This window comes from Molothrus aeneus, chromosome 2, assembly GCF_037042795.1.
Source record: "Molothrus aeneus isolate 106 chromosome 2, BPBGC_Maene_1.0, whole genome shotgun sequence".
NCBI classification, from domain to species: domain Eukaryota; kingdom Metazoa; phylum Chordata; class Aves; order Passeriformes; family Icteridae; genus Molothrus; species Molothrus aeneus.
Window position 1 is genome coordinate 91,762,915 of NC_089647.1, and position 144,179 is coordinate 91,907,093.

Sequence of the window (144,179 nt, forward strand, 5' to 3'; positions counted from 1 at the left end):
TGGTTTCTATGAAAATAGTACTTACAAACTATAGTATAGTAGTCTCTATATATTCATTCCCTCTCCCATCACTTAATTACATCACCCTTTAAGACAGACATATAATGTAATTAGAGATTTGAACAGTTCACAGCCAGATCACTTAAAGTAACATTGTTAATGGGCTTTAGAAGTTCTCCCTTTAATATTGCCAGTGTTATAACTTCTAATTACCTTAATAATTAGGGCTGTGTCATTCATGATTGAGGTAACAGTTGCTACCACTAATGGGTATTAGAGGTCTCTCAGAAAGCATGTTTTGATGTTCTCACTGAGTTGCTTAGGGCAGGCAAAAGCTATTTGTCCTTAGAAACCTAGTGGTTGCTATGTGGTGGCCTGGGCTGAGGCATCCTTACTATCCACTTTAATACTGCCACCACCACTGCTGTTTTCACTGAGGAGTGACTGTACTAAAGGCACTCACCACGCACTGCCCTTGAAGTGCAAATGTGGCACCTATGGATGAAATCTGTTGAACTGTATTTATTATTGCTACTACTGCTGCAAATAACATAAACTTGAGTGTCAAACCTGACTGATATTCAAAGAAATCCATAGGTAATTCTTCCCCATTCCCAAACCTACAAATTAGCAATGGTTATGATTTGCAAAGTTTAAGATGACACATTTTTTTTATTATGCATGAGTAATTCAGAAGAGTAACTACAGCGAGGTTAAAGTCTAAAGGAAAACAACTGGGATTTGCAGCTACTTTGCCAAGATATAAGGCTAGAATAATCTTTTCAAGTATGTTTTTTCTAAAGACTTCTGGTACAGATTGAAATCAAGTCTTCTATGAAGAATAAGAGTCAAAGGTTTTCTCCTTGTTTATCTGAAACTAATTCAGAGATAAAGGCCTGTTCTTTGGCCATGCTACACTTTGAGGCTTAAGAGTTCATTCACAGGAGAGCGGAGAACTCAGGATTTACTCTACTTCCATACCTCAAATCACCAAGATTTATGTAACTGGAGAACAAAAAAGGTTTGGAGAATTATTAAATACAGGTAGATAGGAAAAAAAAGTCAACTTCATTGGACAGACTTTCACCAAACTGGTTTTAATAATCAAGGTTGTCCCTGAGGACTGGGGACTGAATTACTTCTCTTATTTACTTTGATTCTCAGAGCTTCATTACACTGCATTATATGACTGTGATGGAAAATATTAAATCCTCAGGGATTGGAGAAGCATTTACTTCTTAGATTTGTTTGTTTTCCAGACACAGATTCAACTGATTTCCTGACTCAGGTTAAATTACACTGAACAGGTAAAAGGGCAACTCTGTGATGCAGAGAAGAATGCCCTGGGGATAAAAAAAAAAAAAGATTGATTTATCCCAGTCCCACTAAAAACACCCAGGAACTTAACATTTATTAGACTGGACATGAAGGACATACTCATATAGATAAGATACACATGGTAAATTAGCCCTTTAAGGTACAACATTGAAATCAATACACTACACAGACACCACAAAGACACTCTCATTCCTCTTCATCTAAATTAAAATCTAGGTAAAAAATAGAAAAAAAAAAAAAGAAAACAAATCCCAAACTCATGTATCTACTTGACCAACAGGTATGAACATTTCCCTCCCTCATCAGGTAAATATATAATGTGCTCATGGTTGAATCAGATTTAATTTCTGCAGACTTACGATATTAGTTTGGCAAGTATCTTTGCTTCTTTGTGTCCCTTTTCAGTGAAAACAAAGTAATTATAAGAGTACTACCTTTGTCTGCTTTGACCTGAAATAGTACTAGATACACTCCTTCAGATACAAATACAATCTCATCAAGGAAAGAATTCCAGTTAAGAGTGGTCATATTTCCTGTTGATTACAATACAGAATTCCAGGATTTAAAAAAATACCTATATTAAAGTAATCTTAAAGACTTTTAGATCAGCAAGATTTTTAGATCATACACATATCTATGTGTTCATACACATAGTGTATGTGCATATGTACTTATGTAGACACATACAACTCATACAAATTATAGTGACATGAGTGCTGAACATTTTGCTCACACATTCCTAAAAGTTTTCAGAAATCTTTACTAGCCATTTGGCTACAAATCTATTCCATTAAATTTCAGAGCAGTCATGACATAAATTCTACTGCTATATTCTTAAACTACAAGACAAAAGGTATTAGATCTTAGATCACATGAAACGATGCCAAGATCATTTCAGGAGCCTGAAGCTACTTGTAATGCAACACAAAAAACAAGTAATTCAAACTACTCTATGCAATATTTACAAATATGTCAATCTTAGATGAACAAGCTGAACAAAGCATACCTGTACACACACTGTCATAGAGGAACTGAAAAATGTCTCCCTCAAAAGGAATAGCAGTTCAGACTGATTTTCAACTTTAAAAAAAGTTATTTTGTATTTTGGGTAAAGGCTCATGGTTAATTCAATTTTTGATTTTGCATCATATGGATAGAAAATAATTGCAGTAATTGTATAATTAATATTACACACATTCTTAAAATTACCTCCAAATAAAGGACAAGTAAAGGCAAGGAAAAGGAATGTGATGAAAGAGAGCTAAATCTATGCCATCATTATGCTGCCTAAGTCTTCGTTTAAGTGATCATAGGGGCTAGCCTTATTACACCTCAATCAGATGCCTCCATCTGGATGATCTTTAGGTTTTCTTCATGTTCACTAGAGTGGAAGAGGTACTACAAAGGGCACAATTTAGCTCACCCTTGGTGGAGAGCCCAGAGAAGTTATGGAGCCTGTTACTTGCTTGGAGATACTCAAAACTTGACTGGATGTTTCAATCAGTTTGGATAGTTTGTGTGCTACAAGTGTGTCTATCCCTGTCCACTGGCAGTAGAAAAAATGAGATGATGAGGAGAGCTCACTGATGAGGAGAGCTCCTGATGCTGCCCCTCTGCCTGCCCTCAAACATCTCCTACTAGGTGACTCTGCAAAGTCAAGCACTGCCTGTGTTTCAGGACCACAAATTTCCCTAGACATACAGAGAAGTTTTCATGGTCTGGAAATGGTTCACATAGCTCTTAACTGTCTTTTTGAAGGACTTTGGAGCAGGAACAGATATGGCAAAAACCTGTGTAAGTCTCAAGTAGTAGACAATCCACTGCAGAACTGCCAAAGCCAGTGCAAAACACAAGAGTCTGGATCATTTTAATCACAAAAGGACAAGAATGGTGACTTTTTTTTCATGCTGCTTACTCTATGAAGGCCCTTACTTTATTTTGGCCTAGCTCATGTGCACCTCAGAAAGTGTTCTGGTAGTCTATATCCCAATTAGATGGCAGTAGATAATGAATGAAATGCTTTTGTCTAGGATATCCTAAAATGGCAGTGTTTCACCTGTGCATGCACATGCTTTGTCTAGCTGTTGGAATGTATGCTCACATTGTACCATACAGTTCTAGTGCCCTCAAATCATCCAAATGGAGGCCTGGCCAGATTATTCAGTGGTATACAGCCAGATGCATGCGCGTCCTTCCTTCCAGTGAAACCCAGAAAATGATGGAGAAGAGTTACTGGTATGGGTGAAGACAAATCTCTGTTAATACCAGTTTTAAAAAAAACCCCAAACCAACTGTAACATTAGTACCAATGTCACACTTTGCCCTCTGAGATCAAGAGGAGAATTTCATGTGACTTGACAAGAAATCTGGTACCTTCTCATCTACCCCTAGGAGAGAGATACAGCCAGAAGATGCATCCAGATGCAGAAACAGAGAAACACTTCCAGGTATCAAATACAGGCTGGGTGAAACTGCTTTTACCACCTATTCATCCCTCAATCAACAAGCTTCCTCTGCAGCTTATTCTTACTGCTGACATACTCATCTCCTGTGGCACCCCAGATAAGGAAATTAGGAAAACAAAGATAAGATAGTTTCCCCCATATTCCAAGAGGATATGAAGTTCATGTTTTCATCAGACCTAGTCAAAAGTTCACTAAATTGGAATATCTTTCGAGTACTAAAATGTCTTACATACATTACAAATGCAACCCATAACTGAAAACCTTTTACATACATGGAGGATAAACACTTAAAAAATTCCATCAGTGTTTTCTTGGAAGAAGCAGTAATGGTTAAGAACTTCCCACTAGGCAAAATGAGGATATCTCAAACTGCCAATTCTATTGATCTTAGTTGAGCTAAGAAAAGTTTATTCAAACATATCCTTCTAAAAAAGCCCAGCAACATGTCAATGCCACGCTCTGCCACTAGAGAGTAAAAGGAGGAAAAAGCAACCTCACTCCAAATTCTACTGTGATAGTTTTCCAACTTCCAAAAAGGCACAAGCAGTATTTCCTTCTGGTATTAATATATCCAGACTACCAGTTTTAATAGCGTTTAAGGTGAAACTACTTAATTCTATTGTCCTCATGCATCAAAAAGTCATCAATGGAGTTAATAGAAGGCTGAACATCTGCAAGTTTATGAAGAAAGGAGTGATGATTAAGATAAAACCATACCCTTACTGATCTCAGGCTGCTCTTTCAGATTAAAAGAGTAAAATTAAATAATATCATAACATGAAAGACGTCAGAGCTTTCTGAGAGTGAGCTCATGACAGGCACAAACACTAATAACTCCATCTATCCAACATTCTTCACTGACAAATCATTATACCAAAGGCACATGCCTGTGCACATGGATACACATAGATTAATTTAAGCATACTTCTTTTTGCTATAGGATTTCTACTTATTTTGTTCTTTTTGAATGTAAGTATATTACTCCATCAAAAAATTTCAACATCTTGAAAAATACTGGAGAAATGAATAATGTATGCACAGGCTTGTATGCTATGTGAGTGTTGTATGAGTCAACTGCAATTCCACAGGTCTGTTTCCTTGCACAGAGTTTCATGCTAAATAAAGCCCCATTTCTGCCCCTCTCTATCATATGATTTAGCAGGTGCACTTTTGAAAAAATGAGTAATTGCATTTAAGTCAACCTGCATGCACTGAAGTTAAGCACCACTGAAGTGTTTGCAGGATTAGGGTTTAAGCTTCCAATTATCCCCATTGCAGCTGTGTGACATATACCCCAATGAATGCATTTCTCATCAGTTTTAATTCACGTTTTCTCTTTCTGGGGACTGAAAATGGCAAACATAAGTAGAGTCTGAGTGGTGTTGTTTCTGTTAGGCCTACACACCTAATAAAACATAATATTTACTCTCATTATTATCATCAATAACTGAGTTAGAGATTCACTATATGACCCAGTGATCATGCTACACAGGCTACCTCACTTTAAGAAACAGCCTCAAGTTTTAAATTCAATATTGGGTAACTTCATAAAATATATATATATATATATATATGTGTGTGTGTGTGTGTGTGTATAGTGGATTCAGTATGTTACTAGAATGAAACCAGTGATTGCTAGAGAGGTTTTGTGGTTGGTGTCATTCAGAAGATCCCAGTACCCCAGTCCTACTGATACCTAAAAAAAAAGGCCAGACTACATTTGTTTACCACTAGACCCTGCTGTGGTCATATATTCATATGAAAAGCAGGGAAGAACAGCTATCATACTGTAATTTTTGTCATAAGGTACTCACATAAATTAATGAAATCAGGACCTTGTCCATATTAACTTGAAAAGTGCACGAACTATTGCTACTACATTACTAATTGAAATTTAGACATATGTAAGTAAGCTGAATTTATTGTCTGATGGCAGTGAAACCAGCAGAATGTCCAAAGAGACATCAGACAACTCTTAGAAATCACTAATACTCAGGATTCCTGCCAGAAAAAAACCAAACCAATGAACAAACAAACAAACAAAAAAACCCAAGCAACTCTTGAAGGTTGTAAAGATCTGACTTTTTTTCTTTGCTTAAGTCTGTATTTGATGGACTTATTGACATAAACCCTGGAATCACAGTGTTTTACCCATTAGAAAAGACTATGGTCTTCCATACATGAATGGACATCTGGATGCAGAGATGTAAAGGTTAAGTTTGGTGCATGTCTGGCTTTCCTCCAGATAGTCTAGACACAGCCAGCATGAAGATGAAATCCAATAACTTGAGAACACTTCAGAATCTGATAATGAAGACACGACTCAATTCACTGTCAGGTTTAATGGCCTTTCCTTGTTCTACCTTCCTCTTAGGAGGATTCAGGTTTGGTCTCAACAGGAAGTCACAGAAGAAGTCCTCAGACTTTTGGAGTTTCTTCTTCACAATGACCAAGGATAGCTACTGAGCAAATGTCAGTGAGAACTGTATTTTAGTTTCTTATGTTACATACTGTAGAACATCAAGTGGTTTGGATTGGAAGGGGCCTTAAAGACCATCTAGTTCCAACAAATCTGCCATGGGCAGGGACACCTTTCAGGTTCCTCAGTGCTCCATCCAGCCTGACCTTGAACACTTCCAGGGATGAGCATCAACAGCTTCTCTGGGCAACCTGTTCCATTGACTTACCACCCTCACAGTAAGGAATTATTTCCTAATATCTAATGTAAACCTGCTGTCTTTCAATTTTTACTTCATTCCCCCTTGTCCTGTCACTACATGCCCTGTAAAAATTTCCTCATCTTTCTTGTAGTCTCCGTTCAGATACTGAAGACTGCAATTAGGTCACTGCAAAGCCTTCTCTTTTCCAGGCTGAACAATCCTAATTCACTCAGACTTTCCTCTAGGAGAGTTGCTCCATCCCTCTAATTATCTTCATGGCCCTCCTCTGGACTTGCTCCAACATCTTTGGATGTGTCAAAAGACCCCAAAGAATGCCAAGTCCAATACTTTTCCTCCCTAGATGAGCAGCAGATGCTCCAATAATTAAGTTTCCTGATCTTATTGATTTACATGAAGATGGTTGAGTTATGGTGATACAACAGAATGCAACATGGTTGAGATTCAACCAATGAAATCCAGATTTCCATTTCTTTCCTCTTGCACAAGGCATAGTGTTTTCTGATCTTTATCTTTTTTCCATCTCATCTGCTCCCAGTCATACTATTTTCCATTGCCCAGCCATTTTCCAAAGCATCCTTTCTGTCCCTTTTTGCTTCCCCTGGGTCATTTTCTTCTTCTCAATGATTTTAGTCCAACCATGCTCTACATTTGTACTCTTTCTCTCCAATTCTTTTTGCCATATTTGTTCATTGGATCTGTTCCCTCTATACTGCCCTAGACAACTACATCTGTATATATCGTGTTGGTCACCATTCCAAACATTTGACTTCCCATAGCTTCTAATACTTCATCTGGAATCTGATTTTCATCAATCTAGTTTTATTTTAAAAAATGACCACAATATTATTTAACAACATGAGGTACCTGAAACAACAATTACTAAAATATGTTAAAAATATGCCACAGAAAATTTTCTATTACCTTGTTACTTTGAAAAATACCCATGTGTCCCATTTTTTCATTATGAAAATGTTCCAATCACCGGTGTGACAAAATTGTATTTGTCTTTGCAAATTTAAAAGGTTTGTAATAAAAATAGGGTTTTAATTGCAAACTTCTGAAAATTGTAAATTTGGGGAAATTTTGACCAATAGTTATACACAGACTCTTAAACACTTGCATGTTATGTTAAAAACAATTAATTTAATCTTAGAACAGGCTGATGAAACAAATAGTGTTTTAGTGGTAGACATTTGACACTTTCCAAAGTGAAACTCACAGGTCCCTACGTGCTTGCATTGGGTCATTGGACAAAGACTACCCAGAAGATGGATGCCACCAGACACTGTAGACACTAAATTTTGCTCTGGAATAGGATTTTGTTTCTATGCATATGCACATAATTACCAACAAACCCATCTTTAATAAAGTATATTTTGTTGGGGAATTGGTTTATGAACACTGGCTAACATAAGCAGCAGCTATACTCAGGTAGCTTTGCAACACAACACAGGACATCCATCCCAGAAGACCCATTCAAGTGTTGGTAAGATTTCTAAACAAACCAGCAGTCATATTTCAGAACTCCTGTCCAGGTTAAAGGGAAAATAAAAATCAGAGACTGGAATAAAATCTAAGTCTTCTGGCTTTTAGTGGCATTTCTTAATGAAGATGTAGTTACTGCAGCTCTGTGCTCGGAAATAAACTCACCATGCACCCTGTTATGTTCAGTCTCAGCAACAGAATCCAGGACTCAGTTACTGGAAGTTAGAAATACAGTCTTAACCCTCCTGTTTGTTTTCCATATAGCACACAGGAAAGCAGTGGGGAAGAGAAATATTCATTGCCAGCCTCCATCATATTCTGCAAGTATAAAAATTGTGGCAGACAACAGGGAAGAAATTAATATATTTAAATACTGAAGTGAGAGAAGGAGCAGAGAAAATGCATATAACACAACAGATGACCTCTATCAACATAGATTTTTAGGTTGCTGCTGCTGCATTGGGCAAGAAAAATGTCTATCAAATACACTAAACTGAAATACACTAAACTTTAACCTGCAGAGGGTTTGTAGGAATATTAATGGCATAGTCCATCCCAAGAAAACACTGCAGAGAAGCTAATAATTAGAAAAGGACTTTGAAAGAAAAAAAATCACAAAAAGAAGAGTTGTCATGCATTATTTCAGTCAGCTGGTACATAATAGAAACCAAAGGCAAGTAAGTGTTAACAGTAATTTTAGAGAATTTCATAATTTTTAACGCAAGTTTTCACATTTTCTTTGCCCACAAAAAAGTGCATGCATGTCAAAAATGACTGAAGGCAAAGCCATTTTATCTTATGGATCTGATCAAATAACTCCTTTACCCTTAGAAATGAACCTGATAACTCTGTAAGACCTCTGTGATATAGGATATCAATTCAGTGCCATGATGTGATAGAAGACCAAGTCTATTAAGAGGTGAGGCCTTTCTTCTGAAATCAGTTTCACATAAATTTGTAAAGTAATGGACTACCAGGTTAGGAAACACACATTCCCAAAGCTGAATGGGATCCTGACTGTATTGCAAGATGGTGAGGAGGGGATTAAATTCTGCTGCATTGCAACTTCTCACAGCACATCTTCATAAAGCCACTGGTAATTGTAAATGTGGAAAAGGTGCACCATTTTTGGAAGGCAGGGTGAGAGAAACAGGATCTAGATGGAAAATTTCTATCAACTGATATCAGCAGAGCTAGTCCCACCTGGCTAGGACATTGCTAGAAGCATGGAAGAGTACTACAGAAAGAGCAAGGCTTATCAAACTCAGTTGGAGAAGGGACAAAAAAGGAAGGTTTATCTTTTCTCTAATTAGTCTCTGGAATTGTGGACAAGTAACAAAATGATGAGTCCTAACACATGAGCACAGTACTTGTGCAGTCATTTGGCCAAAAGGCTTCATCAGAGTAACCCTTTGTTTTCTGTCTTCTAGCAGACAACTACATCATCTCAGTACTCCCAGTGGTTCAGCAATGAGCCTGCATAATTTCTCTTTTATCAATGTCCAAATAAGTGGACAAATAAGTGGACAATAAGTCACAAATAAGAAGGGCTATAACATTTTGTGGGGAAAAAAATTTATGTCCAAGGGGGTAAAATGTAAACTTCAACATATATGCAGATGCAATTTTAAAATGCAGAACTGTAATTATTCGAGTTGTGGTGATACCACGTATAACCCACGTTCACTCCATTTTTTATGAGTTATCAACTTTTTTTCTCTCTACTCAGTTGTTTGGCCAGCTCCATAGTGCACCAACGTTTTGCAACTTAGAAAGGCTGGCCATCATTAGATCATAACAGCTGGGTCCATACTAAGGCATTAGTACAAGTAAATTAAGTGAATTAGGTATTACTATCATCACTAGTGCAATTTTGCAGTAATAAAAAAGAGAATAAAAATGTTATAACTGCTATTTTAATTCTAGTGTGGAATGTATCTATTTAAAAAATGGCACCACCGATATTCCAGTTGATCATCATCAGCGTGGTAAGGGATCTGGATAAGAGAATTTTGTTCCTATTTGTGTTTGTTTCCATCAAATACACATACAGCGCATACTATTTGAGTGCTACAGCAGTATCAAAGTACAAGAAGGAAAATGGTACTTGCTAATTTAGCAAGCAACATTATTTTTTGTCCAAACAACACAATTTTGCATTTTAGGAATTCAAGAGAAACACCTGGCTTTACCAAGACAAGAATCTGGATTTAAATCCAAGCATTAAATCCATCCAGGAGGAGACCACACCAGTCCAACTGCCCTGTAAAGATGGTGTGTGTAATGTGCCAGCAACAAATATTGGAAGACATCCTGCCACTCTGTGTCCTGTGTGATTAGTAACATGTAAGAACTGGGTCCACGAAGCTGGTTTTTCTTTTTCCCTCAGAATTCTCTGATACAAATTCATCTTTCAGTTTACAGTGTTTGAGAACCTTTTCACAGTAAAGCTCACATTTTGTTTGCAGATTTTCATTGCATTTCATAAAGACTAGTCTTAAAAAGAAGAAAGTATGAAACAGAGCTGGTTTTTCTTCCTTGTCACTTAAAGGGTACAAGCACTGCCTCAATTTTTCAGTTACTCTATAAGTAATATCTCACTGCATTTTCTTTAGGAGTATATAAATATGCTTAGCTTTGGTTTCTTAATGTACACAGCTCATTCTGCTAAGAGATCAAGGCAAGTTCATGCCTCATCTTCAAACGCTCTAATGCGTTAGGAAAATGCTACAAACATTTGGGGGTTAGAAGTGCACACAGAAATTACCAGTAACATTTCCCCTTCGATTGCCATCATTGTGAACAAACACTGTCAAAGTAGAAAGAGAGCAAGATGACATAATACATTATGACACTACCAAAAACATACCTGTAAATGAAAGCTTTGAGAAAGTGCTATATTTTAAAATAGGAAATATAGATCACTTGAATGAATACACAATACTCTCTGAGGCTTTGAATTAAACAAAGACCTTAATAATTACCCTAATTATTTCTGTTGTGATTCTACCTTTGAGCCTATATGAAAAAAACATCTAACAATTAGTTACACTAATTTAATAATTTGGTTTTAAATAAATGGCTGTTAGTATTTCTTTTAACAAACTTGTTTTAGAAAGACCAAAGACAAAATTGGTTGTTTCGATTTAGCATCCAACATGTCATTCAGTTTGGTCTAACATATTTATTTGGGTTTTCTGCCCAGCAGCTGAAGTCCTCTATCTGGCGACAAAAGACACGCAACAAAAGCCACAGCAGAAGGTGGAACACATTATTTGGTAACATATCTCAAACACAGCCTGGACAAACCACCTCTGAGGGTAAAAATATACATCACATTTCAGCTTCCAAGCCCTATTTAGTCTTCAGTCTCTCAACTGAGCCTGTCAATTAGGGTGTCAATTAGGCCTTGATCCAGCAGAGCACCGAAGCATGTGTGTAATCTGAGCATGTGAATAACCTTGTTGCTCACTGCAAATCAGGATGATAGTGACGGGGGAGAAATGAACAGGACCACCAGTTCATTCTCACATGCAGCAATTATAACACATTTTAAAATATTTTCTTGAGGCAACATACTGGAAAATTGTGGCATTTGTCATCTCTGCTCCTTTCAGAGCCACTATAAACCAGGGCTGCCACTCTTTTTTTGTTTGTTTGTTTGGCAGAAAGAAATTAGATATTCAGTCCTCTAAAACTACATGAAATATCACCACTTTCCAAATTACACCTGATGTAAAGTGTCTCTCTTTATTGAGCTATATAATAATAAATATTTTTCTTATGTGTAGTGCAAATGCTAGATTTTCAGTATCTGACCTTTTAGTAGACTTGACACTAGCAAGGCTGCTGCTTCTAGATACGTAATTAGAAGTGATTCACTATTTTGTGCCTCAGCTTGCCTGTACCTAACATGAAGAGCATGATCCCTCTCTTTTTGCAAACCACTCAGGTCTCCCAGTTAAAGAAGAATTCCTCTGGAATAACTTTTTGCTGTTGTTGCTTAGGCATACATACTGTGGCTCCTGAGGCAAGTCAGTAGCCACTGCAAACTGATCCATATTCCTTCCCATGAAAGTTAAAAGTGTAGCTATGGCATGAGATTCTTCAGTTAGAGAATCACAAAGAACTGCACAAGGATGTGCCTGCAGAAGTGCTAGTGGAGGCAGGGCTGGGAACGTCACACTCAGGACTCCACTGGACTGTGGCCATAGTTCTACTCTCTGGATGCTCCCTTAGTAACTAGATGAGAAATACAGAAATGTCATCTTTAAGAATGTCATCTTTTCTCCTGGACTCTTTAAAGCTTATTCCCATGCCAGTTTAAAAATACCACAAATGTTTGGGGTAAACAATGCAACATGGAACTTGCTAATGACAGAAACAAGACAGCCTTTACTGGCTTTCAACACACTTTCAACACTAGGCGAATTCAAGTAAAAATACCATGACAGCACAAATCCACATTTTCCTCTCCAAGTCTGATCTTAGCCTGTGACACCATCAGCCTGACAAATTATTTTTTCTTAACTGCAGAGCAAGTGATGTACCAAGGAATACAAAACTAGTTTCGGGGTTTTGCGACACTCAAGTTACAAAATGATTCCATGCTGGGTAATTCCACTCAGAACGGAAAGGGATCCAGTAAGAGCCTAATCTTGCTCCCACTGGAGTTTGCAGCAAAACTTACGCAGAAAGAGAATGAAACCTAAATTTGACACCGATGTTAAAACTGATGGACTCCTTTCTATAACCTGTCAAGTCAGTGATAGGTTGTTTGTACCTTTGATTGTTACAGGGAAATTACCAGATCAGAATTCTGAATCCTTGTAATAAATGAACTTCTAAAAATGTAATACTTGCTTCTCAAACACTGTGTCATATGTTTTGTCAGGCTAGTGTAACACAAAAGGTTGTGATGTATACATTAAGATTTAAATGCACTCTCTGGAAGTGACATGAAATGTGCAGCCTTTCCATTGTTTTTACACAAGAAAATTAACTCATTATTTCTATCTCAAGATTCAACCTTCAAAGTATCTCAACAGCAATGTTTTTTACCTTCTGAAAACTGCTGCACATGAAATGTTTTTTTTTGCAGCTTTCTACTGAAGGAAGAGTTAAAAAAAAAAAAAAGACTGATATTGGCAAAAACTTTTCTCCCCAGTGCATTGGCATGTTTACTTAGCCACACATATTCAAAGCTCACCAAAACATCCTTCCTCTTTCGAGCAAAAACATCCTCCTGATTTTTTGGTTTAAGCAGAAGAAAACACATGGTGGAAGGTGCACACACTCTATGAAAGGAGAAAGCCACTGAGCCAGAAAACAATTCTAAAATGTGTACAGGGATACAACAGTTAAATCTCAAAGCTGCTGAGAAATTGCTTGGATGCTATGAGCAAAAAGTGTGGTTCCAGAGTATAATCCTAGTGATACACTATGTTCTTTGCAAAAGGTTGTGAGGCCTTGGCCTAATAAGCATAATCTCATTACACTGCAAATAAAAGTTTCCTATTTATCTCCAGATTTCAAATGAATCTAATAAGGCTTATGATACAGTCACCCAATACCCTAATCATATTTCTGCCTATCTAAAAGCAATCAGTAATTGTGTTATAGCAGAACGTGCTGACAATACCTCTGACACAGAAAGGAGAATGAGAGCCCAGCTGTACTAATTAAATTAAATGCTAGGCTGATGGAATACATTTGCTGAAGCTTGGAGAGTATGGGTGCAGAATTAATAAGCATTACAGCTTAGAGCAGGAGATGATATCATAATGGATGCAAGGTTTTGATGTGGAGAGCCTCATTCAGATTCAATGTACCATAATGTACGGATGTGACAGCTGCTTAGAGAGGTGCAGAACCTTGAACAAAGTGCACAGGAACTTTCTCTCCCCCCCCCTTCTTTTTTTCCCCTCCTCTTCCCCCTCCCCCCATCTTTTTTGTTACTTGCTTGAGAACTGTATTTTTATATTATCTGTGAGCTAAAAAAAATACTGTTGTGGCCCACAGTTTATTATTTATTGCAATCCTACTGGTTTGCACAGTGATTTATTTTCTTCCTATCTCCTCCTGTCTGCCGTTTTAAACTTACCATCCCTGCAAATGAGAGAAAAGCCCTTCGAAAAACATTTTATAACGCAGTATGTGTATGGTTAATCATAATTTCGCCTCTCTTCCCTTATTTTTAACGCCAGAAACCCCGAATGCGGGGGTTAATCCTGCGAGGGCAACGAAAATCCAAACCCAGACCACTCCTGCCACTGCGGCCAAGCTGCTGCAGGGAGGGCTTGGGAACGAGCAGGACCCCAGGGAGCGGAGCCAGAGCCGCCTCCCGGCCCCGAGCCGCGGGCCCGCCGCGCTCCCGCCCGGCCCGTGCCAGCGCAGCACAATCTCCCGCTCATAAATGGTGCCGGGAGCGCCGGGCCGGGCTGCTCCGCCAGCTCCGCCGGCCGGTGCTCATTACCATGAGAATTTTGACAGGATATTAGATTTACTAATCCTGAACTTTCCGGGCTGACCCCTTATTCGCGCGCAGACCATGCCGCTGTCTGCCGGCCAGGCCCCTCCGCCTGCCCTCAGCACGATTCACCCCCCGCCCCCGGCACACGCACAACCCACACACGGACACCCCCGGCCCGGGGCTCCTCTGGCCGCCACCGCCCCTTCCGCCCCGGCCCGCCCGGCTCTGCAGCCGCCTCCCGGCGCGCTCCGGGCCGTGTGTGCCCTCGGCCGGGCCGAGGCGCGGAGGTGCCGCTTCCCTCGGGAAGCCGAGCCCCGTACGGGACTGACCGCAGCCCGCTGGAGGGGCTGCCCGCGCCAGCTCTCCCCGCCGGCCTCCCTCCCCCCCAAAACCGGCCCCTCCTGAAAACACAGTGCCTATTAAGTTGCTGAAAACAGCAGATTTCCACTGATACTATACAGATAGAGCTGACCATTAAATCGCAATTTTACATCCCCAGGCAGCAGTGGCTGCTGACAACCTCTAAAGCTTGTAATCCCATTTAACCCCCTCCTGTCATGAGCAGGCCCACCCTTTTGGAATAATGCAGGCCAAATTAAACCTGACACGGCAACAAGAGAAATAAAACCCCCTTTAGCTTAAAAGTCATGCCACAGTGGGTAACCCTGACCTTCAGCTTTCCCGTTCCCTTCTCTAGGGAGCTCCCCCCCGCCGCTGGCGTTGACAGAGGCGGGAGTGGGGAATTACAAGGCGGCTGGATGGCCCTGGGGACAAATTAAAGGGAATTTTGCTAGACAATAGAAGGAAATTTCACCTGAGGGGTTTTCTTTCCTTCCCCCTTTTAAAAAAATCTTTCTATAGTAATAAAAAATAAGCCCTGATCACTCCTTGCCAAGTGCTCCCTGCCTGACCTGACCGCCAAAGGCCATCCCTGCTGGAGCGGTCCCAGCCTGTTTTGCAGCCTCCCTGCCACGGAAAGGAACCTCAGCTTTTCACAGCCCATGGCTGGCATTTAGTACCCATTTCAGAAGGAAGCTGACCACTTCTAAGGTCCTTTAAAACAACGTCGTCCCCCCCCCCCCCCCCCCCCGCCATCCCCCATAAAAAGAAAAAAAAAAGAGTTCCTTTCCTAGCTCAGACTCCTGCCTGTAAGTTGTCTGCTTTGTTAGAAGAGGAGGGAAAAGGCACTGGCAGAGTGAGACTCGTCCTGCATTATTCACACACAGCTCCAGTCCAGGAGTACAGGGAGAGCTTTCAGACCTAACCCAGGCAACACTGTATTCATTACTCTGATCTCATTTGGGAAAATAACACTGGTTTTTTGACAGTATTTTCAGGAATACTGAACTATACGAGCAAGCGTCTATAAACAGTGTACATCCCCACCACTGCACCAGGGCTTGCAAATGTGCAAGATGACCTTTCACGCTTAATCTACACACAAGCAGACCACAACAAGTTGCTCCCCAGTTCTCCTCTCTGTTTACTGCCTGCTGAAGAAAAGAGCCAAAAGTCAGAAAGCACCTTGAACAGGTAAAGGCCACATTGCCGCTCTATCTGCATTTTCTTATTTCTCTTTTTTACGAGAGGCACGGTGGGAATACAGTTCTATAGCCAAATTACAAACCAACACATTTTTCTACCTGTCCATCTGTCTGCAAGTACACGCCCGTAATCAGCACAACCTGCCCTTGCCATCCAACACACTTTTCTCAGCACTCCCCCACCTGCCCTTATTTCTGTATGCTGAAGAGCATGCGAACGAATGCCTTCCAAACCAGAGCTATGCCTGCAGCAGGAGAGGTAAATCCCCGGATTGAGTGGAAAGTTTGCTGCGGAAGTTTTCGAGCAGCATACAGCGAGACTCTGCAAAGGACCCTGTCTGTACCACACCACTTTGCCCACAACTCACCGAGTCACTCTCCCAGAGGCCCCACAGCAGGAATGAACTTGCAGCATTTCTAAACTGGAGCACTAAAAAAAATCAAGCTCATTACCTGGACACATGGCTTCTCATTACTTCATTGCTTCAGATGCCACATCCCTTGACGCTGCAGATCGGCTCAAAAATTTGAAATACTCCTTCCTTTTTCTTCCCCCTTTCCCTTTTTCTTTCTTTCGTTCATTCTTTTAAAAAAAGTAAAAACCAACAAAAAAAAAAGGATGCTTGACTAAAGTTAGCTTAAATTTGTTAAGAATAAAACTGGTATAAATGTTTATTTCGACTTCCTCGTGCAGCAGTGTACCGAAGCCCAGCCCGCCCAAGCCTCTTTAGCAATGGAGTGGTTTATTTAATTTGTCAGTATAATAGAAGCAGCTGAGTGAGAGACAGAGAATGCAGTGTGGTATAAAAGAAACAAAGGCTAAAAGTACCACTATTTTGATTCCCTTTTTAAAATTACTTCCAAAGTGTGGTATCTATTGTGAAGAATAATGCTGAACAAAGCACAGTGTCTTGGCAATATTCACAGAGCTCATTCACAGAGCCAGTTCTGTCTGTACATTCAGAGGTAGAATACACTTATAAATGATGCATTGGAAGGACTATAGTTCCTATTGTATTCCCAGTGTAAACAAAAAGACAGACAGAAGCTGAATGGCATATGGGCAGCAGGGCAACACTTTATTCAACCATTCCAGCACCATTGTGAAGGTAAAATGGGAGTTCTCTCTTCAAATCCAGTGAACACATTTTGGGTTAGGCTAACAATTTATATATATAAAACACAGATCTGGTTGTACTTTTGTATACTCCTGTGGAAAAGTGATCTTTAAAGCAATCTAAAACAGGGATTGCTGTCAAGTTTTGGAGGTCATTCCCAATAGGATTATGTAGCCTCTGGAGAAGACTGTCTGAAAGAGGGTCTGTGTGGTGGCTGTGGAGGTGGGGGCTTGATGCACAGAGCCAAAATGGCTTAAAACAGCAGGAGCAAAAGCTGACAAGGAGGCCGAGGTGCTCAGGATCTGACCTACCTGGAAAAAAGATAAGCTATTGGAAGGGGCATTCTTTGTATAGAAGGATAGACTGGAGTCTATCCTTCTTTTCCCACCATTGTGCCCTGTTTTCTAGGCAGCAAAGACTGTCTGATCCTGCAAAAGGAGATTGGAAATTGGAAACTTTGCCAGATGATCATAAATTGCCTTTACTAAGTCAGGCATTGTCCCTGTTGAACAGTTTATGGTCAGAGAAAGCCTCTTCACTTTGTCTGAGGGGAAGAAAAAAATCACTCCTGAGGAGGAAATATTAAAATTAGATGTGTCCTTTCTGCCCTTGCTGTGTCAGTTGATGCCAGGAAGTTTTATGATCACTAGCTCCTCTCCGTCCCTTTATATTTTCTGTTGTCACATAAAGGCTCACGTGCTGAAACTACTCACAGGATCCAGTCTTTCTGATTCATGCAGGCAATGCCTGTGTCTGTGTGATACAGCATATCTGCTGCACATCACACTCCTTGGTTGCATTTGGAGGGATTTGCTTGAGTAGGGCAAAGGGACCAGTCTGCCTTTTTTTTTTCTTTTTTTTTTTTTTTGTTTTGTTTTGTTTTGTTTTGTTTCGGTGGTGTTGCTTTTGCTCATTGCTCACCATGGGTGATCACTGACTGGTTCCAGCAACCAGATTAGGAATTGCATATTTGGTTCTGTCTGATGGCTTTTTTGCGCTCAGTACAACTGGGGCCAGGCAGGATTTCACACCTGTTTGAAGTCACTGGTATTCTCCAGTAGTGTCCTTTGGGAGCTAAGGGAGGGTTCCTGCTCATTTGGGAGCCATCTGGAGATGAGTCTGCCTGACCTGTTTTGGAATTAAAAACTCTGGCAGAATGTGCTTTCTGACGATGTGATGGAGATTTCGCGAGTTTCTGCCTTAGATAAGTCACTGTCTTATCAAGATCTAACACGATCATATAAGTACAAGAAGGCTTCCAATGAGGATTACTCAGCTTGATCCCTAAAGCTGAGTGCAAGCCTCTCTTTATGAGTATTTATAGTCTTTAATTAAAATAGAATCTGGAAAGTCTGTGTCCCTGAGCACTTTCTTAAATTCTTTGATTCTATTCACAAGAAAATAGTACTTGGATTAAAGGATGTTTGATGTTTCTAGGAAAGAATCCCAACAAATACTATGTTTTCACTGAGGGCTGCTGTCTGCCAGAACTGATGCCAAGAAACCCAAAATACTTTGGTGACTGTGCTTAGATGTCAGCCTTGATTACAGATGTTTGTGTCCTCCCACTAGGGTTTTCTCCATGAGGGTCAGGTTAGCAACAGTTGAAGCTGTTAGAAAGAGTTTGCAGCTGATGTAGTACCATGGTCAGAGCTTGAGCTTGAGTCTGTCAGTGCACTTCATGAACTCTCTTGCACAGCACCAGGTCCTAGGCAGAGCCCTAGGCAGAGTAGGTAGTGGCATTGCATATGGCTGGAGGAGTGGGAAAAAAAGGGTGTGCCAAAAAAACCCAAAAAGGGTGAGGGGTGAGTGATCAAAAGAAAAAGCTTGGAACTTGAAGAAGACCTGGACTGACTCACTACCATTCAGAAGGTATGTTCTCTTGTCAGCTGGATGGAAATTACATAGTTTTGTGCTGTAAATTAGAGATGCAGATGGACAAATTTAGTCTATTAGAAATTGACTTTAAGTGACTTTTAAAAACACAGAGCAATGACATATGTGTGGAGATTCACAATTTTTTGAGTGTTCTTTACTCAGTGCCTCAGGTAGGCAAACATATTTCCATTCCAGTGTTGTGGTTTAATACCAGTTGGCAGCTAAGCACTTTGCAGCCTCTTGTTTACTGCCCCCCCTGCATTGGGATGGGAAGGAGACAAGTGGAACAAACATAAAACTGATAGGTTGAGATAAGAACCGCTTAAAATTTGAAATGAAGTAAAATATGCTACTATTACTACTACTACTAATTGTAATGAAAAGCAAATAAAAAAGAGAGAGGAATAGAACTCAAGACAAACAAGTGATGCACAATACAATTGCTCACAACCCACTGACTGATGCCCAGCCTGTTTTCAACCAGTGATCAGTGGCTCCCAGCCAGTTAAGCCCAGTTTATGTACTGAACTTGGCATTCTGTGGTATGGAATATCCCTTTGGCCAGGTGAGGTCAGCTGTCCTGGCTATGCTCCCTCCTGGCTTCTTGTGCAGCTCCTCAGTGGCAGAGGGCAGGAAACTGAAAACTACTTAGCAACAGCCAAAACATCAGCATGTTATCAACATCATTCTTGTGCTAAATCCAAAACAAAGCACTGTAACAGATACTAGGAAGAACATTAACTCCATCCCAGTTGAAACTAGGACACTGGGAGATTATTAAAGATGAACAGTTGCCAACTGGACACCACAAAATGAGGGCCAAAAAGTTATTGCTGGAGACGTAGGTGTGTCTTAGAGGTCATAGAATTTGGACAGGTAACACAGACTTGTCAGACACTTATCAAAATCAGTGATGAAAAATTGAACTTCAAAATAAGACAGCCTTTGCTAATATTTTCCAAATCTGTCACCCCTAGATATTCAGAAAAGGCTGCTGAGTCTTCACATAGAAGGGACCTCTGCACATTCCTGCTCACTAGAAGGAATAAGTGTGAGCTAAGTATTTATACAAATATGTTCTTTTTATTTTGCATGTCAGTATATATTTTTTCTGTGGCTATGCTATGAAAATGAAAAATAATCTCTTTTTCAGTCACTTATATTATGACTGCAGGATTCCAATGCAGATATAGTCATCACTATTATAGGTTAAAGTATTAGAAGTAAAGATGAAACCAACTCACAATATCTAAAAATTGTCAGTGGAAATAGGTATTATTTGGTGTTCTGGAAAGAAGAATGAAAATTTGTGTTGTTTATTTTTGACCACCAAAGATTCATGTTAAGGTATAAGGAATTAACTATAACCTGGTACAGAGGAAAAAATGTCTAATCAGCTACTACATCACTACCACTCAATGTGTTCTGAAAGACAACATTCTTTCTAGGACTTTCTAGCACTTAAATTCTTCAAGACATAAGTGAAAACCCATAGCAGTTGTTCTTTTAGGAAGAAAAATTTGTGCTGTGAACAGGCAATAGATTTTAGATGCTGAATTTCAGTGACTGCCCTAGCAAACTGAACATCTTATTAGGGTACTGGTTGAAGTGTAATGTTTGGAGAAAATAATAGAGAAAGACATTTCATGGAGAAGATTTTAATGCCTTATAGGTAACCTGGTTCTTAGAAATGTGTTTGTCAGGGAACAGAAACAAAAACTCCTACTTTGTATGTCCTATTAAAACCAAAATAATTTAATTCAAATTTCAGCTACTTTCTATCTACAAAAAGACCAAGAAAAATTTAGAGAAATAATTTTTTGGAGAAATTGCATGGGGATTACTTTTGAATTACATATACATTCAAGAAAATTATAAGATGATTGAAAATAATTCATTAATAGATAAAGACTGAAATAATTTAATACATTATTCATGATATATTATTCTCTCAGTTCCCTTGTTGATGACCTTCTGGTTACGTATTTTTAACAGTGCTAGTGGAAGCTATTCTTTATAAATGAATATCCAGAATTCTTGACATAGCTGAAATAATAAAATGTGGACATAATTGTACAGAAAAACCATATTTTATCTTTTGCAAGTGATTATAAAACTTCTTGCATCATGTCAAAATGGTATTATTTCTGATTTATATCAGTGTAACTAAGCTTAGAAAAGTGTCTTTTCACCTCAGAGGCGATGCAGCTTCCACTTGTTTTCCTTTGTAAATTTGTCCTTCATGATCAATTTCCTCAAACACTGTTCTAGGTAAGCATTTAATGTTCTAATGGCATTTCATTCGGTATAGTTTTTATCAGCACACAGGTGAAGGCACTATGCACACTGAGGAAACAGGAAACGAGTAGTTTCAGGAGGAGTGGCTGGGTGAAAGCCTGGCTTCCCATGGATTCCTATCCTACATTCCTAGAGCACCATGCTGTAAGGAGTCTGCTTTTCCTTCCTGTGTCCTGTGACTTTCCCTCCCCTGTGGCCTTAGCCCCTCCCTAAGTCCTCAAGGAATCTCCTTCCTCTTGTTGGCATGTAGCTCTTCTCCACTAACTCACTTTTACTATATATTGACCTCCCTCCAGCATTTCTTAAAGTGCTAGACAATGTCCCAAATTTTTTAAGGTCCCTGATAAACCTTCTACAGATCACCAATTTCCTCAGTTCCCTCTTCTGTCTCCAACTACCAGCTGAACAAGAGGCAGCATGTTGTATGGGTGATTCTGTGCTGCATCTGTGCTTATTAACTTCACGATGTTTATTTACTGCTTTCTGAAGAGAGAACATCTGTGCATATGCTGCAATCTTCTGTCATTGGTGGGTAGGGATTGATTTGGATTTCTTGCCTCTTCATAGTGACTGCTTTCCTTGAAACAAGAAAAATTAGATATCTCCGAGACACTCTTGGTTAGACTTGGCAAAAGCTAGTAAGGATGAAAGGGAGATGGATATTTGAAGAGCAAAAATGCATAAGGCTACTCATTTTAGGAATCCAGGCTCAAATACACTTAATAGGTAGAGAGCATTTGAGGCTATTAAGTGCACCATCCATTTGTTTCTCACCTCATTTCAACTCTGTCTTTATCATTTTTTGACCTCCAGTAAAACAGAATAGATGGAGCAAACTTGTCCAGTCCTCCAACCTTCACTGAACTGCCTTGTAAATGGACATATGCCATTCAAGTTTTTTTGTTTTGTTTTGTTTTCATCTCTTCTGTGTCCCCTAATTTCCTTCTGTCTGACGCTGTTTCATAAAGTTTTTTATAGCGTTCTTTCCTTCCTTCCTAGCTACATTATGTTAAAGCATCTCTGTTCTATTCTAATCCTTTCTATTGCTGCCTCAAATCATCCTTTATTACAGAATGTGGATTCTTGTGCTTTTATTCAATAAGTAGCTGTTACCTTACTTTCATTTTATAACCTTGCAAAGCATTTTTCTGTTTTAGCTATCTGTTTTCTCCCCTGCTCCATTTTTTCTCCAATTTTTACTCCCTTTACTTATCCTTCAGTTGTCTGTATTCTTTCCTCATCATCCAAGCCCCATTTCCCGTAGTAAAAATATGACAAATTAGTAAATATTAATGCTACCTTGTATGCTCTATTTGATAGATTCTTGTTTGAAAGAATATTATGTTTGTTTACAAAATGTCTGAATGTTACTGGCTGCTGAACTAATGAGAGCAAGTTTTCAAAGTTCTCTCTTCCACAAGAAGATTGATTCCTTACTTCCTATAAGAAAAAAGTAAATTTAAACTCATAACTGTAAATTAAACTGAGGATTATAACATTTTTCACTTACAAGATACTTTTCTTCCAGATATTTTTATGTAGATGGGTAAAAGTAAGTGCAACAAGTATTACCTTTCTTGACATGAGAACTCAGATTGTATAAGAGCCTAGCAGGAGGGAATTTTCTGTCCTAAATTCCTATTCTAAATGTGTTTGACCACACACTGGTCAAAAAAAAAGCCAAATCTGACACAGGTAGCAGCTGCTTAGCCTGATGTACTTTGGAGTAATTTAACTGGTTTTACATGCAGTCACAGGTGAGTTAAAGATATGGACTTATGGGAGATGTCCCTAGACCTGATATTTGGAGTGGCAGTCATTTCTAGACAGATTGGACTTGTACAGATTGTCCTTCAGTGTCTGAGGGCAGAGGGTAGATGTTTGCATCTGTGTGTTTCACCATGCTGTTGCAGTTTTTTTCCATTGATTCCTTTGCTTTTTACGTTAGTTGTCTTTTCTAGAATAAGAATTTTCTCTCTTACACACTACCTGCTCTGGTGTTACAATCACAAAAAAATCAAAGGTAAAAACGCTAAAAGTTGTTTTCATGGGAAAACAGACCAATTGTATAATTCCCCATCTCCTCAAACTATATTTACTTTGGGAAAAATAACCACTTTGCATCCTTAGAAATATTAAATTATTAAATACAATCCCAAAGGAATTACTGGGGCAAAACCCATTAGTCTTGCACTGTGCAAATGTGATGGCAGGTTGCACTTCCCTGAGGCTGTAATAGATGGTAATAGTCAAAGAAAGGTAGGCAGCAGAGGAATTCTTCTTTGATACAGAAGCCAGCTTGATCCTAATGCATCTAAGGATTTGACTGCAATTAATCAGTGTATACACTGAAGCAGCAATGTGATGTTGATGGTTTTAGCAAGGCTACCACTCATTAGGCTGAGATAACTGTGCATACCGTTTAAGGTCTGCTGTGGTGCATTTAGAGTGGAGTCTTGCAGAGAAAACACAGTTTGGTTTCCACGGTCTGCCTTGTCTCATCTTTGCACAGAAAAGAAAGGAAGCAAGCAGCAAGCATCCCTTTCAAATCATGGGTATGTTTTCTGGACATACATTGGCTTTCCTCTTATTTGCATAGAAGAAACACATTTCTTCAAGTTGTGGGGCTTCAAACTCTGCTATGTATGCTACTTGGAATTCCCTCTGTAAGATTGTGCTGTGTGCTAGAGATGTACCTTCTTGCTTTAAAACTTTGCAGAGTTCCCTGAGTCATTATTGTCCTTTCTGGCACACACCATGGCACCTGTCTCTAGTGGCTATTTGTCAAGAATATTGAAAGCCAGGAGTTCCTGTAAAGGTGGGCTATGAAACAGTGGTTTTGCTGAGTAAGGACCAGTGGACCAATCATCCAGAACACTCTTTGTGCCACTAACGCACTGTGGACTTGCAGCAATTTTCTTCCTTTCTGCAGCCATCCTTCCTTTCTGCAGTGCCTGGAGATTGTTTAACACAGATTACCCGGGAGAGGCACAAGAACCATCATTTCTGTTGTTTTATCTTAAAGCTGGAGTTGGAAAAGAAAATGTCCTGTAATAGTGCCAATTACTAACCAACAGTGCTTCAATATACAAGTGGCTGTGGTTGGTGGAGAAGTGAATTTTAAAAATCAGGGGCAAGTGATGGCAATAAAAGAATTTTTGGAAAAATGGTTATATAATTGCTTTTTTCTTCTAGAAGGTGTTTTATTAAGTTTACCTTTGCTACAGTCATGGATTAGAAACATCATTCATTTTAAAACCAGAAAGAGCTATTGCAGTCAGGTGTTATGACAACTGGTGTAGCACAGGAGGTCAGCTTTGTGGAATAAAGTTTATTTGATGTGATAGATAATATTTCATAAAGTGTCAAGTCTTAAATAAAAATATCCAGCACCAGAGAATCAGGCATAGCTATAGATTGTTTGAGGCACTAGCTATGTTTACTGTTGAGGACAAACATTCTGTTCCTAAACTATTTGTCACCCTTTAACTTTGTACCCTGCTATTGTAGTTGGAAGAGTTCTCCACTAGCATATTTTATCTCCTCATGTTTATACTTTCAAACTGTTGTCAAGTCACTTCTTAACATCCTTTTTTCAGTTAAACTAGTTGAATTGCTCTTACTCTAAATGATGTTTCCAAGTTTTAAAACATTCCTGTAGTTCCTTAAATTCCTTCTAATTTGTTCTCCTTTATCTTGAACGAGGACATGACAACCAAGTAGAGGATATGAAAAGCAATCCAGCAGTCCTACTTTCTGCTTTAATTTCTTTATGAATTGAAGGTATGTACTAATAGTATGTACTAGTATGTAAAGTAGCATGTACTAATTTAGTAGTGGACTGAGAGTTTCTGTTCAATTTGCTACCCATCATGACCCTTAAGTCTTTTCCAAGATAGTTTTTCCAGGAATGGAGAATTCTAATCTTCAAATGATCTTCCAGCTCTATCTTATGGAAGAACTGTCATTTGCTACTAACCCATTTTCATCTTCAGGGCAGATATTTTAAAATTTTAAGACACCCATTAATTTTACCCTGCCATGAATTGTCCTGTCCAGACTATGTTGTAAAAGAATCCTGCTATTTGAAAGACTTCAAAAAATGTCATTCATGTTTGATGCACTGTCTTGAACTTTGAGAAAGGACCTGCACTCACTGTGAAACCTATTAAGAAAGCATTTGGCTGAGTGTTGAGTATCTTTAAGGAGGGATTGGCCAATAGTTTGTGACTTCTGCAATGTGTAGTCTATCCCTTTTCTGACAGTTTCTAGCCCTTCTGCCCATATGTAAAAGATCAAGACCTTCCAAAGGACATTTCCTCTCAGTTCTTCCAATAATTTTCCCAAACATCTATTTCATAACTATCCCCTTCTTCAGACATTGTTCTTGTTTTTATCTGTTCCCCATTCTTTTGCCTTCCATTCCAGTCCCCAAAAAAGCTTCCTCTCCTCACTTCCCTTCTTAGTCTATAGCATCATGTTCTGGAGGAAGACTGAGTTAGGAGAGGCTACATAGTCAAGGAATGGAAGAAGGAGAGCATGGAGAGATGCTCTTCTGGAGCCAGCTGAAGTAAGTGATCACAGCACTCTCAACTGCTGGTCTGCCAGCTGAGATGCAGCTCAGGAGAAGAGCTCAGTGGATGTCCCTGCCTCCAGCAGAGAGAATGAAGTTAGCTCAAGTCACAGCTAGCACTGACTAAAATAACCTGTCCCAGTTTGCGTGGGATTACTTGACTTCCCTATGTCATTACCTCACTAATACATTACTTGATTTCACTATGTCACCTGGTGCTGGTATGGAAACAAAACTTTGGGGATGGCAGTTTCTGAAACTGGTGCACCTGCTGGCAAAGTGCATCTGGATTAATTTGATCAATCTGAACTGGTTTACACACTCTACCTTTACAGTTCAGCCTGAATGTCTTTGTGTGCAAATGTTTTCTTACTGGCTTAAAAATATTTGTATTTTTGGTCTAGTTTGGAGTTAAGTATATATATTTAGCTAATGAAAATCAGGTTAAGTTCTAGTATATTCTCAAATTGAATTGTTGTATTTGATATAAACTCCTACAGCACTGTAAATAAAGGAAGAAAGAAAAAGTAACAGAGAATAAATGCATGAAAGTATGAATGAAGGAATGAAGTGAAGGCAACTTTTTTGATTTAACAAAGCAATTGATTTAAAATTCATGAGGGCAAATATGTGCCATTCTTGAAATTATAGATTATGTACCAATTTAATCAATGAGGTTGATCACAAATTCTCTTTGAAGGAAGGACTTAATACTGTGTGAATGAATGCTTACTTTCAAGCATACCAGCATTGTTGTTGCTTGAATGCTTACATTGGACATATTCTTATATGCTGGAACACAGCTGCAGCATGCAGCACTGAGTCTAGTTACAACCTGATGCTGCTATAACTTTATGTTGTCCTCATCTTAACACAATAAAATAGTAGAGAGTTATTAGTCTGAATAACATAGCCAAAACATTTTAATAAAATAAAATTTTTATGTCTTCAGACCAAATGAATTTAAATTGATTTTTTTAAAGAACATCTAATGGAATTCTTTTATTCCTTAAAAATAACTGATATTATAAAATATTTTACATTATTTATATATTTAAGGCAGGAAGGAATTCTTTCTCCATGGAAGAAGCAGCAAATGATTTAGCCAGAATGCAAACCAACCAAAATCACCACAGAGGACAGGAACCCAAATAATCAAATTGTCAAATAAACAAAAGTAAAGAGCTAAAAGCATGAGGTTACTATAAGCTATTTTCTATAATAACCCTCCCACTCCTTGAAAGAAGAGAGAAAAATCACTAGTCTCTTTATAGAGTACATCAAACCTCATTTTGTTCTAATGTGTTAAAGTGCACGCTGAAAAAGGCAGAGTTGACTCCTGGGGAAATAATGTTAAATCGGTTCAGAAAAACGAAGTTTGGAAAAAGACTTTCATTTTCCTTTTAGTATTGCAACAAATGTATTCATCTGCCTAGATAATCTGGCATTTTAAATAACTTCACTCCTAAGCTCTGTCAATTTGATCTCCCAAGGTTAATTGATTATTTCTACAACAGTCTTGCCAGAAAAGATCAGAGCTCTTACATCTTTCCATTAATCCTTGCTGTTCAGGGAGAGGGTGCAAAATGAGAGTACTACTGTTGGCTTAAATCTTTGCAGGTGTCTTATTTCCCCCCTCCCTAAAGTTTTATCATGTCTGATTAGTTTCACATCATGGCACTCCATTTCATTAGTTTCACTGACATGGCATTTCAAGTAGGGCTGTAATGATGGGAACAGCAAATCTACTGTCAAGCATCCATAGCTGGTCACAACCCAAGAGCCCTAACCCCCTATTAAAAAGGGTGCTTGAGTCGAGGGTAGGAAAGGAGCAGTGAAAAACTGAATTTACTGGGAGAAAAGGCAAAAAGTTTTGAAACATCGCTCTCCTAAAGCTGGCATTCAGCATTTTTCTGCGGTAAACAACCGTCAGCATGCGCCACAGCCTCTCCGGGCTGTTCGAGAAGAGACCAGCTTTATCAGCAATTGCCGTCGCAGTCCTTCTTTGCGGTGGCATCAGCAACACAATGGGGGATTAACCCTCACACGAGGCAGTGTGACAACTCATCAGTTGAAAAACAGAACCTGGTCAAACGACAGCTTTTAAATCAGCATTAAAACCGCTGGCATAGACAATCCCTTAAAAACAGCTAGACAAATGCCCTGCTGTGGTTTGTGGGGAGCCCTCATTTATTTGAAATGATGGCAAATTGTGTTTTCCTGTCTGGGAACAAAAATATTTCCAGCCCGTCAAAAGGCTGGAAATAATCAGAAGACAGAGATTAGTTTCTGTTATCAGCCCCTTCTGTTTTTCACCTCTCCTCTTCCCGTAAATTTGTCTGGCAGTTGCACCCATTAGCTGTTTCCCCTGCCTTTTGTTTTGAATGAAAATGAAGATCTGACTGCCTTAAAGAGATGTTGGTTAAAGACACGCTTATCAGTGGAGGTAAAAGTCTGTGTCAGTGGCACTCTTGTGAATGGAAATTGCAGCAGGTAAAATTGCCAGCCTGTAGGTGGTCGGAGTTTGGTGCTTCGAGAATGTGGGAAGGCTAGCAAGGTGTGCCGTGCTCTCTGCTTCCCTTCCTTTCCAGCTAAAATCGCTACTGTCTTAAAATCTGAAAAAGGGGCTACAGCTGTATTTAAGTAACCCTGGAGGTGTCACTATCAGCAGGATTCTATCAGGTGTATTAAGTTATGCAATGAAATACTAATGACCATCTCCCTTTGCAGAGGTTACACTTAGATCAGCAACCACAAAGTCATTTAAAAAGATCCAGGGCACCAAAATTAAAACATGTGTAAATTAAACACATGTGAAGTGCACAATATGTGGCAAATTAGTACAGAAAATACTGAGAAATGTGCATCTTCAGGGCTTGCCTGCACACCATGATGTGACAGGTATTATTGCCCTTTGTACAATTATTTAAACCCTGTAGGAATTCCCAGTGTCAGAGTATGTCAGCATACTGTTATTAGACAAGTTTAATTAGGATCTACCCTGCTGCTCCTAACAAGTATTTAATTAACTTCTAGGCAGGGTAATTAGCTTTAGATTGTGGCTGATTTTCTGCCTCACCTTCTGTTGACACTTGGCCTACTGTAAGGCAGCTTGCTTTCCTGACAGTGTAATGGATAGTAGCTTTGGGAAGACTAATATCAAGGCTGACTAGTCTAATAATAAAAAAAAAAAAAGATGAAAAGACAAAATAATGACTATCAGGTCAGGGTCCAGAGGGATAAAAACAAAAAGCCACTCACCACACAAGTAGACAGAAGAGCTTGGTAATGGGAAAGAAGCAATCTGATTTTAAGCATTGCAGAATAGAGAAGAAAGCATGATATTGATAAACCAAGCAAAGCAAAAGGACTTGAAAAATATTTATTTCATGTATTTCTTTAAACTGGATAAAAGATGCAGCTTAATTCCTATTTACATAGCACTACTGAGGTGTGCCTGTACCTTTCTGAAAAAGTCTCTCCAATATAAATGAATACTTGAATCTCTGCTCTAAAGAAATATGCCTCACTTCCCATCAGCACAGTAAAGAATATGCCACAAAGTGAGCATTTAAAACAATTAGCATAGACCAAATGAACCATAGCAAATTGGTCAGGTCACCATTTAACCCGTTGGTGGCTTCTTGAAGAGCTCTGTGATTTCCAAGGGTGTAGCTTTTGATATATGGTATGCTATTCTTCTACCCAGTCCTGATATATCATTAAAAATAATGGGACTGCATTCAGTGCCACAGCTACAAAAATTTTGGGGCTAGAGGGAGGGAGCACTCAGGAATTTAAAACCCTTTCCCTATCATTAGGACAAAAGGGTTATAATTCTCTTGCATTTTGAAAGAAGAATAATTTTTTAAAAAGTCTTTTAATTTTTTGCTGAGTGCCCCAGGTATCAAAGTGTTGGTTCTTCCAAACCTGCCTTCAATAGAAATATGCCAGCATTGCTCCAAAGCATTCCCTCTTGCAGAAATACTGCTGCTGGGGTTTCCATCATTGTTAGAGTAAGAGAATTTTCTTCCAGTCAGACTCAGCCTGACTATTAAGATTAGCCCAGAAGTATCCAAATAATCACCAGAATATTATTTGAAGGAGGACACACGTGTTTCACATACATTTTCAATATAGCACTCCAGGTGACTTACACAGACTCTCGTTTGTTTCACATTTCTGCAGCGGCTCTGTTCTGTGAAGAGGTGACAGCACTGTTGAGCTGAGGGAGGGGAAAACCAGAGTTAGGGCTGCAGTGCTGCTTCACAGGTGTCCACTGCAGATCCAGTGAGGGTGGCATGCTTGGTATTTCTCACTGAGGTTTAAGAAATTTCATACTGTTAGCTGACCATCTCCTTTATAAGGCCAAGGACTGGACTGCAGTTATAATGAGATGGTAAGAATTTTATGCCTGTATCCCATTTGTTCACAGCCATGAAAAGCTGACTCCAAGACCATTGAAAGCAGTGACTGAGGGCTTTTAGCAGTCACTTACACTAACAACCATAATTTTGGATAATTTTAACAATAGCTAACTTCCTGCTTGGTGAATAATGACATTAAAATAAATTCTGAAATAGATATTTTGGTTGTGGGGTATTTTTTGTTGTCGTTTTTTGTTGTGTTATTTTTGTTTTCAAGATTGCTAAGTTTGTACTTCTGTCATCAGTAGAGAAAACAGACCTCTTGCATCTAAAATAGGGTTAACAAGGAAATGCCCCAGCTGACTGTAGCCTTCTTTTGATGTAGAAGTCTGATTTTATGCTGTTCTGTAAAACAAGCATGTAGCTGGAGTTAGGTTCAGGACCCTGGGAGAAACCTATGTGGCACTTTGTACGTATTAAAGAAAACTCTGTGGAGTAAGTCATTATTCATTCTTCTCTCTTATGCAAGTAGGTCTATTAAGAAAAATAAGAAGAACGGGAAAAACTAGTCAAAATGTTCAAGGATTACTAGGGGTACACAGATCACACTTCCCCTTTCCTGGGCTATTCAAGTGCACTTGCTAAAAACATTTTAAGGGTGTTATATCAGACTTTGACAACTGAAATTGCTGAAGGAATTTTAATATCTTGTGGTGGGTTGACCCTGGCTGGATGCCAGGTACCACCCTAGCCTCTCTGTCACTCCCCTCCTAAGCAGGATAGGGAAAGAAAATAAAACAAAAGGCTCATGGATTGAGAGGGAGAGTCACTCACCAGTTACTGTCATTGGCAAAACAGACTTGACTTGGGGAAGTTAATTGAATTTATTACAAATCAAATCAGAGTAGGATAATGAGAAATAATAAAAAAAATCTTAAAAATACTTTCCTCCCACCTCTGCCTTTTTCCTGGCCTTAACTTTGCTCACAATTCTCTCTCTTCTACCTCCAGCAGTGCAGGAGGATGGTGAATGGGAGCTGTGGTTAGTTCATCACACCTTGTCTGCGCTACTCCTTCCTCCTCATCTTTCCCCTGTTCCATTGTGGGGTCCCTCCACAAACTTGTCCAATGGGAGTCCTTCCCATAGACTGTAGTTCTTGGCAAATTGTTCCAGTGTGGGTCCTTCCCATGGGGCACAGTCCTTAGGAACAGACTGTTCCAGCGTAAGTCTTCCATGGGGTCATAGGTCCTGCCATCAAACCTGCCCAGCATGGGCTTTTCTCTCCATGACTCCACATGTCCTGCCAGGAGCCTGCTCCAGCAGGAGCTTCCCATGGGATTACAGCCTTCTTTGTGCGTCCACCTGCTCTGGGTGGGTCCTTCACAGACTGCAGGTGGATCTCTGCTCCAATATGAACCTCTGTGAGCTTGCAGGCACACAACCTGCCTCACCATGGTCTTCATCACAGACTGAAGGGGAATCTCTGCTCCAGTGCCTGGAACATCCCCTTCCCCTTCTTCTCCCCTGACCTTGTTGTGTACAGAATTGTTGGTCTCACATATCTTTGCTTCTCTCTCCAGTTCCAGCCGCACAACAACTTTTTGTCTTAAATTTGTTAATTCAGACATGCCTCCACTGTTGCTGATGGGCTTGGCCTTATCCAGTGCCAGGCCTGACTTGGAGATGGCTGAAATTGGCTCCTTTGGACATGAGAAAGGTTCAACCAGCTTCTTACAGAAGCCACCCCTGTAGCCCACCCACTCCTGAAACCTTGCTATGCAAACCCAATACCTATCTATTTCCCTATCATTAGGATGCCTGCAGCACTACAGCCTGAGTCAGAAATGCACGCTGTCTGCGTGGAAGCACCTATGTCACTGCACAGACATAGCAAACCTTGAAGATACTCAAAGTTTTGCAGGATCTGCACTTTGATAGAGCTGCCCATTGGATGTTGCCACACCCTAGTTGCCCAGGAAGGCGAGTTGGGCTATTTGACTGTCAGCTCTAGCATGGGCTGGTACCAGGCACCTGTACCATGGCTGATACTAGTTCTGGAGTGTTTATTAGACTCTTTATTAGGTTTATGTAGCAAAGTTTCTGTGTTGGAGTGGGGGGGCACAGGGATGACTGACTACTGTGGGAAGACACCAGGAACTGTTCCGATGTCAGAGACAGACCAGTCACCTCCAAAATGTCTTTTGTTTTTAAATTGCCCTTATCTCAACCTGCATGTTTGCATTTTTGTTTGGTTTTGGTTTTTGGTTTGGTTTGTTTGGGATTTTTTTTTTTGTTGGTGCGTGTTTGATTTCCCCTCTATTTTATTTTCTCCTCTGTCCTGCTGATTAAGGGGAGTAATGTAGCAGTTTGCTGCAATACATTGCTGGGAACCTGGCTTCTAGCCAAGGTAAACCCCCAACAACTCCCCAGGGCAATGACCACTCTTGGAGAAGTGGAAGAGGATGTCGAGTGTGCACCATAATTTCTTCAGTCTAGATTTCAGGAGGAAGAGAAAGAAGCAGCAAGAGGAACCAGTCATACATTGACACACTCTTTCATATGTCAGTGCCAACAATAAAGGAATTCAGTCTTCAGAACAATCATAAAAAGTGTTCTTTAAAAATACTTCACTTTAAAATAGATTGATGTGCTTCAGTGAACATTTTTGAATGCAGACCACAACACTGAAGAATGTAAATGAGCAATATGACCTAATAGATGAGATTATTAATTCTGTAATTTCTGTCACAGAATCACAGAATATGCTTAGCTGGAAAGAACCCAAAAGGATCATTAAGTCCAGCTTCTGGCCCTGCACAGGGCCATCCCCAAGAATCACACCCTGTGCCTGAGAGCATTGGCCGAACACTTGAACTCTCTCAGGCTTAGTGTTGTGATCACTTCCCTGGGGAGCCTGTTCCAGGGCCCAGTCACCCTCTGGGTGAAGAACTTTTTTCTAATATCCAACCTAAACCTCCCCTGACACAATTTCAGACCACTGGTCACCACAGAGAAGAGATTAATGTCTGCCTCTTCACTTCATGAGGAATCTGTAACTGCAATGAGGTCTCCCCTCAGTCTCCTCTTCTCCAGGCTGAACAGACCAAATGCCCTCAGCCTATACAGCTTCCCCTCAAGGCCCTTCACCATCTTTGTGGCCTCCTTTGGACACTCTCCAATAGTTCAATATCTTTTTCATATTGTAGCACCCAAAACTGCCCCCAGCACTTGAAGTGAGGCCACCCCAGCTCAGAGCAGAGCAGGACAATCCCCTCCCTTGCCCAGCTGGCCATGCTGTGCCTGATGCCCCCCAGGACAGGGTTGGCCCTCCTGGCTGCCAGGGCACTGCTGGCTCACGTTCAGCTTGCCATGGACCAGGACCCCCAGGTCTCTCCATGGCACTGCTCTGCAGCCTCTCATTCCCCAGTCTCCATGATGTCATTTTCTGTCTGCCAAATACCCATTGTATGTTTTCTAGTGGAACCATCATAAGTAAGAGATGAATGGACCTTCCATAGCAGACAGATATAATACCGGCTAATTGAATGAAATTAAATACCGATTAGCAGGGCTATCAATAATGACTAGGAAAAAGGCAGTTTCTTTGCAAGTGAGTTCCTTTTATTTTTTATAGTTCTGCAGGTAGGGATTGCATACCCAGAGGAGCTTTTGGATAGCATGATGATGGATCCCTGCCTATAGGGCTTGTAGACAAGACAGGCAGCTAATATGCTACAGCTTCTATGTGTAGTATAGTTCTCAAACCAAGTGGCTACTCCTGTTGTCTGTCAAACATTTCAAAGTAGACAAATGTATGTAGGTCAGTGTTCATGAACATACATATCTATAATCAAGATGAATTGCAGAACTTGAATGAGGCTGGTTAAACATTTAATTTAATTATTTTCCGAGAACATGAAATGCTCAATTTATCTCATAACGTCCTTGGCTGTAGCTATCAGGAGCACTAATCACACCACTGTGGGATTAGAGGGAATTGGCTGTTTCTCCCTGCCTCATAAGACCTCAGAGGTGTGATTATCTCATGGTTACCACACCCCTGTTGTGTCTCACTACTTCAGTGAAATAAATGAACTGTTAAATTGACAGTTATAAATGAAGTTCCTGCTGACCAGCTGACTTTGTGGCTTTTTATAAAAAAAAAAAGGAAAAAAAAAAGAGAGATATTAGAAAATAGTAATTTTTTAAAAATTGTTTTCTAATTATTTTGTAGCTTGTTTCCTCTTGAACTTGTAGTATGAAACTAGCATGACAGAAAATTGTCCTCCTGCTCTGTGTTCCTTGCCATGAAATCTGATATATAGGAACTCAGAAAGCTCAGCATGAACAAGCAGAAAAACTAAGAAAAAAAATATGACTGCTAGCTGTCAGAAAAAAGTCATTATATAGAGTGTATTAGTAGTTCAAATGCATCAGTCACAGGAGACTGTTTGTCAGGTTACATCTCACCCAGAGCAATGTATTTGGCTTTTATCCTTGTGACAAATGATTTCTCAACTTCTGTACTGCTGGCAACCAGCCAAGAGACTAAAGTGACTGTAATATGCCCCCCCTCCCACTGCTGTCTCACCCAGCAGTGTCTTCAGCTAGAAGCTCACTCTCTCCTCCCATGTGCACGTGTACATGGCCTGGCCACAGAAATCCCATGGGCCAGCTCAGGGGACAGCAGCAGCTCCCACAGGAACCATCCAATTGTGCTGTTAATTAGAAAAAGGTACATAGGGAGGATAAGAACAAATGTGTTTTCCTTTTCTCTCTCATTAACCTCTTCTGGTATTCATCAGTTTTGTACTTTTTTCCCCTAAATACTGCAGATAACTGAAGGATAATTTGCCAGAGGAAACTTTTTCTCTCTTGATTTTCACACACAAAACCTGTGCCTGCAGCTTGGTCACTGCTGCTATTGAAGCCCATAGGAGTTGCACCTTGTTCAGGAAGGCAAATTAAAGACCCCTTTAGATGGAGATTCTCACTCTTAGGATGTGTTTTACACCTTTTAAGTGGTTCTTGTCCTTTTTCTGGGAATCACTCCTTGAATCATGTTTACAAATTGGGCCATTCCAGCAGAGGCAAACTAATGCCAGCTTCAGTAATACGCTGTTCTATGCACTCCTACCCAGTTTTCCAAAGATGGCACTGGGTAGTTTTGGTGATCTACTGGAAGCACATTTTGCTTTTATTATCCACCCTACCCTACAGCTATTTTCCACTTCTTTTCCCCGCAGTTTTTTCTTTTCCTTGTTGACTCATACCTCGGTGTCATCTACAACACCATCTGCAGTATGACCTTGTAAATATTGTTTAGGCAGCAGACTGGTTTCTGTCCAAGAAGAGTCACTGAAGTGTCACCTGGTAGAGTTTGGTCAACTCCCCACCTTTAATTCAGACCAGAATGGCCTTATTTTATGGATAAATCCAGATCCTTTCATCTTTTAATATACAAATGCTCATTTACTTATGGCATTTGCCTGCCACTTGCAGAGTAATGCAATCATCAAATGAGAGGAAATGATATCCATTTCATGAGTATGTTATGCTGACAAAGCAATGTAAAAAGGTTTTATAAAAAGGTGGAGTTGTGTCTCCTCTATAATCAGTTATATAGGCACCTTTCAGCAGAGCTGAGAATCTGGTGTAGTGGGCAAAAAAGGCCTGTGGAGCTGTGGTTCTCTACAAAGTGTCTACCAGCACGGTATCTCTGCACTCCCGGGGATTTACTGTGGAAAACAGACCCCAAGAGATCCAGTTAAGGGAAATGGGCATTGCATAAAAACTTGCAGATCTGAATTTCCACTTGAAGGTTATGTCCCACTGTTAATCTTCCCTTTTCTCCTGCAAAGCTTGTTGCTTTTGCTTGGGTTCTCATTTTTACTATGTCCTCAGTTAAAACATAAAATTTAAATAATTTTCCCTAGGTCTGGCTTTTCTTACCCTTTCTGTAGCAAAAACTATTATGTGTCTTTTAGGTAGCACACAGCAAGTACTGCCATATATATTTATGAACTCTCTATACACATGCATTTTTCTGAAGCAGTGACAAATGTATCTAGCACCAGTTATGGCATTGAGCTGAAATATTTAAGTGCAGCTTTTGCTTGTTGACATGTCTCTGAAACACTAAAAATATTGTACTGTAGTAGCAGAAAATACCATTATTATTTAAAGAGAAAAATATGTCTGCAAGAATTACAGTTTGCTACTATCATGAGTTTTAAAATAAGATACTAATTTTAAATAATTGATGATTGACATCTGATTGAAATGCTGTAGAAATAAATAACACTTCATTGTTTATTGTGGGAGATAATTGTATAGAAAGCATTTTTTATTTTCTTTCCTTTACTCCCATTTTGCCTGTTCTGTACATCAGACATATGAAAAAAACCCCAAACCTCGGGGAAATGATAAAGTTTTCCTATGTCAAACAGAACAGCTGTTTCCCATATCTGCACATCTTTATCCCATCCCAGTAAGGCAAAGTCTGGCATATTCCTCCTGGCAGTGCCAAACTTATGGCAATATCTTGCTGACAGTTTCCAAAATGTGCTGCTGATCCAAATTTATTGCAGCTAAAATTAGTCTTTTATCTCTGGAAGTCTCTAAAGCAACCTTAAGGAGAGTGGCTTTACCAAGCTAAAATAGTCCTTAGAATGTTGTTTTTTCTCTTACATTTCTACTTGTAAGGCTAGAATTCAAGGAGACTCCTCAGCATTGGAAGGCATGGGATACCACTGTAAAAGCTCTTGGTGCTGAGTCATTTTAAAAACTGCAATGGGAATAGAAATGGGTTGGCAGAAGAAAACCCCACTAAATAGTTTCTTCTCTTTCTTGTCCAGATTTTGATTAACCCTTAACAACCAGGATGTCTTTATTTCTGCATGAGAGAACATCCTTGGACTTAGGGAACACTGAATTAATATTGTTTTGATGACATGACTCTTCTCTGGTAACATTTAATTTCTGCTTCTGAAATGATACACAGTCAAAAGGGTTTGATACCTGATCTGGTCTATTAAAAAAAACCAAACAAAATGAAATGAAAAGCAACATTTTTGTGTGGAAGTGTTCTCATGTCTCTGTGTGAAGACATGTGTGAGTGTGTATGTGAATGCACACACTATGCTTCACGTATTTAAGCTTGCCAGTATTCAAATCTTCAATGAGACATTGGGACAGTTTACTGAAGTAGAAGTCTATCTGGCAGCTTTTTTTTTTTTGGAAGCTAAGAAAGTGAATTTTCTGCTACATGCTTGCTTTTGTAGGTTTTACCTGTGAATGCAGTAATCTCAGATTTTGCCAGACATTATGGCTGCCAAACAGCTCATGAGACTGATGGAACCTGCCTAAATCCCATGTTGTTCATCTTTGAAGAGCTCATCCTCAGACTGCAGCTGGGAACTTTACAGGAGGCCTTGCAGAGGTACAGAAGAAAAGTGGCAGTAAAATCACTGTGTGCCTGTGCTTGGGGCTTACCAAATGGTGAAGAGAACCAACTCACAGACAGTGAAAATTAAAAAGGAGCTATCCTCAGCTTACCAAAAGGAAAAGGAAAAGAAAAAGGAATATGAAAATAATTTCTTTCAGTGTATGTGGCACCCACTGAATGAGAAGAAAAATAGATTTGGATTGGTGGTATATTTTGGTAACTTTTTGTCATCAAGGTCTTGTTATAAGATTGCCTTTTAAAAATGTGTGTGTCATATGTGGCCTGCTGAACAGTGAAATGCAACTGCAACAGTTTTCCCCCTCTGCTCCTCAGACTTCCCTGACATTATCTTAGGGATAGCACTTTTCATCTGCTCTGCACAGGACTGCAATGTTGAGTACAAATTGGAAAATAAATGTGTGGATAAAATCTGCAGATACGTGTGGCAGAGGGTTCACAATAATTCCATTGGTAACAGTCCCTCACCTTATCTCCTGACCCTGAGAGGGTCAGGCACAACCTCCCATGGTGTCACACTGAAAAAATGCCACTGTCCTGGGCATTTCTTTCAGAGGTAACACATGGATGAAATATCCACCAGTCAGGGGAGCTGCTGGAGATGGGAACAGTGGAGCAACTGTTTGAGAAGGCCCCTCTGGCAGCTGATGAAAGTTCTGCCCTTCAGGAGCTGCCCGAGGGATGTGGGAGGCTGGGATGATTGCATTGCTCCAGTGCATGCTGTGACAAATAGTTCCAGAGAAAGGTTTTGATGTGAAGGGGCCTGACTTATGCTGCTTACACCTCTGTTAAACACCACAGCTCTGTTTTAACCACAGGAATTAGTAGCAGAAACCACATACGGTCTTGGAGCATGATTATCTTAATATTTCAAATTAGCACCATGAGGGAAAGACTGAAATGTTTTGCAATTACCTTCTGTTTTTCTTTGCTTTAAAAAAAAATCATAAATAATTAGAAAGAGTGAGTTATTAAATCCTGTGTGAGGCCCTGACTCCATGGAAGATGGCAGTAGCTTTGCCACTGACATCACTGAGATAGGATCTCCTCACAAATATCTGGTCATTATTTTATAGTTCTACTTCGATATAACTTGTAGAAGCGATTCTTATGGTTATTAGGTTAAATTTACAACTTTTTCAATTGCAGAAGTGTTTTAGGACATGTGGCTATCATGGTTTGCTTATCACTATATTTTATGAGAGTAATTATGCCTTGAAGAGTTAATTAGAAGTTTATCCCCATATATTCACACACACACACATAGAAGCAGCTAAGCTGGTTTTCCATACAACCATAGCATTTTTGAGCAGTGAAGAATTAAAAAGGCATTTGTTTAAATAGCAGGTAATTTTATAAATAAAAACTTCAAATTTTTAATTGTTATTTAATTGGTGTTGTCTGATTAGTACTGAAGAGTAAAGGATTGTGTGAATATTTGGAGCCATTTTGGATCTTTGTGTGATCTCACTGATCTCACAGCAATTAAAACATGAGATTTCTGTGAAACCACTCTATAAGGTCTTGAAGAAGTTAGAAGCTTTATGTTTTACTGTTACTGATATTTTAAATTTAGTAAGCCTTCTTGTCTTTTAGGACAGATACTACAAAAGAAGCATGAAGACCTGAGTATCTCGTTTCTGTGTAATTTGCTAAATTTACAGGGAGACAGAAAACTCAACTCAGGGCAAAATATGTAAAAATCCTTATGATAAAATTACTTGTATCCCTCCCCTCCCCCTGCCCCCAACCTCTCCTAGCTAGAGACAATGCTAAGAATAAATTTCATTATAAGATTTCTTGCTGGATAATATGAATCACATATGCCATATATCTCATGTAAGAAACTCCAGGTGACTCTACTGAAATGAATCAACCTGTATGCCATGTTCACAGCTCTCCTGATTTAGGTATTGCAGTCCATGAAGGATTAAACTATGATCAAATGTATACATTTCTGTAACCAGCCATTTCAAATTCCCTGAATTGGTGCATTCTACATAAATAAAAGGACCTGATTTTGTGCTTTGAAATCAGTCCTTTGCCTTCTGTTTGCTGCACAATGCCATCTGACTTCTTAAAAATTGACTGATCCTTTTTTTTCATCTGCACCTGCTTTGCTTCAGAAATATCACTTAGGGAAATCTTGGGCTAGTTCTGTCTGCTATGACGTTAGCTTTGTCTTCAAGAGCAAGGAAGATGTGAGGTGAAAAAAAAAAAAGAATGTGTAATCTAAAACAAGGAGAGGGAAGTGATTCATTTGAACAATCAGCGCATTTCAATTTCATTTGACAAAAGAATGAAAAGGCTCCTAGACCAGTGTGTTGGCAAATTTCTTGCAAATAGACACATCAGCTGCTATCATCAGCCTACATAGGCTGTATGCTTGCACTACCAAGCCACTTAAGTAGGTGCTTTACTGTATGTTTTTTATTGTTTTACCTACTTTGTCAAGACAATTCAGATGTATACATTTAATTGCTTTGGACTAGAACTCTATAAAGTGAATTTATTTTTGTGATATAAGAAGATTCAGCCTGCATCATCCCCAGCATTCTTTAGCTGGAGTGAGATTTGAAAACTGCTGTACCAAGGAAGTGCTACTGGCTACAAATTCATGAGAATAATGGACAGAGAGGCACCTGTAGAGTAGAGGGAAAGGCACCATTAGGTGACAATTAAGATCTGACGATGTCAGGCTTTCTCCAGGTCTCCATCAAGACTGCCTGAATCACCTCCCCTTCTGACTTGAAAGATGGGTAACACATGTCAAATTCCCAGGTGTGTCACTAGTGTGAAGAAATTTCTTTAACTGAAGGGAATTTATTATTTGAAGTTTAAAATAAATTTGCCACTTACTTTTCCGCTGTTTAATATTGTTGCAAGGTGCTAGCTTCAAAGGTAAACCTTTTTGCCAGGATTTTTCCTACAACTTTTTCTAGAAATCATCTCATTGTTATGAAGGGTTTGGTCTGTGTCTCTGTTTAATATCTGTTTTCTTGAATTGCTCAGGTAAAGGGGGAAAGTGGTGTGTGCAGAGGTGAGACACATCTGGGATGCCTCAGACTCTTGCTGTTTCACCTGGGAGGGAGAAAGAGACTGGATTTTCACTGAAACTGATATTTCCAAAGTGTTTACACTTGGCCAGCCATGCTTATCATGGCCAAGACTGAACTGTATAACTTTCTCCTAGGAGATTTCAGCACTAAGGACTTCACACTCCAGACCTTTCCTTGACAGGCAGATCTCAGGAGGTCAGACAAGTGAGCAGGGAAGCCAAATCAAGAGGCAGAACCGCCTTGGTGCAATGTACGAGTAGTGAAGAACTGCTTTCCCAAAGGATCTTGTAGGAATAGGAGAGAGAGAGAAGGTGGACAAGGATGATAGGAACATGGCTTTGTAGAAGGAGAGGTTAAATAGACTAGAGCCCTTTTGCTTGAGAAAAAAATGATTCAAGAGGTTTATGGATATCGAGTGAAATAAGGAAGGTAAATGGAAAATAACTGTTCTCTATTTCTTTTTATACACAAGCTAGGAGGAAACAAATAGAAGGTCTGGAAATTAGTTCAAAGTAAGCAAGGAAGAAATTCATTGTAGAATTAACTAGTAGAGCAAAAGTAGAGTGCACAGAAAATATAGTTATGCAAAAGGTCCTTGGCTTCAAGGATTAGATAAGATCACTAAAGGATAATTTGTCCCGTGGAATTACATTTGAGAATACCTCCTCTGCCTTTGGCTATCTCTGAGCCTGTGATTTCTGAGAGCTATGAGGATGTGAACTCTGTGTGAGTTCCCCTGGCCTTAGAAAGAAAGGGCTGCCGGAAAAGGAAAACAAGGAGAAAACAGTGGGATTGAGAGATGAGAAAATTCAAGGTGCAGCTCACAGGCTCAAAAGTGTGCAACTGGGAAACTAGAAGGAGGCTTGACAGTTCCCACTGCTCCCTGAGCCTGTCTGAGGTAGAAATGGAGTTATCCTTTCTGCAGGCCCAGTAAGAAAAGGGAACAGAAACTGATCCTTCCCAAACTTCCTTCTGCTGATGGAGTGAAATACCAGCTTGGCTGAGGCCAGGAGGAAGTGATGGGATGGTCCTGGGGACTTGTTGGGTCTCTGAGAGGAAGAAGGGTAGGAGCTTTGGGACGACAGTCACTGTTGGAAGCAGGGTCCTGCTCCTGAGCCCCTCAGGCTGATCCAGTACAGCTATTTTCAATCTCTGCACCTGCAGTGGCACTGCTCTAGCTGTGATGCTTTTGATATGGTAATGAGGTACCTTTGGGTAAGTAGAAAAGCAGTCATGAAAGTTTGTCAGAAAAGACAAAGAATCAAGAGAATTTAGGAGTATAGCTGATATAGTCTGTATAGCTTTATACAGACTTCTACATTCTCTAAATAATACGTTTTCATAAATAAAATCTGTCATTTCACTAGGTGATGTAATGTAGGGTTAGCCTTGTGTTAAAATGACATATTTGCTCTACTGTCATTTACAGGTTTTTGCTCATTTCACAGGATCATTTACCTCTCCTTTCTCGAGATCATTATCCTTCTGGTAAAAAAAGATCTTTTTTGTTTTTTCCTCACATGTGGTAGTGTGTTCCTGTTGCAATCCTGAGGAAGGACCATTCACTCAGAACTTTTCCATCCTCCTATCTTCAGGGATCAGGCCAGAGAGACACAGAAAGATGGAGCTGTACTACCGTGCATGTTAAAAATGATTTTACTTGATAAGTGTGAAATTACATCTAATTACAAAGTTAATGTAAGTGAATGTAATCAGATACTTACAATGGGTAATGACATGATATTTACAACTTATAATGATCTTGTTATTATACTGTATATAATGATATTATCAAAATTTCTTCTGAAGTTTTCTCCTTTTTAATTGGCCTTTTCATATAAAAGAAATTATTTTAAATGCTTTATAATATTCTGTGTAAATCCTTTAAAGTCAAACATATAGGTTTAAAGCTTTATTAAAGCCTTGGTAATATCATGGCTATTTACTCTTTCAGGTTTTTTTAATGAAAATAGAAAAATGCAACAGCTCTTTTTAAGGTGGGGTGCAAAAAAGCCTTTGAAAAATTCTGATTTCCATTCTTTTTATTGTATACCACTTGAGGAAGTGAGCAGAATTGTTAATAGGAGGCAGCATGTGGGCAAAACCTTACCTTAGGTAGCAAATGACCTTGGAGCTATTCTCTTGGGTAAGTAATTTTACTTTTTTATGCCTTGGTTTCCCTATCTGTAAATGGGCTATGATATTTCATTTCATCTTTAAAGTATGTCATAATATACAAATGAAAACTGACAAATATCACATGGAAAGGAAATTAAGAATTCACAGAAGGAATGGAGACAGATTTTAATTGGAATGAAGGCGCTCCACTTTAGTAAACACCAGCCTTGCCTAATTTATGAATATTGGTGCATGTCCCCTACCCCCTTCACACAAAGCTCAGATAATTGGTCTTTGTTCAGCGAACTGCCTATGGGTTGGAATAACAGCAGGAGCTCCCTTTGTGAGTGCTTTGGGCCCAGCTCCAAAGGTCCTCTCAATACTGGTGTATTCAAGGCTGCTGCAAACACGAGGCCTGATTCATGTCACCCACGTTACACCACTTCTATGCCAGCATAATTCCATTTAAAGTGATGGACTTGCTCATGCAGCATAATACTGAAGTAATTCACCTGATTTTAGTGAAATTACTCTGGCATAGAACTAGAGTCAAACAAGGACTGATTGGGGACTGTAGGGCTTGAATTTTAATTGTTTTCTGAAGTCTCCCGGGTATAAAATGCTGTATTTTGACCTGTGAGCATTTGACACCTTCTCTGCGTGGAAGCAAATGACCCCAGTGAGAAGGCCAGTGCTTTAATCCTTCTTACCACTGCCTCATGGTCCCTTTTTTAAAGTAAGGATCAAAAGGGCCAAAAAGTGGTTGCTAAGCTTGCTTGACAGCACAAGAGAGCCGTCCAACAGGCCAATTCTCCTTTTTCTTTACTCTGGACTCACTTACTCAGTAAGCCTGGGGCAGTTAGAATATAGTTGAGGCTCCACCAGAAGGGCTCTATCCAAGTCAAAGACCACACTGCAGCTCCAGAAAAGGCAGCATCAGTAAACAGCTGTCCTTTGAATTCAGAAGTGGAGTTCTAAGTCTGTGGGAAGCATGGCTGTCCTACAGTGCCTTTACATTGATAATGACACAAAGAAGCAGAAGCTCTGGCTTTTCATCATTTTACATCTTTACTGTAGTGTAATAATGAAGCCTGCCATGTAACATAGCCTGAAGTGGCTCAGGTAGTTAAAAAGGGAGCAAGATAGAGGCTAGAGAAAGCAGAGTTGCTTAACTTAACCAGTGCTGGATGTCCAAAGCAGAGGTGGTTACCCACAAACACATGAAGAGACACCTCTACTAGGTATGGCTGACTAACAATAACTTGCATAGAGCTGAAATTGCCATGCAAAGCATGATTGGCTGCAGCATTAAAAGTAAGGAGAAGAAGGAGGTCTAGGTATGGCCATCACCATTCTGGGTTGTGGTCTGAGTGATGATTAGGTTGCCTCATCCATTAGACCTTTTTCAGCAAAGGAGAAAGGATGCTTGTGAGAATGGAAGGACCTAAACCACTGGAAAGTACAGACTTAAATCCTTGTAGAAGGTAAATATCAGGGATCATTCCTGCATGCAGAAGTGGATATGAAAGATGAAACAGAAAAATAATTAATAGATGTTTTATCATCACAAGAGAACAGAAGGTAAAAGGTAAGACAGACATACTCAGGAGGAATAGTGTTTGAAACACTAGGTCTGCTTGTTTGCTTGCTTTTGGGTTTTTTTAACAATAAATTGACAACAGTAGTGTAAGAAGATGATGTTAAATTAGATTCTGAGGACAGACCACTGCAAGAAGGCTGGTAATTTTCAGATAGTCTCTTTTGTCAAACACCAGTTTGAATCCAGGTAATTTGTGGAGTCAAATTACCTGGATTCAAACTGGTGTTTGACACAAGCTGAAATACACTCCCAGAAATACTGCACCAGAAAAATGTTCTCATGATCTCAGATTTTATGTTGCTGATGTACAAGGAAACATATTAATTCTAATGAACAACAGAAGAATGCTTGTATGCAACCCAGGGAACACAAGATCTCCTGTAATTCATAATTTCCCAACCAGTTATAAACTGTAATTTCTATAGTTTGGCACTCACAGCAGGATATTAAAGCAGCAGGCTCCATCAAATTGATGGTACATTTGATCACAAAGTACCTTCTTCTAAGGAAGGCAGGAGAGCTGGAAATGCTGTCCTTGTTCAGCAGCCCAAGATAAGAAATATCTGAATAAAGAATATGCCAAGAAGACAACATGTTTGATATAGACTCTCCATGTGTATCCTCTGAGACTACTGACGTGCAGATGTAGTCACTGAAAATAAGACAGTGCCTTCTTTGATGATTGAGGCTATTATTACATGGTTTATCCATTGTGCAAGGATCCACTGCTATGATGTTCAAAATTACTTCCAAAACAGGAGGCTATACTATCTTCACATCTTAGAGTGGACACAGAGGGTTTCCATTTGTGCAATGAGAGGAGGTCATTAAGAAACATGCAAAAGAAAAGATGAAAAAGAATAAAGTAATGCACAGGAATGATAGTTCCATATTTTCTGCACATCTGTGGAAGCCTGAGCATCTTTGAAGCATGTAAGACACCAAGATGCAGTCTGCCCAGTTGGACCAGAAAAGAAAAAAAAAAAAAAAAGAAAAAAAAGAAAAATAAAAACAAACCTGAAGTAATGTCCTACATTTCCTAAAGGTCTATTATCCTGGATTATGAATCATATTAGAAAGGAGCTAAAGTCAGCATCATTTCAAAATCAGAAGTTCACAACACTGGTAAGAATCTGAGAGGTCTGCAAAGGGATACAAATGGAATACTTTCAGCTGGATAGCCAGTTCAGTCCAGGAACTCAGAGTCCCACTGATTCATTTGTGAACACAAGATGAGCATCCAGTTTGACCAGGAGGAAAGTCAAATGACTGGAGGTGTGAACTGCTACCAGCAGATTAGCCCCAGTGCTTCTCTATGCATTTATCAGCTGCTTTGGTAGGGTTCTGAACATCAAAAATATTGATTCAAGCAGTTAGAAAACTAAACACTGGCACTGGCATGAAATCAAGGAGTAATGAGAACTGAGGGGATGTTGTCCTAAGGCAGTTACAGAAGTAAGAGCAATGGACATGGTAAAGACTGCTTGAGGGATGGATACTCTGAAGAATATCTTCAGTTGTCATTACAGCTTTTGGGAATGTCTTTCAAGAAAGACTTGTAAATAATGGAAAAGGAGACAATATTCAGAAGGAGACAGTGCCTAGCATAATAGATTTTCTGGCCAATAGAATGTGTTGGCCCTCACCCACTCAGGAGTATGAGGCTGAAGAGAAATTATGAGCAGAATTCTTCAGGACGGGGCTAACAATAACGTGTTCAGTATTTTCTTTGATGGACACTCACAAGAAGTGGGAGCAAGTTGCCATATTTGTTGACAGAAAAACAGTGTCAGGGAGAAAGCTTACTTAGTAGGTTACAGCATAAATCAGATTAATTCCTAGGGACAGGATAAAGTCTAACTGGAACACTGCAAGACCACGTGCCCAATGCATACAAATAACCAGATTTTCTTAGCTATACAGCAAGGAGCCAGACCTGTTAGAAGCAGAGATGATGTCTATTAAGGTACAAGGAAGCCTTGTATAGAAGGAAGGGTATATGGAAAGCCTTTAAGTCACCTTTATGATGCAACCAAGAAAAAAAGAAAGACAAATATTACTCTACCTGTAAGGTTATAGGTTTCAAGTAGAGATGGAAATGATGAATGTAATTGAGCTTCTATGATAAAGAACCTATGTTAAATGAACTGAGATCAAGTCTTAGCAGATACAGAGGTTTTCTTCAGTAATCAGGAAAGGACAGCCTACTTTGCAAGAGGAAAAAAAGAGCTTTGTTTGTTTAGCCGAAGAAAACAAAGGTTGAGAGAGGGAATTTATTGTGCTCTACAGATATGTCAAGTGAATAAACATCAGAGAAGAGGGAAAGTATTTAACTGGAGAGCAATATTGACATAAGAATAAAAGGCAGTAAACTAGCTCGGAATACACTTAGGCTAGAAATTAGAAAACTGTTGGAAACATCAGACCTGTAGGACTTGAAAACAATCTTCCAAAAGGCTGTCTGGGCGAAAATTCCCAGCCACTTTGCAGATAGAGACAGTGGTCTGTTCATGCAATAACATCTGCAATGCAATCAGCTGTGAGAAGAGGGAATTTCATTTGATGGTTCTGAAGGCATCTTTGAATCCAGTGCTAGAACATAGATACCCTATGTTAATATCTAATTCTATGCCTCATCTTTAAAATTTGATAATACACAATATTTTAATTCTATTTATAGAAAGAATACATAAGATTTTGCACATATACTCTAGTAGTTATGATATAAACTTGCTTATAATAGTTTTTCTTAAAACTAGTTATTGTGCATGACAAATACTGACTACAGTTTCCAGAATCCCCGAAAATCTAATATAATGGTTTGTTCACACCTACAGTACTGTCTTTAAAACAATGGGTTTTGAACTAAAAATCACTACAAGGAGAATAAAGATTGACAGGGTGATGTCACTCAGCATTTGATGTCTTCAGTATCATATTGTTCAGGGCAAAAAGCTTGCAGGTAGATACAAAAAAACCAAATCCAAACTAAAGGGAGCCACCTTTACATTCAATTTGAGTTTATTCTCAGCAAATAAAGCTTGATTCTAACCCTTCATAACAGTCATGTGTAAGTCAAGACTACTTGATACTAGCTAGAAAAGACAGACTTGGCCATTTACTGCAAATCTATGTTTTCTAACTGCATTATTTATGAAAATATTAATTATAAATGAGAAGCCTGCCGAGTATGGACAGCAAGCAGTGAGAAATGGAGAGAGGTCCAAAGGAGGAATGTGATCAGTTTGAGAGCACTCCTTGCTGCAAAGCTTGGCTTGACTGAAATGTGAATCCCAGCGATTTCTCTCGGTTCAGACCTGCAAGCTTTGCTCTGTCATGGAAGAGAAAGAAGCTTATCACTTTCCTGTTGCTCCCAGGTAGGTTTCCTCCTGGCAGGGGAGTTTTGCATCAAGCCTTCTCTACATTTTCCTCTGACAACTCACCATTTTGTTTCCGACATCTCTATTAGCAGCAAGATTTTTCCCCTCCACAGTTTCAGTTTCAACAGGTGCCAGGACTCGAACTGGTCAAAGTACAAAGATGTATTCTTTCCTAAATTGTTGCTATCACAGCCATGACTGTCAAAGTGTTGCCATTCCACTTCCTAGGTCAATTCATGGCATGAATACCCTGTCAAAGGCACAATGATTTATTCATTCCCCTCAAAGGTAAGTATCATATGGTGGGGCTCATTATATGATTGATTTCAGCTTATTTGAATGATTGCATTGCTGATGGTGGACGCAAAGGGAGGCAGCAGAGTTCTGGGAACTAGACACATAACACCAGTGTGTTTTTCATGGGAGCACTTACACTCTAAATCTCAGGCTTCAGCTGGGTGATTCATGTCAGTTCTAGTAAGATTGCCAGAGCCCCTTAAAAAAAAGCAAAAAAATTTCTAAGCCAGTTTTGCTTAAATGCGATATGAGATTTTTAGGGATCCTTGGAAATTTGTGCCTGTCACTCCTGATCTCTCTGATGGCAGTTTCACTAAGTGCCTGCCTCAGTAAGATAGCAAACTCCAGGGAACAGAGCAGCCTGGGAGGAACAGAACTTGTGTGGTTTCTCTGGCTGCTTTCAGATCCAGGTCTTTGCTGGTGGGAGATGGGAAAAGAAGTGGATAACTTTGGCTCTGCTGATCAGGCATGGTGCCCTTCTGTGGTTCCACACACCAGCAGCTGTTTCAGTGCAGGTAGAGCCTTGTAAAGATATAAGTGGAATTAAACTTTTGAAATGGTATTGAAATGGGAAGATTAGTGGTTTGGAGACAAGTGGAAACTTTGTCATATAAAATAGTGTCTTGAAAGGTACCTATATGACACATGCAGCTTTAGTGCATAAATGTCAGGATTTGGTCCACACTGTAAAACACACTTGCTGTTTTGAAGAATACATTTTAATGAGTTGTTCTACAGTGGAAAGCTAAGAACAGATATATTTTAATGAACCTATAAACTGGATATTTAAATGAAGCCCAGTCCTGCATATCACTTCAGCACTTCACAACATTGAGACATTCAGACAGTAAATTCTTCTTGGGTGTTAAGGGTGCACTACATTCCCCCTTGAATTCAGAGCAGTAGTGTGTTACTGAAGTAAATCTCCCAGTTGCCTCCGCTTCCACTTTGTTTTGCATTATGAAGCAGTCTCAGAGTAAATGAACTGGTTTTCTTTCAAATGAAACTAAAGGGAAAGATCTGCTCCAGATGTGCACCTAGAGGAGTCTAATCACAAATAGGCAGAGGACAGATAGCCTGAAGTGACCTCCCCCAAAAATCCCACTCTGAAATGTGCACCTAGAGAATGTCAGGTCCTCAGGACTAATTACTCCACAGAGGCCCACTCCTGCTCAGCCACACTGCTTGCTGAAAGGGCACACTCCGTATCAGTCTGGTCCTGTGGACAGCATGGTCCAAAAGACTGGTGTGACAAACAGGGCCCACAGTTCAACCCTTCGTGAACACTGAAAGCAGCATTTTCTTAGCTTTTCACACAAACACCACTACAGCCTGTCTAAACTAATTGAGTTTTTAGGTAAGTGTATTTGCTGTAAGTGTATTTGCTGGGTAAGTGTATTGCTGCTGGAGCAAAGTTTGAATACAATTATTGATAACAGATCTGCCCCCATCCTTTCTCCCTTCATGTCAAATCCTTGAGAAATTTAGTGGTTTTTTTAAAGCTGCTTCCCAATTTTGAGAATCAGTGAAATGCAGCAGAACTGAATTTCTGTTAAAAAATTTGGTTTTAAATCTTTACCTTGCACAGAAAAAATTCAAAATGCAAAATCTAAAGAACCAATAGTGAATGAGGTCTCCCTTTTTATTTTCTTTTCTATTTTGGGTTCTGGACCTGCTTCCTATCTTTCCAGGAACACAAAACTGGATAATAAATTTTTATAGTTTAAAAATGCACAAACAGTTCTGTTTCATACCCAGCCTCTTCCCAGGTGTCCTCCCACCTTTGAAAGCATCATTCTGTTTGTACTTACAGCAAATTTTAGTAGATTCCCTGGAAATAACTGAGTTCAGTGATAGTGAAATATTTTGCAGAAACATATTTTCTCAAGTTTAATGGGATACTTGCATAAGAATGGTGACTTGCAAAGTGATCTGCTGGGTCTGACACGAAGAGACTATGCTGCTGATGCATGCAGCAGGTGACAGGATGCTGTTTACATGCTGTTCTCTGGATCTTCTGATGACATTGGTTTATTTTCACCTCTCTTCCCCCAGAGTGATGGTGAAATACAGCTTTAACTCATGGATAGACATATGCAGGCTTGTTGTGTTTTACGTCACGGACCATACAGAAATATTGATGTGGTTTTATCTGTTCAATTTTGAACCAGTTATTATAGCTCCAGAGAACCCTGATATTAAGCTCCTCTTTGAGTTTTATCCAGGCATAATGTGCTTTCAATTGAAAGGCTGGCACTGTGAAGAAGATGCAGAGGGTGTAATCACAGCCATTACAGAGAGCCATCAGTGGAGCCAAACCTACACTTTCCACAGTCAGCCGTAGGCAGCTAGATGAAAAGGAACTATTAGAAACCAAACCCATTGCCCGATGTGTAATAAACGGCCACAAGAAAGCCTATTAAAGAACTGTTTCCACAAAAGGCAAAATGCTGTTATACAGAAAAAGAAAAGATTTGGGGCTGGTTTAAAAAGGTTAACTTTTCAGGATAAACTGACAACATTGATATTGGAAAGCTGCCACCTTTACCATCACTGCTTGTATCTTCAAATTCTGCCCTCCAGCCTTTGTAGAGGGGCAGAGTTTATCAAAGGGATGTCTTAATAATTTTCCTTTCTCCCTGCTTGCCTCATTTTTTATTTTCTTTTTATTTTGGAGGTGGATTACCCTTAGGGTCATTTTTAGGTCATTTGTATTCAATGATTAAAGGAAGTCAGAGCACTCTAGGTCTTTCTCTGTCCTCCCTGCCAACAGTGCTTTGGGAAAGTGCAGCTCCTCCCACCTTCTCAGCATGGGGAAACATCAGTGACTTCCTGAACTGAGTCTCCACAGGGAGGAGAGGAGGTCAAGAGCAGTGTTAATAATCACCTGTCAAAAGAGGAGCAATAGCCAGTGGGGCTAAGAATCGTTTAAAGGCAGTGTTTCTGAGAAGTTTGTGTTCATTCACATCCTCTACATGAGAACCAGTCTTTCCCAAGAAATTGTGGAATCGCAGGGCTGGGAAACATCTTGCCAGGTATTTAGCCCAAGATCTGTGTCAGGTGCACTTTTTTGCTTAACATGCTATTTAATGTGTTTTCTGAGTCTGGCTTCTTTGATGCTGAGGTTTCTGCAAGCTCTGTAGGGGACAGAAATTATTATAGACCTCCATATAAAGAGGTTTCTGCCAGTTTTAAACAGTTAGTGGATGCAAACAAAATATATTCATAGTTGAGAAATCCTTGGAGAGGTGAACTTTCCCACTGACTGAATCCTAAGGATCTGGTTCAGTGTGAAGGTTTAGAGTGGAATAAAGAGAAGAAAAGGGATGAGATCAAAGGTGAAAAACTCTGCTTTTGAGTTCTTAGAGCAGTGCTAACAAGGCAGGTACTGCCCTGCTCAAATCCCTTTTTGCTAACATAACATGTCACCCTCAGCCCATACGTGACACCATATGAGGCTTGACATTTTTTCCCTTTTTTAATCAGTGGCATGCCTCTTTTTAATTTTTAATTATTTTTTTGGTAGTATGACCCAGCACCAAGTGAGCATGCAGATGTGCAAAATGTATTTCAGGAGCTTACCTGAGTAATGCAATATGATTAAAGCTAGGATTCTTCAGTGGCCTCTGCAATGTAACCTGTTCTCATGGAAATTCACTGGTATTTGGATGACCACCTCCCTTAGGCTTTTTAAAAAATCCCAGCAGAACTACAACTGAACACCAGAAAAGAGCACTCTTTGAATGCTAATGAAATTAATCTAATCTTCATTAAACAATTGAAAAAAAAAAAAAAGTGGCTTAGGGTTGATATTGCCCAAAGTATTGTAAACAGAACACATAGTAAGAGGATTATGGTAAGCTCTTGTGAGAGGAGCAAAAGCAGGAGTAGAAACTGGAGTCCTGGGCTGAAATAATGGCTGACTTGTTTCTAGAGATTTATGCACAGTGAAATAATAAATTTTACAAATAACACACCAGATATCCAAAGGAGTTCACCCCAAAGGAGTTTAACTCAATTTTTGCAATGAGTTCACTTTAAGAAGCTGAAGAACCCTTGAAATTCTTCAAAATATTCCATAATGCAACTCGGGTAAGTGATTTTTATGTACAGTGGTGCTCCCAGTATAAGCAGAAACATTACTTGACAGTGCTGTAGCATTTACTATAAAATTAAATGAAATTGTTGCCAATTCAGCTCCTTAAAAATGGAGCTGCACTTGCTTTTTCAGGCTAAGAATTTCAGAGAATTTTCATGTTCAGAAGTTTCAGTTTAATTATGCATTTTCTAAAGTAGTTTATCACCTCCCATGCATAAGCCCTACTAGCTCCTTAAATATGTGCATTTTCTCTCATCTGCAGCAGATGTTTTGGTTTGGCAGGCAATCTCAGGGTTGATGTTGGCCCCCAAAACCTTACAATCCCTAAAGAAGGATGTGGTGCTTCTCAGTTCTTGTACAACAATTGGGTGGCTTGAAGGTTGACCTATGATGTGGGAAACAAGCCAATTCCCTTTTCTACCCAAATCCATTTTACCTTGGTGAGGTATGGCTGCTCTGCTTCCCTGCCTCTCCCCTCCAGTTTGCTGAGGGTGCTCTTCTGTGTGGAATGCCTTCTTGGCAGAACATAAGGAATGAGACTGAGCATGGCCTTCTGAGCCCATGGGTGCAGCTTACTCTTGAACAGACTAAATCACAAGGTCTCAAGGTTTGCTTGTGCCTCTTATCCAGTGCTGGGTGTAGGTAAAATATAAGACTGTGTAAGAACATGCAAGATCAGGGACTGGCAATCACGTTTTCTGTCTCCTGTAATATCCCTTGTTCACTCCTACATGCCTTCTCACTTAATCTTTTAATATTACTTGTACAAAGGAACTGCTTCAACTGGCAAACTAGAGAGAATTCCTCCCACTTCCTACATTCACTCCAGAGATACTTGTATTCCCATGGTATGTCCTTTTTCTGGATTGGCTTTTGCCACATTTTGAAGTGCTTTCTCTAACCACCACTGTTTTTCACCTTGTAATGGCAATGAAAGCATCTTTTGGCTCCACATTTTAAAGAATGAGAATGATTATTCTTCCTCTGTTTTTCAGGCCTATTTTCGAGGGGAAAATAGGACAAGCACTGAGTGAGCTGGTAAAGGCAGCAGTTCCTCATCATGGCGCCCTGAAACTTGTACCTGCTTTGGTCTTACAGTGGGGGTGAAGAACATGGGAATAGAGCAGAAGCTCTCTAAATGTGGTGGCAGGCAAGAGATGCTGCTGAAAGAGCATTGCTGGGAGATGTGGTCATAGTGGTTGGAGGTGATCCCAGTACAGAGAGCCCCACCGTTATCAGCGCTGTTTTGCTGGGGATGGTGCATCCTGTCTGCCTTGAGGAGGCTGATATTCTGGGGGAGAAAAGCTTCTCTTCACTTCTCTTAGTGAGCTGCCTGACAAGCTTTACTAACTCCTTAAGAGAGGCAGTGCCTGGCAGGATTTTTCAGTCATGTAAGGCTGGTAAAACGTTGCAACATGTTACTAGTTAAAGGGCATAAAGAAATTGGGGAATGTAGCAGCCAATGAGGTGGGTTAAATATTGTGATACATAGCATGAGCACAATGTATGCCTTTGTTCCTGGTTTTCTTGGCAGAATACAGCACTCCAGCCTCATCATCCTGCAGCACATCAAACAAGTCACTATAATTTGCATTTGTTCATTCTGTGTAGTGCATACACAGCTTACACATGCTAGTTACACATGGGGGCAATGCAAGCAAAACTCTCCAAACCCTTATGACATCCCTGCTATAGCAGGGATTAGACAGAACTGTTGGAAGAATTAGGCACCCTCCCTTAAGAAACATCTAGTCATTCCTGGGAGGATTTAGAGCTGGCATGTAATACACTTCCACTAGCCCCTAGTTACACAGCCAAACCCTGGTCTGTGCCCATACTGACCATGGGGCTCCATGTAACTTCAGGCAAAAGAGGAGGGAAAAGGACAGCAGATTATATGATCCAGGGGCTGATCTCAGATGATTCTGCCAACATTGCTCTCCTAAGACTGAGCAAATACTAACCTAAAGATTCTACCCTAAAACTGAAGTAAACTACCTCTCTTTTAGGTTAAGCCTATATGAAAGTTGCATGGACTGGAGAACAAACGAACTGGGTCAAATGAACAGTCTATACACTAACCAGTCTGGAGTCAAAATATGCAGCTGGCCACCACTGGAAAGGAAGTGTAATGGGACAGGACTCCTCTGAGGGAGCTGTGTGTCAGAGAAAAATAGTGGGGAGGTCAAAGAATCATGGAGAAAATGTGAAAAGAGGACCTAAAGATGCCAAAGTGCAATATTTGTAGCAATATCCTAAGAAAACCCACTTGTGAGAGCAAGGACAAAAGTTCATGTGTGTTTTTAAGAATGAGGACAACCCAGCAACTTGGAATGGCAAGCAAAGACCTTGCCTCTGGATACTTAGGGCCTCTTTTGTTTACTTAAACAAGACTTTGTATTACTCTTCTTTGTGGCTAGATCTGACCTTACCAAAGATATCTGTTTGCTTGATAATTAACATGGTGGTGGCAGCCTGTGAAGGCATAATACTGGTCAAGGATTCAAGTGCAAAGAGGAGATTCAATTCTTTTACTTTTCAGTTCAATTCACTTTTTCTGGCAACTTGCTCTTGTGTATTGAAAAGTTCACTTTGCTTAGCACTTGGTGAACTTTCCCTCTAATTACTGCATGTCATTAAGGTAAAACTACCTCTTTATCCTAAGGAGAAACCACTAATGACTATGCAAGCTTCGCTTGCTACTCATGTCACCAAGTCATTGCACAGCATAATCTTTGGGTAATTTAATGCCTGAATTGGCTTGGATCTAAGCTTAGGCATTTTTACTACTGAGCCAGGATTGGTCTATAACTCATTTATGCCATGTGTAAGGAGCACTATGATATGATAGATGTGTTTCTGTTTGAAAACCAAAAAGTAATCTGATCTTACTAAGTCTGATGATCTGTAGGTACATTCTCCACTAGATGTGTTTGAATTTGATATTTAAATTATGCTTCACAGTCCCCTGATCTCTTTGCTGTACACAATGGTAGACAGAGAAAGTTCAGCAGTACCAGGCGGGACAGATTGAAGGAACCGTCACCCACCAATGCTGATGACAAAGAGCTTTTTACAACAATTATCTAGTTAAAACACCATTAGCAATTAATGACATGCGTCAGAGAACTTACTGAACTCATTTAAGACTAATTTACTAGCCATAAAAATATGGCATTAAGTATTTATGGATCATTAGCTTTTATTCCAGAATGAAATATTGCTATCTGAAACACTCGAAAACTGTTGAAAAAAATCACTCATTAAAACCATATGAAGTTAAATGAAGTAATGACAGGAAGAAAGGTAATGGAGGCATGGTTTCTAAATGTTTGAGTAGAGGAAACTAACTTGTATCACTGAGTGGATGAAGATTGCATTTTCAGACAAGATTGAAATCTACACAAAAAAATTGTAATGTGCAATAAATCCCTTTTTAAATGAAGAAACATTGTATCATTGATCGAAATTCTTATCATGGTCATTAATCACAGCAATTTTTTTTGAAACACTGATACAGAGACTATAACAATGTTAAAATTAATTATTTCCTTCAAATTTTTAATACATAAATGTAAGTTTAGCAGCTGCTCCAACCTCATATATATTACTTCAAATATGCTTTGAAAACAACATAAGGCTATTAGAAATGAATTGTAGCTAACTACAATTTCCACTTCACTGTTCCTCAGTAAGACTAACTCAGAATGCAGCTTCACTTCCTTGAAATAGGAGAATTGTAAATGTCACATACTCTAAAATTCTAGAGAGCTTTTAAAATAAGGTGAAATACTTGCATCCTCTGCATCCTCTGCACTGTTTCTATGGGAAACTTGGTTTTCTGAAAGACTGACTTCTGTGTTCTGCAACAATGACAACAGTAGTTTCACAACATTTTCTAGATTCTTCCAGATTGAGCGTGTAAGGTTTGAAATATACACTTGAATGGCAAACTCCCTTGTCATTGACACCAATTTCATTCTGTAACTTCTGTAACATTCTGTAAGCTACCTCTGAAGTACAGCACAAGGAAAGAATTTGTCTTTAACTAGATTGGGAAGTTTGATTTATAAAGAAGAAGGGAATTTTGGCAAGCCCTGTATTTAATATTTTCTATTATAAAGTTTTATCTGCTTTTCCACAGAAGTTCAGGTGTCCTTCTGATTTGCAGAAAGATTTTGATTTTTGACAGGAGAAGAACCAATTCACAGGATAAGCTAGTGACAATATTTAATTCAGTTGAGTAGTTTCCAAATCAGAGTCCAAATTGTAGTATGCAGGGGGTTTGGACAGTCAGAATCACCTGGAGAAAGTCAAGACAAATATCCTGGACTGTCTGTAAAGAGCTCAAGTAACTTTTAGAGTAGAGACAGGTTCTTCTGTAAAATTCAAAGCCTCATGGCAGATACTGCCACAGCCTGAGAGGCTTCTGTCTGTCCTCAGTGACCCTTCAGGTGAGTGCCCTTAATATCCGTAGCAAAGTGGAATAGAAGGAAGGGGGGAAGGAGAAATGGTGCAGTGTTCATGCAGCCACTGGGTAGGAAAGAACACAAAGGTCCCTGTCCAGGAAGAAAAGCAACACACAGCAATAAAATGACCCAGTGTAACTCTGTACCTTTAAAATGTGTGCTATCAGTTAAGAAGAGTTCACAGAGTTGTAATATCGCCATATTCTTTGAGCATCTGCATAAAGGACCTTATTTTACCCCAGAGAGGTAAGTCTCCATTGAATGCATAACTGATGTTTCTAGGACAATATGTGATTGTCAAGAAATCAGATTTGGCACTGACTCCCTTCCTTTCCCAATACATCCCATCAGCAGGTTATGCAAGGCTGCAAAACCTTCAATGCAAGCAAAACTGGGAAAGCTTTATGGTATCAGCTCTGGATCTGAAAACATGATGGTAGATTTGATAAAGAGATGATCAAAAGGAACATGTTTTATGGTTTCCTCAATATTTATTTTACTCTCTCAGCACAAACTTCAGCAAAACCTTTTTCCCAGTCTTAATATTGTCTGTGTTACTGCAGCATTTAACAGGACTAAATACAGCATTTATTGGGACACAATCCTGTTGTTATTTGGGATTAAAGAGGGACACAGATTACTTTTTTAAAAAGTTAGTACAGAGTATTTTCAGGGTATCAGATGATTTTCAAAACACTATGTGTTGTATGCTTACAGCTTTAACAGGGCTTCATTTAAATCTACTTTTAAGTCAAAAACTTTCCTCAGAGCTCACCTATTAATCATTATCAAACCATTTTACAATATGTAAAATTGATTTGATATAATTATAGGAATTCTCTGCCACTTAAAAAATGCCTCCAGGATATTTCAAAACTTAAAGTCATGGAAAGGCTTAGGTTGGAAGGGACTTTAAAGATTGGACCTATTAAATGATTACATGCCTTGTCAGAGTGTAATTGTAATTTGCAATACAATGCTACTCTAGTTTAGTGTCTAACTATAGAAATCAATACGGTTTGTTGTATTTTCAAAATTCAAATTTTATTAGATTCTTCACAAAATTGTGCTTTGGAAGAGTGGTAAACATTTTCACATAGAACAGGGAAGGACCATTTATGTAAAACTTTGACCAAAAGTCTGCTCCTACAGCTGTACCACAAAAACCTGTAGTAAACTACACAGGTGTGAAGAGGTACAAACCAGAAATAATTGCCATTGGGATCATGGAATCATAGAACAGCTTGGGTTGGAATGGGACCTTGAAGCTCATCTAGTTTCACCTCCCTGCTCTAGGAGATACAACTTACTGTATAAAACAATTATTTTATTTGACTAAAATGTTAAAAATCTATTCTCTCCTTTCAGATAGAGTGTGTAAGGAAAAAGACTCCAGCAATATCCTTTGGTTTTGGCAGGATCTGATCTCTGTGAAACTATAAGATAATTGTGTGATAGTGAAATTAGCTCAGTGTGAGAGGGCTAAAAAAATGATGAGGAAATAAATGGTGCATAGGAGATGGAGATGTAAGAAATTTTCTTTGAGAAATTTAGAAGACCTGCCGTCACCTCTTTAGGCTGTTATTCTGAGACCACATGTTCAATCTCCTTACTGTGAGGATGGAAGACAAACATTTGGGGGTTATTATTAATCTAGTCTGAGATATAATTCTTCCTGGGCATGGCAGAGCATGTGGCTTCTCATCTCTCTGTAACATTTGTCATAATTCTGTGAGACCATTAGTAGGTGGTGAAATAGGGATTAATCTAATATGTTTGTGTGCATGCATGTGTGTGTGTATCCACGGTCAACACTTTTGATTTGGGTTATAAAAAACTAGACAGATCAGAACCACAGAAAATCATATTAAAATTTGTTTTCTTTGTTCTTCTCCTCTGTCTTTTCTTTCTCTTTTTATATGCAAAATGAAGTTTAGTATAAGAAATTGAGGTTACTTCCTGTTTATGAAATAATTTTCCTCTTTGCTGAAGAAATGAATTCTGGGGGTCATTTGGGTATTATTTCATTAACTCAAAGGCCAAAGACCTTCTAGTATATTAGCAGAGAGTGTAATTATTACTAAATTAAAAGTAAGTACTCTTGAGATATTGTGGGCCAAATCCTCAGCTGGTTTAACTCAGCATTACTCCACTGAAGTAATAGCAAGGTGATGTGCATATTCACTGAGAAACAATCCAGCATTGATTATAAAGAGCCCTAGGAATGATTAGCTTAGTTATTGAGAAATAACTTCCAAGCGGTTAACTCCATCTACTTTAAATTATTTTAACTAATTTGGAGCACATAAATTAAGGAGTTTAATTTACCTATACAGCAGTAATAGAGACAAGGAGGCTTCTTCAGAGGGTAACTGAGAATGGTTATCCATTTATAATAAATGGTTATCCATTTATACTAGGGCTGAAATTAGTTGATTATGTTCTCTGTCAGGAGATAATAATGTGATTGCATTCCCAAACAGATGTATGACTTAGCACTTGCTCACTGATGCCAGAGAGCGAAGCCAGAAACAATTTCTATGGGCTGATGTCACACACCATATAATTGTAGCTAAAAATTATGCTGGAGCTTATCTTACCAGTCATTTCTCCCAGGGCTACAAGAGGGGCTCTGAAAGTTACCATCAGCACAGAGTGCCATGTGCTGCTTCCAGATTTTTTCCTCGTAAAACATAGACCCAGTGAAATGTTTTAATCCGAAGTGTGATGATGGAAATACCCCTCAGAGGGTCACTTTTTTTTGTCTTCCTTCACAGGGAGACAACAAACATACCTGCTTGCTAATGTGTTTTTTCCCCTAACAGCCCTTCATCCTTGTACCAAATGAAGTTTTGTAATGTTCTGAGCAATAATTTCTAGAGCTTCTCTTCAAGACTTTCCTGCCAATATCTCTGCTAAAGCCATTCTGCTGTAAAGTTATCAAATTCTTTTTGTTCTTCCCTTGGTGGACATTGCAAACTGATTCCTGTGCTCTCTGTACATGCCTTCTACAGCACAGCTCAAGCCCTCTCAACATTACTGAAAGCTGACAGCTTTCAAGGAGAAAAGCTAAATTCAGACTGTGCTTGCAAAATGTAGAAAACCAACATTGCTGCTCCTGTCCCAATATTAGATTGTGACTCTTGCTTCTGGGATCTCCTCTTCCTCCCCAGACCCAGCCATAAGTCTACTCATCCAAACCCTTGGTGGCAGCAACAGCATCTGGTAGCCTGACTTTCTAGGGCACTGTCAAAACACTGGGAGTAGCCAAAGGCCATTTAGGTGTCTCCAGCCTCCTCTGTTTACCCACCACAGAACTCTCTCTGCTTTTGCATGTTGAAGGATTGCTGTGTTTCTTCCTTAACTTGGTCTTTCATTCCTGTGTCTCTGCTGGCTTCCCCTTCAACTGTTTTTGGTGTGAAGTATGTTGAGCAGATGGGGCATTGAGGTGCAGTGGAAGCCTGACTGACTGGAAGTGGATCAGAATCAGCTGTTGTTGCTTATCTTGTCATTCCTCTGAGTTTCCTCCAGCATTAGATTTGCCTTATTTTTTTTTTCTCCAGGAGCGTCACAACTTCTACTCATATTCACTCAGAAAACTGCTGCAACAGCAGGTCCCTTTCTGATGGATTGCTGCCTCTTCAGGTTTTCATTTTGTGATTGTGTACCTGTTGTCTTTTTCTTTTTGGTGTAGAAGAGCTACACCATTTGCTCTGCATTTGTCTTTACTGAATTTCAAGTTTAACATCCAATGTATCAAGATCAATTAGTTTTCTAATAATGTCTTCCCTTATGGGCTTAACGTTATGTCATAAACATCTTAAGTGTATTCTCTATTTTATCACCTGAGAAATTCATGAAACTGGATCTAGGACAGTTCAGTGCAGAATCTTGCTTGAATTATACCTACACTGGTAATGTATTTGGGACTTCTCTGGTTTAAATGCGCTTTAAGCTATTTTATGGGGATTTTATTTAGCCTATATTTCTGCAATCTGTTTATGGCAAGATAATGCAAAACAAACTCAAAAAATATATCAAAGTATAGGTATATCACAGATATTACTTTCCTTCTGAAAGGGTGAGTAGATTGATTTGATGTGATTTACTCCTGACAAAGTTTTGTCAGCAGTTTTAATCACTTTCATATCCTAAAGATTGTTTACACACTGATTATTTGATTCTTTGTCTAATGTTGCTTCTGGACACTGACTGAGGTTATGGTCTCCTATTCCCCCTTTTTAATGATAGATACTATGCTGACTTCTCTGCAGAATTTGGAATTCTTTCCTTCCCCTCCTGAAGTTGTCAAAGATAGTTCTAATGCCTCAGGGGTTGCTTTGGGTGATTCTTTAGGTTCTCAGTGGTGAATTTAATCAGGAACAAATTATATACATTTGAAATAACTAAATGGTACTGAACCTACCCTTTCTCTGTTCTGGCCCTCATACCATTCTCTTTCAAATGAATTGCTGTAACATTTGCTCTCAGTGAATCTTTTTCGTGAAGACTGAAGCAAAATGGGAAGATTTGGCTGCCTTTATGCCTGTTATTTTCTGTCCTCCCCCATTAATTGGTGAGCCTATATTTTCTTTTAGCTCCCTCTGATTTTAAATGCATGTCCTTATTGGTATTAATTAATTTTTGCACTTTAACACATCTAATTTTTTCCTCCATGCTTACATTGCCTCATTATACTCATCCTGTGGGTATAGATGTGAAGCTGCATCTATACTACATCTCATCTTGTTTTTCCTATTTGTCTTTTGGTTTTCAAAGGACTCTGTATTTTCATCTTGCTCTTCTTCCTACTTCCTTCCACATTGGCATTTCTGATGTTGTGCTTTTTATGTGACACTCTTCAATAGCTGCCAGATCTTTGAAGTTCTGTTCTCAGAGTTGCTTATCCAGGAATACTTCAAGAAAGTTACCTAAGTTTACAAAATACATTTATTTTGAAAAGTATGATTAGGTATAAAAAAAATTAAATTAACAAAATTAAGATAACAAAATAATATATTTTTAAAAGAAGGCTGAAATATTTCTCCCCTTTAAAACATAGATCTTTTATGTGAATCAAGAGTTTGAAGACTTTTTTTGCAATTAGAAAACTTTCCAGACACATGACTCAGACTACCTTTTAGTTCACATGGTCAATTGTAATTTGACATGCATTCTAAATGAGCAGATATATAAAGTAGTAAAAATTGTCTTAGAACTAATGCATTTAATTCCCATATTAGTTTCTACTTGTCCTCTATAAGCCCTGATTTGCATAGCAAAACTGAGTGGCAGTGAAGGGTTTAAAGTAAGAAAGTGAGCTTTGTTGCTGCAGAGCTCTCAAACTTGAGTGTGAAGCACGGGTGGTCTCACTTGCTATTCTCAGCCTTTTCCTGGTTTTGTGAAGCAGTTGTCAGAGAACTGTTCAGTCTTCCCATGGCATGGTTAGTACAGCTACAGTCCTGAAGCAAAAAACATTTGATCAGATGCTGTTGCTAACAATGTAGAAGGAATTGGTATATTGGAGGAACCAATCAATTATACATTTAAAAGAAACTAATAGTAGTTTCAGAGAAGGATTCTCATTGCCTTTAATCTGCTACATCCTTGTAGTGTTATTGAATACCTTTGGAATGAGTGGTTCAGAGGATTGCACTGTTGTGTGCTTAAAATTACTTATCAGCCACCATTTTATTGATATATAGATAAGAACGCCACTGTGAGCACTTTAATTGTTAACTTTTTCTTGGCTGGGGAAAAGAAATTCTTTTACCTACAAGCCAGAGTGACATGGTGACACTAATTAGAATTCAATATACTTTAATATAGTGCAACAAATGTCTAGCCATACTGAAAATTTAAGGAAAAAAATCAGCTCAGAATGAAGGATAAAGAATTAAAAAGGAAAAATGTTTATTTATTATTTTCCAAGATTTTTTTCACTTCATCTAAGGGAAAACGGTTTTATCTGTAATGCCTATGACATCAGTACAAGAGAGTTCTTCTAGGAAAATACACTGAACTAAGTTTTTCTATATTGCCCTTCATTAGAGAGGTCAGTTTTGAAGTGGCAAGTACTCAATTAATTCCAGTTGCAAAAGAGTAAGCAGGATCTCAGCCTCTTAAAGAGAAGGAACATAAATGAGAGATGTTCAATCAGCTAAACCTGATTAATTTCTTCTGAGAATACTTAAAGAACTGACAGATGAATCATATGGCTGTTCAGAGAACTTTGGAAGGGTGATGAATTGCCAGGAAATTGTCTCTGGACAGCTATGGTTTCTATCTTTAAAAGAAATAGTATTGAGAAATTATAGACCACCTGAGTAACTTCAATTTCTAAAAGAAATGAGCAATCAAAGGAATTATTTCTAAGCACCTGAGAAATAATGAGATGAGGAATGGTCCCCATTGATTTGGCAAGAACAAACAACATGAAATAAATATAATTTATTTCTCAAAGTGGGTAACAGACCCAGCTCACTGAGAAGAAATAACAGATGTTATCTTTTCCAGATCTTAGTAGAACTGACACTGTCTCACATGATATTTACACAAACAAGCAAAGGAAAAATATTAATGACAAAGAAATTAATGGACATATAGCAAATGAGTTTGAAAAGTGTACTGAGACAATAGTTAGTGATGCTTTACAGTCAAAATGGAAGGCTAAATCATATGGATTATGACAGAAGTCTGTCCTGGTTGTTGTACTATCTGATAGTGTTGTTAATAACCTGGATGGTGGAAGAGATGAGTATCCATTTTAGCACTGCAAGACATGTAAATCCTGGGCCAGAGAGACATACCTTTGTTTTTTTTCTGCCTTCTTGCTTCAGCTAAGTAGTTAGAAATGCACTTATGCTAGCTTCCCCACTTAAGAGAGCTCCCCCTCTAAAAAATGCACCCTGCCTTATTCTAGAAGGGATTGGGCAACCCCAGGCTGGTCTCCCAGAGAGAGGTGCAGAGTCACTTTTCCTCCAGCAAAGGTTGCTGGAGTCCTCTACTCTCCACTCCTCTACAAGGAAACTCCCCACACTCAATAAGCATGGCTGCATATTCACCAAATTAATGTAAATGTTGCTGTTTGTGGGCTGAGTGTGTGGGGAGAGGGGGAGCAAGCACACTGTTCAATGGCTGTGCTCATGTCAGTCATAAAAAGTGAGTGGGCTGCAGAACTGATGAGCATTTTCAGATGTGACATTGCAGCCAATTGGATCAGTTGTCTGACTGCCAAACACATCATTAATTTAGACATAATGGCAGTGAAACAATCAGCAAATAAAGGGGGATGGGTCTGAAAGGCAAAAGCCAATAGGTTTCAGAAAAAAAAAATCTAAAGCAAAAAAGGATTTTGTTTGGCTTTCTTTGCTCTCATTTGCTGGTATGTTGAACTCTACTAATTGATTCCATTAATAGGCGACCTGTCTTTGTGAGGAGACTGGAGTTTTAAGGACAAATGCTTTTGCAGGTTGAGTATATTATAAAATTGATGTATTTGGCCTCTTAGGCAAGATGCAAAACAACATCCTTGAAGTTCCATTAGCAGAACACAGTGTTTATATGTCCATGATCCCCATAAGGACTTCCTTACCAGCATAGTTTAAAAAATAACCAAAAGTTGAGAAAACTGCAAGCAGCATTCCTAGAGCAAGGATATCTAACATATTCTTCCAATAGGAAGATCTGCCTCACTTTCATTTAGACAATGGAAATTTCTAAATCTCAGAGAGCTCGATGTCTAGGGTCTGCTTGCCCTGTTCTTCAGCAGTGCCCTTAAATGCCTTTACCATGCAGTCAGGCGTGAACTGCTCTGTTTTGCAAAGCCAGTTGGTGTATGTTTTTAAAGGGAACTTTTTAGGACAGAAATGAAGATTTGCATTGTAAATTACAAAAGGCAAACTCTCTGAGGGAGAATGCTTCCTTTTGTTACGTTCAAGATGCTACTGTCACATAGGAAGGCATTTGCTTAGGATAATGCGATATTCTGCATCGCAGTCTCCATAAGTCAATGGAATAAGTGGAATTTTTATTGTGGATTAATAATATCCACAGATCAGGAAAACCACTGGGCTCACACACTCAGGGCTCATGAACCACATGTGTTGGGCAGAAAAAAGATTCAGGACAAATGTTAAAAAAAAGTATGGTAGATACTATTCAATAAATACTACTGGAATGTCCTCCAGTGTATTGCCAGTGAGATGGTCCATGCTCAAACATATCTATCTTGAAGCAGAAAGAAGTGATCTTGTTCCTTCCAGTCCACTGTCAGGACACTCTCTCTGCTGGCTAAGACCATATTGTATTCAATACTCCACATTGTTGAATCAGCTTGCTTTCTTTCCATCACATATAGAAGAATAATGCTGACAACTATAGACAAAAGCACAGGTCATCAAGAAATGGCCTTTTTATACAAATGGCCATGTGGAACACATAAGAACACTGGTAATGCTTGACCAGGTTTATACTCTTCCTAGCAGGAGAAAACACTACGTGTAAAACCACAGAAAAGGTACCAAGAATAAATTAAGACTGATGCAATTCATAGGAGAAGTTAGATCCAATGTCCTAGTTTCAGCTGACATAGGGTTAACCTTTTCCTTAGTAGCTGCTACAGTGTTGGGTTTTGGATTTAGTATGAGAATAATGTTGATAACATGCTGGTTTCCTGCTAAGTTGTGTTTACCCTGCGTCAAGGACTGTTCAGTTTCCCATGCTCTGCCAGTGAGGAGCTGGACAAAAAGCCATGAGGGATCTTGGCCAGGAAGGCTGACCTGATCTGGCCAAAAGGGCATTTTATAGTATAGAATGTCATATAAACTGGGTATATAATTGGTATATAAACTGGGAGGGGGATTGGATCAAATCATTTCCTGCTCAGGGAAGGCTGGGAATCTATTGGTGGGTGATCAGCAAATATACTGTGCATCACTTGTCTGTCTTGGGTTTTATGCCTCTCTCTTTTTCAGGTAATAATAATAAAACTGTTCTTATCTCAAACTATTGGTTCTACCCTTTTTCCCCACTTGGTGGGGGAAGGGGGAATGAGTGCATTGTGCTTAGCTGTCAGCTGGCATTAAACCATAACATCCAGGCAGAGAAACCTGAGAGTAGTGTGCTTCTGGAAACAATTTGAGTACATGAGGAATTACAAAATATTCCAGTGACTGTGGAAATTTATTTAATTGAGTGTGACAGACCCCTTCATCAGGGTCTGCCCCTACAGCAAACACTGGGGGATGTCCTGCTTCCAGTTTGTTATTGGATAATAACAATAACTTCTTGTTATTGTCTGGTTTCAAGGGATCTAGGCTGGATTTTGTTGTGTAAAAATTGGCATTAGTCATATCTTACTTATGGACAATCTCAAAGTTTTTCAAAATTAAAAAAAAAAAAAAGATCTTCACATTCTTTGAAGACCCTCCCTGTGCATCTATATGCAACCTAGATGGTAAACACTATGTCCAAAATATAAGGAGTGATGGTCTAGCACCCATGGAAAATATAAACTAAATAATGTATCCTGCCACTTCAGAATTTGTCTCCATGAAGGACTGCAATGGTTGAAAATAATGTCTGCTTGTTAGAAGAAAAAAAGGAAATTCCATCAACTCCTGAAGTTCATGCTCTGTGAAAAAGAGTTGTGGTCTTGGAAATTACTATCTATAATCTATCAGTGATATATTTGAATGTTAGTAGTGTGGATTAGCAAAAAAGAACTTGCAACTGGACAATGTTCCTGCAGACAGAATGTAGTGGCTTATTCATTTACCTGGCTTTAGGTCAATGGTGAACAAGGCTGTGTATGAATCATTTGTCTAACTGATGGAGGAAAAGTGGGTCCTCCAAAACTTTCTTTCCAGATACAAATACACCAAATTTTTAATGAGCTTTGGGAACACAAAACTGTCTTTTAGGAAAAAACCTCCCAGACTTCTATTAAAGGTCATGTTTTATGATCAATGGAATCTACTATTCCTCAATTAACAATAGTAAGGAAAGGGTTATATGCATAGAAATTAAGCTATGAATATGTGCTGCCAACAGAATGTTCTCAAAACTGCTCACAATGTGGCCTGTTAGAGAGTAAGACAGTACTTTTAAATAGGACCATGATTTTTATTCCAAGCTGATTTAATTTTATGCATTTTTTCAATATTGTTTCTGTTATTTAAGTGTCAAAATCTTACTACTTGAAAAAAAAAATCACATTATTTAATTAACATAAAGCTGAAAATATGTGGAGCAGCTTCTGACAATTGCCTTCTATAATTTCAAACTTTTATTTTGTTTTGAAAGATAGCACTTCTTGGTAGAAAGAAAATCTTCTGAAATGTGGATGCTGCAGTGCTATTTCCATGAATCTTCTGGCATCCAGACTGAATCAATAGTTCTAAGAGGAAGGCAAACTTTGCCATTCATTTTAATGCACTGTTTACTTTGAAGCCTAGTTATAACCTTGTAAATATTATTTTTATTATTTATTGATTTACTGTCTTACTAGAATGAAAGTTCAACCTTTTTTCTGTAACAAATTGAGTTTTTTGTGTGTAGTTTTTGGGCTGCGCTCTCTCCTCTATCTTGTCTCCTCACCCTGGCAATTTTGCCAGTACACCCCCAAAACACCAGGCTGGTTTTCCACTCAAAACCACACTTCTAAAAGGTAGAAGATCCCTAGAAGCCAATGCCCATGAGAAGTTCAGAGAAAGGAGGGAATAACCAATGGTCTTGGCAAATACAGTTGCCAGAGCTGACAACTGAGAAATCAAAAGCTAGCAGCTGGTTTTCACCAGAATCAGAACAAGGCCTGGTGGTGTTTGTTTTGCTCCCAATGACAATTTGTAGATTGCCTCATAATACTGCCTGTTGATGTGAGGAAACAAGGATGTCCATAACTAACAAAACCTTTAAACTATCAGCAGAGAGTAGACAGAAGCAGCATCAGAGATAAAAACAAAGAAATTTATTCCTGCACGTAAGTGCAAATTTGGGTGGAGGGAAGGTAGATGAAACAAACCATTGTCATTTTTCATTGTTGAACATTCTTGAGTTTTCCAGACTGGAGAGTGATTTTTTTTTTTTTTTTTTACATAATGTGAACTGTCGGACAATACCCTTTTGTAGAGAACTCTCAACAAATCCATTTCCCACCATGAACCTTCACTAATGTTTATTTCTGTAACACAGTCACATGTAACACATGGATATGCATCTGTATCAATTTACTTCACAGTCTTGCTCTGTGATTAATTTTATTTCAGTACTGGAAATTTCACTAAAATGAGAAATATGAAGTGACACCACAACTCCTGAAAGTATTCCAGCATCTTAAACTGGTAAAACATACTTCATGCTGAAAAAAATAGGACACTAGTTTTACATACATTTCCAGCCAAAAAACAGTTCACACTGTGGGCAGACAACTGTTATGACCAGTTCACTGATGAAGCAACCACAGTCTCTTTATTAATGAAGAAGATGGAGAGGTGAAATACTTTCACTGACAGAGAAACTCTGCTGCCAGGGTTAGAAAGGCATCCTTAGAAAGATTGCCCAAATGACCAGCCTCAGAAGAACAAACACTCCCTCCCTCTGTCTGACAGAAGAGTAGTAAACCTCCAACCATCGCCTCTTACAAACCAGGAGGAAGGTAACTCCACCAGAGTGCAGGTTAACAAAAACAAAAAAGCTTTTGTCCAGCATTCATTTTGCTGTGGGAGGAGCTGACCCTTCAGTGGACTCAGACCCCCTGGGGGTAACTCAGCACCTTCCTCTCCCACTGATGGGAGAGATCTTGTGGCAACTCTTTTTTAATCTAAACTGACACAGACCAAGAAACAGGGTTTGTTTATTCTGTAAGAATAGCTTTTCTCCCATTTGAATTCATGTTAGAATGATATAAACTGGAAATACAGGGTGCATTAGGGAGTTGCATAGTCTAATCTAAAATGGATGTGCCAGATTCCATGGCCAAAATCCATGATCAGCCATGAGATAGTTCAGCAGATAAGTCTGATCCTGAGTAGGTGTCCCTCAGTCTACATGCTTTTCTGAACTGCTATTGTCTCAAAAAAATCTCGTGACATTTCTCTCATGGGCTGAAAGCTTATCCCAGTGTCAGTCAAACAGGCAGTACAAAAATAGAGCCTCCCCTTGATGTAGCAGAAGAGCAGAGACAATTCCATAGTAGTCTAACCACAATCCTGATCTGCGAGTGGTCCATGCAAGGTGCAATATTTAGAAGAGGCAGCAAGGAGTCTGTGAGGGACGGTCAGAGAACAACTTTCTTACAAAAGACACACCAAACCACAGAGGACTTCAGCATGCTCAGGACTGGGAAGTTTCCTTGCCCAATACCCAGAGTCCTGAGTAAAAAGAAGTAATCCAGACCTTAGGCCCTTGCAGTTTTGATCCACAAGGTCTACCCTTGTGGATCAAAACTGCAAGGGCCTAAGGTCTGGATTACTTTTTCCTGAGAATGGTGATGAGACAGCAGTTAAACTCACTAATGTCCTCATGAATCAAGTTTTAATTCTTTGGTGGTTCAAGACTAATTAAAGCATTTTGTTATAAAAGCTCTTAAATAAAAACTCCAACACTTTAATTTCTAACAGTGCTTCTTTATATGATAAGGAAAACAGACATTTTCCCTGACAATCTTGAAGCAAAAAGAACTTTTGGCAGATGTGGTGACTTCTTTCCTGTTTACTGATCTTTTCACTTCCAGAAGGCCCAGTGGAACCACTAATTCTTTCAAAACCATCCTGCTCCACAGGTATTTAGATAATGCATTATTTGATGTCTGTGTCTTTCCATATCTACTCCTGAAATTCCCTCTCAGCTTTCCTAATTCCTGTCTTGTCTTTAACCTCTTATAAATTGTGCTATTGTCTTCAATTTGGTTTGAATTCCTTTCTCCAAAGGACATGTCTCTGATAGAATAACAATCTTAAAGCCTGCCATGTAAACTTGTTTTTTTTTCAAAGTTTCCTTTTTAATTCCTCTTTGGCTTAGTTATTTGTTCTTTCTGTTAATCTATCAGAATACACTTAGGTGGTTACCATTGCTGATTTTACATCTGCTCACTCTTAACCATACCACAAGAAATTAGGTAGAATCAAATTTGAATAAAAACAGATCTGGTTTTTTAAAAAAATTGTAATCTCAGTTTTCAGTCTAAGTAAAGTTTAGCTTTAGGTCAGCATGAGTTAATGTTCTGTCCAAAGCAGATAGTCCAATCCTGTCCAAAACTGTAGCATCAGGGTATGGTATGTACAAATACTAGTGTATGATTATTTAAATAGCAATCCCTCATGCTTTGCATTTTTCATTAGTTTCCTTATATAAGTGAAGAGCCTGTGAGTAGTGACTGAAGTAGAGAAAATGGGCTATTTAGGTCTTTAAATACATTCCAGAGTTCTTGTATTTGCTACAAATATAGAAGTCAAATATAGCACATCTAGTGATTCAAGGATCTCAGTGTGATTAATATTGCTTGGATGACCTGAAACACATCTTGATTTCAAGACTGGCTTGATGACATGACCACAGAATCATTAGGTTGAGAATAGCATCACTTCTATTAAGATCTTTAAGGCAAAGATATTTGGATAAATGGATTAGGCATCATTAGTTATGAAAATGCCCTTCATGGCAACCTCCTTTTTTTTCATGTTTTGGTTTTTTTAAACGATTTTGTGATGTCATAACCTTTAAAAAATTCACTTTCACGGTCTGCCAGTGTTCAGATATAGACATAGGCTGGGCTTCCTGATTTACCTGCATGTAGGTAACATTTTGGAATTATTCTTTTGGTGTTTCTTTTCACTGTCATACATGAGGAGAAGCATTGCTTGAAGAAAATATTTCCATTCACAGAGCATCTGTATTCTCTACTCCAGGTGTGTGTTAAAATCTGTGAAGAGACAAGTGTGTGTCAGTGTTGATGGCTGAGGCCAGCAGGTGCCCTTCAGCCCAGCACTGTCCCTCAGGGCAGCCAGGTAGGATGAGGGTGCCAAGGGTCTTACATAGACCTGCAGCAGGGCCAGATCAGATTTCTGATCAGAAATTTTCAAGAAAAAAATATTCAATGGAAAAATGGAGAATGGTCCCTGGCACTGCTCTTGGCAATATATGATTTTGTTCCCTCAGCATATTTGCTTTCATTTGGTGTCCTTCAGTGTACAGTGAGCTGTTTTAGCCAGAGGCTGGCATGGCTGTACCTTGTTGGCAAAGCAGATCAATTGACAAAGAAGCTGTCTAAGTTAGAAATTGAAAAGCCTACTGCTCTCATGAAGGCTCAGTGTTGCAATGAAGGGCTCCCTAAGCCTCTGTTGTGAATCTTCTTCTGAAATCAAGTGTCTACAACAACCACCTTTTCCTATCCCCTGCCTGCCTTACAAATAATAATAAACTCAGTGACAAGGACCTTGAACCAACTCCAACTATGGCATGATCCAGGCTCTGAGTTCAGGGTTGCTGTGTCCCAGCATCTTCTGATGAGATATTTTCACTTTACATATAAAACTTCATCTCACTAAGAAATTAGATGGATCCCACATTCCTTTCTGTATCAATACCTAAGTTACTAAGGTAGTGAGTTATTATCTAGTTTGTCCTTAAAAAATCTTATTAACTCCAAAATTACTGAATTTTTTAGTAAAAAAGACATGGAGACAGAGGTATCCCATTTCCAAGAATACCCTGTCTTTTAGAGGGCAATCACTTTTCTGAATCTGTAAAAGATACATAATCTTGTCTTTTCCTGCAGAGGAAAAAGCTGGTGCCAGCTTTCTGTACAGAAAAGTCTTCAGACAAAAAGGGGAAAGGGTGGCATTCATGTGTTTTCTGGCACTGCCAGATTAGTGTTTTAGGTTGTTTGTTGGTGGTTTTTTTTATTTTTAATTCATGTGGGTTTGGGCCTTGTGGGTGAGATAGGCCTCTCTTTTGCAAAGTCCATGAAGGCTTAAACAGAATCATGATGCTTAACTGCTCTGTGCTACTTTTGACTTTCCTTTTCTATATATGTATAGAAACAGGGATGAAAACACCTTTGAGACTTCTCTGGTATGTGTACATAAATGTAATACTTTTGAAATTTGCAACAGTTTTGACCATCAGTATTTTTGATCCAGCCTGCACCCTATAACTTGTATTTGCAACATGAACAAGCAAAGTATTGTTTCAATTAAATTAGCACCTTCAGAGAGTTCACACATGAAATTATGAGTGATTGAAAGTGGAGGAAACTAAATTAAGACATTTAATGTGTGATTATTCACTTAAAGGGTTGTATTATCATACTTAGAAATATGGTGAATTCCAGTTTAATTTTTAGTGTTGTGAATCCTGAACCACTGAGCCAAATGTTAAATGTTGATCATACTCAGCCATGCAACACTCACACTGAATATTTTTGTTTTTGTAATGTTTCTTCAGTTTTCCCAAATACCTTGTGGTATATCTGGGTCTTAAGAAAGATAATTTCAGCCAGTAAATACAGCAGATAGCTGTGTTTACCTTTTAAGACCTTTGAGAGATTATAAGTATACTGTCATTGAGTTTTGTGTCCCATTGTTTCCACATGGATGAGCAGTGCAAATAATAACCATGCTGTCATGCTATAGTCTCATTATCTGGAGTGATCTTCTCTGCTTGGATATTATGCCATAATCTAGTTCTTTTCCAATACTTCTCACCTGTCTTTGTCTCTACTTCAGACTGCAATATTTCTGAGGTAAATATTGCTTGTTGATGGATATATGATAGATTGATGGATATATGAGCTTCTTGTGTGTTTTGAATAGCTCAGAAGTATAAACAAATATAGTATTGCTGCTTTATTTTTACTTCATGGGGGAGAGATCTATTTCACATATGTGAAAAATTCCTCCTCCTGGCATTTCAGATAATCCTAACAGCAATTCAGTAATAAGCTTGACCGTGACTTCTGGAGGCCACACTGAGGCTTAGCCTGAAGTTTGCAGCAGGCCCAACTTTGTGGCTAGAACTGGTTGCTCAGGGGCTTGTCTAGCAGTGTGGTAAGTATCTCCAAGGATGGAGATTCCACAGGCTCTGTGGCACCTCTGCCAGTGCCCACCCATTTCCTTCATGACAATTCTTTTCCTCCCGTTCTGTTGGAATATCTCTGTTTGCCTCTTGTATTTTCTACAACTCTATTCCCCTTGTGCCACCTTCCAAATCCTGTTATCTGATATTTTAGTTTCTTACAAGAGGACTTCTCCAAAGCACAGATACCTTGCTTATGTTATTTTGATAAGAAAATGTCAGTTGCAAGCTCTGTTCTTGCTGTTCCCTTCTTCAGCACTGGAAACTGGAGACTTCTAAGAGGTCTGTGAGTATGTAAGAAAGTATTTCTTGGAAGTCCATGTTCCTTGCTCAGATGTCTTGTAATACTCTGAAGACTTAAGGTCCAAGCCAGATTTCCCCTAAACATGTAGTTTGTTACAGGACATGCAGCTGCTGTGTAACTCTAAGGACACACAGCCCTTACCATGGCTGGACACGTCCATAACATATGCCAGAGGTCTTGACAAATAGTGGTGTCTTGATGCTGCTTATTCTTTTTAATTTCTTACTTCAGCTTTTATGTTCCATAATGCTCAAAATAGAAGAAGAAAATGACATCTGTGACCTTCTCCAGTTATTCAAGTAGAGTCAGTTCTAATTTTCCATGTTTTTTACATATTTATTCATGATAATGCCTGAATGGGTACTATTTTAATTTGCTTCTCTTAGAATTCTTTCCTTTATAGTTAATGCTACATAATTAACACACTCATCTGAATATACAGAAATCTGACAATCATAATCTTTAGGTCAAAATGGGAAATGTATTTGTACACCTGCAAAACACTTAATTAAGAGCTTGCTCATTAACTATTCTTTTTCTTTTGCTTTCTGATGTCTCTAGGAATGGGTGTAGGTTTTGTTCCTATCAGAACTTTTTTGTCTCACTATGATGCAAGATTCCTTTTAAAATAATCTCATTATATTTTCAGAGAGTAACTATTCCTTTACTTTTTTCCCAATTTCCTTTGTTTGTATTTTTTTTCATCTGCGTAGAAATAAGTGTAGAAGGTCCCTCTCCCTTCCTCTCTCTATCTGTGCATAATACATACATCTATCATATTTGTAGAGGCTGAAGAGGTATTTTGTGGGATATCTCTCAGTGATGTAGTAAAGGTTCTTGAGAGGGGAGGGTTTGTATTATGCTTCATAAAAAGATAAACACTGCAATGTTGCTGTATATTCATTTATCCATGCTGTGGGTGCTCAGAATGTGGAGGAACATCTTTGTGGACCTTGGATTTGATAGAGGTCACACAGTCTAGAAAGCTGTTGTCAGTATGCTTTGGAAGTCATGACTCAAAGCTATTCTTCTCTAGCAGAAACAATTCAGTTTTTTCACATGTGCGAACATCATGTTCTAATAAGTTCTCAGGAATTATTGATTTGTAGATGGCTCCTATGACCATCCTTTGAAGCAACTTGTAAAGTATTATAGTCTACCTTCTTTTCAGCAGGAATGATTTGAGTCTAGCAAAAAGTGTGCCTTCACTTTTTCCCCTTGAAATAAGTGGTGAGTGCAAAGCCAGTATTTTAAGATTTCAGACACAGCAGAAGGAAGTTAAGTTTTCCAGCAAACAGGAGGTTAAGTTATAGTATAGAAATTTGTTTCATAGTGTATATTGTGGTGGTAAGTACTTTGTGAATCATTCTACTGGCTTCTAGTTGGATAGTGTTGAGCTTCACAACACCCACATATAAACTATCCATGGATAGATTCTAGAGCCTTACATCTCTATAGAAATAATAAATTCTGAAAAAACCCCAAATTTTATATAAAATTATTAGAACTTATTTATAAGACAAAACAGGTATTTAGGACCAATAGTCAGCAGTTGGGTACTAAAAATACTTTCAGTGTAACTATGTGGATTGCAAGAAAGTCCAAATTTTTTTGGGGGGTCTGTACCTTTTCTCAGTGCTGTCACAGTGGCACTAAGAAATCCAAATTGTTTTTTGAGGTCTGTACCTTTTCTCAGTGCTGTCACAGTGGCACTAATTCTCACTGTCACAATCTGCATGTCTCCAGGACTGTCCTACAGTTCTTGATAGAGGTTTAAGATCGGCATCTGCCTTTACCTCACCTTAATGACAGTAATGACTCAATGTCTGGAGAAACATGTATTTGTGTGATAGCCTTTGGCCTGCCCAGTTACTGAAGCATGGACTGGGGATGGAGGCAGAAATAGGTGAGGAGGAATCATAGCTGTAACCTGCTGGCATGCAGATAAATCTTGCTGCAGAGTTCAAGGGTTAGGTGATGATAGAGAGAGAGATGCCAAAGTATTTTTGGTGTTTCTTTCAAAAAATACTATGGAGGTAAAAGAAAACTGAGTTCAGGTGATTTCTAGGAATGCATTGAGAGACCTCCACTAAGGTCAGGCACCCAAAAATAATTCCAGCAGGTGGGGAAGAGACATGTCCTCATTCCTGAAACCACAAATGTCAGCACTAACATGCAATTTTTATTCTCTTTGTAGCTCCAGGGACCAAGATAAAGCTCCCTACTCTGCAGTGCTATTATGGCATGTAAGAGCAGCCTCTGTGCTTTTAAAATGAGTATAAGCCATCCTGTCAAATATGTCTATTTTTTTCATGTCCCAAGCATATATTTTAAAGGAAAATATGCTTTTCATCCTCTGCCTTCCACATCTGTTCACACCTCTGATATTTACCAATACAGAAAAAGATGATGCATGTATAAAAGTAATATTTAGAAAATTATAACCAGTTAAAATGTACAAAATGTAATAGTTTCCAACCAGTTTGAATGAGCTCAAATAAGCAGGCAACAGAGGTAAAATTAGAGGCACTTGAGAGTGCAGTGACATGGTTAATGTGAAGAAGTGAATGTGGCTTGCAATGAAAAAGAATCCCAATGAGCATCTAGTGTCTACTGTAAGCCACAAAAGGTTGCTGGCAACAATACTTTGGGGAATAATGGCCATTACATTTTCATGGTTTTCTACTCAATTTCTCCCCAAATGCTGTCATTAAATAAAAACCCTTCCAAAAAGCCATCACACCTAATGTATGTTCAGAACTATTTCTGAAACTATCTGTTGTCCCTGTTCTGATTTCAGTGGTCAGGTATCTACACCAAAATCACTGCTAATTTATTTGGCATACCATGACAGACTTTTGGTTCATAGAAACTTATGTAAAGCTAATTTCCCTCCCTACACTACACTTCACTTCACCCAAGTGACAATTTTAAGTAATTTCTGAGAGCAGGTCTTAAAAAGTCTTTCAGGATAGATGATCAAGCAGTCCTGCAGAACCTAACTAGTTTGTTGAGGTGTCCCAGTAAGTAATGCAGCTGACAGTGTGTTGTAACCTGAAAGCTGTTTATTTTTCTATGCAAAGTAGTTTTGTAATAACTGCTCCTTATAGAGAAAGCATACAACGCAGAGGAAAATACACTAAGTCATAGCTGGACTGTACTAGCAGTGAAGGTTGCTTGGAAAAGTTTATAAATTTCATCTGTTCTGTGCAGAGGGAACTTGAATTTCTAGGGGTGCTACTGTGGGTGGGTCCTGCCTCTTGTGCACCTTGATATTTCCAGAGTTCATCACTTATCAACTCAAGGCTTCACAAGGCCAAAAACAAATTAAATTCAAGAAATGGTAAGAAAATGATGTGTGACAAATAAATTTATAAATTAATTTCAGGGCACCAAATTTGGGGAACAAAGTATTTCTTCTCCTGAGGCAAGCAGCCATTTCCCCACTGCCTAGGGAGTGAGTCTCATTCTGTACCGGGCTGTAAGCAGCCTCCTCTCCAGCCCTGGTCAGTTGAAACCATAATTTTGTCGCTGTTATTTGTGTGCCATGCTAGGAACTTGTTGTTTTGCTTACACCTAGAGCAAACCCCCTCCATGGCATTACCTCAAATGCTATCACAAATAGACTTCTTGGTTCTGCTTCAAGTTGCACAGCAGGATAAAGAATGAAAATTCAGAAGATAGGAATTTTATCAGTGGTGTGGCTGAAGAAATTTGTCACAGACATTCCCCTCTTATGCTGCCATCAATTTGCATGTAGTGTGGACAGATAAAACTCATTAAACTTCAGCACTGTATATCTTCAGGACTGATTCTAAATACAAGTAGCCCTCAAAAAATAGCACAAAAGGTAGAGAAAAACAAACAGTGAAAATAACTGTAAGCTAATAATAATTTCTGTAGAATGTAACACATAGAGACATGTGGCAGTGTTTCCTAGCTTCTAAAAGAGTAGCTTTGTAGAGTTAACAGTTCATTAAAATGAGAATAGCAGGGAACCTGAGTTATTTTGCTGATTCATGAACTCTGCAGACACAAATGCTGGTAGAGTAGTTATTCAATGAGCTTCCATTACATTAACAGAACTGTTCTGGGTATTACTACTAGAAAAAACAACCTATAGAATCAAGTACTTAGAATCTGATTTTCAAATTGCTCTCCTTTTTGCATTTGCATCGATGTTTTGCATTTGTTTGAAGCTTGCATCTGCTTCCAAACAATAAGCACTAATTTTAAACCTGTTTAGTACTCATTTAACCCAGATAGTTCTTTTGTGGCCATTTCACATGCATCTGGGATTCAGTGCAAAGAGGTTGCATGGAACAAAATGAGAGGAAAATGCTACTAACCAGCAGCTGCAAGAAAGGGCCAAAAGAAAAAAAAAGTGGAAACACTATACGAATATGTTACCATTATGACTTGAGAAGCAGGCACATATATAGTGACCCTGTGATTATGTTAGGTAGAGGCTGCTGTGGATGATGACTCGCTACTGGGAAACATAAGCTTGATTTGTGTCAGAGATACTGTCACTGATTCAATGGATCTTTGATATGCCTTAGGTAATTTGCACTACTTACGTGTCATCTGAGGTCAATGAAGCTTGCCAGAGCTTTATACTGAAAGACATACTAAGGAATAGAATGTCACCTAATGTAAACTAGCAGAACAAGGAGTCTCTTTCCTGCAACAATTAAAGCATCCACTGGAAGGGTGGTGAGACACTGAAACAAGTTGCCCAGAGAAGCTGTGGATGCCCCATCCCTGGACCTATTCAAGACCAGTCTGGATGGGGTTTTGAGCAACCTGGTCTAGTGGAAGGTGTCCCTGCCCACAGCAGGGAGCTTGAAACCAGGTGATGTTTAAGGTCCCTTCCAACCTAGGCCATTCCAAGGTCTTATGAAACATCTAGTTTACCACTGACAAAGGCTATAGTCACTTTTGATATTTCTAGTCATAAACCCCAAAACTAATTGGATTGAATAGCTGAATACATGTAACCTAGACATACCAGGGTCCACATGCAGCTCTCATTTAATCAGAATAAATTAACTGGAAGGCAATGATGTGACCCAGGAAAAAATCCACTGGAGTTGAGGATGGATGTGTTCAGCTATACTCTATGAGGCAAAAATCATGGGTGAGAGCCACCTGTAATATAATGCAGCCTTGCAAAGTACCTGTGATCCAAATGGTACAAGTATAGATATTCAATCCACTCTACAGAGGCGTTTGTCTTCATTATGTCAGTGTTAATGGGGCTATGCTTCTCAGCCTGACACAGTGGTTGTATCCCTGGATCAGCACCTGTTGTAAGGTGAGCTCTTGCAATCTCTCACCTCTGCTCCCACACTGGGTTTCTTATTGTGTTTTTTGTACAGAGACTCAACACATAAAAGTGTGACAGACATCTGAAACAGGTCACAGTGCCAAATGCCACATCATCTGCTGTTCCATTTCAAGACAAGGAGAGGACAATGTTAACTGCTGCTATTTACTATCAGCCAATTGTGAAATTAATGGGAAAGCAGTAATGACAGAAATTTTCCATCCTGTATTATCTGATTTCTTTTTAACCTGTCGGCAAATGTGGTTCATAAGGTGTCTATTTTTATTCCAGCACATTATGTTTATGTTTACACTATCTTAGCATTATCTTAGCATATTGAGCTGATCTTGCTCTGACTTAGTTAAAAAGAAGAGTAAATCTTTAAGCAAGAATACATATTTCCATATCATGAGGTCTCTTCTTGCTGTACAGTGGGAAACTGAAATGAGGGATTGTGTTTTCAAAGTAGTGTGTGTAGAAGAAGTGTGACTTCAAAGTTTCATTCTTAAGTATTGTTCCTCCTGAGACTAGTGGAGATTTACAGGAGTTCAGCACATTTGATGCAGCTCTCTTGTTTTATGCTACTTAGAAATACACAATTTTCATTAAAAACTACATTTTGGAAATTTAGGCTTGAATTAATTCCTCATTTTTTACTTATTAAGAAGATGTCTATATTAAACGAATCTGACCTTTGCATCTTAAAGGGTGGATAAAACAAAACAGTTCAAATAATAAGTAAAAAACACCAGATTTTTTAAAAGACCTGAATTTTCTGTCTGTACAATTTAAAGCAGAAAAAATAGGTCTCAAAATAAAAGCAGAAGAACATCAGCTGCCTCTCCTTCACCCAAGGCTTGCACTTATTACTGGATCAAAAACATGAAAACCTTTAATGGAACGCTGCCCAATACAACACATATAATTGAATAACCTTGAGAGGAAAGATTGGGGATTTAAGGGAGAAGATCAATTTAAAATCACTTAATGGATGGAGGCATTTAAAATTACATAGACTGAAGAAGGTGAAAGGTGCTATGGAATAATTGCTTTCATCCTCTGGAGATAGTGTCTTAAGATGTAAATGAGTGTCCATGTTTCAGTAATTTATTGTATGAGAACTATACCATCACCAAAGGAAAGAAAATTGTGAGATAAAGAAAAAATAATTTCTGAGCCCTGTAAAGACCACCTCACCTAAGGTTTGATTCAGTGTCCACTGCAGTCTGTGGGATATTTTATTCCCTTTGAAAGATGTCAGTGGACTTCAGTAATCTTGCATGAGCCCTCTTATGATGGTATAATTTTACAGGAGAGAAATAAATTGTTATAAAAGATATATCAGCTCCTGAAGCTCTAGTCTGTAGCACTCCTGCACATAAGCAGACTCCCTGAAATGCAGATATTTGGTCACATCAAAAGCAAAAATCTTGGAAGTGAACAGCTTTGTCTTTGGTGGACATGGGTACATGGCCTTCTTCATCCATCACATGCTCCACATCCTTCAATGTGCATGTACATGGTAAGACTTGCAACATCTGTGGGCCAGTAGATTACAAATCCAATAACACCTTTTACTATGCAGCAGCATGAATGTATAAAGAGGGCCTTGCACTGGCTGCTCTGTCATGGATTTGACATTTTTGTCCCTAGAAGGCAGTCTTGGGCATGTAATGATCTGAGTAAGTCTGGGCAGTCATGTGTGGCTCTTCCAGGCTGAAGATATATATGGGTGTTTGGGATTGTGTTAAGGATGGCACAAGCCCAACTCTTTATGCCCTGAGTTCATACAAATTCCCTGTGTAAAAGCATCCAAAAGATCAAAGCTTGGGAATTACTGGCTTCCATGAAGAACTGAACATACTCTTAAAATCTATATATACATCTTTCAAAAAGAAGTAGGAAAGAGTCTTTGACAAAAATGCTTCTCAAGGATGAAGACGTTTGAGGTGCAACAAACCCAGTTTGGGACAGCTTCTTGCATAGGGTGCATTACATCTGCTACAACCAAAAAAAAGAACTCTGTAAATAGCTCTGTGTGAGTAGCACATTACACTTTTCAGCTGATAGAAGCAAAATGACATACCAATCATCTTCTAACACATCTAGAAGTATTGCACCAAAGTCCTAATCCTCCTTTTCCTTTGTGTGTTTTCTATTTACTTCATGAGTCACTTTATGCCTGGTGACTAACTCCTGACTGGAGGAAAAAAAAAAATCACATAACCCCAGGAAGTTTTTTTTGTCAATAGACTTTAGTGTGGAAAGTTCTCTTCTCAAATGCATGTCATCTAATATCTGCCACCCTTGCCAGACTCTGAAGAAGCAAGTTTACAGAGTGGTGATCCTCCTAACTGCTATTTCGCTCTCCCTAGCCCTCCATCTCACAGGAAATGATTCTTTCTCTAAACTCTGACACTGCTGCTGCTGAAGAGCTCTTCAGTTCTGAACATGTTATTTTACCATTCACAGGCCTTTGAACTGTTGCTTTTAAATGTGGCTGTTGAATTAATGAATAATTTTGCCAGGTGTTAGAGCACATGAAGGGAATACCAGCCACATGCTTTGGTTGATCTCTGTTCATTTTTACATTACAAGATGTTTATTATGGTAAGATAAAAGGTCTGGCTCATTCCCATACCTTTAATATGGAATTCAAATAATGAAGGCAGAGTTAGTAAAATCTTCTGAGAATGAATGAATAAATGTGATTTACAAAGCCAAAGAAAACAAATAATTTGTTTATATGCAAAACTCATTAAAAACATTGCTTATTTACTCTGATTTAGATTAAAGGAATAATGCTGTTATATCAGGTTGTCACCTTTTTTCTGATGAGAACCATGACATATCAGTGACTATAAAATACATAAAGAATTAGAGAGCCTTCAGGCGTTGAGATACCTGAGGTGTTTGATTTTTTGGAGGAAGCTGAAAAAATATTTAGTTGTCATTCATTCACTGATAAAAGAATATCCATCTTAACACTTCTGGCTTTCTGTGAACAAAAGCCACAAAGGAGTTCTTCCAGGATGGACTGCTTTTCATTAGTGGTGGTGGGGAAGCAGAAGAATTGTCCTTCTTTGAAGTTTTGGACAGAGGCCTCACCTAAGCACAAACTCTGAGTGCATGGTAGTATCAGAGATGGAATTTGGTTCTGGACTGTGCCTGGACTATTTGTGCTGCCATGACATGTTTGGAGGTCCTAGTCTCCTCCTTATCCAGACTAACACCTTTGTGGGACATTTTTGTCCTATTCACATCTGGGTTACAGGCCACTGTTTCACCTGTGTAGAAATCTTGATACAAGTAACAGGGGAACAGGTTCCTCCAGAATCTTTCTCCAGTAGGAGGTCTGTAAGAAGAACTGAAGGATGCTCACTGTGCGAGCTGGCATAGATTAGGCCACCATGATACTCCATGAAGAGCTCTCCATGGACATCTTTCATGTCATTAATGGCACCACTTTTATTGTCCAGAAGGAACATTTGCTCCTAACAGGACTGATAAGATTTATCAATACTTTTTGTATTCTCCTGAGGTGTGGTCCACTTCCTGGGATGTCTGAATAACTGACAATATGTAGCATAGGATATTGACTATCCTGAGATTATTACCTTTCTTTTCTAGTGGCGAGGCATGGCTTTGGTGGCTGCTGATTGTTTGTGCTACAGTTTCTATTTCTGTGCTACTGTTAGCCAGCTTTCCTGATGTGCTTTGTCATCATGACTCTTGTGCCATTGGATTTCAAGAGAGCAGTGACAGATTCACACTGCCTGCTCTCTGGGGTGTCTTGCCCCTGGCTTTCCTGAAGAGAAACAGCCTTGATGCTTAGGCAGCAAGAATCTAGCTGGAAGGGCCTTGAATTTTTGTGGTGAGGCCATGCTTTATGTGCTGTTGAGTAAGTGGCCTGGGGAAGTCTCCTAGGCTGAATCTCCATTGCACATCTTTCTGTAGTGTATAGGGTCTGATAGTCCTTCCCGAGTCTGCTTGCAAAGCCAAATCTACCACATTCACAATTCTTCCCCTGGAGGGTGACAGGGCAGAGAATGAAATGTGCAACAAAAGTTGTTCTCATCAGAGCTCATCCTCTAGAACCACAGAGGCAGTATAAGAAGCTACATAGAAAATAAACCTTACAGGGAAAGACCAAGAAAAGATAATGAAGAAATCTATGACCTGCAATGTTTGCCACATTATAAAGTTTATTATGATGTGCTCAGATCAACTGTTTTGCTATCCAGGGAATAATGCTTTCCCCTCTGCTGGTCTTAACCAACAATTGCTACTTAACACTGAGAAACAGGCATCTTAAGAAAAAGGACAGAGACAAAGAACCTCTTCTTGAATACACTGATATTAAGATAATGAAAGGTTTCAATGGTAGTATTATTAAAGGTTGACAATACTGGGTTTTATGATTCTCTTTATACAGTTCAGATAAATTAAATAAAACTAGCTCTTATCTGTACAGCTCCTAAAGCCACACTGTAACAATAGTCTCAGGATCATCTTCAGTAAGATACCCAAAGTCAGGGCAGGTCTGTGAGGAAGGAGCTAATGTCAGGTGCTGTCTTTAGACTCCTAACAGAAGTACCAATAAGACCAAAGTGATGACCTACAAATTTCCTGTATGTTGCATGTATGTCAAATACAAAGAGAGACTAATCAAAATAACATGGGAAAGATAAAAATGACAAAACATGGCTGGTGTAACACCACTGATGCCTTAACTGATAGCTCAATGTCAAAGTTATGATGCATGTGTTGCTCACTGTAAAAATGTCAGCATTCTTCAGGTATAACATCTCCCAGGGACTGACTGACACATAGGTCAAATTGCAGATTCTGCTCCTTCAACAAAAAGTGATTAAGTAGAGCTTAAAAAACCCCTTCAGATAAATAAACTATGTTTAAAACCATCTTCAGCTTCTCGTTGGTAAACACTGTTTCTGTCTACTAATATATATTGACAAAATTAGTGTTTTCATGCAATATTTTATGGTACATTACCTAAACTCAATGAGCAACTCACACTCTGTTTTTTTGTTGCTAACAGTGGTTCACAATGTTTCACAACTAACTACGGGTGTCACAGAAATAATTTGACAAGCAATAAAAAGAGAAAATGTTCTTCGGTGCAGTTTTTATGGTCTATTCTACACAGTCTCAATCACTGAAGTGGAAAAAATGAAGACAAACAGCTTAACTAGTATGTTTACATGCATCTAACCAGGTATTTTCTTTTAAGATTAATTGAATTTTACATATAAATAAAAATGCTTTGATTATGATTTTGTGAATTTGAAGGAGCTTTGAAAGAACTGTCAAGTTCAGAAAGGAAAAAAGCTCAATTTTTCTGACACTGAAACACGGTGAAAAAGGGGCCTTGCCTTTTTGATTTGTCAGTTTCCAGAATACTACACCTTAAGTTCTTCCTTAACTATTAAACTAATGGTGAGATTTTTGATTTCCAGATAAAACTGAAAGAATCCCTTCAGATTTCCAGGACAAAAATCTGAAGCCATTTTAAGGAAGCCAATATTGCTTCAGCTCAGCAAGGTACATATAAATATAAAATTCAGCAGGATGAATTGCTCTGATGTGCTGAGAGGATCCTAAAGCAGGGCACATCTGGCTGTTTATTTGCTAGAGTTCTGTAAACTATTGTTAAAGTTTCACAGGTAAGAATTAAAACCCGGGAAATACTGGAGAAAGGGTGATCATTCTTATCCCTTGTTTGTTACAGCACAATGATTAGTTAGCAATTTGTGAGCTATTCCTTTGAGCTACATGGTTTAATGCCCACTGACTGCCCCTATACCTTGGAAGAAGTAAGAGAAGAAAGCAGATGTAGCTAACAGGATAAGTATTTAAACAGCATCATAGCCTTTTTGCAACAACCAAGGTGACAGAACATTTAAAGCAAGAAGGAAAAAAATCCCTAAAGATGTGTAGAAACCACTGGTGGAAGATGTTAATGGGATTGATCTAAAGCAGTCTTTTACAAGTGCATTGAGAAGAGCATGGACTCTGTATGCTAAGCAGCTCATATAAGAAGGGAATATACCTGGCTTTTAATCTGCATTCAAATATTTCTATTAGAATTATTTTATAAAAAGACCATATCTATCTATGACATGAACACAATTCCCAGCTCCAGATTTCCTAGGACTCTTTCAGGACAATGATATGAGACTGTCCAGCACCTAGGCAAAAAGTCATTCTCTAGAGTGTACAGATCTCTTTTTCAGGGCACAGTCTTTAAGAGGAAATCATATTTTTTAGCACAAGGCATCCAATGTTACCAAGTTATTTAGTAGAATGTAATTGCCCCTCTACCTTACGTAGCACTTGCTCCAAAAGGTGATTTTCAAGAGCTCTTACTGACTGACATGGACTTCTTAGGAGTCAGCTTCAAGAACAAAAGAAATGCCTAGGTGGTAGAATATGGGGGCTTAAGTATTTGGTGTCCATGGTGTGATGCCCTGCTAGGCACACACACACACAAACACAGACACACAAACACACACATATGCACACAGAAGACAAATCAAAGACAATTTTCATGCCAAATATTAAGGAGCATTTGCAGTTAGCAGCTTTGTGGCCATCTGAAGAGATTTAGAATTTAGAAATCTAAACCTTGCTTGAGTGTCACTAAGATTTCAATGTAGCACAATAGAGGTCTTGAGAAATACCAGTCATTTGGGATATCCCAGCCAAGGTGGGATACCACACTGATGTGTCTGCCTGACATCTTGTGCCTGAACCAACTCACTCAGGGCTTAGTTGAGCATCAGTGTGTGGTATGTACTGTACCATGTAACATTGTTTTTTTTCATGGAGAAGTACCTAAAGGTGTACTACACTCCTCTTGTTCTCCAAGCGAAAGTCATCTGTTGCTGTTACACAGTTTTACATTTTCCCTACTGTGATGACTCAACTGTAGCTGGCACACTGAAGGGAAGAAGCCAAATCTCCACTCATTTCCTTGCTCTTCCCACTCGCTCTCCATGAAAAGGAGGCATTAGCAGCTGTGCAGAATCACTGTTATGCTGCTGCCTGCTGCTACATGCAGCCCACACAAAATCTTGCTATTAGTAAATAAAATAAATGCCAAGATAATTTAAAAATGATAAAATAACTGTTAAGTGAACATTTAAAACAGCTTGACAAATAGAGGCAAATTACAGTGACAAAGGTATCGACCACACTTCTAAGCTCATTGCTCATAACAACGGAAATGACTCCATCTTATGATGAAGAGAATGTCAGACTGTCTGTTTTTAAGGATTTTTAGGAAAAAAAAAACTACGACAAACCTGCACAGGGGAAGAACCTCCTAACTGGAAGGAGAGTTGCTGAAACAGAGAGGGTTTTTTACACCTTCAGTCTCATGATAGACCCTGGGCAAAAAAGCCCTGTTCCTGATAGCCAAGACACAGACTGTCAGGACTGGAAGACACCTGGAGTGCATCCATGTTCTTCATGGCCTAAGGTGGAAACACATCCAGTGAAAGACACCACTGTCTCTGGAGCACCAGCTGCTCCAGAGGCTTTGCTACTCCTGTTTTAAGAAGGTCTTCTGCATATTCAGCCTTTGTCTCCAATTCATTTTGGTGAACAGATTTTTGCTCTGCAGGTATGTTTCACATACTTGAAGGCTGTTAGCTTCTTCCCCCATCATCCTTTCTGCCAAAGTTTACTGAATTTCAACCCATTTCTAAAAATATATTTTCACAGGTTTTGCCTCTCCATTGCTGCTCTGCTTGACTTTCTGCTGTTGGTCCAAATCTTTTCTGAACTGTTTTAATGAAAGACCAATTAGTACTACAGAAGGGACTTCATGAGTGATAAGCTGCACTGAAAACCACAGAAAATGTTCTCTTATTGTTTTCATCTTTAAGTAACCACTACTTTAATTTCTTGGTCTGTTATGGGAAATGTGTTGTAATGAATTGTACCTGATGTTAAAGGAGGAACTCAGACACATCCAGAGGGATTTAGGAAAAATGATTCCCCCTTGAGTTATTGTTTTGGGCATTTAATTTTCTTTCAGAACAGAAGTAATTCCAATGATGCAGCTGAAAAATGCTGATGCATTAATAATATTTAGTTAAAATAGTGAAGACAGATATTTTTTTGTTTTCAAATTGTGCTGTGTGTTGGTGGCATTTTCATAGTTAGAAACTCACACACAAGTCTTGAAAAAGACTTAGCGAAAATACCAGAAGAATTGCCTAACTGCAGGTACTTAAAGCAAACATCTTAAAATTTGGGGAGCCACAAAAGAATGAGACCTGCAATGAAATCTGGTTATTTAGAGGAGTCTGGTCTGTTTCCTGGGATAGCAGGGTAAATTCACTTGTTTTATGAAAAGTTAATTTGTGATTCTGTGAACACGGACCTAAAGATTAAAAATCTAATTAATGCCAGTCAGTATGGTATCATGAAAAGTAGGTCTTGTCAAAAAAACCTGATAGCTTTTTTTACAAGATTACAGGTCTGCTTGATAAAGGCAACTGTGCTGACATAGTTTACATGGATTTCTCCAAGGCATTTGACAGAGTACTGCATGATTAAAAATCTTAGGTTACAGGTGCAAGTTGGGTGGATTAAAAATTGTTTCAGTGACAGGTCTTAAAATGCAATTGCTAATAGGAAGGCATCAGTGAGCATTACTGCCAGAGCTTCTAGGGAATGGTCTTGGTCTCACTGCATCAAATTATTTTAATCATTTACATAGGTAAGTAGCTCCCAAACTTTTCTGTTTGTGGCTTTCTGTTTCACTCAGAATCACAAATACTTCCAGGTACATAAAAAAAAAAAAAAATGTCTTTCAGGGCTGGTTCCTCTGCTCTGTATTGCTGTATTGTCTCTCACATACCCATGCCCTTGTTTAACTGTTGCAGCACCACCACTAGAACCCGAATTTGGTTGCTGCCATTTTAGGTAAAGTCAAACAATGTTTTTAGTACATTATCAGAGGGTGGAGTAAGGTGTAATCTACTGCTATGGGCTTTATGTGGCATGGGCACATTTAGAAACAAACAGCATTTGGAAATCTAGGAATTAATGTTGCTATATGAACAACTTCTGTCTATATTGTGGAAACCTGTCTTGTAAAATTCTGAGGAGATTAGTGTTGCCTTCAATAACTGCCTAATCCTGAGTTTTATTTGTGATCCTGTGACCAATGTAGACCTCACGAATTAGAAATGTAAACTAAAACCCAAGAACTGATTTTTTTTCCCTTGATGAGACTTCTATTAACCCTTGCGTCCAGCTTTGGTATACATCTTTTGGAAAAGGGGGTGGGGTGTGGACAACACATCAAAAAGGTAAAAAATGGAAACACAGAAATATTTCAGAGATGGAAAAAAATCCATGTAGTGTCATTCTTGGGAAAATCCACTCTTTTTTTTTTTTTTAAGCAAAAGGGTTGATATGCAACTTGGTCACTCTCTTTAAATTATCAGACATGGAAAAGATATTCTGTAGGTAGAAGCTATTCACTCTTTCAGACAAATATATAACACAAACTGGAATACAAAGTTAAACTGGAAAAAAAAAAAGAATCCCTAGAAGCAAAGGAAAATAATTGCTGGAGATTCTTACCAGGGCAGGTAGCAACCTTGTTAGTCTCTGGAGTGCTTAAAATGGTCTCTTTGTGCAAGATAGGTTGTGTTCCTATTTCTAGGAAAGATACAATGTCCTGTATGAAGACGCAATCCAGCCAAATACTGAAGCATGTCTTTCTGCTCTCAGTCTATAGATTTTTGAATGAGGGAATAAAATTCAGAAAGACTTTTTTTGTTTTGGGGGGCAGGGAGAGTGTTAAATTTGGAGATAGTCTGGTTCAGGTAGGGCTCACTGACATCACCTGCAGACCCATGTGCTTTCCTACCATTTCTTTAAAACCAGGCCTATAAATCTGAGACACCTTCATGATATCTGAGATGAAGTGGCACCATTGTCTGCCAGATACTGCTATTGCCTGTACCCAGCTCTTCAGGTATAAGGAGAGAGTCCCTTCTTGTGCACACTCCCTGTATGGTTGTTGGGTTTTCTTGCTGTGGGTGGTGACAGACATTTAGCAGTTAATCATTTTCACTGTGGCTAGGCCTTAGACTAGGAATCATCTCCTTAGGCTGAATTAGTCAAAGAAACTGAGCCACCAATTGAAAAAAAAAAGTCTTCTTGATTGCTTTGTCCTTATCCAAAGCAAGGTCTGCCACTCATACCCCTCTTCTGCCTTTCCCACCATGATTACTGTTTCCCATCCTTTCTATAGGAATCTAGGATGCTTTTTACTCTCAGCACCAGGGGTTCCCATTCCTCCTGGGAATAAGGCTGTTTGCTTTGGTGTGGTCTTTGTAGGCTCCTCACCTCTTTCACAGGCCCTTTGGCCTGTGAAAAATACCTAAGAAAGAAAACTCTTCTTAACAGACATGACTTTGAACAAGGATATAATTTAGTTTTAACTAATGGATTATAGAAATGGTAGGGAGGGAGACAGCAAAAAAAATATTATTTCATTCTCATTATCACTGTCCTTTAAATGTTGCTGTAGATCATTTACCCTGAACTGACTTTTAAACAGTATACTTGAAAATACATTATGCAGACTCTACTTCTTCCACTTCTAAGAAAAGAAGAAAGCAAATACTTGTGGCTCTCCAACCAGGGTAATGCTAGGTCCTTATGCAAAGAAGCAAGGCAAGAACAGCAAACCAAAGACACTGAGGATAGAGAGTAAAAATGCATTTCTGAATACAATTACCAAGAGCACATTCCAAAGAGAAATTCAGTACACAGATAAATGTGACTCTAGACAATGCTGTGTAGATGCTTCATATGCATCCTGTCATCTAATTATCTTGGGATCTATGCTTAGTGAAGAGAGATGACAAACTAGTACATAAACATACACACCAGGCACACTTGTGCCATTAGAAAGTCATGAACATCTTCGTTTGGTACAAGGATGCAATTAGAAGACATTTTGGATACATCAACTTAATTCAAATTTTACTGCTCTCTCTTCCTTCTTTCAGTGCTTCTATAATGTTCAACACTCCACTTAGTAAGGAAGTCCAGCCCCTAAAACCTTTCCTGCTGTACACAGACCTGCCTTGTGGCTGAGTAGCAAAATTCGACTGGAAATGCAGAAAAGCCTTGAAGAGGTATGTGCTGTTCCTTTGAAATGTGAGTCACTTTTGACTTGGTTCATGTTTACAAACTTGATTCTACTTCTGTGAGAAAGCCTGACCAAAACCAAAGCATGAAGGCTTATTTTTCATGAAGTTGAAATAGGCATAACTGTTTTTCCAGTTCATGTCACGATATCAAGGAGCAATAAGAGAAACAGCTTGGAGAAAATATTCTCCACCTCACCCAAGTAGATCAATTACCTGCAGCAGCTGTGCTACAAGAAAAGCTGGAGACTATTTTTGAAATTCATGAGTAATGTTCGGTAATGTTACAGTCAGGCACCTACCTGTGGGTGTCTGCCATGCAAAAGTCTACATGGGAGGAAGGTGTTTAAGCTCTTGTTGTACATAGGATGTACAGTCAAAAGAGCCTAGACAATGCTTTGGGTGAACAATGTTCTTGTCATTTTTAGGTGACCTAGACTCTAGACTGCATCTCATCTACATCTACAATACTCTGAATCTGGAGTTTCTTCTATCCTAGAGCCAAACACTGGTGGTGAAAGGATTGGTAAGAAGGCAAGAACACTTGGGTTTATAGATCTAGTTTTGAACAGTGGAACTAGAAAATTAAGAAAAATTAAGATGATTGTTTTTCTTTTTTCCCTATCAACTAGAAAATACATGACCTTCATGTAAACTGGTGATTATTTATTTACAGCTCATTCATGTATTTCATATTAATAAGACTATATTCCTGATGGGGATAGAACTCTATGCTCCTAAACAGTGAACTTTCACTAAATGAAGACCTGCTGCAGTGAGTGATTTTTATGCTTTTCTGACTATAACCTCTCAGAGCACATTCCATCTGCTCTGCTGAGTTCAACACCGCATTTGGATTCATGTGCCCTCTAGTATCAGTGCAGGAACTTTGACATGTATTTACACACTGATCCAGCCAAATAGATGAGGCACAGCAGGAAGCAAAGAAGGAATGGATATTCTGCAAAGAAAACCTCAGTAGGGGGAGGTGCTCAGGCTGAAGTACATATTTCATTGTTCTTCTAGGCAAAAATTAGAACCAATCATCAAGCTCCAAGGTTGCACACTCTGTCTGGGAAAGGCCAGGCTGCCTCCATCTCCAGCATCTCCATCTGCTGGAGTCCTGTGAACTTGAAATTATTTTGGTTCATGTTAGGAACAAAGATTAAGCTCCAGTTTGGTTCCTTACCTCCCTGCAATGCCCTACAACTTTCCTTGCCAAGAACAAAAAAAGAAACTTTCCCATCCTCTGACATTTCCATCTAGACTTCAGTTGAAGTCACACTCATTTGGTAAGACCAACCCAGCAGATACCTATTGGACATTGTGAAGGCTACCTCTCCTTTTCCTTCCTCCTCTTCTAATCTCTGCTAACATTTACCATTTCTCAACAACCCTTCAGAACAGGAAGCTGCACCCAGGGTAATGGCAGTGCTTGTTGCACTGAACACCTGGAGGACGACAGGGCACAACAGGTCAATGGGAACAACCAGCTAAGTAGGAGATGCTCTACTGATTTCTTACAATGATGTACAGTGATATAACATTTCGGAAGGCATTGGCTGGGCCTTCAAATGAGAAAACATCTAATTTCCAGTTTGGTTGGGTTTTTTTGTTTGTTTTTGTTTTGGTTTTTGTTTTTGGTTTGGTTTGGTTTGGTTTGGTTTGGTTTGGTTTGGTTTGGTTTTTTTGTGGAAGCAACTGTGGTGCCTCCTGGGGCCTCTTCTGAAGTTAGTTTGTAATGGAATATTAATAATGAAGTACCTGTCTAACTGCAGTCACAATTTTCTTGCAAATTATTTTACAAAGCATTTTATGTCAAGACAACCTGCAGTTACTGATCTTAGATTTTTTTCAATTGACATTTTTTCTTTTTAACCACAAGAAGTGGGGTGAGATTTTTTTTGCAGCTGTGTCTAAAACGAGTACCACTTGGATAGATTCTACATGGAGTCATAGTGTTAAAAAAACCCAGAAACCCAAACCCTAAAATCTGAAACACAGAACACTTCCTTACACTTCCTTGCTTGTCATGGAAAGGAAATGGGCCTTACAAGAATTGAAGCAATCACTTGCACATGCACGTTTAAGTAGTTTATCCTGCAGAAACAGAGGATTCTGTTGGTGCATGGTTCAATTCTGTTCTTGATGACTACCACCTTCTTGCAAGAACATGTAAATATTGCTCTGGAAGTGCTGCTGCTTGTCTCTGGAGTTTGGACTGGACAGTTGGCTTCTGGATGACAAGAACTCAGTTGAAATTAATTTACCTTACAGTTAAGGTTGATAATAACCTTTTCCATAAGCATATATCTGCAGACAACAATTGTTCTAAGCTCTCAGCTCAACTTTTAGCAGTAATCTGGTATGTGGTTAACCAAATCCTTTCTGCCATCTAGTCTTCCTCCTTCCAGCATTTTACCTTGATTTCATTCACATGTGCAAGGTTTAAGTGCAGCAATAAATGCATAATGCCCCTTTTCCTTTAACCATCTAGCCTTTGTTCAGTCCCCCTGTTGCTGTCTTCTGTCACTTCAGACTATTAAGTTATTCTTTGTTCTGCCAGGAAAACTGAGGCAAGTAGTTCAGGGATAGGTTCTTAGCAAGACTCTCCTCTACACTATTTATCTGTGTTCTTCCACACACATGGAAACAGTTCTGTTTTTCTTCTCTACCCTATTCTTTTGCTCTTCATAAGCCACTTCTGAAAGTGATACTTAAAAGAATCAGCCAAAAAATAGTGGTTAAACAGCTCTGTAATGACAACAATCATTATTTATTGATTTATAAAAGGGATACGTGAAAATTATTCAGAATCATCAAGCTGTGACATTACTAACCTGTGTAATGAATAGTAACCCACTATTCTTTCTTTCTTTCTTTCTCTCCTTCTTTTCTCATTTATGCTCACCTGTGTCTTGGATCAAATTAGAAAGTAAGCTCTTCAAATCAGAGACTGCATCCTCCTATATCTTGGGGACTGAGATAGCAATAATTGTGAAAAACTGAGGTTATGTATAAAAGTTATCATTCATTGGAGGCATTCATAAACTGTGAATAATCAGAATTAATTATATACTCTGGGTCAAGAATGATACAGCTTGTGAATTATCAGAATATTAGAACGACCAGAACAAGCTTGTATCATCCTCTGCAGGAAGAGTTCTCAGTAGTGGTACTGAGGAGGGAGGCAGAGAAAACAAATGAAATATGAAATAGGAAGAGGATACTACACCTTTGTGTGGCAGCCTGTTTACTGCATAAAAGTTTTGAAAAAGAATGAGCACCAAATGTGGTATCTCTGTTTCAGCTCCAAGAAAGAACACAATTATTTCTCTTACCCTGACTGGAAGGCAGCCATGCATCTACCAGCCTGAAAGATGCTTCCCATGCCCTCCAGTGCCAAATTGTGTGCAGGCTGACATACACCTGTTACACTACTGCTGCACCTGAGTGTTCCCAAACACAGCAGCAGGCAGTATGGCCAAAAGACCCTGTGAAAATTTGCACAGGCAATCTGCAGTATTCCCCGCTTAATGTACCCTTCAGCTATCTCTTGCAATCACATTGTGGCACATTCCTTTCACTGAATTTCCTGAGGTTTAAACAGCAGTTCAGAATCTGACATAATTCCTCATGTTAGACATTCATATGGGAAGTAAAAAAATGGACATTCCTTTTCTGGAAAGAATACTGGTTTTCACCATTGAAAGGAAGATCAGGAAATGGTTGTCAATCCCATGTGATTAGGGGAGAATGCCAGGCTAGGTACAGCTCATAAACTTGCGGTGTCTGATAAAACTTTTCCTGAAGAGAAAAGATGGGCCCCATAGGTGTGGAGGTCATGTGCTGGAACAGCATGTGGCAGAGTTGGCTTATTGAGGGTCTGGTCAAATTTAACATTGACCAAAAAACCTACATATTATTCATACTCTCTAAAATGACATTGGGTCTGGGAACAGCAATCATTTTTACAGGGTTTCCATTGGGATTATAGAGTCTGAGAAGACCAAAAAAAGAGGAAAATCTCACATAGGAGAAGTAGTTTCTCACTGTAGATGCATACTTTATGAGAGCAAAGTTTAGCCCTACTCACTAAAAAAATATGCACCTGTATATATGAAATACATATCAACTTCTTCCCACTTGTCAAATCCTTGAGGCACATCTGGCTTTCCATTCATAGAGGCAAATTCTGTGTTAGGTAGTAGTATTAGTTTTCCTATAAAATTCAGCATGGTGAGGATTTGTTCACAGACTAGAACATATTGTCCTTGCTAACACAGTACATAGCATATGTCCGTTTGAAGGAAAAGTGATTTCTTACCCGTTTTGGAAAATACTCTGGTTTCATCTGAAACTGCAGATCTGTCAACTCAAAATTATTGTACATAAATATTTCCCTAACTTTTAATTGAAATTAAGATAAAATAAGTTTCTGTTAGAAATGTTCATAATTTCTCTCAGCCTACTTGGTAGTCTTCAGAAGAATTTGTTGTATGTATATATGTATGGATCTCTGTGTGTGTGTGTGTGTGTATGGTTTATTTATGTATTTATGTTATGAGAAAGTGATACACAATTTTCAGTAGGCCAGTTGTATACCTAAGTAAGATAATGGATATGTGTGCCACATGGTAAAAAACATAAGGAGATTTTTTTAAAAAAATCACTTCTAAAGTGACTGTTACTTTGTTATAAAGAAAAATTTTTAGATTTTGGTGAGTTGCACTAGTCAAGCAGAACTGTTTTCACTCAGGTAGCGAGTATTTTGTATATGGAAAATTTTGTAGCCAAATTCTTTTTGCTTGCTGTTGAAATAAAAAGTAATTTTTCTGACTGAAGTGGAGTCACACAATGGCAAATGGGAGAAGAAGAAATTTGACTCTGGGGAATATCCAGAAAATTGAAATATATGATGGCATGCAATTATACTTTTAAAGAAATAACTTACAAAGTGCACTGTGTTTGCTCAGTAACACCTTATACACACCTTTAGTCATTAACTGTGAGGGAGAAATAAGTCACTGAGGCTCAATAACAAAACACAATGCATAGTGTCAGGACTGACACCATGGTTAGTCATTTTGATAAAGATGGTTATTCTGCAGATTTTTCCTCAGCTGTGGTATGGTTTTAGCAATGTGATACACCTAATCCTACCAGCTATTAATATAAACTTCAACTGTCACTTGCAGACTCAGCAGCAAAAGCAAATTAATGAATACTTCTGATATTGTGTTTGGTCAAATGACTGCATTTTTAATAGGAAAATATTAAAGTCAAAGCCACAGTATAGGTGGTGTTTACACCATTAATCAGAAACAGCAAGACAGTTGAGCAGATCTGGGTTTGGTTGGCAACTAATATATTTTATTTTAATTATATGACATTGTATATCCACCAACATGCTGATATCAGTGAATGGATCCATACTGAGACATTGAATTACCAGACATCCAGTTTGAAGGGAATATTTAAAAGTTTGGCTCCTATTCTTCTCATCAAAATATAAACAACAGGAAAAATAAAGGAGTGGATACAATTGGACTTTTTCATACATTACCAAGAAATATTGGGTTTTTTTGTAAATCTGCAGCTGCAGATATCTTGGCCTTGCTTCTGACCCCTTGAGCACCTATCGATTTGTGATCATATTTTAGTCACAAAGGTTCCTCCTAGACTCAGATCCCAGTCAGAGAGGTGAAATCCCCTGGCATATGGAAGAATAACTCCCACCTGCTGAGCAGCCCCTTGCCTCTCTTGCCATCACCACAGCCTTGAATGTCTCATAACAATTATGCTGCACGTGAATAATTTTTTAATGTTTGGCTTAATACACACAGATTCTTTAAACAATAATAAAAAAAATCCAGCAAACATCATCACAATCTGGAAATCTCTTTCTTAACTTAGAAAACGGTTTCTTAATGGCACAGGGGGAGAACACGACAGCAAGCTTGACAACATAATTAGAAGATTGTTACAAGGAAAGGGAAAAGCATTCTTTATACAGCTCTTACTACTTTCAATAAGATTATTCTCCCTGAATAGCTAATCAGCTTTTCTAGCTTCCCAAATCCATGTGCTTTAAGCTGCTCTCCCAGTTCTTCTTAGTTGCTAAATGGCAAACAGTGACACCTCCAAAAGGGAAATTTAAAGTGTTAACCAAATGTGAGCAAACAGCATGATGGAGACTGCAGATAAAGAGATCTTTGGCAGATTAGAAGCAATTTAAGAAGATCACACTGTCACACCTGGGTTGACAAGAGCTGACAGGGTTTGTTGATCTCTGCTCCTATCTCCAATTTGAGTGTCATGTTTCAACAGAAATGAGAGGAACACACATAAAAAAATCTTTTTAGTACCGAACATTGGCTTTACAGCAAGTGTTTATGGCAGCTGAAACAAAAAGGAGCTAAAGTAGATGAAAAGATTAAAATAAAACTGTTCATCTCTAAGTACACAGTACTTCCTCCTAATGCTGAGTATCCCATTCTCTCCCTTGACAGAACCTCACTCATCCCAGACACTCACTACCCGCTTTGATGTACGGAGGCTTTTTCTGTTGGCAAAATCTTCCAAAATAATAAAGATTGAATTAGAACTAGGAAACAGGAAGGGAAAAGTAAGCACAAAAATCTCTGTAACAATAACATTGAGGACTGGTTTTGCATTGCTAATGATACAACTTATTAAAAGGCTGGCTTTTTTTCCTGAAAGTCAATTACCAGGCATTTATTTACTGAGACTTTGGTGCTCTTTGCTTTCTATCTCTGTCAATAAAGAAGCCCTCTTCAGCTGAACTTTGTCGCCTTTGTAAATTTTAGAAATAATTATTGATATGGATCCTCATACAGACTCCCTTAAAAAAAAAAAAATTATTACTCCCCTCTAATAGAGAACAAGAGACACATGAGGGTCCCCAAGTGGCACTGAACTCAACATGAAATAAAAAAGGAGTAAAGAACCAAAATGTATCTGGACATCTATAGAGAAACACAGCTGGGAAATGAGTATATCTGTTTTCTGCTAGGCCTGACAAGTAACATTCCAGCAAGCTTAAAACAGCCTTAAAGTGCATATAAATACAATTTAGCATCTTGGGGAATCAAGTATATGTAAAACTCTAAAGTTTTAGAGTATTCTAAAGTTTTAGATCAAGTACATTGTCATGGTTTGATGCTGGCGCAATGCCAGTGTCCCCATGAAAATACATTCTCCCTGGTGTCTGCTGTGAGATGTGACCAGGAATAGAGCAAAACAGGCTCCTACTTAGAAAACTTTATTAACTTGCAACTATTTGTAAAAAGAAACAAACAGAAAGAATGAAAACCTTCCAAAAAACATTTCCTCCTCCCCCCCACCAAATTTCCAATACATCCATCCCTCAGATCACCAACTCTCAGTCCATCGCCACCCTTTAGATAATCAATCCTCAGTTCATCAAGGAGTGAGGAGTCCCTCTTGGACTTCCCCAGGAAACACAGTTGAGACCTCTTGTGTTTCCTGTCACATGTGGCACTGCCTGGAGATCATTTGCCATGGTGACATCTTCCATCCATGCCCAATGCTCTCACCACTGCACATGGACCAGAGCTGCTTCTAGGGCTTTCCTTTTAAGGGTGCTTTGCGCAGTTCCAAAAAGAGCACAGTCTCTCACTTTCGGGACACCTGTCCCCCCCAAATTCACCTCTTGGGGCCAAGGGGTCTCAAGAACAGAGATCTTCTCCTCCACTGAACATCGAGGGCACCAACCACCCTCCTCACCCGTTGTCTCTGTTCATGCACTCCTATAACATCACTGCACTCCCTTGGCTCCAAGCCATTGCCTCCCCCTAAATGCAGTCTCTGTGTCACAGGAAAAAATGGTTCTGTCCATGGCTATACAAGAAAAGTCCAGCCAAAGGCCACTCCATCACCTCCTCCCACCTAAGATTCCTCTCTCATGGCCTATTTCCTCTTATCTCATCTCTATCTCTCTTCTCATTCAGCTCCAGGAGGATCAGCATTTGTAAGGTTTCCATCATCCAAGAAAAGGGTTTAAAATCTGAGGCTCTGCCTGTCCAGAACTCCCATGGCTGCCCAGTGTCTCTTGGTGCTCCTCCACCCTTCCATCCTCAGGCCCCGGCCTACCTCACCCGGCCGCATGGCTCCCCCTCCCCGGCCCAGCCACAGCAGCTGGGCAGGGCAGAGGTCTGACCTGTTTCCCCGCCGGAACCCAAGAGAAGTTTTCATGGGAGATCTCTGCTTTTAACCTCCTGTGTTCTCAGAGGCATATCCATGTCCCCCGGTGGCCACACCAGGTGCCAATATTCAAATCTGAGCACCTACTGGTTTGACCACAGCATTCCAAAAACTCACTTCCTCTCAAACCATGACATAAATCTAAAATTCAAGTAAGTGGCTCCATGAACACTATCCAGCAAAAAACCCTGCTGGGCAGAAAAGGAAAAGGAACCTAACAGTCCTTAAACTAAAGGTGCTACCTTGAGACAAGAAATGCACTGAACTGCGTAGAGGGGCATGTGGTGTACCTTTAAAACATTTTGGGGTAGATGTCACCCTCTGCAAAAACAAGTTGAACCCACCTTTGCTTTTCAAGGTTTCGATTCAACTTTGTGCTAATCTATTTCAAATGCAGCTACTGTTGACCAGGCCAATTGCAACTTTTTCCCATCCCATGACTCTTCCAGGGCTGTGCAGCTATGCTGTGGTCCAACCATGAATGGCTGATTAGTTTTCCAGTAGTTCATCAAACAGATCCAGGCCACCAGCATTCAATGGATCAGGACTCTTCGAAGTGGATGGAAGGGAAATGGGTACAGTGCCATCCTTTCTACCATTAGATTATAGTCAGCATGGTATGAAATTGCACCATTAAAGGCTTCATGGTCAGATGAAGACAGTTTAAATCCAAGGCTCCACTAGAAGAGGTGGCTGCACTTCCTTCCAAATGTAGCTGCATGGTCATGGACCCTCCCTTGTTACCTGCACAAGTGGCTTTTTGTAGCCATGACATGGAGGGGATCACAAAACTTCTCTGAACTTTTTTCCTAGGTAATTTTAATATGTCATATTTTCACGGGCAGCTGTGTGAACCTTGCACCAAGAGGGGAACACAGCTGGCATAAGGTACACACATGTCCACTCAGGAGCAATGGTAATGAGAACTGCTTCTTCAGTGGAATTCTAGCCAAAGCTGATCACTAAACTCAGGTAACTGTATTCTGTAATTACAAACAAGAGTTAATTAACCTGGGTCCATTACAAGACAATACCTGAGGAAGCCATTATCTCTCTTAAAAGGGACCAAATTCCAGTGTCATGCCTCTGCTCTGTTTTTCAAGACCCAAGAGTTTTTTATAACTCGGTCCCTTGGCTACTGCTACTGACATCAGTGAGTACAAGTGTAATCTTGGGAAAAAGCGTCCACAATGCAAAAGACTTATTTTCTGCTTAATATCCCTACAAAGACAGTGCAGACAGTACATTTCCTCACTGTGTGAGCAGACAATATGAAATTTAGTCATGCTATCTAAATGGAGAATTAACCAGTGATCACAGGAATGGAGGGACTGATGGAGAGCTGGCACCGTCAGTCATCTGCAGCAGGACTTTAAGGCCTAATTTTCCCAAGAGAGAATGCACTTTCCAAATTGCAGTGCAATTTTCAAAAAGTGGGAGCTGAATACTTAAATGCCTGCTTCCTCCACACCCAGCTGTGCTTTCACCTAAAGTCAATTTGGAAACAGCAATAAAAAACATTTTGCATGTAGTTTACACATATAATGGCATCTCTAGTAATGCACAAATCCTTCTAACTACAGTAACAGTTCCTTATTTTTGATACACAGTGTAGAACCCAATTAATATAACTTATATTAGAAATATTTGTATCCCAGGCCTTGTTCCAATATCTAATCTTTAAGGTCACATAAGACCAGTAAAGCAATTATGAGTAAGGTTCAAAATATCACTATATTTCATTCAAGCAGTTATAAAACTTATTTTGCTATTAATGGGAGCTCTCTCCTCCCTCCTGACATGATGTCAGAAAGACCTGAAAAGTAGGAAGATGAGGTGCCTAATTTAAATGGGCATCAGCACGTTGGTTAGATAGAGTCTGGAGAGCGAATCTGAAGATATGAGTCATGACTGATTGAAGTTGTCTTGGCAGATAATCAGAAAAGGGGCATTTCTGCCCCTCACCTCACAGTGAACTCAGGCTGCAGGACTTTGCACATTTTCATTTAAAATGAAATACAGCAAACCAAACAAATATCAGCATCAGTGTTTGCCAAAAAAGGTGTGAAACAAGGTATTGCAGGTCACCACAAGTAATGTCTAAGAGGTGGGCTTGAGGAAAGAAATGTTTTATTCTAAAATTTTGTTCATCCTATTGAAATCCTTTTTAGGTGTCAGATACAGAACCTAGGGGAACAATGCAAACTGCAGAGCATACATTTGTTGCTCTTCTTTTAGCTGTACTGTTTCCCAGCTGCAGTGACACAAAAACATTACATTAGGACAATATATATTTTCAGAGAAAGCATAAGGCTTCTCAGTTCAGAAACGACAGGGTACCTGCTAAATTGTGGGGCAGGAGAGGTGGTGGCTGTGATGCTTTCACACCTTCCCATGACACTGGCTGCTGGCAGGCACATCACAGTGCTGGCAGACAGAGCCAGTGTGCTCTTTCCCCAACAAAACATGCTAATTGCTAGCCAGTGGATTTGATCCAGCTGTTGGCAGGTGTTTTGGGTGCATTTATGAACACAGCTTTTGCTCAGAAAAAGTAGAAAGATGGTGTTTCAGGATGAGGAAAAGGCAGAATTATTATGAACCACTCTGAGGCAAGAGATATAAACCACTGGCAGTGCAATATCCCCCTGTCCATGGAAGATGTCTGAGGCATTACTGGAAGCCATGTGTGGCTCTGCTTAGCTGCAGACCAGAGTCTCACTCATCCTCTTGTTCATCCTCTCACAACCAAATTCTCCCTGGACATCTGTCAGGAGTGACAGAGGTTCTGGAGGTAATGTGATTATGTGAAGGTTAGGCTGAGGATATTAACTAACTACTCCAGTTTTTTGGCTTCACTGTACATCTAACAAAGCTGTTGCTGTTAGATTACCCTGTCCCCTAGTCAATTATATTAATATTGACAAAAATAATGCAAGACTGTATCATTTTTGTTCTTGCCAGCTGAAGAGACTATAATGGACATTATATTTATGTGTTTTCCAGATCTTCTGAAATAAACTAGTCTATCTTTTTAGACAAGCAGCTTATCTTGGGGTTCTTTGAGTGCCATTTATTTTAAAAGTATAAAGTATATAACTAAGGAAAGGCACAAATATTTCACAGCTAACACAAAATAGGAAGATGGATAATTTATTTCCACAGTTGGCTTCCAAATAATATTTTTTTACAGTTTTAAATACATTCTTTATTTTGTAATATGAGGAAACAGTCTGAGGTATAAGAAGATTAGCTGATTACATTGATAATAAATATGTTACATGAATTCCTACGCTGAAAGCAAAGCAGGTGAAAGATTACCACAATGAGAAGAGAAAACTAATCAGTCTAATACTAAATACACATTGGTACCAGAATCTGAAACAAGGGAAAAGAAAGAGAACAAAGATCATCCAATCTGTTTCCCTGCAACTGTGAGATCATCTACTCTATATTTTGCCAGTGCTAGAGACTTTTGACTTTTGTCTTTATAATTTTCTTTTTCACAGCCTAATAAAAGTGAGGATTTTCCTTGCAATAGGCATTTTAAGTGTTTTATTTATAGTGTTAATTACAAAATTAACAGCAACCACAAGAAACACATGAATATCTATATCCAAATCAATGGGTATGTGAATGTTATGTCATTCTCTGATTTTCCTGCACTCTGTGTATCACATTAGTCATGGCTTAATCCAGCAGTAGTTTATATATTTATGTTTATACCTCAGTCCCCCCAATCTTTTAATCAGTTTTGTTATTCTTCCAAATTCCCTTCAGATTGGCAGCCTCTTTTTTGCTAAGTGATGGCCAGAATCGACTTGAGTTTTCCAGAAGGATTCACAGAAGTTCCTTTGGAAAAAGGATGCCTTTGAGTAGACAGTCCAAAGTAGTATTCAGTATTATCCCATCACTATAGCAACAAAGTATTCATCACTACACCTTCCACTCCATGGTTTGGGGTTTTTTTCAGTATTACCACTTTCTGTGTTTCTCCTGCATATTGAGTAATATCTCTCAAATTATTATTATTACAGTGCAATCAGTCACATTTTCCTAAGACAAATCCATATTATTTCCGTACCATGCCAATGTTTTCAGGATCTATATGGTTCTTCCATTATTTCTTTGTTTTGGCAGTTTGCATTTCTAAGAGTTGTAGGGCTAGATGAGGAGCTTGTACCATCTCTGAGAGCTTTGCATGAGTGCAGTCGCTCAGAAAGCAAGGAAATATTCACAGCACCCTGGATAATCTCACCAGCTATTTAATAGAATTGCTGTATGAATATCTACTTCTGCTCATGGGATTAAGAACTTCTGGAACAAGGTAAACATGTAGGGATTGTGGTTTGTCCTGATGATTTTCAGGGAAATGTTCTCATACCTCTCCATCCATGTTCTTATAAGCCCTTGTAAGGGGTATTGATGTTCTCAGCTTTACTCCTTTCATGATCCTTGCTAAAGATAAAAACTGGGGACTCATCTCTGAACCCACTGAAAGCTGAACCATTGTGTGACAAAGAAAATGCAAACTGGATGTTCACCATGACAGATTTTGTGAAAAAATCACGTTTTGGTTGGGGAGCTATCAGCCAGCACATCATATATGCCAGATTCCAAACCAAGTTCCTAAAGATGTCAATCATGCAGAGATGTTTTCTGACAGAAGAACACAGTGACTAGGACAAATTCTACAATTGTCTCAAAAGTGTGATTGACAGAATACCAAAACACAACTTACACTTTGTGATGGGTGACATTAATGCCAAAGTAGATGTGACAACTAAAGAATGGAAGGAGCAGCAGGGAAGTCTGGCAGAGGGACGTATCAACCAAATCCGAGGGACCTTGATACTGTGTTTTATGTCTTACTGTATTCTCCTAAGTAACCTTTTCCTCCTAAAATGGCAAATATAAAATGAACATGAAATTTGCCAGACAGAGAGAAAATCCCAGGATATTGTAAATCTCTGTTCTTTTTATCCTTTAAAGAGACCAATCACATTCATATCAATTTAAGATCCAAAAAAACTATGCAAGATGCAGTGACTTATGAAGCATTCAAAACCAAAACAAGTACACTTGAAACCCAAGAAAAAATGGTCAAGAAAAAAATGCCATACAGAGAAAGGAATGATTTGTTTATCTAGGCAACCTGCTACTAGTCACAGAAGACCTCAAGAAAGAAGTAACATCAAATATACAGCACAGAACTTGCTGGATTTGCCAGTTTACCAGAATAGAGATGTATAGAACAAAACCAGGTCAATATGACATCGCAAGAGATAATGCAGCATTAGAGAAGGAACCAGGCATCTCTGAAAAGCACTGTCTGTTTTAAAATAGTGGTTTTTTAAAAGACAAGAAAGAGAGAGTGAAAGAGGGAGAGATATAAAGAGAGAGAGAGAAAGAAAGAGAGAAAAGGAAGGAAGGAAGGAAGGAAGGAAGGAAGGAAGGAAGGAAGGAAGGAAGGAAGGAAGGAAGGAAGGAAGGAAGGAAGGAAGGAAGGAAGGAAGGAAGGAAGGAAGGAAGGAAGGAAGGAAGGAAGGAAGGAAGGAAGGAAGGAAGGAAGGAAGGAAGGAAGGAAGGAAGGAAGGAAGGAAGGAAGGAAGGAAGGAAGGAAGGAAGGAAGGAAGGAAGGAAGGAAGGAAGGAAGGAAGGAAGGAAGAAAGAAAGAAAGAAAGAAAGAAAGAAAGAAAGAAAGAAAGAAAGAAAGAAAGAAAGAAAGAAAGAAAGAAAGAAAGAAAAAGAGAGAGAAGAAGGAAGGCACTGGAATGGTTTCAGTATAGTGGAGTTAGTCTCTAATCAGACAGACAGCTCTCCCTGATGTGCCTGTGTTCATTCTTGCTCAGATCAATGTTATACATCCAGCAAGGAAAAATGTATGCCAATGATAAGTGAATGTTAGTTGTCACTGCCATCTGAGCCAGCTGAATGAACCACATAGGCCTTTTCAAAGAATTGCTGAGGTTTCACATATCTTACCCAAGGACCTTTACCAGCTGCTGGCCTAAGTAAAAAAGAGTAAGCAACTCATTCTAGCACATCCAGACATGAAGGCGATGCCTCAGGTTCACAGCCAAAAGGCTGTTTGTCTTTTAATGTACTATACAGGTCCTCTTTTTCCTTCTATTACACAAGCTTCAATACAAATATTTAATTTTATCACATCAGCCTATTGTGGAATGTTGTGTAAAAATTTAATTTTGATGTGTCTAAAACAAAAAAGTATATCAATTCTCACATGACTGGATACCTTGTAGTACTTCAACTAGTGGTGCAAGCTGCTGAAGGGCTATGGATGAAGAAATGTCATTTACAGATGCCAGCTGGCAAGTACCTAGAGACCACCTCAACTTTCAGCAGCATGAAAAGCAACCAGAAGCTCTTTACACAGTGCTACTGAATTTATTTTCCTTAAACACTTCCAATATGAAATTTCTTCCCTTAATAATTAATACAAATGATTATCCCTTTGGGCATAACAATTCAGGCTCTTAAAGCTTGAGCTGGACATGGTTTTCCTCCCATGGAATTCAATCTCTGTGTGTGCATGCATGCAGACATGCTCAAGTGTTTTTGTACAGCTATCACTGCCTGACCAAAGCCTTTTTAAGCTTTGGCCAGTCTCAATCAAATTTGGCAGAGATTACAGATCTCAGAGCTACAGGTTATATGGAAACAGAAATGGAGAAGGATGATTCCTGCTCTCTGTAAAGTCTCCTATATGCAATTAATGGACACTAAGCAATTTTCTTCTCAGTTAAGATTTCTATTCCGGGTAGATTTTCATGTTTTTGTTGAGGCACAGACCACAAATCTCAAACTTCTATATACTGATATTTTTTCACATCTCTCCTATTTGGATTCTTTGGTGGTTATAAAGAATGTTTGTAAACTGCATTTATTAGTATAATTTATTTTAAAAGTAAATTATCAAGGACACATGCATTGGAAAGAAATGCTCCAGTTTTCAATAAACAATTTCTTTCTATTAGATAACATTACTTTTTAACTAAAAGCACTTAAAAGGATAGTAAGAGAACATGCTAAAACTGAAAAAATGGCTAACCAACGTTCTCATTTGGAAAGTCATACCATACAGACTTTCCTAATTTCAGACGTTGTTCCAAACTTTGTTAGGAAAATGTCCTAAAGCATTCAAGACTCTCCCTCTTATGTCTTATGTCCCTCTTTATCTTCACATAAAGATTTCTTCTCTGGTATTAGTAAAAAAGCCTCCTGTGAAAATTTTTCTCCTGCAAAAATTCTGGTCTGTGTTCAGGCATTAATAGGATTAATATTACCCTGTGTGAGCCACTCCCCTTGAGAGCCAGCACCAGGAGTTCAGTCAGAAAAGTCTGAAATCTCTATCATAAGAGCTTGAGCAAATCCCAGAGAAAGGTTCCTGTGTGTCTGCATTGGCCCATGATGAAGTCCAATTCAACTACAACAAAACTTAAATTTCTTAGTTGAGTTCAGTTAGTCATGGCAAGATGATGAAACATTATTGGTATTCACTTAATAATCAACACTGGGTTCCACCTCTGGTGTTAAGCCTTTTAACTTTCAGTGCAATCCAAACCATGGTCTCCTGATTACCTGTGCAGAAGTTCATCTGGCTCTTGGGCTTGCTTTCTGCATTTTCCCTCAGCAAGGACTGTGGGCATTATGGAAAAGGTGGCACCTTGTGTCAGGGTCTGAACCTGCCAAGATGGTAAGGACTCAGGCTGCAGCCCAGGCTGGGCTCCCTGCTCCAAAGCAGTGTGCAGGCATCAGGATGACATGAATGCAGATGTCCCCCTAAAGAAGCATCCTTTCCCACACAGTGTAGATGCAGTCAGCTTCAAGAAGCAGTGTGTCATACAACATGAAGAAGGCTGGTAGGAATTAGCTTTATGTCTCATTCATTTCAGTTCTGAATTATTTTTCACAGTTGTTATTTACAGTCTAAGCCTTTAAAATTTGAGCCAGCAATATAATTATGAAATAAAGATTAATTATAGAAAATTTCAAGAGGAAAAAGCATCTTTCTTTTTTTTTTTCTTCAGAGGAAATTGCTAAAAGCAATGATCTCAAATCCCATCTTTTCACAAGCCATTATAAAGGAGAAGGCTCCAAGCTGCAGTGGCCTTACTCATGCACAGACCGGAGGATTTACATTAGCTAGTATGTTTTCCTTCACTGAATATGTTTACAGAAGGGGCAGCTGTCAGTTCTGAATTGGTTTCCCTCAGAATTTTTCAGTGTTCAGAGCAACCACTGCAGTCTCAGATGTGAGCTAACTCAGAGAAATTTACATTTACAGGGAAAACCCATCTGCCATCAGCTGGGTGGAAAGGTTGGCGTGTCTGTTGTGGCATACACTGCTGAGACAGATGGAAGACCTCCCAGAACCCATCATCTCTCTCCTCCCAGGTCTCAAAAAGCAATGCCACATGCATCCTGCCCAGTTGTGGGGATGGTAGCAGCTACACAGCTTCCCCTGATTCTCTCACACAGCTCCTGCTGCTTCTGAGCATGTTTCATTTTAGTGCCAAATCCCAGAGTGGACTATGTGACAAATCTTCAGGAATTATTTAACATTGAAAATTCTCAGAGTTAACAGGGAAGTCTGAGGGGATAGACAGAACTCAAGTGATACCTTGAAAAGAGTCTGTTTGCTCCTTTCAATACATTACTATAAGCACAAAACCAAAGGGCATTCATAGGAACTTAGTCTGTACAATTCTAAATTACAAATTACTTTATGAGCAATTATGCTTTAGAAAAGGCTTTCAAAAAGACATTGAGGTTTTCAATGTGTGTGTACTATAATTTCCTTGAATATTGGAAAGCTGGCAGTGTTGACATTAATCTGCACAGTGTGAACTTACAGGCTCAGTCCATTGCAATAGGAAGGGAAAAGGAGGGTAAATCACTGAATACCTTCTTTTAATCTCTTACAACACGAGTGCTTAAATTTTAATCCTGTCATATCAGCACTTAAAAAGAGCATTTCCATAACTGAAGGAGATCTGATGATATCTGTGATAGCAATACTTTAAAAATTGAAGAACAAGACTGTGTCTAATAGGCAGACATTAAACTGATCTCTAATCCTGCATTCAGGATTTCATGGACCCTAAAGTACTGACATATGACTCATGGTAAAGAAAAGTAGAATCCTTTGGATTATTACATGCACATTGTGAAAATGAGTAAATAAAAAATGGAATGGAAGGTCTCCACATTGCCTGGGATCTGTATTATAGGAGACATCTGCTTTCATGCTTACCCTGCATTAAAGCTAAGTGTAAAACCTGATCACTTCCTATTTATTAATTTATGTTGATATGAGTAACTACTCCCTAAGGTACTTAGGGTACTTACATTGTCCTAAATCTACTCAATCTAAAGTCAGTGTTTAAATTTCTACTCACTTCAAAGAAAGGAGAATTAGAGTAATAATGAGGGCTTTGGCAAGTACATACAAACTATAAGGTGGTTACTAACTAAAGCAGGCACAGAAAGAAAAGGGTCATGGAAATACAGAAGAGAAGCTATAAACATTAAATTTTTGCTTCTTTCCTATCCCTTCAATTGGCTCTGACTGCACAAATGTAAAATGTAATTTTGATTCAGTATAAAATAATAAGCAATAGAGGAAAGTGTTGACGTGTCAGACTCTCAGCTGGTTTAAACCAGCAGAGCAATCTATATCAGCTGAGAGCCCAAACCCATGAGATTGTTAAATGATTGTTAATTATTACAAGAAAATAGCTCCTTTCATGGAGTTTTCCCTATTCACCCCCAAGAAAATTCACATAATGGTTAATTCCATGCTGTCAATTTCAGAGAATTTTTAGACTTTAATGTAAGACCAGAATAAGAGAATGATCTTTTAGCATTTTATTTATTAATAAATTTATTTATTTATAAGGAGTGGGAAGAAGACAAAATGGCTTCTTTGCACATGTAAAGATAAATGATGAGAAAAGCATTTTTGAATGCATAAAGACAAATTATTGAGTGGCTGCAGATGATGCCTCTGTGATGATATAAAAAGAGAACCTAGTTACAAATGGTCTGTAAAACTAAATCTCTGAATGAGATAGAGCAAGAAAATATTTAAAATGCATAAGGAAGTTAAAAGTATACAAAGGAATACTACAGGACTTTTACTAAATAAGCAAATTAGTATTAATTAGTCAAAACCATTCATGAGCAATACTGACATTCCAGTCTGTTGATAAAACATTTTTACAGTATTAATTTTAAAATCTTTATATGGAATGTAATAGCAGTAGTTTCTATGTTATAAACATTCATGTAATTCAGACATATTGGTGTGTTTCTCATTTCAATTCAGATTTATTTTCTGTGTTCCTGCTTTGTTTCAACCAAGCTGATCTTAATTGTAATTATGCTGAAGAAGAATACAGCCAAAGTTTCCACAGGTGGTGTTGAAGATAAGCAGCAATAATGTATGGCTCAATCAAGAACAGAAGAGTTAAAAGAACTTGAGTAGAGTTTCACAGTTAACATGTCACTGAAATTTATGGTAGAAGGTCATTAAATGTGTCATAAGTACAGACACATATGTGCTTAAAGAATGGTTATGAAGCCAAAGGGGAAAAGCACATAAGGGAGAGTAACAACTTGTTCTAAAGGGAGTCTGCTCTGCCACACCATTTAGTTCTGTACTAGAATTTTCTTTAACCAGGAGGAGAGATGAACACCAAAGGAATGAAATTTGTTGATGATGCATAATAGGAAGGAGCAATCAATAAAAAAAAATAGAAGGAAAATAAGTAAAGATGATTCTTAACAGTCAGTGCCCTAAGGAAGATAAGTGCCTTATGCAATGTGGTGGTTTGACAGGAAATGTGTTTTTTGGGATGCTGTGTTTTTGGCCAATGGATATTCAGACTTTAATATTGGCATTTAACCTGGCCATTGGGACATGGACACGCCTCTGAGAACACGAGGTTAAAAGCAGAGCTCTCCCCTGGGAGGCTCCTCTTGGGTTTCCGGCGGGAAAGAGTTCGGGTCTCTCCCCCGGCCCAGCTGCTGGCTGGGCAGGGGGAGGGGAAAAGCCATGTGGCCGAGAGAGGTAGGCCTGAGCCCCGGGGTGGAAGGGTGGAAGAGAGAGAGAGAGAGAGACACCGGGAGCCACCGGGCAGCCCCCCCTGAGAGACACAGAGAGAGAGAGAAAGAGAGAGCCGCTGCCTGGGACTGTAACCTTGAAACTTGATAAACATGGGCCTGCGCCGGCAGCACGGCTGGGACGGAGAAGAGGGGGGGGGTTCAGCCGGCCGCTTGTAGGAGCTTTTAACCCCTTTTTGGAGAATGAGAACTTTACAGAACATTGACCTCTCCTAGAAGATAGAGTGGAAGATGAGGAAGGAAATGAGCCAGTGTGAGAGAGGTCTGGGCGAGTGAGAGATAGTAGAAGAATAGAGAAGAATCCTAGTGGGAAGAGATGATGGAGTAGCTTTTGCTGGACTCTTTTTGTATAGCCATGGACAGAACCATGTTCCTTGTGATACAGAGACTGCATTCTAGGGGGAGGCAATGGCCACAGAACCAAGAGGGTTCAGTGTTGATGCCCCTCGGCCCCAGGGGGTGAAAATATGGGGGGGACAGGTGTCCCAAAGGAGAGATTGTGGAGACAGGTGTCCCAAAGGAGAGGTGGACAGACCCATGTTCCTTGTGATACAGAGACTGCTCAGTGTTGATGCCCCTCGGCCCCAGGGGGTGAAAAAATATGGGGGGGACAGGTGTCCCAAAGGAGAGATTGTGGGGACAGGTGTCCCAAAGGAGAGACTGTGCCTTTTTTGGATCGGGACAGAGCATCCTTAAAAGACAACCCTAGAAGCAGTTCTGGTCCGTGTTCAGTGGTGAGAGCACTGGACATGAAAAGGAAGAAGTCACGATGGCAGATGTACTCCGGGCGGTGCCACGAGTGACACAGAAACACACGAGGCTTCAGCTGTGTTTCCAGGGGAAGCCCATGGCACAAGAAGGACTCCTCTCCTCTTGATGAACTGAGGATTGATTGTCTAAAAGGTGCTGCTGGACCGAGAGTTGGTGATTTGAGGAACCAAATGTATTGTGTTGGAAATTTGGTGGGGGGAGGAGGAAATGCACTTGTGAAGTTTTCATTTTCCCTGTGTGTGTGTTCCTTTTTATCTGTAGTTGTAGAGTAGTTAATAAAGTTCTGGTTCTTTTTCCCTAAGTAGGAGCCTGCTTTGCTTATTCCTGGTCACATCTCACAGCAGAAACCAGAGAGAAGGTATCTTCATGGGGGCACTGGCATTGTGCCAGTGTCAAACCATGACATGCAATTAAATATAGAGAGGTGTGAGATAATGAGATTAGGGACAGAAAATGAGAGAAAGTGCTTATGGCCTATGTAAACATGTGGTACAAAAAAGTGACTAGAAGCAGGATCTGCAGACAGACTGAGCTCAAAAAGCTTCAGGACAGTGGTTAACAGTAATATAAAATATTACTATTTTGGTTCAGAGAGGTAACAATAACATCACAGATGAAGTTATTCCAGCTCTTGCATGAGGGATTTATGAACAAAGCTGTATTTGCATACTATGAGGAGTTCTCTATGCCTTATAAAAATAGCAGATGCAAAGGGTACTGGACAATAGAATCAGGTAGACAGCAAACTTAATTATTCATAAAGGTCAGAGAACAAAACAAAATTGCCTGCAGTCTTCACAGAGGTTAAACAAAATGGATCTTACCGAGGAATATGTGGTCTGGAAAATTTCAGTGGAAACAGAAGAAATTTTACCACTAATTGATCTACTAATAAATAGAAGAGTAAAAAGCATGGTTGGAAACAGTCAAATGAAACTGAAAAAAATATAGAGTGGAGTGTGGTTAGTAAATAGAATATGCTGTCCAAGTAGTGAAAGCAATAGAAATAAGCATAATTCCCCAGAATTTGTTACTCAGCTGAGATTTCTTTCCTATCTAACTTTAGGTAGCTAATAGTTTTTTAAAAGACTGAATTCTAGGTGGACTACCTCATTCTCTAAATATTCCTTTCTCTCACCATTAGATAAATACTGAGCCAATATATATGACTTCATGTAACTCAGGAAAGTTTGTATGTTGCTTAAATTTTGATACCATAAGTGTGGTTTTCAAGAATTGCTTAAGTACTAGGGCCAGAATTTCAACGTTAGGCAAATGCCTGTCATAAGAATCACAATCCTTAAGTCAGACTGAGCTGTCTCTTGGCTTTGGAAGCACTTGAATTTTGGTGACACCATGCTCAAAACTTAAAATTTCCCTTTAAATGGGCCAAATGTACTTGGGTTATATAAAACTATGTTTGGGTTATATCATGGCCATGCTTTACTGCAGATGGACTCCAGGAACAAAATCTTTGACATTCATTTATGTGTACACACTCCCTGCTGTGTGCAGTTACGCCCATTTCTTTCTTCTAAAACATTTTTCTTCTCAGCCACCTTCCTCTTTTTACTTCACAGCTGTCCAGCTAGAAAACCTACACATAGGGAAGATGGTGGGTTAGTGCTCTCTTCTTTCACGAGAGGATGCAAAGCACCACCTCCCACATGTCCTAACCTTGTGCTTATAAACTCTCATCCTGAGGAAGAGGAAGTGCATCACAGTTCAGGAAGGGGCCCTAGAAGGATTTAAAATATCCACATTCTTTAAAAGTAGGATTATTAGTGCTTCCAGTTTCTAGAAATAATGTATATTATTCAGAGTCAACTCCATTTAACCTTGGAGAGAAAGGAGTAGGAGGATTGATCAGAGCTGCAATTCTCTTCTGCCTAGGTGATGGCTAGACAGCAGTCCTTCTCCCTTTTAGTCCCTTTTGTAAATTTTTCATTCCTTTGTTAATAAATATTCCTTTGTCACAAATTTTCATTCCTTTGTCACAAATTCAGCCTGAGTGATGGTAATTGTCCTATGTACCAAAGCTTCATGAGAAGATTCAAATTCACCAAAATCTAATTTCCTCATCGATTTTCAAAGTCATCTATATTAATTTATTTATAATATATTTATATTATATTATTTATATCAATAATGATATACAAATTTTATCACAGTGGCTCTGCCAGCCAAGTTTAAAAGGCAAGAAATGAACCTGCAAAGGAAATCATTCTGCAAGCCTACCTTTAGCAGGGGTGGACTGTGAATGCCCAGGCAATGGAAAGGTTTGGTTGTCTGTCACCTTGAGCAACACTTGATAAAATGAGAGATTCACCTCATCCGCAGTGTTTTCATACTGGCTCTGTGCTGACCTCAGGTAGCTTATTTATGTCTCTCCTGAGCTATCAAACAGTCCCCTGGTGGAGGCCTGAACAACCCAGCTCAATGTAGTAGATCAGAGAGGTCTTGCAGATCCAAGAGCTCCTGAACTCTCTTTATAGATTTATCTCTGAGCCCATCAGACAGTGTCTGTCTGTATGAGCACATGCACGTGTGTGCAGCTGTACTTCTGTAAGCTGAGGGCATGTGTGCATTCTGTCTCACCTTTCATCTAGTGCCAGCTTCACTTCTTCTGTTTTTAGTTTGAAAGCCTAAGGATTACTGGAGTGGTGTTTCTTCACTGCTTTTTGTCATCCTTTCAGCTTACAGCCTGGACATATTGGAACAGCTGCTCCTTTTTCACAGGCTAGGAAGGACCATATGCTTGATATCAACACAACCCCAGCATAACAGGTGGCAAATGTATTTTTGTTGCTAATAAATTCCCACTTAGGTTTTAAATTGCTTGAGGTCCAACTCTCTTTATAGCAATAATACATGAGAATTCCAACCTCTGCTTTCTGGCAATCAGAATGAACTGGTTTCATTTGTGTTCGCTGATTTTATTGATATAATGTTTTCTGCTGGAGCCTGTATCATAATATGAATTTCTGACATTCCAGTTTATGACTAGTTTTCATAGATTTGTCACTTATTTTCAGATGATTCTATATTTACACCATTATAATATAATTATAGTATTACAATAAAATAATATGCACCATAAGCACAGGATGCTCAAATGGATTAGCTTTTTAATCAATCCAGTAAAATGCTGACAATGGAAAGGGATAGTATTTTTGAGGTGTACAGACCAGAATCATGAGACTGTGCAAGCATATGCACCCACCAAAATCTGTGGGAGCAAAGTCCTTTCTATAAGTTTGTTACTAAAAATTTAATTCCACTGAGTTTTTATCTTTTTTTAAGATTTTTTTAAAGATTTTTAAGATTTTTAAGACTGATTTTTCAAAAGCCCTGAAACTTAGGGTGCAACAGTTGGGCATTTTTTTCCAGATACATTTTTTTCATGAGCTACATAGAGATTGTAGATCTCTTCAAATTATAGATCACAGCAACAACAAATAAAGGGAGAAACCAAACAACCAATATTATTGCCAAAATAAATTCAAACTGATTGATTTTACATTCCCAAAAGCTGTTTCTTTAGAAGATACTGCTGAATTGAGCCTTCAAGTCAGATAATTAACTTTTACACGGAAGAATATGAAAAGTGCTGATTTATCAATTTTCGAGTGGAATTACTTTATTTCCTCTATCTTTTAGCAGCTTCAGAATTTTCCAGCCTTTTTGCAGTCTTCATAACAGGTAGCAGCATTTGGTATGGTTTTGTTGTATATTTGTACTTTGTGTTTTTATTACTGCGCCTATTTTCTAAGCATTGCTACATCAAAAGGCAGAAAAAGTGTAGCTTCTCTGATGGTCAGGGAGGCTATAATATAGATAGACTTCATAGCAATCTGTCAAGGCAACTGATCAGTGTATCTTAACACATGCTTTAACTCTGTAAATGCTTTATATAAAAATTTTGAAGTCTGGATGCCAGCCTCCACAGACACAGATGAGCAGTAGTGGCTGAATGAAGGAGTCATGTAGATGAAAATGTTTATCAAAGAGAGAGATTCTTGTGGTGCTTTTGAGAGAGAAAGAAGACCTCATGAGAGAGTTTAGGTTCTGGAGCCTGAATGTGTGAGGATGATTGCACACACCTCATCCCATGGGATCCCCCTGCTGCAGGGAATCCCCCTGTCAAGCCTTTCCTCTCCTCACAGGCACCGAAATGCCTCCCTCAGGGAAGTACCTTTCACTTTGGCAAGTAGGGATGCAAACCAAAAATCTGGTGCTTTGCTCTTGTGGTAAAACACCAATCACCAGTCCACCTGTCATGAAAATTTGGGTGCCCTATTTTATCTGAAGGGAATGAGGAGCATTCATTTTGTAGTTTGAAAGCTGGGAGCATAAAGAGGCAGTTTGGGGCTAATGAGTGACAGCAGCTGATCATAGCATAAATATTAGAATAAAAAACCGGGAAAGATAAATATTAGAATAAGATCAATATTAGAATAAACCAGGAAAGTGAAAGTGTTGGCAATTAAAGTGATTGCTTTTTTATTATATATCATTACTATTACTTATTGCCATGTATTGGGATCAAAAACCAGGTAATTTCATTTTGAATTTTTCTTGATTATACTCAGGTGATACTTGAAGTTATGTCATCTGCTTTTCTTCAGCAATTTTGCTGTCTCTTGAGATTCATATACTATGCCACAAGTCTACTTTGGACTAACATTTGAGACCTATGTTCTATCAGAAAAAATGTTTTAAAGCTTTTAAACATATTATTTTCTCTTCAGGCTGCCATCAACTGAACATTTATTTGAACAGGTCAAAGAGGAGAGGTGCTCAAACATTTGAACTTGATGCCTGAATTTAAATTTAGTTTAGTTTTAGTTTGCTGCAAGCAGTAAATTAAAAACAGGATGGGCTTTTGAGCATGTCAAGATGGTTTGTTCCATTGTGGGGAAAAATGTTTTTAAACTTGTATTGTCAGTACACTGGTATTTAATCCTGTGCACAAGATTTTTGCAATACAAGATCACCAAGAACTTCCTCTTGGGATCAAGGTCTCAGCATGTTGAGTACAGTAAAAGCATTTCTGAGAATATGATGGTCATAAGAATTTAATGTCTAAAAATACAGGTAATAAAAAGGCTGAGGAGTAAAACTGATTTAGTATGGTTTTTTTGTACAATCACATTTATCAAAGTATATGTCACAGGAGCAGCAGCAATCATTATATGATTATTTATCTCATAACAAAATGACATTGTGGTACCTATAGGTCCTGAGAAAAGACTGAAAATATGTGTGAGAAATGGGAAGAATTCCATACATAAAAGAGGAAATAAGCTTTGTATAAATGACATGACAAACAGGAGGACACAGAATGGAAAATATAATAAAAGCAAATAGAAGATAATGAGAACAGTAAATGTATACATAAATATACACACTTTTTAAATAGATATACACTCATAGATACACACCTGAAAATGTATAATAGACAATAAGTTAGAAGTTGCTAATATATTACAGATGCTGAAAATCTGTAACAGTGTGGTCACAGACCACAGACTGAGGCAGACATTTACTACACTTTAATCTGGATCCAAAGCTACATGAAGCAAGACTGAGAGGGGATCTTATCAATAAATATCTGAAGAGAGGGTGTCAAAAGGACAGAGACAGGCTTTTCTCAGTAGTGCCAATGAATAGGACAAGAGGCAATGGGAAGAAATGGAGGCATGGGAAGTTTCACCTGAACATGAGAAAGAACCTCTTCACCCTGAGGGTGACTGAGCACTGGAACAGGTTGCCCAGAGAGGCTGTGAAGTCTCCCTCAGTGGAGATGTTCAAAAACTGTCTGGGCACAGTACTGAGTAATTTTCCTTAAGGGAAATCCTAGGTAACGTTTCTTGCTTGAGCAGGGGGGTTGGACTAGATGTCCTCCAGGTCCCTTCCAACCTTTGACATCCTGTGATTCTGTGATTCTGTAGGGTCAGCAGTCATCATCTACCCCCTTCAGTGGGATTAATTTCAGTTCTTTGCTTTGTGCCTAGGCATAGTAATAGTTGGCTTTAATACAGTCACTATGAGCAGGTATTATTGCTGAAGAGCATGTGTCAGAAATGGGCAGTGTTTTTGTGGAGCACTGCTGTAGGATGTACAACACATCTGTTTCATGTGAACTACTTGAGCAGCAGTGGAGATCCAGTGCTGGAGTTGTGTTTGTTCCCATGAAATGATGGATACTGTCTATTCTGCCATCAGTGGTTAAGTTTCAGCACAAAAACCTTTATCTTCAATTTGAGTTACACTGACAATCATTTGCTAGTTTAAGGCAAGCTATTGATTGACATGTGGATGTGGAAAAAACATATTTGGAGATGGAGAAACGATAGTGGAATACCCATGACAGAAGAAACATTATTCTTCACAAGACAGCACTTACAGAACAATGTCAAAAAAGACAGAGGCAGAAAACTAAACAGTTTTCTAAAACTACATCAGTGTTGAAAAAGAGATCAAACTTCGCATGAACCACAAAACTTTAAAATGAAGCAAAGCTTCAGTGTTCAGCAATATTGTCTTAAAAGAGATGTGCCAAATAGTTTGGGATTAATTAAAATATTTCCTCAAATGGAGACAATTGCAATTGGTTTTGGAGAAGCTTGGCAGTGTAGGAGGATCATCCTTGAGAAAATATAGATTTAAGGCACATTGCTGATGAGGGTGGGACTTGGTAGAAACCACCTTCTAAAAGTAAACAAAGAGGAGCAGATAAATGATATTTTGCACAATAAAGTCAATGAAGTAAAGTCCAGTACTGGGAGTAGTAGCATAGAAAGATCACCATCCTTGTTCTTTTCTGTATTTTGGACTTTAAATAGGGTCTGTCTTTATTAAATTTATTTTAAGTTATAACCATGAAGCAATGGTGAAGATTTAAACCCACTGTGATTCTCTCAGGATTTTATTCTCATATAAAATCTTGGACAGTCTGGTGATCTGTACTTAACTGTGGATATACTTGATGTTACCAAGTTTAAAAAAGTCATGGGGGATAATAAAGATTAAAAAAAGGACGAACAAAAAAACCCCAATCCCCAAAACCACCCTCCCCACACCAAAGATTGCTTCAGGCTGATGCCCCTTGTATTCAGGTAGATTCTTCAGGAAAAAAAACTACTGGGGAAAAAATTTGACCTTCTTTGCCATTCATATTGCCAAAAATTACTAGAAGGAGATTGCCAATATCATCAACTCTTCCATCATTTTTGTCCACAACTTGCTGTAAGACCTCAGGGCTTTTGGAGCTTATTTCATGTGTGCAGATCATATGGCAAGTAGGGATGGACCTTTATCAAGGCTCCCTTAGAGTGACCTCTCCCTGCTCCTCATTTTTTATGTACTGAAAGAGTAAAAGTGACTATAAAGCTGCAACTAATGACACTGTGTCTCTCCAACACAGTGCATCAAAGACTTGTACATATCTCTTTTGGTGAGTCACAGGCACTTCTACTCCAATTCTGCTTCAATTAATGTATATCTTAAAAAATACATATACTTGAGTACAAAGATCTTGACTTTGAGCTATTTGCCCGTTTAGTCTAAAAATGCAAAAGTGATCAATAGTTTCCACCTGAAAAGTGAAAATAGTTGCCATCTGTATTGTACATTGATGATAAAATTGCCTTCATTCATAGAGTGATTTAAGCAGATCTAACAGATTAAACAGCTGTCCTACAGTCTGAACCTTAAAACTGGCATTTAACTTAATTTTTCCATCAATATAATCTATTCTCAAATTCTACCCAATACTTGAAAGTCTATAATTAGCAGGAAGTAATGCAGACAGTAACAGATTAAAATGAAATCTAAATTGTTCCATAATATTATCCAATACAATTCCATGCTAAGTCTTCTTCTATCTGCAAATACAAAGAGGTGTTTTGCATGTTATTTTGGTGTGAGAATTTATTCACCACCGATACAGAGAAAAGCCTATTGTTTTCTCTCAGTCTATCATGATGTGGGGCAACACTGGTAACCCAGGAGAGAGGAGAGGGGACAAGGTTTGCATTTACTGTCTGGGAAGGGGCAGCTAATGGATGTGTCTGCTCAGCCAAAAGCACTGCCAGCTTGAGTTTCTGTCCTCTGCTCCCCCGTTGGAAGGCAAACTCTGCACTGGCCTGAAGCACTGCTGTCAGAGGCCAGGGCTGTCCCTTGCATGAGTTTGCCACCCAAGAACAGGGGCGAGAAGTGAAAATTCCTGATGCAGCCTGGAGAACAACTCCAGTCTTCCTACAAGACCTGTGCTTTCCCAGGGGTGGCATGGGAGTGTTGGGTCAGCCATTTCTGGGAGTAAAATTTGGGCTTCAAGTCCAACACAACCACATAGAGTAAGTACAAACTCAGGTTCTTAGATGTAGGTGCCTTAAAAGAAAATTTAAATCTTGCATGGTTTTCTGAGATGTTCTTGACTGCAAATTTAAAAAGATCCAACAGAAACATAATTATCTGGTATAATCTTGCTAACAATTATATTTTGTGGTAAAAAAACACAGTAATGGAACAATCTCATATTAAAACGTGTACCAGTTGGCATTTAAAAAATAGTCTAACTACTTAAACAAATGGAACAGCTGCTCCTTAACAGGAGAACTGTATCCAGCAAACCTTGACATCACAGGCTTTTGTGAAGTTTGATGCACTGGCAATGCCACTTCAGTGTTTCTGAAAGGATTTTATTACATTGTATTTTGAAACAGAAGAGACTGTGAATATCACAGTGTCATTTGTTCTAGACATAAATATGACAGCATTTTTAATGTCATACACTCTTTTCACAGACAAATTTAGTCAAGCAGCCCTGATGAACCCAACAGCATTTGAGGGCAATAATGAAATTGAAGAGTGAAGAATTCCATCCTCAAGTGAAGGAATTTATGAATTAATTGCTAAAACAAGATGTATTTCTGAGGAAAAAAAGCATTCAATGCTGAAAGGAAATAGAGGACAAGTATCAAATAATAAAGATTTGACATAGATTAGAGGTGATCAATAAATGAAAGCATTTTTTACATCATGGTTGACTGGTGATGAGTCTGAATGATGTTGTCCTTCATAGGCATCAGTAGTTGCATATATCAACTCATACTCCAGTTGGTCAAATTACAGTTTAGCTGGCTTCAAACCGAAGTCTCTTTCCTGTATTTGTTACATAGGCCCTGCTGGTAATTAAAATGGCTCACAGTAGGTAAGATTTTTAGCAGTCTCAGCAGGGTCCTAGTTTAAAAAAGTTACAGCTTTCTTTGCTGAAAATTACTTTTACAAAGTACTGACAAATATGTCACACAAATATGTTCTACAAAACAGTGTATTGCCTTCATTATGTGTCTGATCAATCACAAATAACTAAAGTAAATCAATTTGTGTTCACTCATAAAAAATGGTGCATAGAGTTTAAAAAGCTCACCCCAAACTAATCAAATACTTTGAATAATGAACAGATTAGACAAAATCATGGTCTGCTCGTGCCTGCACCACAATCAGACAGAGAAGCTTAACTCATTGGATGCATTATTCATCGGGAATTATTTGCTCTACCTATTGGTGGGGAAGCTTGCAAACACTACTGCTCTATCTGTTATCATCTAACAGCCTGAAGAAGGAGATCTGATTGCCTTTATCATTACACAGCATCTTGCCATTGAGATGAGAATTCTATTTATTTATGTTGTCTGAGAAAAATGTTGTCCATCAAATGCTCAAATGTGTCAGAGACAAACCAGGATGGCTGATGTAAAGACAAATCATGCATCTTCAATCTACCAGTATTCTTTGCAGAAGTCAGGAAATGAATAATAGAGAACCAAAAATATGGTGGGTTTGGTAGTGAGTCAAATTTACAGTAACATTTTTTTTTCAAAAAGGGTAATGAAAAAAACCACAAAATTGAAATAAAATTAGGTAATGTGCTCTGATGTAGAAAATGGAAAAATAGCAATACCTAATATTTCAGTTTCAAAATGTAAATTAGTTAAGACTGTATAAGGTAAAATAATGATCTAGAACGGACTATAGGGTAAAGTGATGATATTTGTATGTGAAACAAAATTTAAAAAATTTAGATCCAGTGTGGATTGATAGAGAATCTGGGAAATTATGTGACTATATAGTAGAGTAACAGATGAGAAAACTGTTCTTCCACCGGATATGTCTTGAGTTATATTTGATGAAAAAGATATTTAAATATGAAAACATATTTCTTTTTCTATGTTGACTGTACTCTGTTAACATCTCACATGAGCATAAAATAAGAACATTTACACAGAGTTGAAATGCTGATTTAGCTTTTATACATGTTATGGAATTATAAATGAATTTCAAATGAACTGAAGTCCTTGATTATTTCAGAGCAGCAATGAACCTGGCCCTTATTCAGAATCCTGTAAGAAGGGGACAACCAGTAATATTTAAAAGCCCCATCAACTATGTATAAAATTTTCTCACAAAGCTAACTGCTGCTAAATTTTATGAAGACAGAGTGCCTAGTAAATCAACACAGGATAAGACATCAACTTTCGATGAATAATAAAAATCTCCCTCATTTTTACAGCCTACTTGTAACATCCCTGCAAAGTCTTGATCATGTAATGATTCAGGCATCAAAACAACTGTTAACTTCAAGAGCATGAGCAAGGCACTCATATATGCAATTCCTAACCTGAAAAACCATGAATTTATGTAACTGTTATCACTGTGGAATATATATATAATTTTATCTGCTAATGATGGTAAGATATTAAAGAGAAGTCTATTTTAGATACCATGACCTCATTTCAAATGTCTATTAATGGAAGGAACATGACAAAATGTAAAACAGTATTAGACTGCAAAGGAATGGAAGCTTCTATATTGAAAAGTTGAAATCTTAGCCTCTTCTAAAGGAAGAATGGAAAGTGGCCAGCCAAAAGAGTGAATGGTAGCCTTCCTCCCTTCCTCCCTTGTCAAACAATGGCTTTGAAAATGTAGAAATGAAAAATTACTGAAGTTTTCTCCCTTTCAGGACTGCTCATCTTGACTTACATCATTTAGTTGTGTACATGTATTATTAACCCAATATATTTCATCAATAGAGATGCTGTATCAGGACTTGCAGGTGAGGAACAATAATTCTGGACAGAACAATTTCACTCTCACGCAGCACAAAACAAATATCTTAGTATAAATTTTAGGACACTCTTTTGGATGGTGCTCCTTCAAATGAACCATAAATTATCTCTCCTAAAACGATGTTATGTGTTTTATGCTGTCTCTTTTGTCCTGGCACAAAAATGAAAACTATTTTAATACTAACCTGAATAGTCCAGCTCTGTTGGGCATTTTCATAAGTGGTGATGTTTACTTAGAACTCAAAAGACAATTTTAAATTGTTACATTTCCCACTTAAACTTTAATAACCACTTCTTCAAATTAAATGCAAATTAAGTCATTATAACTAGCAAAGATAATACATGCAAAATAACCATTTCTGGTCATGTTCTTCTTATGTATTCCTTAATGCTCCAAAAATAAAAAAGAACAACACCCAGCATATTGAAAGATGTCTAAAAATCAGGATATTGCTGTTGCTTTGTGAGTGCAAAATTCAGTTCTGCATCATTTTTGGTAGAAACCTGCTATTAATATGAACTTTAACAAAGCAATAGTACAGCAGTGGTATCAAAATATAATGTAAAATGCTTCAGTTCCCCCAACAGTGTAAGACATTGATGTTAACAGCTTAAAAACATCCTGAGAGATGCATAATAGTTTGGAGTTTAAAAATAGGTAATATTATCAGGTTAAGTTAGACAAACATTCATGAGGCATCTTTCTAAGCCTCTCTAGCATATAGATGTTACCAAAATGTTTCATTACTGTTTTCAGAAATTGGGATAATGGAAAACTACAGTTTAGAGGAAACCTCAGGAGACCTCTAGTCTACCTTCATCCTTAAAGAGGAGTCAGCAATATGCTTATATGAAGTTGCTCAGGAATTTATCTTGTTGGATCTTGAAAATGACCCATAATGAAGACTGCATAACCTCCCTGGGCAGCCTGTTCAAGGGTTTGACTGGCCTCATGGTGAAAAAAGAAAAAAATTACTATTAGTACCATCAAATCCAGCAAGACTTAGGTTTGTGTTCAGATGCATTAAAGCCCATGAAGAATTGGGTTTTTGCACTGCTTTCACAAATAAAGGCAGTAGGTAATTCTTGCATGATGCTAAGTTGCCAAATATGTGCCTGGACTTAGGCAAAGCCTTCCCCTCCTGCTTTTTAAATCTGCTCACACAGTGGCACCCATGGCTGGAGCACAGCGAGAGCTGTGCTAACTGAAATAAAATATCTCATCAAACCAAAGTAAAGACTGGAGGAATTGATAAGAGAGAAAGCTCACCTAAGATGTGTAGAGGTGGTTATAGTAGCAAAAGGATTTATTTTGTCAGCAGAGCTTGCCCAAATACTCAGCAGCTGCACCCTGAGAAGACTCTTCTGCCTCTCTATGTAGTTTTGCTGGCACTGCTGGGTGAGTTACTCTTCCATGACATCAGGTCTGAGCAGTGTATACTTGAACTACCCTTTCTGAACTTAAAAAACAGCCTTGGATTGTACCCCAAGAAATGGGCAGAGAGTTACATGGGCTTAAAGCTTCATAGCTCACTAAATGCAGTAAAGGATTTAATATAAAATTAATCAGTGTTCGCTTACCATAAAGCTAAGCCCACAGGGAATGAGATTTTTGCCTTTTTTCAATAATTTTTTTACTAAGTGTATTCCTTTGAACACTTATATATTTTTCCATGAGAAATTTCTGCCTTCTTCAATTAAAAACTTCATTAAATTCCCAAAGAGTCCAAGAGCAGCCTCTGCAGCTGAGCTCCCCAGCACAGGGCCGGGAGGCACCTTTAGATTGCCAGCTGAGGAATGTCACCTCTGCCCAGGAGGACAGAGGGGTGACACTGTCTGTGCTCAGTCACACTTGTGCCACAATGGGACCACCATCACCATTTCCTCTTTTATAAGGCCAAAATCCAGCTCCTCTTGGGGCCTTTCTGGGTCGCTGCGACTCCGAGATTGTTAAAAGTCTCTTTTCTCAGCTTGGGTGTTTGAAGAATGAGTTGGAGCTCTTCAGTTCTCGGTCTCAAGGTTATTTATTGCGTCTTATCTATAAAAAATTTTCTCCTGCCCTGCCGAGGTCCATCCAGCAGGACAGTTCCAGGCACACTGCCTGCCCCCGGGGTGGTGTTATGTCTTTATACTAAAAACTAAGTGTACAATGTTTACAATTACTTTCCAATACCTATCACCTATGTTAGACAGTGAGCTTCTACTCTAGACCAATCTGTAAGTGCCAACAACACAGCAGAAGATGGAGGCCAAGAAGAAGAAGGAGAAAGGCTGGACACACCCAGATCCCTCCATCTTGCCTCCTGAACCTCCACACCAAAAATCTAAAATCTACTTTTCCACCCCGTGATAACTTCACTATTATTCTACCTAAACTGTTGTGGCTTGCTGATCTTCATATAAGGTTGGTAATTTGCTCCATGGGTCATAATCAAAACCACAGGTGTTTTGGGCTCGGTCCCAGGGCTTCTGAGCCCCCTGGCAGGGGTCTTGGCCGTCCTGGACAGCCAGAGGGATGTTCTGGGTTCCCACAAGCTCCCAGTGAGGAAAGTGTCTGCATTGCAGAACCAGGGCAGCTGGTGTCCCTGCTCAGGTAAACACACTGGGGAGCCAACACAAGGAAAGAACACCTGCCTTTGGGCAGAATGTGCTGCAGAGTTTCACTGGGAGGGGTCCCCCAAAACTGGAGCAACCTTGAAGGGGGTCCTGGCACCCTGCAATTCCTGGGGCCTGGCACGACCCCCCGCAGCCCAGTTTGGGAGGAGGAGCTGAGGGGAGCTGCTGGAGCTGCTGGAGCCAGGCAGGCCCACGGGCAGGCACAGAGCCCTGGTGCCTCCAGCTCACAGCTACCAGGACAGGCACATCCAGGACTGTGCCGGGAGGGGAATGCCTCGCCTTGTCCCTGCAAAGAGCCCAGCAGGGCAGCTTCACAGAGCTGTGCATACTGAATGCTAAATTTCCTTCACTCTCTTGCTCCTCTTGTGGGAAAGCAAGGCTTTCTTTTCCAGCCCAATTTCATTTTGTTGTTAAATTGCATTGGCCATCCCAGCTGATTGAAGAGGAGCCCACTTATTGGGATTTTTTCAAATGATTCTGACAGGTACATTTTGTCTAAAATATACCACAACTGTGGCTGTCTAATCCCAAAAAGGCTTTGTTTAATTTTAAATGTGTCAGTGCAAAACATGACCAAAGACAACAAGCAACTATAATCAACTGAATGTGTAACATGGATGCTGAATTATTGTTATGCTTCAAGAAAATCTTTGTTATTCCTTTCTAAAAGAAAAAAAAAATGAAAAGTATGAAAGTGATATTAAGCAGATGTTAGACTGGAGTTGTCAATCTTGTCTAAGCATGCAGGTGCTAATGTGTTATAATTATCCCTTCTGGCAGTTGATATTTAGAATTTTGGATCCCACCTAGTCAATCATAGCTGTAATTGTTAAGCTTCTTACATAGCTAATATGCTGGGTAATAACCAGATCAAGATTTAATATTTGACGTTTACCATCAATTATCTTTTCTTCTGACATACATCTCCCCCACTCAAGTTCTTGCAGATCGGAACACTTTTCTGATTTCAGTAAAATAAATAAGAATCTGGTTATAGAAGAAGACTCAAATAAAAAAATATTCCCATCATTGCCTCTTATCTCACTGCTTCATGTTTCTTAAAGATCAGTAAGATATCTCATGTTACAAGCTCTACAGGTATAATAATTGGATTCAGAACAATTCCTTCCCTTTTTACTTTTTGATGGATTTATTTACAGAAAATCTCATACATGCTATTGCAAAATTGTGGTGTAAGCATGTTAACCTTAGTCAGGCATATTTTCAGGTGACAATATTTGCTATGAAACAAAATGTTGGCGTTTGTTTTGTACATAGAATATAAATGCATTTGTTCAAACCACATATATTATACCAGAGGATTCTTTCTGCTAAAAGCACTGTGAAAATTAATTCTGTGATTAAAATACTTTAAAATTAAATTTAGTGTGCCAGTTCTGTCTTTTTTAGTCTTGTACGAAGTAAAATATGTGTTATAAAATTTGCTCCAATGAACACAAGTAGAACGTGAGGATTTTTTCCTGAATGTTCTGAGATCTCCTCCTGTGTGATAAGGTTGAAGTTCACAAAACTTAAACACTTCCATTCCAAATCAGCATGCAGCACTCATAGCATGCTCAGAAGTTAGGTGTAGCTTACAGGTGGCTGGTAAGGAACTATGTGACCAAGTTTTCAGTCTCTATAATTGCATGAAAAGACTTTAGATTTGCATCAGAAAGAGTCTTTATTTTTATTTGCCTCTAGTGATAAGACATGATTCTCCCCTTAGATGAGAGTGGGTCTTTTTCTAGTGCTTCTAATCCTGTCTCAAAAGACCTTTGACAGAAAAAAAGTAAAATACACATTTGTCTTTGGTGCTGATTCAGCAAACTTCTTCAGTATCTGCCTGTATTTATATACACTGACTGTGCTCTATTTTGCATTTTGTATTTCCTACAAAACAGTTCAGGTACACAATTTTAAAGATGAAAACATTTTTAGTTTAAATTAAATAAAGACTATCAAATGTCAGGAAGAATATATTCAGTCCAGACTCTCACCTTTACTCACCTTTTTGTGTTTCTACAAGGATACAGAACACTATTTTAATGCTTTTAAATAATTTTCGGTTCTAGCTTCCATATGAATGCGGACAAGTACTGTATGTTAATTACAAAACTGTAATTTTATATAATCTTTTCCTTTACAGGCAAGCTAGCACTAAAGCAAATAACAGTGGATAATATTACAATAGTAGAAGGCAAACAAGTAAGCTTGAAAATGGTGTTTTTACAAGTGAAGTTCTCCCTGTTGTCTAGAGAAGACAGTACCTTCGTTCAAGGGGATCATGCTCCAAGTTTGAACAGAAAAAGGCTGCAGTCAGGCAGCCAAGGGACAAGAGCACTTCAAAGCAGAACAAATGAAACTGGACCATGCCATTTAGCAATAAAATGTGAAGTCATGTAATAGTGCCCTTTTAAGCCACTTGTGACTTTTAAGACTTCAAATGAAATGCTATTAGCACAGACAGATAAACATGCTAAGCTGTTATTTGCCTGGGACAATACCCTTGTGATTTGTAACAGGCAAAGAAAAAATAGTAGCCTAGGTGTTCAGGAAGAACGACATGAATACCAGTAATCTCTTCAGACTGATGCCAAGACCTCTGATAACAAATCCCCCAGAAAATCTTGTGTTAGTCAAAATGACTGGGAATTTTTTTAACTTTATTATAGAAATTTTCTTAGATAGAATGGAATTTCTAGAAGATGAAGAGGAAAGATGAAATTTGTACAAAAAGAAAAAAAGTATTTATATCAACCTCACATTCAGTTTTGAGTTGCAAATGAAAAATAAAATTACTATGACTATTTATCAAAGGGTTCCAAGCATCTGCCTTGATTATACATTGTGGAACCTCAATCTATTTGCCCAAGCAAACCCACTGAAAATGTTGGCAATATAATCTCTCTGGAATTTGCAACACAATTTACAGAACCAGGAGCTTGAATAGAAACCAGACCACATCTGGTTAAAATCTTGCAAATAAGGGGACAGGTTCACATCACATCTTATGTGAAAATTTACTCATTATTTAACCTGTTCTATACTTGTGTTGACTGGAAAACAGTCAACATTTCTGTGTTTTAATTTTTCCCCAGCTCAAAGCACATATGTATTTCTTGACTGAGAAAGCAAGAAGGATGCAATATTGAATTTCTCTTCATGAAGTTTTGGGTGACATTTATAAGAGACAGAAAAAGCACTGCTTTGATAGAAGGCTGTGAAAGAGCTCAACCTTCCTAAAAAAGAAAAGGGAAGTCCCATCTTTTTCAGAGCTGCATCAGAGAGCTCTGTAAAAGAGGTGCCAATCCAAATTAACCTGGAGTCCCACAATAGGCCAGGGGTAAATTTAAACAAAAATCTGGCTAGCAGCTTCATTTTTTAACATAGGCAGTATATCTAGTCAGTAACTGATGTATGCTCTGTTTTTCCAGCTGGCACAGGCTCTTGGGGTATGCAGGCACATATTTCCAAGCATGTTGTTCTTCTGAGTTGTTTGTGCTTGGACCATAACTGCAGTCTCAGCAGCCAAAATAAAAGATGCCAAGCAATACTGGCTGAGGGACAGACGGATTGGGCTGAATTCCTGCCTGATACAATGTGCCTGACATCGGTGGAGTCACACAGTGACAGTTCATTGTTCTCCACTTTCAAACACAAAATATGGAGGGGCTTTAAGGCAGGACGGTGAAAGCATTGCTGCCTTCCTGAAATTTCTTTTGTTCTCACCTATAGACAACAGTTACCAGCCATGGGGATTCCCTGTTTGACCAAATTTTGTGTCCTGTGTGCAGACAGGACCAGTGGCCCTGGATAGATACAGATTTACCTGGCAAAGGATGGTGAGACATCCAAGCTAATTTCCTCCTCCCACCCCTCAGTAACAGTGTCACATCCCCTTGAGTACTTCCCCTGGTGCCTGCTGAGGATGTGGGGCCACTGAAATCCACAAGAGAAGCCATGTCTGCCTTATGGATTGATCTGTCAGCGTTGATCTGACAAATCAACAAAGTTTCTCTTCCTGGGTTCACCAGGTGCAAAACAGAAGTAAACAAATGCTTGCCTGCTGATGTAATGCTTGATATTCAAGTAATGAAACTGGTGCACATTTTAAATAAAGGTTCAAATAAACTTTCTCAGCTAGGATGTATTTGAGATGTATATGGCCCAATTCCCTTTCATCATATGCAATGAAATCTAGAGGAATTTTCTTGGCAGGGAAGGTAGAATCTGGAAAGAAAAACATAGAACAGCTTTCTTGGTGTGCCATATGTTATGATTAAAATCTAAACTAAATATATATGAGCTCAAGTAAACAAAAATTATCTCTTGTAGTTTGCTTTAAAGTACCATGCTATTGTCTCTTTAAATAATAATGAAAAAGGAGAAAATATTCTACAACTTCCATAAAAAAAGTCATATTTGTATAGACCCCAAATCCCCTCTGTTTAAACAGGGTGATTAATATCAGCTCCTGTAGGAAATTAAATTCAGGGAAGAACAGTAATATGCAGATATGCAGATTTCTAGGCAGAATGGCTAGCCCTGGGTAAGAGAGTCAGGTTGATTAATCTGCATCCTCAGAATACAAAATGAAATGCTGGGCTCTCCTGGGTAGTACCAGAAATGACTTTTCTTTCTTACATTAGAAATAAATGGACAAACACATACACGTATATTGCAAAAGGCCTTAATATCACATGCAGTGTTTACAAAAGGTGATAAGAGTTTAATATTTAAAATATCCTATTTCATCTGAGAGGGGAAAGAAAAAAAAAGAGCTGCTTCTCATTAGGATGAAGAGTTTTCTTTATGCTAAAACAGTATTTTTTTTTAATCTTTCATAAAGATGACAAAATTATAAGGAAATCCTGTATCAGCATGCAAGGAAATCTTTAATCTGTTAATAAACATTTTACTGAAAGAATTCTGGGAAGATATTGGACACTAACATGGTCAGAGTGTGGAAAAAAACTGGAATTGTAAAACAAAAATACTCAGCCCTGGGTTTTTAATATAAATTTCAGTGCATTTGCTTTTTAATTTCAAAATTAGAAATACAATAAACACAATTCACTAAAAGAATGATTCCACAGGCTTAATTTCCACAAATACAAATTCCTCCATAAATATAACCTTTCTCTCATTTCAGAATAATAGCATTTCCCCATTACTAAGAGTAAATATCAGATTTTTAATAATTCAGTCTTTAAAAAAACACCCCCAAAACCTCAGAAAAATATTTACAGCAAAATGCAGAATGTCATTTTCAGATTTTTTTCCCCCTGTCGTTACTGGAAAACCAAGCCTGTTATTTAAAATCATTCAGGGTCTCTCCAATAATTGTATAGAAGTAGGCATTATGCTATATTATTAAAGCTGTAATTTCCTGCTGAATCTGGCTGGATGTTTCTTTTTATCACTTGGCAATTTCTATCTAGTTATGGCATAATTAAGTTTCCTGACCCTTGCTCACTCTCTTAACAGGACGCTTAGAAATATACTAGAATTGCAGATTTTCAACCTGATGTCCTCTCTCCCCACACAGTAATGGAATAAAATTATTAATCCAGTAATTGTACAGAACACATTACTTTGCATTGAATGTTCCTATTTCTCATTTTCTGTTAGTGACAATCAGGCAGGGGTACAAATCATTTCTGCAGGGAGCAGAGCCCTTGAAAAAGCCCCTCATTCACTCCACTGGAGCTACCTGTACAGCTGTGATTATTCAAAGTCTTACACAGTACTGGGCTCAAGCGAACAAAACAAAGTTAATAAAATGGAATAAGGAACAAGATATTTTCCTGTCTGCAGCCTCCTGTGCGCCAAAATTAGAACCTTACCTCCAAATGATAAACCACACTTCCCGTTGGGTTTTTATAACAGGACTAATGAGCCTTGGCCAAGCATTTCAGACTTGGCTGGCCTTAGCAGTGGCCACCTCCTGTGGGGGTACACTCTGCATACCTGGGCCACTAAGGGGTGTGGCTGGGAAGGACAGGAAAGAAGTTGGAAGGACAACAAAGAATCCCTGTTCTTGAACCTTTGTATAAGCCCCAAGGGTGAGTGTCTTCATGAATTAAAGTCTCTACAGAAGAAATCCAGTGAGTTGCAAAATCCCAGCTGAATTCAGTGGAGTTACTATTTCCCACTAAGAAATTTGAAATTTAACTTGATACGTCTTGAATTGGATCTTGGTTTGGTCATTGTCTGCATGGAACATCTAAACTCAGTGAGGCTTATCCCAACATCTATTATGAGCTCCACCACTTGCAAATGAATAAAAGCTTGGAAAACAACTTGTTTGGTTTTTTTTAAACAGACATTTCCTCAAGCAGCTCACCTAATAACTTTCGTTTATTTAGAGAGTAGCTACAGCTGGGGTGGAAAGGGTAGAGGGGAATGTTCTATTTTATCGCCATTTTCTATGAATCCTAGTTCAATCTGATCATGCACAGTGTTTTGACTCCAGCAGTGGATCTCCCTAAAATATGTAGTCATAATCCTTGCACTGGTGTCTTTCCTCGTTCCTGATTGCACCAGACTTATCCCCTCTCTGCCTCTTAGAAGAAATATATCATCACACTAAAACATCCTGGTTTATTGGACTGAAGTCCTGCAAATATATCTTCAGTGTGCATTTGAATTGATGGAACAAGCTAGGGAGAAAGTCTCTGAAGCAGCATTGCTCCTTTAATAAAATTCTGATCTTAGAGAGGATAAATAGCAAAACAAAATCCTTATCTTCATGAAAAACACTAGTGATTTTATTCAGATGCAATAGCACATTTCAAACTGAAACAAGGCAAAGTGCTGTGTATCATTACAGAAAAGAAACACAAATAAAGCCCAGGATGATGCATTAGGATATTCCATTTGATCACAGTTCTTTCTTTGTATTTTTCCACGCTCTTGTCCTCTAGTAATGAATATCTTTGGGTTTTTCTGAAGCACACTGCACAGCCAGAGAGTGCTGGTTGCATAAGCATTTCCATTACAGGCTGTCAGGTTTATAAACTCATCTGTGTTCCTTGCTTTACATCTGTATGAGAGGAATGTGTGCAATTTTCATGGCTCTGGTAAATCAAATTGATCAAATAATAAAAATACTCTTCTAAAGTGCATTAGACAATAGGCCATTTCCAGTGAAAAACAATACTGCAGCAGTTGTTTCAAGGTGGCTTTTTTTTTTGGTTGTGTGGGGTTTATTGTTTTTTGGGGTTTTTTTCTTTTCTTTTTACCTTCCACAAAATAGCTCTGGTTTTATTTCCATTGAGTCAGTCACTACAGAAAAAGTAATCGCTATAATCACAGCAAAGATTTCTGTTTGTCTAAGCGTCTTAAGTGACTGCCATCACCATAGTGTCTGAGCAGATTCCAGACAAGTCATGTTTCATGGAAGGCTTGTTGTGAACTAACTTTGTTTAATTTATAAAGCAAATAATTTTGCCTTGGACTTGTGTGGTCAACTCAACCACTTATACTATTAATAATCAGCTTTTATACTGTGAATGCTTCCCAATCTGAGGTAATAAAGAAGAGATGGGGAAAATAAAGCTGAGAATTTTAAAAATATTCATTTCCCTCTCCTGCACTCTCTTTAATATAGCATACACTAATTGAAGCTTATTCTTCTTTCATATCTAGAAAAAAGCACCATTTGCACAGATCAAGCTGCAAAAAATAATACAGTGATTTATCAAATTATCTCCTTGCTCATATTTGCAAGAGCGTAGTGGATAGAGATGCATGATATATGAGTGCATTACATAAAAAATATACATAGGTATTAATCCACAAAACAGTTGTTAAGATTATAGCTTTAGGCTATTGGCTTGGTCTGAGGCTTTGCCTTGGCAATAGGATCATGGTCAGCTCTATGGACACAAGAATTATATATTTGTGCAAACCATAAACATTTGTTTTCTACAAAGATCTTTATGTACATAGATAATATTTTCTTTAGCATATCTGCAGGAAGCATAGTGCTTCTGCTCAACTTGTTCTAAAGTATGTGGTTTTCCAATAAGGAGGTTTTGCACTTCCCCTCCCAAACTTTTCCTTCTCTTCACAATAAGCACATCCAGGGACAGAGCACTCTCTACTCAGCCTGGTCTGGCTGCCCATGTGAGTGCACAGGGTCTGGCACACTGCATAAACTGCTAACGAGCATCATTCTCATTCTCACAGTCTGATGATATTTATTTAGGATTGTTAAGCACCCTAAACACAAACATCATAAACAAATGATACATATGTAGTCCATCTGTCTAACCAAACAACCAAATAGTTGCATGACATCCACTCTATTGCATGTGTTCCTACAGTCAAACCATGCCAGCTCTTGTTTGATTTCACCTGTGTGAACCTACTTAATTTTACCACCTGACAAGAGAGTGATCTTTGAAAATGACATGTTGATGTTGTAATTTCGTTTACAGTGTTTTGCTTAATAAGAGACTAACAGTGAAACAATTACAAACCCTCCAAATCAGCTACTAATAAATACATGCATTCATTATGAGGAGGTGGCAGGGAAGAACTATCACTTATGTTCCTATAGTTTCATTGATAAAAACGATCTTGGAAGCAGGGGAATATATTAATTTTTTCCTTTTGGGTTTTTTTTTATCTAGAAGTCTGGAAGACATTTCTAAAATAGATCTATTTTCTTTTCATTCTGCAGAATAATGCATGAATGATTATAACATATGCTCTATCTCCAGTTTTTTCAACCAGTGGAAAAGTGCCTGACACAATAATCACAACTTGTTGGGTTTTCAATCTGATGCTGTCCTATTTTATCATGGTAGTTAAATGTCCATTCTTGTTCGGCGTGATAAATGTTATGGCCATTTAACAGTACCGAAAAAGAGAGACATGTTAAACCAAATATTGCTTCAGATTGTGTCTTTTATTCTCCTTTATCATCATATCTTAATTTATAGTATAATCATCATTATCACAACTGTCAGCCTCATTTAACCTTCCCTGCTCTCCCATGATTCTCCGCTGTCAGGCCTGATTGCCTGCCTTCTGCTGACGGGCTGATAATGCCTGACTGATTAGCCCTCCCCGAGAAGAAGACAATGATATATAGAAGCGCGCCGCTCGCTCTATATATTAATGAGGAGCTGGCAAAGCTTTGATAAGGCACTGGAATAATCCATCAGCCAGAGAAGGAGCTTGTAAAACTGGTGGAACATTTCATGGGAAAAACACCTGGGAAGGATGTAATGACCCAGCAGCTAAATACCTCTCAGCCCTCCTTCCCCTCTTGTAATTAACATCAGATCGCTGCTGCATGGATGGCACCCGGGGCGTTATCAGTCCCCAAATCCTGCTTACCTTCTCCCTGTTTTGCACCCAGGGCTTTAGGGCCTTTATGATGTCTTTAGCAAGAGGGCAATTAATAGCTCATTTTCCTTGGCGTTGGGAACTGTTTATCTTCTGAACTAGCTCTTATCGCAGGCCGCTACCTATGAAAGGCAGGAGTCATCGGCGGTTTTGCGCTCTAGTTGTTACACTTACTCAGCAGAGGCCTGCTTTGCCATTAGATACAAAGCTTCTGATGGCTACTTGAGTTTGAATGCACTGTTATTACAGGTATTATATGAAATTGCTTGTGTTATGTGAAGGGGATTATAGAGGTTTTGGATCAATAACTTCAGTGGATGTTGGGAGTGATTACAGTGCTCTGTCAATTTTTCCCATTTGGCTGTCAGTACTGATTTACAACACACCACCTCTTTTATTCACATCAAATCACTCATTTCATTGGTAAATTCTATATATCTCAATTTACTTAAGTAGCTGATTTGGGTAAAATAAAATGACTTCCTCTCTTGTATGTATGCAGGAGTGTGTGTGCATGTATACACACAACAGACACAACCCTATAGAGCTATAAAAGGCACTGACATTTCCAAAGCTTTTTGTCGCCTTAGAAAGGACAACATGCAACATCATATAGGTCACCTAAATAAAAACAAATAGGTACACTCAAATAATTTCTCCAGTGGCTAGGGTTTCCTTAACACGCTTTTTTCTTTCTTTGCACAAAACAGCAGATCTGCTGAGGTGCAACTGTGCAGAGGATGCTGAGTATTTTACATGTCCGTAAAAGTCAACAAAGAAACAAAATAACTTGAGACATAGGTCATGCATCACCAGATAAACATCCCAAAGAAACTTCCCCTGGCATTTCAGGCTTCCATCTGGTGCATCCTGCTGAAAAATGCTCGAGTTCAAGACATGGAGAATATTCAGGACACCCACCCTATAAGACTGCTTGGATTGATTTTACAGTACCACTGGGGACTGACAGAGGTTGATTCTAAAGAGGACATTTTGCAAAGTCAAGGCAAGTCAAGATATTTTAAGAAAACATCAAGTTTCCTGTTTCCAGAGATGTGTCAGTTAAAAGTTACAAAGTTACTGAAAAAGAAAAAGAGAACTCTTAGGAATTACCAGTGATGAATCACATATGGCAAAAGGAGTAGCAGTGAGATGAAACATGGTGAGATAGCCAGGCCTTTATGTACCTGTAGAAATTCTGTGCCAGAAGACAGAACATGATGTGCAATCCTTCTAACCAATGTAATTGGAGGTATGTGTTTCCACTGTTATGTCTATATAATAATTCTATTTCCTGTTGAGATATAGATGTATCTGTACTGTTAATTCTGGAATAAAATCTAATAGTATTTTCTATTAACCTTGGCCTAAAAGGGGCCATATATTTTTTGTTTAAGGAACAAGCAACTTTTAGGGATAGTCTACAAGGAGCAAACAATTAAAATTTAACATCCCTCCCAACTAATCCCCAATTGATTAAGATCCAAAGAGTTAATTTGATAAAAAATGGATTACAGAACAAATAACTCAGATACTTTTGAGTGCTAAAGTCATTACACTGAGGTAATAGATTATAGGCATGGAAAAATACATTTATTCTCATCCCTGGAATATAATGCCTTGTGTATTTTTATTGTTGCTTCCATTAAAGTATACAGATTAAATTTCTCAGATTTATAACTCATTCTTTTTCCATCACTGCAATATATTTCCTGATAGTGCTTAGCTGTTTTAAAACAAAATAAACAGAAAAAATACAGAATGATGCTTAAAATCTAACAAGTCAAGTTTGCATAAACTGTGTTTGTGTCATAAACAGTCATATGACTACAGGAACCCTGTGTTTAGTATATGATACTGAAGTAAGTGATCTCTGAAGTCATCTTTTAGTTTTTAGAGACCTAGCACATGACCTTTCAGAGGACTGCTAGTATTTTTACTAACACAAAAGCCCACAGGTTATAGGTTATATTTATGTTTAAATTAAATGTTAACTGGGAAAAATGCTAATGAAACAAACTGTCTCAAAGTATTCAGTCACTGGAAATATAGAGAATGTAAACATGAGTCAAAAATTTTATATCCACTCATCTTTCAAAAGGCTGAGCTAGTTGCACACAGAAGTAGCAATCAACCAAAATCAGAGCCCAAAATAACAATTAAACTGAGAAGCCATTTATCCACAAAAATGCAGACTGCTACACTTTGTACTGCACTGTATCTGAAGATCAAGGGCAGTTTTGCCAATATATCTTGTGGAATGAGCTGGTGCTTGGCAGGAATAATGTTAGCAGTATTGACTACAGGGTTGCACAAAATTAGTTATTTGTGCTTTAAAAAGTTATGGTCATATAACTTTGTTCTGAGGCCTAGAGGACTTAAATTTGAGTTCTGTAAGGTCATACATAATTATTCTGTGGTAAAATTAGGCACAAGTGTAGGTAGCTAAATAAATCAAAGCTTTATCAATCCTTTACATGGATTTTGGCTCTACAACATTTGGACCATGTATGAAGCTTGAGGATACATGCTGCATTTGAATAAGTTGTTAAATAAAGATTTACAATAGCCAAAGTAATAATTTATGTGTGGCTCCAACAAAGACATCACATTGTCTTGGCCAAAGAGTACATGTTGACAAAATGTCCTGATTTACAAATGGAAAATAATAATCTTGAAGATAGTGCTACTGTATATTGGTAAAAGATTTCCAATATACTTAAATACTAAATAGCTATTCCTTCAAGAAAAGCATGGAGTAAACAGAAATTTATGAGAAAATTAATATTGTCCCCTACCACAAATTTATCTACATATGTTCATATCTCTCAAAGCAGGTATATGAAACTAGTACTGCTTTCAGCAGAAGGTGGTGAAGACAATTTCAACGGTAGGCGAAGAAGAATCGTAAACAAATGTATAATAGCATTGAAATGTATTTTATGATTCAGATCCCTTTGGCCTGATTCACATGTTCATGGTCATGCTCTTTGGCACATCAGAAGGGCAAGTTTCCTCTGTGGCATCAGCTTGTAGTCAGTTCCTCAGACATGTTATGTTAGCTGGCAAGATGATAATTTTGGGGAGAGAGGTGTGGAGTGTGGTGTGAAGGATGCACTGCCCTGTGTGTGCTGGTTTCCAAATGAGATGTGTCACTGCCCACATTCCTCCATGGGAAGCTGCTTCTGCCACCTGCAAGCTGAAACCAGACCTCTCTATCTTCAGCTAAGTGAAACCCAACGAGTAGTCATGGTCTTCTACTTCTCAATGAAAATTTAGACTTCCCAGAAAATTTTTCACCCCAGCTGTTTAAAGCAAGCTTGGAGAGAGTATGTACAGCAGGGAACCCATTCCCAGCATCCAGCAGGGAACCCATTCCCAGCATCCAGCAAGGTCAACACAAGGCTGATGAAAACATGACTACCCATAAAACCTTGAGAAGGCATTGTAAAGGTAGTAAAGCATTGCATCAGGTTTGTAAACCTCTTTCACACTTAAATGATGCTGTGCAAGTAAAAGGCAAAAACCCTATTGTTTTGATGAAAAGTTGAGAAGCTCATATGATCATAGAGCTCTAGCATTCAGGGGCTGTGAGATAGAAAAAACAATTGTGGGGCTCATGATGAGGCTGCCTGCCAGGCTGGCGCAATGGGCAGGATGCTGGGAGGTGATGAATTAAAAACATGCAGGGAAGCATGAACAGTTTAAAAAGTAACTCTAGGAAATGTGTGATTATCTGAATGGTTAATGGCATAGAAAAAAAACTGTTAAAATTAACAAGTAAAAATAAAAAGAAATCTAGGAAGTGTTGAAACAAAAAATATCTAAATGATACCACAGTCCACACTCAACTGAAACCTGTTTGAACAGTTTTAATGCATAAATTCTCACCAGTAACATATTTATTAACTGTCTAGCTCCTTAATAGGGCTTCATGTAATCTACTACAAGGGTGGCATTAAATGTGTAAAAGAGAATTGGTTGGAGATTGCTTTGATTTATTCTGGTTTTGACAAAGAGAAAGTCAGATGCTTATTTGTACAGCATCCTTTGAACTAGAACAACTTTATACATTTTATTTCAAAAGTAAACTTTTTGTTTTTGGCTGAAGGAATATTTTCAAGGTGTGTTCAAGGATGTTCTATTGTCTCTATTATGGTCAGTTCTTGCAGAAAAAAAAGCTGTGTGCTACATGAGATCATATGTATACAAAAGCCACAGGGATTATTCTTCCTGACCACTTGCTTGTGTGATTTAATTGCCTAAACAGGCAAACTTAGTTGCCTTACTTGCCTAAATAAGCAACTACTCTGAGTTAGGTGAGGATATCCAGGGTACCTCTCAGTCATCCGTCCAGGGCAGTGCTGGTCTTCCACATGTCCTGCAATTGTACCTGGCAGCATCATAAGGACGCATCAGACAAAATGGGTTTTCTCAAATTGTTGTAGCTGTCTAGACTTCAGCAACTGAAGCAAGGTCACAAGATTGCTAACCATTGCAATGTATCTTCTGATCCAATCTTTGCTGCTGAATGCTGTTTGCTAGTGCCTCTGAGCACTACCTATATGTGTAAAGTTCCTGTTCACTTGAATAAACTCACTACAAAAAATCTATAACTGCTAAAATTCCACATTTGGTTTGCTCTATGTAATTGATTTAGCACAACTAAGTCCTAATTAGTTTTTCTGCAGAGGAGAAAAATTAATTTAGCTGTAGATTACAGAAGCCAAATGTCTTGTCCAGACTCACATAACAGCAGGTTCAGGAGTTATGTCTCATGGCTTTCAAACTAATACCAGACTTTTCAGGAAAATATCTTCAAGGCACTGATTTGATAATAGTTAAATTGTACTTCAGAATGTTGCTTCATTTCTGAGACTACTGCAAGATGTTCTATAAAAGTTGTCTGCGCTTAAACATAGCTCATGATGAAACATTATTTTGCATCAATAGGTCTTCCTTGAAATGGAACTATATTTGCATAGTTGACCATTATGTAACAAAAAAGAACTTTGCTGCAGCCAAGAAATGACCTGAAAATTGTGGACCTTCCCCAAACATCCTGTGCAACTGTATGAGGACAGAGTACCTACTTAGTTGTGAGAGACATATGAAACGGAATGCATACAGCAGCTTGTCACTGTACTGAGTCATTGCTAATATCCTTTCTCACATTAATAGTGTTCTTTTTTTCTGTTTTTATCTCTGCCCTCTCAGACATCGCACATTCATTTTAGAAGATATCCTCTCTGAAAACCTAGAGCCAAAAGCTTCCTCTGAATCTCTTCCCGCAAATCCATGCACTCCCAGAAGTCACAGGTCAAGTACCAATGCCCCTTGTCTTTTAATCCTACAAAAGAGTAGCAGGGCTAGAAGGTTCTTAGAAGCTTTGCCACAGATCATCCTTGAGGACACTTGTGCACAGTCCTGAGCTAGTGTGAAAGGTCTGGGAAACACAGACCTCTGTTTCTGTTTGAAAAAAGTAAATTTCAAAGATATAAAATCAGTAAGATAAAGCATCTTATCCTGAGCTGAGCATTCCAGGTGTGCACTAACACACAGGTTTTTGTGGCTTTTGCTCATCCCCTACAGATAAATGTGCCACTCCAAACATTCTCTGTGTCAGTACATCTGTATAAAATCAATAAATCCTCCTCATTTACCTGTGTATCTTTTACCCTTGGGTAGATGATTATATCTTGTGGTTTCTGTTTCGGCACATCATCCGAGATATGTGATGTCCAAACTAGGACACACACGTGGGCTTTCAGTTTAATCTGAACTGCTTTTCTCCAGTTCAGAAATGCTTTTACCTCAGATGAATGTGTCTCAAGCACAGCTGAGGATTTTATCTAAGCTGTTTGCTATGAAGTTTTCAGTTCAACACTGGGTTTATGATCCCAGAGCTCATGTTTAAATTCTAGTTGTAGCTGTCATTCAGTCTCAATCTCAGCTTCCTCAGCTGTCAAATGGGAATAATGACTCTTTTTCCCTGCAGGCAAAATGCCATGAAGGACTGAAGATTACTTATCATCGTATGCAGAATCATAGAATGGTTTGTGTTGGAAGGCATCTTAAAGATCTAGTTCCAACCACCCTGCCATGGGTAGGGACACCTCTCATGAGACCAGGTAGCAATGCCCCATCCAACCTGGCCTTGAACACTTCCAAGTGATAGGGCATCTGGACAACTTCTAGGGCTTCTCTGTACAACTGGTTCCAGTGTCTCACCACCCTCAGGGTAAATAATTTCTGCTCAATACCTGCCCTCTTTCAGTTTGCATTCATTACTTCTTGTTCTACAAGAACTGAACTTATCACTACAGTTCCTGACAAGGAATCCATCTCTGGCTTCTTTGTAGGCACCCTTTAGATACTGGAAGGCTGCTATGAGGTCCCCAGACAACCTTCTCTTCTCCAGGCTGAACAGTTTCCAGTGAGGATCTCTGTCCCCTTCCACAGAAAGGGCAAAAGCAGTAGTTGAAGGTCTCTGTGCCTGGCCCTGCAAAGTAGGAGTAAGAGACACCTGGGAGATGCACTTCATGCAGTGCTCTGCAAGGAAATCCTCAACTATTCAGCCAGACAGAATTACCACAAAAATGTGTCTGCCTGCAGCATCAGCATTGGGTAATTGATTTGAAGGGGAGCTATAGGGATACCAGGGGAGTTGTAGGGATAAAATTCTTGGGTGTAGAAATGGGAAACCAATGCTAACAGGTCAGATCTTGACCTGCATTTTATCTGCTACCTCAGGTAAAAAAGAAGTCTGATTTTCTGGATCATTCTGCTATGGGTGACCTGATGGGTTATATTCCATACACCCCAATGATGCCATTTGCAGTTAGAGGATTTCCTAGGAAATAAAATATCAACTTGAGGAATTAGTGAAAGAGGCTAGAGACAAATATGGTCATAAATTCTTGTGTCAAGAGCTTTCTGTGTTTAGCTTAGTGATTGCATATGACTGTCACAAACCCACCTTCTTCATTTTATCAAATGTACGTATTTTTTCACACATATGAATATGCAAGATCATTATTTTATCGTGAATAATTTCCACTTCTTCAAAACCAGAAATGTATCAAACATGGTGGAAAGGCTGGGGACAGATTTGGCCCAAAGTTTTACATTGAACCCACTAATTCTGGAAACATCATGCAAAACCAGGTTAAATGGCAGTTACTACAGTGAATCCAGAGTCAACTTTCTTCTGATTCCAGCCATTCCATAGACATATGTTTCTCCCCTTCTCCTTATAATTACTGTCTTCTCCAGGAAATGGAACAAAGAGGATATTTAATATATTTTATTTCTTAGCATGGGAACACCTGGAGATTAGCTACACACCTGGTATCAGGGATTGGTACTTGCCCTTTTGAGCAGTGATGCTGACATCAAACAGTGGCTCATTTAAATGAGCATTCTCAATTGAAATGTGCAAATCTGATTCAACTGAGATCAGTCCAGTATTCTGATGCTGCACTTAATTTATGGATGAACAGATACTTTAGCTTTTTTAATACTGCAGGTGTTTTCCTCGCTGTTAACAAATACCAATCCATCTTAATTTAGTTGCTACATCATGGTGTTTTAATTTGAACTGTCTTCTGATAGGACAAAGTTCTTCTTTATTTTAAACACGGTAATCTGTGTGGGTGAAAACAGCAATGGGGAATTTCTGTGTGACATATTTATAATTCAAATGAAAAATAATTGAATACTTTGCAGCTCAAAAGTGGTTTATCACATGGGTATTGCAGTGTTTAGAGTTACTCAGTTTGACCATGTTAAAGCAAGAATGGATTGTTCAGTTGTGAAGCATATTATTTGTTGCCTATTTAGTCAGCTGTTTCTTCCAGAGAAAAATCCTCTTCATTTGGAGTAGAAAGCTCAAACCAAAATGTGTAGGGACAGTGAAAGCTTGCCATAATAAGCCCTTACCTAATGTGAAAACATTAGTTTTGAAAACAAGATAATTTGGAAGTCTGCCTACACTTACTGATTGCAAGCAAAAGTGACCCTTACTACCATCTTAGCAGTTAAATATTTTACTACTCAGCCTTCTATCTTTATGATGTTTTCTGTTGCCAGTCTTCTATGCTCACCTTCATTACATTGATCATGGAATTGGGTATTCTATTATTGTGATGTTAATAAGCTTTCAGGTTAGAATCCATTTTTTGGCTTTGTTTGCTAAAGGATTCCAGGCACTGTGAAGGGTCATTAACATCATGCAACAAACCCATGACGTTGGGGCAGCATTCTGTAATCCCTACTTACAATTATCTTAATATATATTGCTCCAAGCAATGTCAAAATCCTCATCTTAAAAAAAAGAAACTCTACTCAGATGATAACTTTGAAAAACTGATGCCTTTTGCACTATGAGGGTCACAGGTTTGAGAGACTGTTCCTTGAAACAGCACTGAAGATGCCTAATCCATTTTCTCATCCTTTAGTAATCAGATTAATATTCAAACACATCAAGCCTTAGCTTCCCACATGTAGGCAAGCGCGCAAACACCTCACAGCTACTATGTAACCAGCTGATTAGAAGCTGCTTTTATTTCTTTTATTACAGGTTTTGCTCAATTTTAACCCTAAGGTTTGCTTTATGGGGAAGTATCTGCATACTGCCTTCCTTTTGTCTCAACCAGAGGGTTTAATAGCTAAGGTAACTGAAAAGGACTAGCACCAGAAAGGCTTTGGTTACCAGAGTAACCGTAAAAACAGACCCCAGTCTCCATGGCAAAGAGAAAAGCTATTTGCTGCAGCCTTTTCAGACCTTGAACAGACACTGACAGTTTTCCTATAATCAGTGCAGATTATTTGTAGCAACTAACTATATTATAATGTTAACTATAGGAGGTCTTTGAAAATATACAGGGCAAAAAAAAAAAAAGGGAGTAAATATAAGGATTTTTTATGCTAGATTAGGTATGACTATATCATACATTTAGAAATTATATAGAAATCAACCTAACATTGTATTTCCAGTGAAATCACCTCATTCTAAATGTTCCCTCCCCCCCCCCCCACCCCGTCTTTTCTGTTTGCTTTTAATTTTCTGCAGGAAATTGGTGGGTTTTGTGGTTTTTAAATACCTAGAATTCTAGTGAATAAGTTGTTATGATAAATATATATGCTACTGTTTTACTGTATGCTGACTTCTATATGTTTTCCCAAATACTAAAATACTATACATCAGTGATGCTTTATCTTATCTGAATGACTTGATAGCTGTTTCTTCTTGGTGTCTGTTTCAGGGTCTGTTCAAATTGCACAATATCTATATTTTTAAAAGATCTCTGTAATTCATGGGTCAACAAACCCTGCAATACAATTACCTAAATTACCAGAGCACATTGTAAGTGCTCCTTGTGGCTAATCATTCTGTCCTCAGTGAATTGCTTGACTTGCCAGTGGCTTATTCTCTGTAATGGCACTGTTCAGTCTCTGTCTTCCAAACCAATGTCTGTGAGCAGAGTCATTAGTTCTAATATGACTTATGATGAAACCTTAAGTCTTAACTGGTTTTAGCTATACCTGTTTAAATAGCTTATGGTTGCACTGGGGAGAGATCTATTACAATATATATCCCAAATCAGTTTGTTTCAAAAGAATAATCTAAAATAAGCATTTTAATGGCGTGAGGTACAAACATAATGAATAGAGGAAGGAAATATTTAGAGGAATAGTTCATTTTAAAATCTATGTGCACACATCTAAAATAATGCCATAGACATTTAGAGCACCTAAGGTGTAGGCGTGGAGGAAACAGTCTTAAAAATCATTTGAACTAATCTGTCCTAGATTATACTAGCAACATAAAGTTTAAATACGTACTTTAAAAATTGCAATACACACATAAATATGAATTTGTAGATGTTTGTTTACATATGACAATTACTTATATAAGTTAAATACAAATATATAAAACATTAAAAAGCCTATAAAATTCAATATATGTCCTTTGACAACTTATAAAATTGGCCAAAATTGTATTTCAAATAAAAATTAAAATTAAAAAATAATGTTTTTATTTAAAATAAAGAAAAATGACTATGTTGATTATGTTAAGCTTATTTTTCACTGTCTATATCTGTGTTGTTGTGAAGGAAATAATTGTCTAAATAATTGAATGAAAATTATTGCCAGACACCTGTCATAGCAAAAAAAGAAAGCTTTTATCACCTTGCATAATAACTTTGCTATAACAGACACTGAGGCAACTTTTTTTTGCTTAAAGCCACAGAAGTTCAAACACCAAATATAACTCAGCAGACCAGCACCTCATGTCATGGCCCAGGATATGATTCTTCAACTTTTCTGTAATATAAATGTTGATAAAGTGTCTTCTGTGTTTTGATGCTGAAATTAAAGTCACAGAACTATGTACCATAAAGTAATGTAATTTCTCAAAATGAATGGTATAAGATTAGTGGTGGAAGGCTTGGAGCACTTATCCTTCAAGGCAGGGTGGATATTTTTAACTGGAGGTATTTTCACTCCAATTAAAAACAAAGAGCTTCACTGGGAGATGAAAAGCAGAGTTTACTGAAATAAAAGCTAAAGCATTGGGATAATGTTTCATCATTTTATCTCAAAAGTGGCATCTTCACATGGTAAACAAAAAAAACCCCAAACCCCAGTGTCTTATTAAAGTCTACTAATTTCAGTTAACTCTTTTCTGGAAAAATGTTATCAAGTGTGGTTAAAATAGAAACAGATTGAGAAGGCTTAAATCCAGAAGAACCAGAGATAGAAGATGCTTGTTCTTTTAAAATGACTGCTCAATGTACTCAGTTCGGAATGCAGAGGAAGAAAGAGCATTAAGGGAAGGTCCTCAGAATGGGCAAATGTCCTACTACTCTAGACCCTGGAAGACATGCACCAGTACCACCTCCTGCAAAGTCTCTTGCCTATTCTAGATTTCGGCCTCTTTCTAGTGCCTTGGGCCTATTTAAAGTTAATAAATAATATTCCCTGAGGGAGGCTGTTGGAACAACCTCAAGACATCTGAGCTTCAAGTCCCTATTGCAATGAACCGCTGTTGCCAGAGAGATCCATCCAGAAGAGCCAACAGCCAAAAGAGTAGGCTAGATTCTCTTTGGGAGAATAGCAAAGCAGATGTTCAAAACAGAGTTTCCTACAATTCCTAATTGCTTGGATTATGAGGCCATCAGCTGCTCTGAAATCCTTCTTCTCTCTTCTGCCTTCTTCATCTTGATGTGGTTTGGAATTCTGGGAACTTCAGAAAGTTTTGACACATCCAGTGCCAAATCTC